The sequence below is a fragment of the Sorghum bicolor genome, chromosome 7 (assembly GCF_000003195.3).
Source record: "Sorghum bicolor cultivar BTx623 chromosome 7, Sorghum_bicolor_NCBIv3, whole genome shotgun sequence".
NCBI lineage: Eukaryota > Viridiplantae > Streptophyta > Magnoliopsida > Poales > Poaceae > Sorghum > Sorghum bicolor.
Genome location: NC_012876.2, coordinates 62,471,274 through 62,612,396, shown reverse-complemented (window position 1 = coordinate 62,612,396; position 141,123 = coordinate 62,471,274). Strand labels below are relative to the sequence as shown.

At 44.1% G+C, this 141,123-nt stretch overlaps 12 protein-coding genes, 1 long non-coding RNA gene and 1 pseudogene across 15 annotated transcripts; 10 read left to right on the top strand and 4 right to left on the bottom strand.

The window, feature by feature from the left end:
• Positions 389-6,823, top strand: LOC8060951 (teosinte glume architecture 1). Its single transcript, XM_021464328.1, has 3 exons — positions 389-1,539; positions 4,665-4,795; positions 5,714-6,823. The coding sequence occupies exons 1-3, from the start codon at positions 1,013-1,015 to the stop codon at positions 6,424-6,426; spliced, it is 1,371 nt and encodes a 456-aa protein (XP_021320003.1). The 5' UTR covers positions 389-1,012; the 3' UTR covers positions 6,427-6,823.
• Positions 16,813-24,436, top strand: LOC8060611 (MADS-box transcription factor 7). Its single transcript, XM_002445769.2, has 8 exons — positions 16,813-17,262; positions 19,340-19,418; positions 21,885-21,955; positions 22,520-22,619; positions 22,871-22,912; positions 22,994-23,035; positions 23,556-23,698; positions 24,155-24,436. The coding sequence occupies exons 1-8, from the start codon at positions 17,078-17,080 to the stop codon at positions 24,216-24,218; spliced, it is 726 nt and encodes a 241-aa protein (XP_002445814.1). The 5' UTR covers positions 16,813-17,077; the 3' UTR covers positions 24,219-24,436.
• Positions 28,573-34,138, top strand: LOC8060610 (5'-methylthioadenosine/S-adenosylhomocysteine nucleosidase 1). The gene is made up of 8 exons (XM_002445768.2): positions 28,573-29,081; positions 29,193-29,262; positions 29,788-29,879; positions 32,275-32,381; positions 32,464-32,538; positions 32,895-32,969; positions 33,176-33,268; positions 33,665-34,138. Exons 1-8 carry the CDS (start codon positions 29,036-29,038, stop codon positions 33,860-33,862), a joined length of 756 nt encoding a protein of 251 aa, XP_002445813.1. The 5' UTR covers positions 28,573-29,035; the 3' UTR covers positions 33,863-34,138.
• Positions 58,162-61,521, top strand: LOC110436987. The gene is made up of 5 exons (XR_002454979.1): positions 58,162-58,301; positions 60,591-60,649; positions 60,749-60,836; positions 60,979-61,053; positions 61,166-61,521. It is a non-coding gene; the product is annotated as an uncharacterized LOC110436987 (long non-coding RNA).
• On the top strand, positions 62,599-77,568 carry LOC8060949 (MADS-box transcription factor 51). Of its 2 annotated transcripts, none has more exons than XM_021465003.1 (5): positions 62,599-63,070; positions 65,142-65,238; positions 76,679-76,743; positions 76,867-76,916; positions 77,058-77,568. In XM_021465003.1, exons 1-5 carry the CDS (start codon positions 62,643-62,645, stop codon positions 77,099-77,101), a joined length of 684 nt encoding a protein of 227 aa, XP_021320678.1. In that variant the 5' UTR covers positions 62,599-62,642; the 3' UTR covers positions 77,102-77,568. The 2 variants fall into 2 exon arrangements, with proteins under 2 accessions (XP_021320678.1, XP_002445812.2); XM_002445767.2 differs by having other exon boundaries at positions 62,601-63,070; positions 76,829-76,916.
• LOC8060609 (nuclear transport factor 2) lies at positions 77,993-80,685 on the bottom strand. The gene is made up of 2 exons (XM_002444651.2): positions 80,240-80,685; positions 77,993-78,377 (listed from the first exon to the last, which is right to left on the bottom strand). The coding sequence occupies exons 1-2, from the start codon at positions 80,534-80,536 to the stop codon at positions 78,306-78,308; spliced, it is 369 nt and encodes a 122-aa protein (XP_002444696.1). The 5' UTR covers positions 80,537-80,685; the 3' UTR covers positions 77,993-78,305.
• LOC8060608 (nascent polypeptide-associated complex subunit alpha-like protein 1) lies at positions 83,354-86,155 on the top strand. Its single transcript, XM_002445766.2, has 4 exons — positions 83,354-83,524; positions 84,605-84,686; positions 85,392-85,522; positions 85,604-86,155. Exons 1-4 carry the CDS (start codon positions 83,453-83,455, stop codon positions 85,940-85,942), a joined length of 624 nt encoding a protein of 207 aa, XP_002445811.1. The 5' UTR covers positions 83,354-83,452; the 3' UTR covers positions 85,943-86,155.
• On the top strand, positions 89,440-94,423 carry LOC8060607 (annotated as a pseudogene).
• LOC8060606 (protein NUCLEAR FUSION DEFECTIVE 4) lies at positions 95,830-102,077 on the top strand. The gene is made up of 3 exons (XM_002445764.2): positions 95,830-96,666; positions 99,149-100,086; positions 101,114-102,077. Exons 1-3 carry the CDS (start codon positions 96,331-96,333, stop codon positions 101,625-101,627), a joined length of 1,788 nt encoding a protein of 595 aa, XP_002445809.1. The 5' UTR covers positions 95,830-96,330; the 3' UTR covers positions 101,628-102,077.
• Positions 102,908-104,974, top strand: LOC8060948 (plant-specific TFIIB-related protein PTF2). The gene has a single exon (XM_002445763.2). The coding sequence runs from the start codon at positions 102,996-102,998 to the stop codon at positions 104,745-104,747; it is 1,752 nt and encodes a 583-aa protein (XP_002445808.1). The 5' UTR covers positions 102,908-102,995; the 3' UTR covers positions 104,748-104,974.
• Positions 106,883-110,127, bottom strand: LOC8060947 (peroxidase 51). The gene is made up of 3 exons (XM_002444650.2): positions 109,667-110,127; positions 107,868-108,059; positions 106,883-107,745 (listed from the first exon to the last, which is right to left on the bottom strand). The coding sequence occupies exons 1-3, from the start codon at positions 109,904-109,906 to the stop codon at positions 107,167-107,169; spliced, it is 1,011 nt and encodes a 336-aa protein (XP_002444695.1). The 5' UTR covers positions 109,907-110,127; the 3' UTR covers positions 106,883-107,166.
• LOC8060946 (non-specific lipid transfer protein GPI-anchored 1) lies at positions 115,772-117,766 on the bottom strand. Its single transcript, XM_002444649.2, has 3 exons — positions 117,235-117,766; positions 116,260-116,319; positions 115,772-116,173 (listed from the first exon to the last, which is right to left on the bottom strand). Exons 1-3 carry the CDS (start codon positions 117,593-117,595, stop codon positions 116,052-116,054), a joined length of 543 nt encoding a protein of 180 aa, XP_002444694.1. The 5' UTR covers positions 117,596-117,766; the 3' UTR covers positions 115,772-116,051.
• On the bottom strand, positions 119,479-122,743 carry LOC8060605 (transmembrane emp24 domain-containing protein p24beta2). Of its 2 annotated transcripts, none has more exons than XM_002444648.2 (5): positions 122,570-122,743; positions 121,966-122,232; positions 120,490-120,676; positions 120,296-120,403; positions 119,479-119,798 (listed from the first exon to the last, which is right to left on the bottom strand). In XM_002444648.2, the coding sequence occupies exons 2-5, from the start codon at positions 122,179-122,181 to the stop codon at positions 119,665-119,667; spliced, it is 645 nt and encodes a 214-aa protein (XP_002444693.1). In that variant the 5' UTR covers positions 122,182-122,232; positions 122,570-122,743; the 3' UTR covers positions 119,479-119,664. The 2 variants fall into 2 exon arrangements, with proteins under 2 accessions (XP_002444693.1, XP_021320378.1); XM_021464703.1 differs by having other exon boundaries at positions 121,966-122,433; positions 122,570-122,734.
• Positions 132,952-136,011, top strand: LOC8060604 (ACT domain-containing protein ACR4). Its single transcript, XM_002445762.2, has 7 exons — positions 132,952-133,412; positions 133,536-133,581; positions 133,698-133,812; positions 134,010-134,077; positions 134,192-134,827; positions 135,141-135,245; positions 135,335-136,011. Exons 1-7 carry the CDS (start codon positions 133,321-133,323, stop codon positions 135,701-135,703), a joined length of 1,431 nt encoding a protein of 476 aa, XP_002445807.1. The 5' UTR covers positions 132,952-133,320; the 3' UTR covers positions 135,704-136,011.

Below are 141,123 nucleotides of genomic sequence, written 5' to 3'. Positions count from 1 at the left end.
TTATCTAATTATGGACTAACTAGGATCAAAAGATTCGTCTCGTGATTTACAGCTAAACTGTGTAATTAGTTTTTGTTTTCGTCTATATTTAATGTTTCATGCATGTGCCACAAGATTCGATGTGACGGGAAATCTTGAAAACTTTTTGATTTTCAGGGTGAACTAAACAACGCCAAGGCCAAAGACACCCCGCTACCCCCAATAATTGTTGCACAGCATGCACAGGCACAGCCCTTGCATTGCATGGCAGTGTGAACATGGCAGTGGGCCCCCACTGCCCACTGTTCCTCCTTTAGAATACCTGTCAGGGATGGAAAGGTTGCGGCCCCACCATGGTGCCAAGTAATAATATCGCTGCCCTCCCTCCCCTTCCTCCTCCTCGGCGCGTCGTCGGCCGGCCTCCTCCTCCTCCTCCTCCTCCTCCTCCACCCCTCTTTTTCATGCACACACTCCCTTGCTACAGTCGCAGTTGTCTCTGCAAGTACTGACTGCTCCTTCCTACTCCACCACCCCCGCAGTCCCCAGCTCCTGGCCTCTCGGGCCGGCCGGCCTCGCTTTTGTTGCTGCAAATCTTTGTTGCCTGCTGGCTGCTGCTATCTATACACCCCCACCGCACCGCACCTTCCATTGCTCCTCCGAACACTCAAACACTCCTGCGCTCCTCAGCAGCAGGCAGGCAGCTGTTGCATCACACTTCAGATCGATCCAGCCAGCCGCCGAAGCTCTCCCACATTGCATCCGATTTGGCCTCGCTCGTTTGGCGCGCGGCGGCGAAATTAGCGGCAGATCCGGCACTCACTGTTGCTGCGCTCGCTACCACGCCTCGCCTGTCGCCCGCCGGAAAAAAATGCCGGCGGAATGAGAGGGAAGGAGCTAGAGGAAGCAACAGCCGCCCGAGTGAGCGCGCGCGTGTGCAAGGCAGGGTCCAGCTCCAGCTCCAGCTAGCTAGGCAGGCATCAGGCAGCTGTAGCTAGCTAGGTAGCTAGGACTAGGAGTACCGGCGTCGATCGGCATGGACTGGGATCTCAAGGCGCCGGGCGCGTGGGACCTGGCGGAGCTGGAGCACGAACAACACGCGGCTGCTACAGCGGCGGCGGCGGGGCCGTCGGGTGGCCACGCCAATGCTGGCGTGGCGGGCACGGGGACGGGGTGCCGCCCGCCGCCGGGGGCAGGGGGAGCACCCGCCGAGTGCTCCGTGGACCTGAAGCTGGGCGGGCTGGGCGAGCCTGGCGCGGCGCCGCCGGCGCGCAGGGAGAGGGAGGCCGCGGCGGCGGCGGCTGCTGCTGCGGGAAAGGTGGCGTCGGCGTCGTCCGGCGCCGCGGCGGGGGCGAAGCGGCCGCGCCCTGGGGGGCAGCATCAGCAGGGGCAGGGGCAGCATCAGCAGCAGCAGTGCCCGTCGTGCGCGGTGGAAGGGTGCAAGGCGGACCTGAGCAAGTGCCGCGACTACCACCGGCGGCACAAGGTGTGCGAGGCGCACTCCAAGACCCCCGTCGTCGTCGTCGCCGGCCGCGAGATGCGCTTCTGCCAGCAGTGCAGCAGGTAAATTAAACCTCCTTGTCGCCCGTCGTCGTCGTCAGTTCATCAAGTGACCACACGTTGGTACGCCAATTAATTAGCAAACGGAATGCACTAATGCAGCACGCATCGTGAGTAGCAGTAGCTCGCGCTCGCATCGCATCGAATCGAGGAGCTGCTCTCGTCTCCTCTCAGTCTCAGCTCGTTCATGTGCAGTGCAGTGCAGCCACCGTCGCTCGCTGCGTCCGTGTCCACCCATGGGAGGGGGCATGTAGCTCCCTGTCTCGTTTCAAGGATGCACAACTTTACCTTTTCCGGCATGCCTTTTTTTTTTTTTTCTCATTTCGTTTTTTTTTCTTTTTTTCTTTCTGGAAAACAAAGAAAGGAGGGGGAAAAAAACCTTCATTTCTTCGTTCGTTCGTTTCCTCCTGTAGCGCTGTTTACGCTTTAACTTGGGCCTTATTTAGTTTCAAAACATTTTGCAAAATATTTGACAAATATTGTTCAATTATAGACTAACTAGGCTCAAAAGAATCGTCTTGTTAATTTCGACCAAACTGTGCAATTAGTTTTTATTTTCGTCTATATTTAATACTCCATATATAAGTCTAAAGATTTGATGTGACGGAAAATCTGAAAAATTTTGCAAATTTTTTTGAACTAAACATGGCCTTGGCAACAAGAGCTAGCTACGGTACCTGAATTACGCCTTGTTTAGTTCACCTGAAATCCAAAAAGTTTTCAAGATTCCCCGTCACATCGAATCTTGCGGCACATGCATGAAGCATTAAATATAGATGAAAACAAAAACTAATTACACAGTTTGTCTGTAAATCGCAAGACAAATCTTTTGATCCTGGTTAGTTTATGATTGGATAATATTTATCAAATAAAAACGAAAATACTACATTAGCGAAATCCGAAATTTTTTCGGAACTAAACAAGGCCTTATTGGCAAGCTTTTCCTTTCTCCTCGCTCATCAGTCATCCCCCCTGCGTTCGCTGCTCACTGCACTGCACAGGCTCGCTTCCTTCACTTTCTCTGACGCCCCTGCCCTGATGCGAATTAAGGGCTGCTGGCAAAGTGGGCAGCTGCTCCCCAATCGTCTGCCCAAGATCACCCCCCTGCCTGCGCGACGACCCCGAACATGATTGCCTGGCCACTACTCCCGCTTTGGTGGCTGGAAACGGGGCGGATCGAGATGGACGGACATGTATAGCTCCTGCGCTTTCACGCCCTTTGGCGCTGGCGGCTGCCGCGACGGGATGTTCATTTTTTCGTCCCCGTGTGGGGGCGTTGCCACTCTGCCAGTGCCATTTTTTCTCCCTTGGAGATGGCGCTGAATCTCAACCCTGAATGAGAGAGTCCCAGCTTTGGCTACCATCATTTCAGGCCGCAGCAAAGCTTCTGCTGGCCTACCACATCTGCTACCAGCTGTACTACCTGCGTACTGTGTACTCCAGTATTCTCTGTAGTATCAAAGGCAAAGGCGGCGTACTGGTAATAGTATCTCTGCAGTCAGTGTGCCCATACCCATAACCCTATATATACCCAGAAAGATAGTAGGAGTACCATGAAAGGAAGATGCATCATGGATCTAGACGTGTAGCCTATAGTAGCCCTGTACATATATAAAGCATTTTCTGGGCAATTTCTGCTTGCTTTCAAGGGACCATGTACGAGTATTCACAGTCCTCTTCATCTTTTCACGGCCACACACCGTGTTCACGTGCTCAAGTCATTATCATTTTAGTGGTCGTATAAAAACTGCCTCTAAAAGTAGGATTTTGCTGATTATAGGGTGCTTTAGCGCCGCCTGGGACCGTTTTTCATCTGTGTTGTAACTACTTCTGAGCTAGCAATGGCAATTGGCAGCACAGCATGGTTTTCTCTGGCCGCTGTTATAACCATGAGCCTGCATTAGCCATCACCACAAGAATCCATCCACATTTCTGAACATCCATATGCAGCTTTCAGAGCTCTCATCACAGCACAAGCATTCCGTAGTTCATCTGTCAGTATTGTCTTACTGAATGCCTGCCTGCTTTCATTTCATCCCTGAACGACGATCCATCCATTTCTTTTTCGGTCCGAGGACAGTCAGTATAGCCATTAAATGTTAGCAGTCTTACTATGCGATCTTATTAAGTTTGGTGAAGTTTTACAGTACAGGCTGTGTTGGCGCCCAGTTTTGTCTTGCTCATCGGTAGCAGACGACGGTCCCGCTCTGTTGTGGTGGACCTAAACACTATTTAACTTGATAGGGATCCTAATCTGATGCTCTGGTCATATGCTCTGTTTATGTGGGAATATCTTACTCGGTGGGGACAAATTCTGAATCATTGATTACTTTGTCTTTTGGTGCAAATTGCAGACTTTATAGATTAAGTGACAGTCAGTGTGTGAGCCAACAAAATTTTCAGCTTTCTTATCCGTATGGAGAATAGAACTGTCAGTTGGATGGACCTATGTTACTACTATGTAGTAGTAGTAGTAGTATAAACTGTGGTCCAAGCTCAACAGGTCTTACAATATTTTTCCTGTCTCTAAGCACCGGCAGATTCATTGACAAGGAACATTGGTCCCTGGCCTGCTATGTTTTAACTATTACAAGCATACTGTATGTGCACAGTACATTAAATATTCTGACAATAATTATCTTGGTGTTTCTTTAGTGAGGAGCATCTTATTAGTATACCACTGGATCATGTGCCCACCTACCTAGGACCATCTATTCTTCTCCCCATTGAAAAGTCCGAGTATCTTGTTTGTTTACAATTACAAAAAAAAGGTATGAGTATCCTAATTCAATTCAACAAGGAAGATCCTGTGGTCCTGATCAATGATGCCGTCGTTCATTCGTTCATGGCCATATGATTGTGAGAGTGGCACACTACCCTGCAACAAAATGTGCAAATGACTATGGAATAATAACCACGATGTTATCAAGGTTTTATGTCACAGTTTAGGTACTTATCAGTTGGATCACCTTCATATGTGGTGATGAAAGAACGATCCTTTTTTTTTTCTTTGAAGCAGAGAGAATGATCCTTAATAGGACAAGCACCTTGTCAGCGTATTATACTGCAACTTTCTCATGGGCCTTATTCAAATTCAGTTATCTGATCAAGAGTTTTTGTTTATTTAGGTTTCACTTACTTGCGGAGTTTGACGCCGACAAGCGCAGCTGTAGAAAGCGACTAGATGGGCATAATCGCCGCCGCAGGAAGCCACAACCAGACACCATGGCTTCTGCTAGCTTTATCACAAGCCAACAAGGTCATTTTCGTATTTACCAATTCGCTTTGTTTTTTCCTAGTCTGAACTTGGCTCAAATAGATCTTCATTGTTTCCATATCTTGCTGGATAAAGAAAAGATAAAACACTGAAACAGATTTGTGCACGCACAAACCATGAGAAGTAAAAGTGATGTGGTTCAGTTCTGCCTCCCTGCTTTGTTAAACTTGTAGAGCTTGCGTAGCATTTCAACATATTTCAGAACTAAAACTCGGTTAATAAGATGCTACTCTAGCATTTTGCACAATTTTCGCCCTATTCATCCATTTCCCTGCATACATTAGTTGCGATAAATTAAAATTTACATTATAGATGCATCAAGTTATCATGAACTACCTTCCACACATTTAATTTTTTTTTGGCTCAATTAGGAAGCTCTTCTGTTTCTGTCAATTGTGTCCTTATATTTAATGCAAGGTCCTTCTAATGCCTTTAAGATCATATATAGGTCCCCACAGCCCCAACAAAAGATTATACTGTATATTGCTTTCCCTTTCAGATGTGTTCTACTCTCATTGTTTCAAATTATAAGATAAAATGGTTTGTTTTGGCTTTTCTAGCTTCTGTTATGTATCTAGTCATGTCATAGTGTATATATCTAAGTCTAAGTGCATATCAAAAGCTCTACAAAATCCAAAACGTCTTATAATTTAGAATGGAGGGAGTACAAACTATGCTTCACCACTTTGTGGTGCTTACATAACTGCAACTTAATCGACAACCAATATGAGTCTCAAACTTTCAATACAATTACCAGCAGATTGGCATATAAAACTGCAAGAAAATTCTGATTCACATTGAATGAAACGGGGCAAGGAATCAATTTACTCATTTGTGCTGCTAGATGCATTAGCACGTCATCAGTTATCACCTAATCAACATTTCTTGCCAACTGATCAGGCACACGATTCTCACCATTTGCACCTCCAAGACTGGAGGCAAGCTGGCCGGGGGTGATCAAAACCGAGGAGAGTCCATATTACACTCACCAAATCCCTCTGGGATCCAGCAGCAACAGGCAGCAGCATTTCGTGGGATCCACCACGCCTGCTTACGCCAAAGAAGGCCGTCGCTTCCCTTTCCTGCAGGAGGGCGAGATAAGCTTTGCCACCGGCGTGGTGCTGGAGCCGCCGGCGTGCCAGCCGCTCCTCAAGACGGTAGCAGTAGCACCACCCGAGAGCAGCAGCAGCAGCAGCGCCGGCGGGGGCAACAAGATGTTCTCCGACGGGCTGACTCGCGTGCTCGACTCGGAATGTGCTCTCTCTCTTCTGTCAGCGCCAGCCAACTCCTCCGGCATCGACGTCAGCAGGATGGTCCGGCCGACTGAACACGTCCCCATGGCTCAGCCCGTCGTCTCGGGCCTGCAGTTCGGCAGCTCGTCGTGGTTCTCGCCGCGCCCCCAGGCTTCCACGGGCGTGACGGCAGGTAGCGGGTTCCCCTCCTGCCCCGCCGTGGTGGAGGGCGAGCAGCAGCAGCTCAACACCGTGCTGAGCCCCCACGACAACGAGGTGAACTACGGCGGGATGTTCCACGTCGGCGGCGGCAGCGGTGGTGGCGGCGAGGGCTCCTCGGACGGCGGCACCTCTTCGTCGATGCCCTTCTCGTGGCAGTAGGAGTTGACGAGTTGTCAGCACTCAGCAGCAGCTGCGTTCTTGGATCTTCGCGCTTCCGACGATCTGGTAGAGAGCTATTGGTTTTTAGTGAATCACTGATCAGCATTGATTTCTGTCTTTTCTGCATTCGTTTTCTTGAATCGGTTAGCATTCGTGTGGACATTTTTTGAGCATAATTCTGTGCTCGTTTTCCTAAAATTATCTTTGCTACCGTGGCACCTGCCGACTGCTGATTGTAGCATGTTGCTTCTCTTTGACTTGTCCTTGAGACGAGGGCAACACCTGTGATGGAATCGTAGCGCATGCATTTGATTGATGCATGGCGCTTCTGGAATTTCGGTTAGGCTCCGTTTGGATCTTGGAATTGAATTCATTGTAATAAACTATAGTTGTGGAAGAAGAGTCCTAGAATCCTTTAAGTAAAGTTGTTTAAGTTGTAGAAGAAAGAAAGAAAGGATCCATGGAATCCATTTCCTATCACCCACCCTATAAATTTGAGATAGGTTTACATGTGAACTTTAAAAAGTTGTGGAATCTCAAATTTTAAGCCAAATTCCTCAAAAATGAAGGGGTCCAAACGGCTAACAGATTTCAAGAATCACTTGCGGGCATCAAGAATCACTTGCTAAATCTGCTAAAACAAGAATCGATCAAGAATTCGACTTCATTGTTACCTTAGTAAAAAGGGGACGAAATGACGTGGGTTTTGCGGCATCAGGATTGCTGGAAGCAGCAGAATACATCAGAGTCGAGTTGCTGGAAGGCGTCGTGCGGTCGTTCCGTTGTCCATCCAGCCGGCCCTGCAGCGCCCGCCTCCGGCGCCAGATGGCGACGCGCATCCGATCCCAACCTTGCGCCGCGTGCGGTTGTATAGTCTTGTAGGCCGAAACACCTTGAGGCTGCAGGGATCGCACCTGACTGTTTGCTACGAGAGATTCTTCATGGGCTAAAGCTGAACTGAAAGTGAACCAGATTACCAGACCCATTTTGGAGAGTCTGGGCCCAAACCGTGAACTTCCTTTCCTACGGCCTGCTATTCTCGAGCCCTTGCCCGAATTTTATTCTTACTAGGAAAACATGTCCGTGCGTTGCAACAGGGTATAGAATTTATTATTTGATAATTGTACACTTTTTGTAAAATTTAAATGAGTCTAGTCCAATCTTGAATCAAATAAATATAACCCCACCAAAATAAACAAAACTACCAAACTAATATTGAAAATCACCTTGAGAAGAAATAGAAAAAAAATCATGTCCCATTAAAAAAAATCAGAAATCTTCATGTAAAGTGGAGGAAAAAGAGTAAAAAATGATATAAAAATATGTATAGAAATTAAAAGAGGAAGAATATTACGTAAAGAAAGCATAAAAACATCACATAAGGGAACAATTCCATCAAACAGCACGTCAGATCAGTACACTTTTATTGTCGCTTAGTGCAATCCAAAGCAAAACTAGCGGCACAGTTAGTGACAAAAGCCCACAGCCACAGCCGCCACATAATAATACAATTAATAGGTAACAGTTCTCAACATCCTTTCATCACAGCATTTGTTTGAGATATACATGAACAAAGCACATGTAATTCCGTATGATTAAGAGAAAGTACCTTGTGGCTAGCATTGATGCATCACAAGAGAAGGAACAGCCGATCAGAGGGCGATCATCTCCAATCTCGCTACACTCCAGGACAAACTCCCCAGCCTGCTTCACGACGAGTTCGGCCTCCGCCTCTGGGTTCTCATCGGAATCCTCGTGGCAGCGCTTGGCCATCTCAATCCTGGCCTTGGCACGGGGCAGCGAGTACTGTGCAATGTCGACACGCGCCTTGAGAAGCTCCTACGTGCCCTTGGTGAAGAAGGGGTACTGGATCTGCTCGTCCTTGCCGGTGCGTGCAGCGTGGTCGTCCTCCTGTGCGCGGAGGAGACGGTCGACCTGGCCATCGGCCTCGAGCCGGACCATGAGGGTTCGGAGGTGGTCGTGGCGCTCCATTTCACGCTCGCCAAGGCGGCGGAGGTAGGCCCACACAGCCATGGCGTAGGCGCGGCGCCGCTAGAGGAGCTCCGGCACCGATTGCTCGTGACGCTCCCACGCGGCGCGGTGGTCGTCGGAGACCTCGTAGTCGGCATCGCCTCCGCTCCCGGCGGAGGAAGTGGCGGCGGCGGGACGGGGATGGGAGCGATTGGCGGGTGGATGGGGACGGGGAGCGGAGCCATGGGAGGAGTGGGGGCCGGGGGCCACAAATTTTTTTAAAAAAAATTGCTTTTCCTCAATTTGGTAATATTGCAACGGAAGAAAAACATCGAATAACCCTAGAAAGTGATGACATAATGTTACATATCTATTTATATTTATCCTTTTTATAAAATTTAAAGTCCATAATTTATTTTATTGATAACCATAACATCTATGGTATTAGATAGTTAATATTTACAATAATATGTAGCTTAAAGACATATTTATTTAATAATAATAATAGAAAATAGTTACATCTTATCTCACTCTAATATTATCTCTTAATATGCCTCAGTATTATATTAAAACATGAGAAGTTTGATGCTAGCATTATTTTTTTTTAATTTAGATTAGGATTCCTATGAAATATGAATCAAGCATCACATTAAATAGGGTACCATTAAATTTTTATAATAATTGGAGCAAGATAACTACAATTTTAATTTTACAGTAAAAAGCATAGGTAAGCATTTCTAAAAAAAAAGTGTACTAAAATTTGTGATATTTTTTGTTTACTACATGGATCTATATATGTAGAGCTGAACAAAATTTGTTTTATAATTTTTAGATTTTTCTATGAATTACTATGCATTTATTAATTTTTAGCCGATTTAAAAATTAAAAGAAAAGTAAATTGGAGATTTTATATTGGGAACCCTAGAAAAATTTTTATTCTTTTTTCTTTCCATCAGTATCGATTCCGGTTGGGATTCCGGGCTGATTGGCCGTACAGACGGCAGAGGCGAGCGGTTGGAGCCGAGTAATATGAGATTTTGCATTAGAAACCCTAGATGTTCTTTATTTTGTTTTTGCCTTTTTAGAAACGTTGGGTGGAGGAGATCGGTAAACCGAACACGGACAGAACACGGACAGGAGGGCAGAAGAAAATATTTGGCAAACTGAAATTTTGGCTCTTTATAGATATGTATAGATTATCACCGTTGTCAATCATTGGAGGATTTTTTTTTAAAAAAAAATGGGCAGCACTTCCATTAAACACAGGCTACCAAATCGTTAGCAACCATTACCGCAACACTTTCAGGTAAGGAGGCCGAGATCATCTCCTCTCCCTCAGTGCAAACATAACTTTCCTCTTAATGAAATACAGACTCAAAGTCCGATCGAGAAAAAAGTACAAACATGACCCAGGCCAGCCTGCTCACGTGCGGCTACATTACAAACTCTCTTCACAAAGCAACCCTCAAAACTAGAAAGATTTAACCTAGGCAAGGATTTGATCTCCTCCACAAGATAACCAAACACCGAAGCAGCATCGGCTTCAGACTCTAGAGCCCGGACAACTTCTTGAGCGTCGGTCTCCAGAATCATCCAAGAGATCTCCAAACTGATAGCTTCGTGCAAACCCTGGAGGCAAGCGATCAGTTCCGCTTGAAAAGCATTCAAGAGATTATTGCCAATCTTTCCTCTCCCAACAGCGATGACAACCCTGTCACAGTCACGAATAAGAAAACCCCAGCTACCAGACTTCACCTTCGGAAGGAAAGAGTCGTCACAATTTAACTTCAGCACTCCGTCATGCAGTCCATTTCTCTCTACTCAGCCTGCTCGGCACCAGCTCCTTGACATACAGGTTTGAGTTCTCATTAGCATAGAATTCAATGCTCCAGGCAATAGCTTCAGTACTTCGTCGATGACCCTCCTCCCTAATGAGGTTTCTCTCTATCCAAATAAACCAGAGAATGACCACCATAAGTTCTTTCTTTGGTTCCTTTTGCTTCAGAATCCATTCTACTGCACTGTTGGCACCTCGCAATTCCGGCTAGTACTTCTCCCTCAGCTTCTAGGTTGAGCAAGCGCCAGACATTCTTGGGTCTTGGCTAGATGGCATTTGAAAAACAGGTGCCCACCATCTTCGGCTATGGGCCTGCAGTTCACCTGGCTGATAAGCCATATCTGCAAGTGCTATTCGCTGATTTGTTGTAAAAAAATTATTAAATGACTCGTAGATGCAATAGATAAGCTCAAGCGAATAATTAATTTTCATCCTGCGGCGTGCTAGGTTACATCTGAGTGGGTGATTGTCGACGAAAGCTGGTCGGCAGTCTACCTTCGGGTATGCCCACGGTAGTAGTTTATCGGTAGACGGTGCGCAAGCTACAAACTCGATGGTGACGCAAGACACGGACAAGCTTTTTATCCAGGTTCGGCCGCCGTGTGGGCGTAATACCTACGTCTTGCGTCTGATTGTATTGATTTGTGTTGAGAGAATAATATGTATGATGTGTCCTCTAGGGGACCCCTGCCCCTCCTTATATATCGTGAAGGGACAAAGTTACAAGTAAACTATCCTATTTGGTACAATATCTTGTAGCCTTGCGGTGCACGCTAACCAGCGTCGTGCGCCGCACGTCTTCATCTTGTGGGCCGAGCCACCTCTAATGGTGCGGCCCATATCGGCTCATGAGGGTATAGGGGTTTATACCCCCACAATGACTATTGTGAGAGAGCCGCCACAAGAAATGCTTAACTTTGTTTGGGTATTCGACATAGCAACCACACTCCATTCCTCTTATTCGCACTACCAATCTGATGACTTCCCATACATCTGTCTCTAATAGCATCATCCTGGCCAACTTTGTACGCACTTTTAACATTGAATATACTATGCTTATCAAAGTGCCATGACAACACATTAGATCGTCCTTCGCGGACCTTCATCAGAGGAATCGAAGAAAAGGGACTGTGACCTCATGGTATTTCGAACCTTAGTAGCATTAGAGGCTATGAGTTCGACTCTCCATGAAAAAAGAATATTCTAGAGTTTAAAGATGTTGTGTTTTCAATGGTAGGATGTTCTCGTCGACAGCAAGACGTTGTATTTTATAATTCTAAAAAGAAACAAAAAAAAATTGGAACATGGATCCTCCATCCACCCCTCACCTCTTCTTTTTCTTCACATCTGGCCAGGCGAAGTTCCTATCAATAGCGAGACGTTGGAACATGGATCCTACAACCACCCCAAGACTCTTTTTTCAGATCAGGCTTGGTTTCGATACAAACATGTTTAGCTTAGTTCATGTATGTGAAAGTAGGTTGAGATGAGACTAAATTTTTTTTTCCATCCCTAAATACGAGTAGTATCTGAACAGATAAAACCTTGTTAATTCGGCAGTTTCATCCAAGAAAACAGGCCTCTAACCACCACATATAGCACAAAGTCCCATCTCAAGTATATGTTGCAGTTCCTATTGATGTCATTTGAGGCTCACTTGAGCAATTACAATATACAAAATATTGCTTATATGTTTCGTTAGGTATTTATGGTGTCATTTGTAATACTCTTCAACATTGAGGGCCCTTTATCAAGCTAGGCAAACCAGCCCAAATTAGGAGACGAGCTCCCTTTTCTCAGCAGGTGCTTGTTCTTCCACTTTTAGGGTTGAGAGTGGCAGAGGGGAGATTTGATGGGTGAGGCTTTGACATAATAACTCCATCAATTAAAAAGTGAAATTGATGGGGATTTAGAGTTTCCCCCAACCTTGTTGGTTCCCATCTCTTGTATCTTCATCTTATAGTGGATTGTTTGCTTATTGTCGCCCGTGGTTTTTTTCTGCAACAGGTTTTCATTTAATCTTGGTATCAACTTGTGATTCGACATTTATCTTGTCATACTTATGGATTGATTCATATCTTGCTTTCTATTGGTTCAATTTTGTTCAAGTCCATAGTGTATGGTTAGGCATACATGGGTTCTTTGATATGTTTATGATGGGGATTGATCGATGTGTTAGTGAGCTAATCTTTGCAAGTATATTCCCTATTGTGAAGTTTGGACAACACCATGTTTGAAGAATTCAAACGTACTAGTACTAGGGGGCTATTTTTTAGTATTCATATACGGTGTCCAGTGAAATGTCTGTGAATAATTAGGATGCTAGTCTTGACATTTCTGCTACCCCTTTGCGCTCACACTAACGGTTATCACTTTCCACCCATCGAGGTCACCTTGATTAGTTCTTGTAATCTTGTGAATGTGCCTTCTAGCTTGGTCATGGGTTTGTTATGGCCATTGATGCTGGTTGTCGTCTTTTTATCGATGTTGGCTCATTGCGGTTGGGGCCTCTTTTGAGGATTGAACCCTAGTTCGTTGGTGGTTGTGGTTCAACTGCGTGCCACTTGTCTCCTACCGTCGACACAACCACCCATCCCTAGTTCTCCTTTTGGCAAAGGTGTGGTCCATGGAAGGGGTTGTGTTTTCATTGTGAGGACTAGGTTGACCGCTACACTTCTACATAAAATTCATTTCAATTAGTTCACGGCTTAATTATGAGTGTCTCCTCTAATGATTAGTCGTGTTGCTGTTTGTCTTGTTTTTATTTAGTGCTACTCTTCATTCATATTCACAAATTTGTTTCTATGTAATTAATTGAGTGGGAACTTTGTGTTGATGATCCTTTATATGACTAACCTCGGAAGGATGCAAAAATTCAATGCATGGTGAGATCTCGGTAAGTAAACTTGCTAGGCTTACCAGAATTGTGTTTGAACTTTCTGATCCTTTTAGACGCTATATATACATACGGAGATCTATTGGTCTAGATTAATAAGGCATTAAGAAGCTCCATCGTTCATGTCGTAGGCTTAGGCTCGGAGCCAGCTAGCGGTGCCGCCGGTGCGTGTCTACATACACCTACACGTTCGTATACGTGATGCTCAGCTACAGTACTGGTACTGCTACACTGTGCTGAAGTTACGACACATCATTAAATCATGAGTCATGACACGTACGTACGTACGTACATACATACTGTAAGCGTACGTGTATACGCCACTCTTTACGTAAAAGTACCATGAGTGCTCTACACATTTTTACACTAGGGCCTTGTTTAGTTTCAAAAAAATTTAAAAAACCGACACTGTAGCATTTTTGTTTATATTTGACAAATATTATCTAATCATAGACTAACTAGGCTCAAAAGATTTATCTCGTCAATTTCGACTAAACTGTGCAATTAGTTTTTATTTTCGTTTATATTTAATATACTTTATGCATGCGTTTAAACTTCGATGTGACGGATAATCTGAAAAATTTTGCAAAACCTTTTAGGAACTAAACAAGGCCTAGCTAAACCCTGCAGGCCAACTATTAACAACGCACCGTACCAGCATTATTTGTCTATACTGCCTCTGCTTTACGCCGGTCTCTCGCCGGCTCTCAGCGGTCAGCCAGTCACACACCACGCGATGATTAGGATCGGAAACGGCGAGGCGGCAAGCAGAGAGCGAGAGCGGGCGAGCGAGGACAAGAAACAAAGCAAGCAAAGCAAGGGCAGGCGTCGTCGGCCGGGCTCGGGGCCCCGCCCCGCCACGCCCACGGCTGCAGAGCGTCGCGGGATCTCGCGCGCGACGGTCCATTGGCATGTTGGCTGGCTGCCGCTGGGTGCAGTGTGGTTCGTTTTGCCCGTGCTGACACGCAACGCAGACGTGTACTCCTACGTACGCGCGATCAAATCCGTTGTGTCGCTTCCTGCAGTGTGATCGCACCTCGTACGTCGATGGAAAGCGAGTGCCCCTTTTGTCCGTCGAGCAAAAGCAGGGTGTGTGGCGACCAAACAGAGATGACCGGAGAAGCAAAAAGTGCCGTAGCTAGAGTAGTCGTCGTGCACCAGCAGGGAGCCTCGAGCACAGTTCACGGCTTTTCCATCGCTCGCCCTGCTAACTTTGTGACTTCGGAGACGACCATGCATCTCTGATTTAATTTGGTGTTTCTGGGTTGGAGGGCTGATCCAGCAAGAGTCTGATGTCTGCCGCATACGGACAGATATTATCGATATTATATTTATTTTTATATTTATGGTCGGATTCGGATTCGAATATTGATAATTTCAACTATGTCGGATAAGATATAATTGTATATTGACGTTACAAATATACGATTTAAATATTCGGATATGGATACAATATCAGATGCTTTTTTTGACTGGACCTAGAGGGGTTTGCACCCCTACTGGGTAGGGTAGGGTATCGGATGTTGAATATTCGAATTGTATACGGACAGATCTAAACCTCTTTAAACAAATTCGATTTCAAATATGATCAGAAAATAACCGTACTATTTTCTGATCGTTGCCAAAATTCTTTATCATGTAATCACAAGTGCGTGCTTTTGTGGGTGTTGAGCTGCCTCGGTAACTAAAGATTACCGTGGCCGCTTTAGGTTGTAATAAAAAATTTCTCTATTTCTTAATGAAATGCATACCTCGTCATGATCAAGAGAAAAAAAAAAGATTTGGTATTTCTGGGGATAATAAGTTTTGGATGTCTGTGGAGTCTGGGCTGTGGACTGCTAGCTTGTTTGTACTGTACGAGATCACTTGATAGATTTTTTTTGCCTGCCTGCAGATGAGAAGAAAGATGCATGGTTGTTGCGATCGAGCAGTAGAAGCGATGGGCTATATATTTTAACTAACCATATGCATGTTTACTTTCACTAGGCACGTACACCCTTCCTTTAGTTCCTTTTGCCTGCACTCACACATGTACCGTCGACGCGTACGTACACCAAAACGCAAATAAGGTTACGTACAGTTTGCCGATAATAAGAAAGAATAATCTCGCTTGTTTGCTAGCTATACACTAGCTCGATCTCCACCATGCATTGCCTATTGTTGTGTCGTTGTGCATGGTACAGGGCCGCAGCATGCTTGTGTTAATTCTCGATCGTACATACTACGTCGTAAAGGCACAGTAAAATGACACCCTTTTTCTGTTGTGTCATGACTGCGTACTTGTACGTGACAGAATCTTAGCGATGCGATTGATTCCGCTGCGCCCGCCTCTGCCAACCAGCAGCACGCAGCAGATGGATTCGAGGGAAGACGGCAGCACGCACATCAGTACTGATCACCGGTATCATATCAAAGTGCAGTTAGTTGTCGTCCGCCGGCGACGAGACCGGCGCGCCGGACGGATCGAACAGTGCCCGAGATCCAGCACGCGCGAATCGCCGTAGCAGCGGCCACTCGGCTACTCGTCGTCGGCCCGGTCCCCGGCCGGCCGGGGAGCAACTTGTAATTTCCACAATAGGGTGGACACGCGCACACCTCTTATCCCACCATTCATTGTTCCGTGATTAGTGCAGGTAAAAAAAGCACTCCTACACTGATTCTAAAACACTAGGGCATAGATTTTAGAACACTCTAGCACAAACCTTAATGCAAAATAGACGTTGGGAGATAAGGGGAGGGCGTCCACCCCGTTGTGGTTTTGTATTTAGGCCCTGTTTAGTTCTCCACCTAAAAATTTTTCATCTATCCCATCGAATCTTTGGACACATGCATAAAACATTAAATGCAGATAAAAAAATAAACTAATTACACAGTTTGGTTGAAAATCGCGAGACGAATCTCTGAAGTCTAGTTAGTCCATGATTAGACTTAAGTGTTACAGTAAACCACATGTGCTAATGACAGATTAATTACGCTTAATAGATTTGTCTTGCAGTTTCTGGATGAGCTATATAATTTACTTTTTTATTAGTTTTTAAAAACTTCTCTTGACATTCTTCTGACACATTTGATATGAAAAAAAAATTAATCTCCAATCTAAACAGCGCTTACCGGGCCGGCGAGTCATCACTTCGTTCGTTGGTTCGCGCCAGTCGGCTTGCATGCTTGCTGTTGCTAGCTGTTTGGTCTAGACAGCGACTCGGCCCCGCCCGGCCGGCCGCCGATACCAACAAGCAAGCAAGGGGTGAGGCCGTGAGGGCATGCAGGCGTCGGTCCAGGCGACGGAATGGAGGACACGCCGGGCAGGTCGCTGTGCCTGCCTGCGTGCGCGATTGCTGGCCGGCCATTAAAGCAGGGCACGTGACCGCGCACCAGTGGCGTCGCGCGCCGGCGGGGCCCAGCAGGATAAAAGCCGAGCGCGCGAGCGCAGGACGCGACGGCGACGGGCGGGACGGGGACCCATGGCCGATGGATGGATGGATGGATGAGTGAGCGGTGACTCCGATCCCTCTCCCATCCCTAGCTTTTCCGGAAACGCGCTACCGGGCTGGGGGGCCTAGGGTTTCCCCCCCTACGGATGCTTTGCCGGAAACGGCAACCTGACGCCGAGAGGCGAGAGGCGCACCCGCACCACCGTTGCGCCCACCGGCTCCTTCCCTGAGCTGATGATGATAATTCAGTCCCTCCAGCCCCACCACCACCACCACTAGCGCCCACTAGGCTCGCTTGCTTGCTTCAATTCCTAGCCCCCGGCCGTGCCATCGCTTTCCTCCTCGTTATTTAGTCCTCCGTTCCCGATCGATCCTCCTCCTCCTCCTCCTCAAATCCTTGCGCTCTGCCTTGCTTTCCTGCTGCTGCTGCTTTGGCGCGAGCGAGGAAGTACGGTCGATCTGGCGGCGGAGGCGGAGGGATCGGCCGGGGCCGGCGGCGGCAGGGCGGCGACGAACATGGGGAGGGGGCGGGTCGAGCTCAAGCGGATCGAGAACAAGATCAACCGCCAGGTCACCTTCGCCAAGCGCCGCAACGGCCTGCTCAAGAAGGCGTACGAGCTCTCCGTGCTCTGCGACGCCGAGGTCGCGCTCATCATCTTCTCCAACCGCGGCAAGCTCTACGAGTTCTCCAGCACGCAGAGGTATATATAGTATATACACGCACACACGCACATGTACATGTACTCTGCCGCGTGCGGTTGCCTTGCCGGGTCGTGGTGTAGTCATCATCACCATGCTCAGGTGCCCTGGACTCGCCGGATCTCGCCAGATCTGCCCGTTGTGTTCCTGGATCGACCGTTTCTGTCGCTCCTTCTCCTTCTCAATCGAGGCCGGGGTTCTGCGCGGGACGGCTGCTGCCTAGCTTCGCCGTGCTGGTTTAGAGAGAGAGAGGGAGGAGAGCTGGGTTTTCATGTGGCTTTCCGATCCGGACTCGGGAGCCGGCCGGCTACCACACCTCGATCATCTTGGGTTTGGCTAGGGTTTTGCTTTCTGGTCCCTTGGGTAGATCGACCTCACTTTGCTTTGTCCATCGGCATACGGCGGCATCAGGCCATAAATTGATCCGTTGGTCTTAGCTAAAATTCATGACGACGACCCGAGCAGCATGAATTCCCTGCTGTGTGGATCTGGTTAAGCATGAGGATGGCTCCCGTTTCCAGTTACTAGCTACAAACTTACAATTTCCTGTGGATCTCTCTGGTTTTTTATGCTAAAAATAGTTTTTTTTTCATGTTTTCATGACATCTCGATCCATCTATTCTAAACTCCTGAATACAAGAAGTTTCAGAAGCATTGCCTTTTTTTTGTAAAAAAAGAGAAGCACCGTAAATTGACCTTTTGTGTATTTGAACTGAAAAGTGTGAAGTAGTATGTAGGCTCGTTTATGATCCAAAGAGAAAAGAGAAAAGAGAAAAGCTTTGACATATCTTCATCCATGCGTGTTAAGATGCCTAAACATATCATGTAATGATAAATTAATTCTTGAAATTACAATTCTTCCACATTGCTCTATACAGAGCGTATTCATGTCATGCTACGTTTAATTAATAGTAAGGTCTGTCTAAATATATAAATAAATCAACATTTCTGCTCCTAAACAGTTTCTGTGGGCCTGCATATGAATTGTCAATAAATTATTTCCTAGATTGGCCTGCATATTCATGTCATGATATATAAACCTTTGTATGGAAAGATGATCTAGCTCAATACTTCAAGCTCCATTCATAGCTGATAAGCCAAAATTTGGTTGACATGTATATATCATCTCTACCATGCATATGTATTTATTTAATTATTGTGTATTGTATGAAATGACATAAGACGAATTGCCTGTCATATGTATTCCATTGTCCATAAACAAGACTACAACTCATACTATCCAAGAACTCCTAGAGTTTCTTTTTGGCCAGGAAAAAAATGAATATATTTATTGGATCGCTACTGATATATATATGGTATAGTCCAAGTAAGATGGAGTAAATCATTTTGAGAAGCACAGTCCTTGGCACAAAAGGCAAAAATGAAGATTCCTTGTGGCATGCACCCCGGGCATGCATGCAGGAAGTAAAAATCATGTACTACGTCATGAAACAATTAATAACCTTGATTTTCGTGCTCTCGTATTATATGCCCCAGCCATCGGCACATCGTAATGTTTGCCCGAACTCTTTGTTAACTAAGTTACGTGGCCACCCTTCTGTCGTCTAATACTATCTCCTAGCCAGACAACATCCCTTCAGAGTTCCACAAATATATATGGTATCTCATGTATTAGGAAATTTCTACTGAATTAGTAGCAACTGCCATGCCATTTTGTGAATCCATAGTTATGTGATATTGTTTGTTTTATTCTTGCTTTTTATGATAACTCAACAATTATGGCTTCCGTGATAATTAATGGTAGCAAATTTTAGGAAACATTGCTTGTGTTAAATTCTTCAGAGGAACTATCAAATATTTGTTGGGCCACACATATCACAAGTTGCTAATTAAACCTTAGATTTATCTAAGAAAAGTATAACTCTATTTCTCCAACATCAAGCATAATATAATACGACTAAACAGCAATATAATGTTTTAAGCAGATTCCTTTCAGATTAAGGAGATTTTGCCTTTTTTCCTATATGTAAATTGCACTCACTTTTTAAATGATGTGTGCGACTTTTTTTAGATATTAACTGCTGTATGCCTAAGTTTTCATGCCTTCTTTATGTGCAGCATGCCAAAAACACTTGAAAAGTACCAAAAATGCAGTTTCGCAGGACCTGAAACAGCCGTCCAGAATAGAGAGAATGAGGTAATAAGATGTTCTTTTCCTCTAGTTCAGATTGCGGGCAAGTTTGTTTGAGTTTTTGTGCATACATGTATAGAAAACATTAGTCAACATTAATTACTTTGCTGTGCTAAGAGTTAGTATATGTCATCTAGGGATCCTGTTGTCTAAATAAATGTCATCTTGAAAATATAATATTTTTGATTTTTCATATGTGAAACTTGTACATATAATATTGACTAAAGTATCGGAAGTACTACCTGTGGACAAGGCTATTTAAGAAGATTTTTTAATAAAAGAGACTATAAATACTCTAATTTATTCTCAATAATAGATAGCAATGTCAAAACATGGATGCTATATATTATTCTGTTTTGTAAATGGACCTAAACGAGCAAATGAAGGAACACAATTATGTCTCACTAGTTTTTTTTAGATAATGGATATTGTATACCCGGCTTTTTCTATCAAAAGATAGAATCAGACCAATTATTACACAGTTCTGCTAGTGGACACAAACACTCATGCAGTCCACTATCGTAAAACCAAAAGGAAATAAGGTTTAAGCTAAACATGACCAATATGTCTTGAGGCTCACTAGTTTAGCATATATATATATATCCTTCATTCCTTGTACAAGCTAGGAATCCATTATATTGCTCACACATTTCAAGTGATAAAATATTGTGTCTTATTTGTTTAAAACATATTCTTTGACTTAAGCACTTGTTCCACAGCCATGCATAAACCATCATTAGGTGTATGGTCTTTACATATTCAGAATCGTAGGTCCCTACTAAAATCCACCTTCAAACACTACCAGAAAACTGAGTATCCTTGAGGGCCAGCAATTTCCTTGAGGGGCGGAATTAAACCCCCAAGGATATACAATTACCTTGAGGGTTGTATAAAACACCCAAGAAAATACATATTCTTGAGTGCTAAACCAAACCGCCAAGTTAAATCTGTATTTTCTTGAGTGCTAGTTGAAACCGCCAAGGTAATTCTATGTTTCCTTAAGTGTTATTATAAACCACTAAAGATAATTCACATTCCTTGGGTGTAACTAGAAACCACCAAGGAAGTTCTAGTTTCTTTAGGTGCAAACCCTCAAGTAAATTATTGTAGCTGCCAAGGAAAAAAACAGTTTATAGTCATATTTCTCTTAACCACCGATATAGTGAACTCATTGCATTCTTGTTAGTTAGATATTGCATTTTATAGACATAAATGCTCCATTGACATGTTTGGAAAATGATATATATTTGTTGTTAGTAAATTAATCCAATAAAAGTTATAATTTTGTGTTGTTATGCATTAGAGAATGCATATACTAGCACTTAGCTTGAGATGCCTGCTTATTTTAAAGCTAAAATATAACATACTAATATAGTATGGAGGCAAAGTTTATATCAAAGTTATAGAGCCCGAAGAGATATACAACTTCTTAGTTGAAGAAATTTTCATTTGAAATTATTTGAGGACCATAAAATATGTTTTAAATTATTAGAATTTTGAACTTTAATTTTTTTTGAATCTTTCAAATGACCTCAGATAGAGATACAACCTAAACCAAAGTTATAGTACTCGATGAGATACAAAACTTTATAATTCAAACTTTTTCCATTTGAAATCATTTAGGTTCTCAAATATTTATTACAAGATCCACTAAAGTGAAAACAAAAAGAATGAAACATTCACTTGGTCATAGAAGACTAAGTGGTGTAGTGGTAAGTTAGTTTCACTTGGAATCTCAAGTCATGAGTTCGAATCTCAGCTACAACGAATATGAGATTGTTTTTCTTTTTTTTCATGTATATCCTTGAGGGTTATCGGCACTCAAGAAAATATCTTTCTTTGGGTGTTTTTACATTTTATTGGGTGCCATCGGCACTCATGGAAACCTATATCCTTGGGTGTTGTTACATTTTCTTGAGTGTGATTGGCACTTAAGAAAACCTATATCCTTGGGTGTCGTTACATTTTCTTGACGATGCTAAAAATCTGACCAATAATTTATTTTCTTGACGGTTTAACCCTCAAGGAATTGATTTGTGGCGGCCGGCACTCAAGAAAATAGTATTTGCTTGTCTCTCTACCCTTGGCGGCCATTCCTTGAGTGCTAGCCGCCAATATTAATTTTCTTGACGGTTTTAGGGGTTTCCTTGAGGGTTTTTGACCCTCAAAGGTATTCAGTTTTGTGGTAGTGAAAGTTATTGCGACATAATTTTGGATGTAGTATGTGACAGCAAAATTCAGCCTGTAATGTGTGTAATAGTATAATTTTTGGTGTGGTAATCTTCTACAACGTGTGGTGTTTTGCAATCAAGAAAATCTATATATAGACATTTCTATTCTTCAATTTCACTTTAAATTAGTTTTCTAGTGAAGCGGTGAGGCTCACATAGCATATAGATCATTGTAATCTCAATATTGTTTGTTGAACTAGGCATTCCTGTTTGTGCTAATCTTTCATGACATTTATTTCAGCAATTGAAAAGCAGCCGGAATGAGTACCTCAAACTGAAGGCACGCGTCGATAATTTACAGCGGACTCAGAGGTGAGTTCTGTTTTACAGTTGAGATAAATTTATTATTTCTGTACATGCTAAAAAATAGCAACTTCTGTTCGAAATGTGTTCCTTTTGGAAAACATGCTTAAAACCAAATAGCTAGCATGATTTATTTATTCATCTCGACCAACAAGTTTATGAAGCAAAATTATATTTAAATTCAAATAGTGCATAAAGCTAGGAATAATACTAAAACATTCATGATGTTTTACCAATAACCATTGTTGTGGAACCATATACCTTAGCTTTGCAATACAACAAACAAATGAAATAAGGTGTATTTTGAAACTATCATGCATGCGGGTTAGTGGACTATAATTTGATGCTACCATTTATATACATATAATTAGCCCAAATGAAAATGAAGATTTGTAGTATTCTTTGGACAGATCCTGTATATATAATATTTCAAGTTTGCAGCCTGTATCTTTTTTTAAAGAGATAAGGGTGCGTGACTTAGCTCAATGCATTTTTCAGTGGTAATCAAAGAAAGGTTCATTCACATTTTGATAGCCAATTAAAAGTTTGATTTTTTTTGTCAACAATCCTCAGGAACTTGCTTGGTGAAGATCTTGAGTCATTAGGCATAAAAGAGCTGGAGCACCTCGAGAAGCAACTCGATTCATCCTTGAAGCATATAAGATCCACAAGGGTACTGAAAAGTGCTAACACCATAAACCAATTGTATTTTCTGTTTTGTATTAAGTGGAATATTTCCGCTGTCCCGTTTGTGAAATAGGTACAGCTATATATATGTCACTGCTATCTGATTTCTTAATTAAAATCCTTTTCTGCTAGACCTGCTATGATAATATGAGTTTGTGGGGAGTCAAATTTATAAAAACTGTGCATGTAGCCTGTTTCTAGAGTATATGTGCTGACCAGCAGTTTTTTCCCCTGTAGACACAACACATGGTTGATCAACTGACAGAACTTCAGAAAAGGGTATGCTATTCTTCATGATTCAAGAAAATAATATTGGTGACTTCACTGAATCAATAAATATTTGAATTATTCAATTTGCAGGAACAAATGTTTTGTGAAGCAAATAAGTGTCTTCGAAGAAGAGTAAGTTGTAAACTTCACTTATCATTAAACAAACATTTTTATGATGTTTCTTTTTGCGGTGCATGCATGTTCATTATTGCACTGGTCATACACAATTGCAACAAAGACAATAGCCACATACTCCCTCTATTTCAAAGTATATAAGTCATTCTAAATTTCTTGGAGAGTAAAAGCATCTCAAGTTTGACCAAAATTATAGAGAGATCTACAAAGATTTATGACATCAAATAGATATTAATATAAAGTATACTTAATGGAGAATCTAATTATACTTATCGGTATAAAAAATGTTATTATTTTATTGTATAAATTTGATCAAACTTTGAGATGTTTTGACTCTCTAAAAAAAATTGGAATGACATAATTTGTGATGGAGTATATCCAGTAGTTCCCTAATAAATTTCTGAGTTTTAATAGGGATGCACATTTCTATATACACGGGATCATAAGCGCGCGCGCGTATATATAAAGGTTCAGGCAGTGAGGATAGTTGCCTTTTTCATTGTTTTGAGATGTGCAGCTGGAAGAGAGCAACCAGGTTATATGGCAGCATGCATGGGAGCAACAAGGCGAGCGGCATCCTGAAGTGCAGCCGCAGCAGCTACACGGCAATAACTTCTTCCATCCCCTCGATGCTGCTGGTGAACCCACCCTTCAGATAGGGTATGGTCCTCATGCTTTGGGTGAATCTCTCCCTACTCTAAACAAAGGGAAATAAGGATGCCAATTTTGTGCAATACTATTTCGATGCCCTAGCAGGGCTTGGAAAGATGCATGAACATCCAGGTTTTTTTTATCATATAGAAACAATCTTCAAACTAAAATGGCGTTTTCTTTGATCTAGATTAATTTTACTGTATGCTCGTTTAATCGTCCTACTAACATACAGGATCATGAAAATGACACCTAGTTCCGTTATTTTCTTGATGGCAAAATGCAAATGCCACAAAATCACAGGACATGTCACTGAATATAGAAATCGCTATCACTGTAAATTGTTAAATCTAGTACTGATGACAAGTTCTTATCATAGAGTAGCTCTTTGTAATGAAATTAAAGCTGTGATTCCTCCTGTTGTCAATAAAAGCTGATTCCTCCGTTTGTGCAATTTGTTTGCAGGTACCCTTCAGAGGCACTGACTAGCTCATGCATGACCACCTTCCTGCCCCCATGGTTGCCATGAGATCGAACTACTGTATGATTCTGAATTAAATAACAAGCATTGCCGCAGCTGCCTGCAATAGCTATATGTTGTGCTTCGAGTGATAAATTCTACTTTAAGATTCTTGCATGGCTTGTATGTGTGTAACATTATATTTGTGATGAACATGGAAATTATCCATTTGATTCTCGAATAATTAATGAACTGGGTAAGATCGTGGCCTACTGCTTTGCCCGAAATATTAATTTAGAGTGCGTGTGAATGATGGAAGGCTGTGTGATCCGTGTGCTTCAGTTTTCTTGGTACTAGCAGTTTATGGTTTCAGCGAGTAATAGGCATAGCTGATAGCTGGAGGGGGGCAAGGGAGGGCCAGAGCTTTGTTGAAAATTCAGCTGCCCCTCTTTTTTCTGTATTCAAACTTAATTATTCTCTCTTAATATAAAAACGCCTAAATCTTTGAGGAAAAAAGCAGTGCAGACCTGCAGCTGCCGTACGTTGTCAGTGCCATGTCACATTGTCATGCACCGATCCCGTACTCCCTGTAGATAGCCAGAAGCAGATGGCATGGCCTAGTTTTGCATTGGCCTGGCCTAGAATTTTGGACTGCCAGGCTCTTGGCATCATGTTAGTTTTATTTGATCTTTAGGCTTTGTTTAGTTCCAAAAAATTTTGCAAAATAGGAATAGTAGCACTTTCGTTTTTATTTGACAAATATTGTCCAATCATGAACTAACTAGGCTCAAAAGATTCGTCTCGTCAATTCCGATCAAATTGTGCAATTAGTTTTTATTTTCGTCTATATTTAATACTCCATGCATGCGTCTAAAGATTTAATATGACGGGAAATCTGAAAAATTTTGCAAAATTTTTTGGAAACTAAACAAGACCTAAGCTCATAATCGGCTGAGTCGAGCAATAACAAAAAATGAAGTCACTCAGAAAAAGGCAAAAGTGACATTTTGTGTCTGATGTCTCAATATATATACTCCTCCCTGGCCTGTCATGGACAAGTGGTGTGTTCGCTGTAAGCTGACAGCAGTTTTCGTTCAATGAAATTTAAGTAGGTGGAGCATGCTCCCCTGAATTGATAAAAAAGAAAGAAGTGACAAAATTTGTTTTATGTGATAGTTGGAGACAAAATTGGCAGCAGTTCCACCTATTCAGGCTGTCCCTTTAAACAAGAGTTAGCTGTGCTCCTTATTTGTCTATCTTCATTAATTTATCCATATATAGCTAGTTCTTGTTTCTCCATTGGAGAACTCCATGTATGGGCTCATAGCAACCTTGAAATGTAGTGTACGCATATAGTGGCTCGTCTTATTCTATAGTTCACATTATTAGAATGAACCTAGCTCGTAAAAATGATCCCTCTAAGTAACCTCATGGTATTTTTGGCCCATCAAGTTGTAAGGTCTAAATGGCTAGATGGGGGGTGAATAGCCTATTTAAAAAATTCTATAAACTTAAACTAGACAAGTTGATTAGTAAAACAAGAGGCGAAGCTATTCTAGCACTAGCACAACTAAGCTATGCAAGCCACCTACTCAAGTCTAGTAAGAAAGCTAAGCACTAGTTACAACAAGAAAGCACAACTAGAAGCTTGCTACACTCCTAAACAAGAAAGCTAAGCTAAACAAGCTACACAACTAGCAAGGTATACACAAAGGTAAAGGAGAGGGGAGTGATTGTTATACCGACGTTGTAGAGTAGAAATATATCCAATCAATCACGTGCACAATCACAAGAGAAACCTCGGCAAGAGATGACACAAGATTTTTTACCGAGGTTCACTTGCTTCCCGGCAAGCTACTCCTCGTTGTGGCGATACACCCACTTGATGGATCACGAGCTAATTGGCAATCCAAAGCCAAACCCTCAGCGGGTACCGCACATCCACTCACAAGATGGGGATCCTCCAAGCCACGAGCAATCCACTAGAGTAGCCAATTGCGATCTCCCGCGGAGAAGGCTCAAGAACCCCTCACAAATCACTTGGTGAGGCTCGAAACAATCTCCAATCACGAGCTCAACACCACCGCTGCTCCAAGCCGTCTAGGACGTCGGGAAACACCCAAGAGTAACAAGAAATCCGCAGGAAACTCAAGAATCAAGTGCCACTAAATGCAACTCTCAAAGCAACGCACTTGAATCTCACTCAATCTCACTAGGATTAGCAATCAAGCAAGGAGATGAGTGGAGGGAGTGTTCTCTAGCTCAATGTATATGTCTCAAGTAATCAAATGTGCAAGCGAGAGCCTCCCAAGGCCGGCCACCAACTATTTATAAGCCCCTCAAAGAAACTAGCCGTTGGCCACTTTCACTGGGCTGAAATCGGGGGCACCGGACGCTACTAAGTGATCACCGGACGCTCGGTCCCCAGCGTCCGATGCTCAGTGATAGGCCAAGTGTCCTCTTTGAATCCCGCATATCAGATCCTAACGGTCACCTGCGGATCATCGGACGCTCTGCAGGTCCACACCGGACGCGTCCGGTGCACACCGGACTCATGCGCAGAGAGTTCCGCAAAACGCAGGGTCACTGGACGCTAAGCACCGGTAGCGTCCGGTGCTCACCGGACCCATGCGCAGAGAGGGTCGCAAAACGCCCTCACACCGGACGCTCTCAGAGTGCGTCCGGTGCTCAACCCTAGCAGGGTCAAGCACACCGGACTCTGAGGCCAGCGTCCGGTGCCTCCGCTCTCAGCGTCCGGTGAGTGTTTCTCAGTGAGAAAACACTCCCGCGACTTCTCCAAAATTCCCACCGGCGCAATAGAAAATATACACTTATTTTTCTCAAAAGCGCCGAATCCCGCCTCGAGAGGAACCCACACCCCTCTCAACCTTAGGAACTCCACCTCCTTTGCAAAAGTGCTAACACCAACAAGTGTCCACCACGAAAGTGCATGTGTGTTAGCTTTTCACAAACATTTTCACCAAAGGAGTTAAGTTAGCACTTTACTAGATCCTAATGCATATGCTCAAGATGTAGACCTAGTAGCACTTGATTCGAGAGATGACCGTGATTTCCTCTCTTGATAGTCGGCTATCTATCCTAAACCCGGTCAATCACTTCTCTACTCATCTTAGACCAGCAAAAGTAAAATCCTATGTTTATACCTTTGCCTTGATAACTTTGCTTCTCGTCTATCATCATGATCTCTACTTCATCTTCATCCCTTTGTGATCATGTGGCCACCTTTCCATGTCACCATGCACCTTCATCATGTGTATTCCTATGCCTAACTCAAATCACTTAAACACAAGGCATTAGCAACTTGGTGTCATTAATTACCAAAACCAAACTTGGGCTTTCACAAGTACACGAATTTGCATATGTTGAATCGGATCCTATGTCCCATGTCTATCCATGTGATGATGTGAACATAAAAGGGAAAAATCCACATTAATTACCTCCCTCAACTTTCGCAAAAGTCCGTATTTTCTCTTTGAACTTCAAAACTGGACAAATACCTCCCTCAACTTTAAAACCGTTCATCTTACCTTTTTCTGACTTGTTATAAGCGGTTTTCAAAGACAGTTTTGTCATTTTCTTTTTTATTTATTTTTGCTGAATTTTGAAAAAAAACATAGTAAACCATAGAAAAATTATAAAATAAAAAATATAATTTTATTGGACTCCACATGAGTAGTACACTCTCTCCATCCCAAATTATGAGTCAAGTTATCCTAAGTTTGACCTAATTTGTATGATAAAATAGTAATTATTATGATAGCAACTAAGTATCATTAAATTCACCCTTAATTATATTTTCATAGTATAGTCACTTTATGTTACAAAACTTAGTATTTCTTTCTATAATTTTGGTAAAACTTGAAAATGCTTTGGCTCTCCAAGATTCTTGGAATGAGTTATAATTTGGAATAGAGAGAGTACGTATGCTTTAGTACAAGGTTTTTGTTGTGGCTTTAGATCTATGATTTTCTGTAATTAATTAGAATAAGTCATAGCTGCAGTTTCTATGATCCAATTATGATGATATTTTTATCTTGGGCTAATTATTGTATGATGAAAGTGCATTAAAAATTTTATACGTATTGGATCATGTATAACTTAGTTTGCAAATTTATTTAAGTTTATGCTTGTTAAATATAAATAACTCTATAACTAAGCTATACATGATCCAATTGAGTAATATATTTTATCTAATTTTAAAGTGTAAAAGAAGAAAAACGAATTTTCATGAAAGTTGGAGGAGGTAACGTGGATCTTTTTTTTTTTGATATAAAAAGGCAATGGTCTCTCAACTTCCAATCCTCCCTCGTAGTTTTTGGCCCAGCCCAAAATAACCCTTCCACGGTTCCACCTGCCGGCCCAGAAATAGAATACAAGCTCTCCCCGTCTCCCGTGCGGCGTGCCGCGTGCGGCGTGCGTCTCGCCCTCCCTCAGTCCCTCTCTCTCTCTCTCTCTCTCTCTCTCTCTCTGTCTCTCATCTCACGGTCAATCGCCCGGTCGTGGCCCGCCCCCTTCTAGGCTCTAGCTGACAGCGTAACCCTAACGTCGAATCGTCGGAGCTCGGACGACGGACGGCGCCGAACAGGTGGGCTTCGCTGCGCCTTGGACCCTTGGCCGTTGGCAGCGCAAGACACGAGTCGCGGCGGCGGCACCAGTCATGCCGCCCGCCCTGTTGGTCCCAACCCGGCCCCACCAGTCCAGTCTCTAGTACTCCTATAAGAGAAACGGAACGGAATCACGGAAACCTGTTCTGTTCACCGCAGCGCCGTCTCCCTCGCTATTGACTATCGGATTCCATCCCTCTCCCCCCGTCGGCGACAATCCGCCGCCCCCAATCCGCCTGCTAGGTCCTTGCACCTCCGGCCATGGCTGCCGAAGCTGGCCCAATCTCCAAGGTCCTCGTCGTCGTAGGTAACCCACGATCCCCCCTGCCGCTTCCTCTTTCGTATTGGTTTTGCTATGCTCTGTTTCTCGCTTCGCTTATTCCGCGGGTATTGCGGCTTTGCTTGGGTCTCGTTGCAGCGATGCAGACGGAGGCGATGCCGCTCGTCAACAAGTTCAAGCTCGTCGAGGCGCCCGCCCACGAATCCACGTCAGTGCCCTTTTCCTTTTTCCTTTTTTCTTCTCTTTTATTAGTGCTCTCAGTGCGATTTCAGTGGAATGGATTAGTGCGACTTCTATAGAATGGATTAGGGCGATTTCAATGGATAATACGAGTAGGCAATTTTCCCCCTTGCGCTCCATACTGAACAGGATGGACTTGCTAGTACCTCTGGGTATTTCGGTCTCTGGTTCAGATTTGTGCGAGCGGGCAACATGGATCAATACGCAGTTAGTAGCAACTACTATGTCATTCTGTACAGGAACGCAAACCGTCCCTTGAACTAACACAATTTTATTAGTATGCTGCTCTCTAGCTTTATGCATTCTGTGCTCATAAAGTCTATGATACATGAATAAGTGTCAGCCTTTATCCAGTTCCTGGCTTTACTAAAGGAAGTAACTAAGCCATTCTGTGGTGGGACTTGGGACGCCATCCATTATCATAAATTCATGATACATACTACCTGAATGATATCCTAACCGAACACCATTTTTTGCTATATGTACCTTGCAGTTTTCCTAAAGGTGCCCCATGGGTTAGGTACCATGGCAACTACAAAGACCTCCACATTGACCTTGTATTGCCTGGAAAGGATGCTGCTTTTGGTAAGTTCTGGATGGTTCACATTTCCATTAGTTGGTTCTCAATTTGCATTCTTATCATGTCCCCAAGTAGCTCGTAGAACTTCCAGCAGTAATACTTCAGCATCTTCCTTTCTTTACTCCATGTGACTAAGCTTGCAGGTGGGTTGGAATTGGTTGACCCAAGGCCCGACCCACACTACCCAATTAATTATTTTTGGGCTTTGGTTGACTTGACCCAATACAATCCGCAAGCCAATTGACCCAACAAGTACCCGCTGCTTGCTGCCAGTGGCCTTTCTACTTCAAAACAAACTTATGCACTTGCTGTCACATCACATGGACCATCAAAAAAAATCTGAAGTCTTTAGCAAATAAAATGTGCAACCTAATTTCACAACATTACATCGCACTAGAAAAAAATTCTGTCATATTGCTCTGCCAGAGCCAGAAGTTAGGATAAGTCGGAGCAACTCAATAAGATTCAGTAGAACACTATCTGATGATGACTTGTATGAGTGGAATGGGGAAATTTGCGTGAGCGACAAATACAGTTCTGCCAAAAATATAGATAAGAGGTATAACTTCTGCTTGGTGTGACCTAAGGAGGAACTATAGATGGTGACACTGTTTCCTGATGCTGCTTGCCATGAACCTGAACCTGGAGATCACATGACATAACTATCAAGCCATGAACGTGAACTTGGACATCACATGACATAACTATCAGGCCACAAAACCTGAACCTGAATAAGTGAAGGCCACAGAGCCTGACTGACAAACTGCAAGTTCAGATATCGAAGTAGAGAGATAGCTGCGGTGGGCATTGAAATATTTCAGCATCTTCTCTGAAAATATTGGCTAGAAGCTTCGACAAAAGCTAAAGGTCCATTTCTTGTTTCATTGAACCTGCAACTACAGAAGTAGCACTACAATTCTAGGAGCATATACATCTAAAAAAGAGAGACATCATAGTTAACTTCACCAAAAGTAATTGGGATCTCTATATGTTCAGCAAGAAAGAAAGGAAACATGCTAAGTAATAACATGACAGAATGTTAGAATAATCGGTTGCATGTGTGTCTTGTTTCACTTTCGAGTCCTGATCAGTAGGAGTCATTCAGGATCAGTCATTCATTGTCCGGACTCCTAGTCCCTAGCAGTTATCAAGTCAGTTAGGTGCATGATTAGGCTGTTAGACATCTGCTAGTCATCAGGTTATCTTCTTGGTTATCCAGTCAGTTAAGCTTTTGCAGCACAAAATCTCTGGTGTTTAGAGCTCTGTTTAGAGAAAGTCCAGAACAAGATAGATGAAATGGAGAACAAATTGCATTGTGCACAGTTGCACACACAAAGGCAATCTCACAGTTAGAAACTTCATGGTTAGAAGTGAAAACTAATATAGGTGCTTTAGTGTTTGACCTTTGTTTAGGAAATGAAGCAACAAAGCAGCCAATAAGAAATCAAGGGATCGTTCAATATTATACCCTTTCTCGCTTTGTCAGACAGTTTGGATAAACACCACAAGTAATAATTACACAAATTGCATGTCAAGAAGAAACATGAACCTCACTGACACACCAGATCTAGCTGCTAAACCATCAGGACATGGCACAATATAGACATTATGGGCATATGCAGTAAGATGACAATGTACAGACTACTCCACTGTTAGTTACTTTGACTATTTAATTGAAGTAGGGAAGCGTTGCCCCCTGCCCTTGTTAATCCCACACATGACCTGCTGGTTGTGTTGGTCTTCTGCGCGTGTACAGGAGGAAGGGGGGGGGGGGGGGTGTTCAGGGATGTATCATATGGTCGGTCAGGGATGGATCACACAGAAGTCTCTGCTGTGTCACGTGGAGGCACACAGTTGGAATGCCACGGAGGTCGGCGAAGGTTGGCCTGCTGCTTGTTGAAGAGGATCTGGTTGTGGCAGTCGAGGAAGCAAGCGGTGGTGTGGGGTCACAGAAATGACCTGGTTGTCTCAAGCTTCAGTGACACCACCGCTCTGACTATTTGATTGCTGTGTAAAACAGGTCTAGTGCTGTCGTCAAGGCGTGTCCCAACTATCGAGCATTGATCTTCAGGGGCCACCATCCCTAGCAGTTATCTGCCACTTTGTTAATCCTGTACATGACCTGCTGATTGCGGGGTGGTGTGAATGGATGGGATGAGGCGGCCAGGCCAGGGAACTCCGATTGGGTTACACAGTAACAAAGAGTGCTCAGCACCACTTAGCCCTAAGTTCAGTGGGCAGCCCAGTGGGCATTTACACCAGCCTAAGTATTTTGGGTAGTGGGTCACTGGGTTGACCCACTAGAACCTGCATGCCTACATGTTATGCAATTATCTCCAGGATAATCCTGTGTCAGTCAACTTTGTTTCTTAATTCTTACTAAGAACAGCGTCCTTGCAGGAGTCGACAGTGTTGGTACAGTATCGGTAGCTCTTGTGACTAGTTTTTCCATTCAAACATTGAAGCCAGACCTTATCATTAATGCTGGCACTGCTGGTGGCTTCAAGGTATGCACTAGAACTTTGCTGATGTTTGCCTTCTATGTTCTAGTTTAACACTCTGTTTGAACATTTGCTTTCTTGCGTTTAGGCCAAAGGAGCAAGCATTGGAGATGTATTCCTAGCATCAGATGTTGCATTCCATGACAGGAGGATACCAATACCTGTGAGTATTGTCTCACATTTTTCATATATGTGTTGTTGCTGGGGTTATATATCCATTTTATTGTTAGAGATAGAGATGACAAGTCATCTTTGTGCCAGACAATACATAACTAATTTGATCTAACTAATAATCCTGATCTAATCTGATTAATTGGGGTTCCTTGCCCTGCTGCACCACCATGATTAATAGCTTAAATCTATCATGTATATTACTTGTTCATGGTTATGCCTATAATGATGGATTCCTTTTAAAAAAATTTTTAATATGATGCCTTCTGTAGCTATTATTGCTCTTTTTTCCAGTCTCTTAAAATTTCAGCCATTTTAATATGGACTTGGTGGTGTAATATGCATTAGGTCTTTGACATGTATGGAATTGGAGCACGGAAAACTTTTGCAGCTCCTAATATCTTGAAGGAACTTAATTTGAAGGTGAGCCATAGCTATCTCCTGTTGCCAAACTTCCTGAGTCATTTCTTGCATGTTGTGCTTAGAGAAATATGCCTCTTGCTATTTCCTTTTAGTGGGCATAAATTCTGATATAAATTCGTAGTTCTATGGGCAAACTTCTGAGCTTGTAGTAATCTATGGGCAAACCTGAATAGGACTTGTCTTACCGAGAACTTTCTTCATTTCAGGTTGGCAAATTGTCGACTGGGGATTCTCTGGATATGTCTCCCCATGATGAGGAGGTGATACTGAGCAATGATGCTACAGTAAAGGATATGGAGGTCTGCACTTTTTTTTTCAAGTAATCAGTTTATGAATACAAGCAAACAGCCTGAAAATGGAATTATGGTAGCGGCTAGCCTAACATTTCTTGTTAAAAAGCATCCTTCATTTATTCTAGGACTGTTTTCTACAAACCTTTTACATCTGTGGTAGTTGAAATAGGTAGCCATGTGCAATGGGTTTAGTTGTTAGCTGAGATCATTTGAAGTTAAGTAGTTAACACAAGATGCAAAGTATAATAATCAGCATTGAGCATATGCGTCTTGGTGCTCAGTGTGCAGTTTAGCAGGCAATTATGTTGCCTACTTTGTTTCCTTCTTCTTTACTTGCTAACGGTATATTGTGATCTTGAGTCTTCGAAAGTGGTCTGATTGTCCCTCGTTTACCTTTTGCAGGGAGCTGCTGTAGCATATGTCGCTGACATGTTCTCAACACCAGCAATCTTTCTGAAAGCTGTGACTGATATCGTGGATGGGGAGAAGCCAACGACTGAGGAGTTTCTGCAGAACCTGATTGCTGTGACAGCGGCACTGGATCTGGCAGTCACCAAAGTGGTGGATTTCATCAGCGGGAAACGCATCTCTGATCTTTGAAAGCTCATGGTCATGAAATCCAACACCCCACCCCCCCTGCTCTGATGCCCGATTCTAGACTAGGATACAATACAACATGGGGTCAATGATTTTTTCGATGTGTTCCATATGTGAGGTTTCACCTTCTTAACCCTGTGTACAAAATTCCTGGCAATTGCCATGGGCCAGCCACTGTGGAATTTTGGAGAATAATTTGCAAAAAAAATGTACTTTGCGGTGCAAATATTGATATATAATATGCTGGGGGGATGGGATCTCCCGTGGGATTAGATGAAAGATTGTGTCTCTGTGCCTCATTGAACTGTCATGATATTAACACTTTTTGCAATGGCTGTTGTATCACTCCTGACCGTAACAGAAAGAATGAACAGTGAGCAAAGATGGCGTCGGTGGTTGCGATCAGAATGACAGGTGCCTGCCAATGCAGGGTCGTCTCTACTCTCTACATGGAGCGAGCAAAGAACCTTGTGCCCTCGGCCTCTACCTACCCTGTGACTCAGCATCTCCTGCATCTATTTCTGATAAGCAACGGCTTGCACCAGTTCAAAGGCAAAACTCTCAAGACTTAGGGGGTTGTGAGGTAGGGTGAAAAATGTGAAATACCTCTCTCTACTGATGTAGATCTAGTGTGAATGGTGTGCAGCCTTGAGAAATTATCGAATGCACGAGGGCAGCTTAAACGCGCTTGACTACGGCCCATCTGCAGTTGGTGGCACCACACAGCCCATAAAACTCCTGGTCTGGGTGTCCATGGGCTGTTGGGCTTGTTCCCGATGGCCCTCCTTCTCCTCGCGCCACCGGACCGCCACAACCGCCAAGATCCCACCGGCTCTGGAGCGCACCGCGTCACCGGCGCCATGCCGCCACGGGTGTCCATTTGCTGTGACGTGCGTTGCGGGGCGCCATGCCGCCATCCACTGCTCGCGCGCGTTGCATAGTACTCCGTGGTACATGCTCTACTGCTCTCTGCTGGCTGGTGCTACGCCCGGCCACAGTGCCCCGGTAGTACTACTCCAGAACTCGGCAAAACTGTGGGACGAGTACGACCGGTCCAGAACTCGGCAAAACTGTGGTAATGGATAAGATAGATATCTGCTTATCTGATGTCAATTGTCATGTCATACAGGACATGACTTGTACGGAAGCGTCATCTTGAATGAGAGAGAGCGCGCGCTCCTTGCACGAAATTTTTCAAAATGGCTCTTTTCGAGTGTCGTTTTAGATTTTCGTGCCACAAATTTGACTCGATTTATAAAAAATACGTATAATATTTATATCTCTAAATAAATTTGTTAAAAAACTAGACTTAAAGATCTTCTCAATGATATTAATTATGTATTATAAATATTAATATTTTTTTACTATATATTTAGTTAAAGTTATTTCTCGGAAAACGAAAACGACACTTATTTTGGGACGGAGGGAGTAGGCCTTATTTAATTCATCCTAAACTTTTCAAGATTTCCCGTCCTATCGAATCTTGCAGAACATACGTGTAGCATTAAATATAGATGAAAACAAAAACTAATTGCACAATTTGTCTATAAATCGCGAGACGAATCTTTTAAACCTAGTTGTTTTATGACTGGATAATGTTTGTCAAATAAAAACAAAAATGCTACATTATCAAAATCCAAACATTTTTAAATCTAAACAAAGCCTTATATTTGATAATTATTGTCCAATTATAAAAACTAACTATTTAAGAGAGTGAGCTTCTTGCATGAAATTTTGCAAAATAGCTACAATAACACTTTTATTTATATTTAATAATTATTCAATCATAAAAATTAACTAGGTTTGAAAGATTCATCTTGCAAATTATAAATAAATTATACAATTAGTTACTTTTTATTTATATTTAATATGTCCTAGCGCCTCCGACGAGCAATTGGTTCTTGGCTGGCGGGGAAAACCAGATAAATATACGTGGGGGAAACCATATTTTCAGTGTAATAAACATTAGAAATTAGTAGTACTAGTATCATTCATACAATTAATATACTTCAGCAATTCATCTTTTTAGAAAATTTGGCGCATGTCATCCGTATATGTACTCGCATGTAAATTTTTACAAACTTATTTTAAAAAAAATACAAAAATAATATACTCCCTCACTATAGGTTGTGTGCCGGCAAAACTAATTTGCGCTGACCAAATTCCTAGTGAAATCATTCACATTTATGACTCCAAATTATTAAGGAAATACATTTCGTAATTAATGTAATGATATTTATTTGATATTATAAATATTAATATTTTTTTATCTATAATTAATTAAACTTGAGATACTAACCATGACACTATGTTAGAATTATATGTTTTTCTAGATGGAGAAAGTAATACATATGCACATTGGTTTTTTATATGCTTTTCAAAAAAAGAATTTATTCTCTTTTTTTCTATGAGACACACGGATGCGATGAACCATAGATTTTCCAAGTTTAAAAAAAATCAAATAATGAAAACACATTGCTTTAAAATTTTGGTTTCTACTTTTCCATTAAAGATGTAGTTTTCTCCACAAATTTTTCTAGGAAGACTATAGCTGTTCTTTTGACCGAATCAGCAGGGGAGTCCCCAACCTATTTTTTTATATTTTAATTAAGTGAAAGAATACAAAGTATCAAGTACAAGAAAAAACTAAAAAGGTTACAAGGCACCCAGGCCCAAAGTGAAAGGAAGAAAACATCAAGTATAGCTGACTGAGCTGGGGTTGTCTTGTAGGCTTGGCCTTTGTACACACATGACCAAATTCTTCCCTGAATCGTCTCTTCTAAGGCCTTGTTTAGATGCAAAAATTTTTTTGGATTTTGACACTGTAGCATTTTCGTTTTTATTTGACAAACATTGTCTAATTATAGAGTAACTATGTTTAAAAGATTCGTCTCGTGATTTACAGGTAAACTGTGCAATTAGTTATTATTTTTATCTATATTTAATACTTCATGCATGTGCCGCAAGATTCGATGTGACAGGAAATCTTGTAAAGTTTTGGGTTTTTGGGTGTATCTAAACAAGGCCTAAGTAGTGGTGTTGGCTTGCTCATTATCAAAGATAAAACCATTTCTGGTTAGCTAGATGACCCAACAAGCAGTTATAAAGATCTCCATGAATATCTTGCTTCCAAAAGTTTCCATGGCTTCTAGTACCATTTCAAAAGGTTAAGATTTAGGTTCCAAGTAATGGGAATTGTGTTCCGGCCAGCAAGTCTGACTGAAGGGGCATTTAAAGAAGGGACATAGCTGTGTTGCATAGGACATAGCTGCAGTCTTCAAGTTCCATGTTCTTCCTCCTCAACAAATTTCTAGTATTTGGGCTTTGTTTAGTTGTGATTTTTTTTGGATTTCGCTATTGTAGCACTTTCGTTTTTATTTAACAAACATTGTCCAATCATGGAGTAACTAGGCTTAAAAGATTCGTCTCGTGATTTAAAGGCAAACTATGAAATTAGTTTTTATTTTCATCTATATTTAATGCTTTATGCATATGCCGTAAGATTCGATGTGACGGGAAATCTTGAAAAGTTTTTGGTTTTTGGTGGGAACTAAACAAGACCTTAGTATGTAGCTCTTTGTCTGGCTGTGTAGGATATATGCTATAGCTCCTTTTCAAACCATTGTGCGATTGTGTTTCTCCTAGTGTTGGTGTGCTCCCTGCTATCGTTCCTTCGCTTTGGTGATGCCCTCGACATCGACGGACATGGACGTGTAGCAAAGATATTGGCAGGCCTCAGAGGATTCCGAGGATTTTTCTTGGGCCTTGTTTACTTCACAAAAAATTTTGCAAAATTTTTCAGATTTCCCGTCACATCGAATCTTTAGACACATGTATGAAGTATTAAATATAGACAAAAATAAAAACTAATTGCACAGTTTGGTCGGAATTGACGAGACGAATCTTTTGAGTCTAGTTAGTCTATGATTGGACAATATTTGTCAATACAAACGAAAAAGCTACAGTGTCAATTTTGTAAAATATTTTGGAACTAAACAAGGCCCTCACTGAGTTTTCTGTGAAAGATCTGATTCTTAACTCTTTTCAGCCTCCAAAGAGTGACATTTTCACTTTCCAAGATTTCAAACATTTTAATTTTAATTAAATATATAGAAACTTATTAATAATTATGATGCATAAAAATATTATTAGATTATTACTAAATATATTTTGTAGTAAACTTATTTAGAATTTATAGAGATAAATATTGTTAATATTTATTATAAATTAATCAGATCAAAGAAAATGATACTCTTTCTACGAAGAAATACTCACCAAACTCTATTCCAGACCCTTTGGTCCATTTTTTGGATGCCAAATAAAAGGACTAAAGATGAACTAATAGAGGCTCATGGATGATAGAACTCATTAGAAAAAGGAAAAATCTAATTAGTCCTTGTTTAGTTTATATTATCTTAACGATGAGCTGCAAGCGATTGTTAGATTAGTTGGTCGGGCGGTGCGCTTTACACCTGAAGGTGGATTTGTTAGCTAGAGAAGGCGCAATTTATTTGCGCATTGAAAAAAAAAATCTCGAAATGTATCTCACATCAAAGAATAGGCCCGGAAAGTTTTTTTTCCTTAAAAACAATGCCCGAAGCTGTCCTGCCGAGGGGTGAATTTCTTTTACGTTGAGCTAAACTATAGATGAAAGTAAACTAGGTCTTTTTTAGTTTCCAAAAAATTTCAAGATTTCTCATCACATCGAATCTTTAGATACATGCATAAAACATTAAATATATTTAAAAGAAATAACTAATTGCACAGTTTATCTGTAATTTACGAAACGAATTTTTTGAGCCGAGTTAGTTTATGATTAAATAATAATTACCAAATACAAATGAAAGTGCTATAGTAGTCAAAGTCAAAAAATTTCTCCAACTAAACAAGGTCTATATGAGCGATTATCAAACAACCCAAGAAAAAGAACTCTAGTAGACTTTGTTTAGTTTCCAAAATTTTTTGGTTGGTAATGTAGTATTTTTGTTTTTATTTAATAATTATTGTAACCAGGCTCAAAAAATTCATCTATATAATTAATTTTTATTTCCGACTATATTTAATGCTCTGTGCTGTAAAATTTGATGTGATGGGAAATCTTGATTTTTTTAAAAAATTTTGGAGAGAATTATGGTCTTGTTTAGTTGTGAAAATTTTTTGATTTTCGATATTGTAGCACTTTTATTTTTATTTAGCAATTATTGTCTAATTGTGGACTAACTAGATTTAAAAGATTTATCTCACGATTACAGATAAATTATGTAATTAGTTTTTATTTTCATTTATATTTAGTGTTTGATAGTAATTAGTTTAATCGTGTAATTAGTTTTATTTTCATTTGTCTCCATATTTAAATATTGTTGTGTGGCTGCCATTGCTCCACCTGTATACGTGTGAATCCCTGTACTTCTAAAGAACACTCCAGACAGGATGACTGTTGTTGGGGGATGGCTGCATCCTTCCCCCTGGTAACGTCTAAGGATGCCCTTCACCCGAAGAACCTCCGATCTCTAGGGCATCGGAGGATATCCTCCGCCCAGAGAACCTCCGTGGGGGAGCATGCGGAGGATTCTGGAAAAAGGCTAACGTTGATGACTCGTCTTGTCGTGCTAAGTGTGTGCAGGAACAAACAATCGGCGAAGGCCCTCAAGCGGAGAAAGGTGGAACCTCCGATCCTCCCAAGTCCGAGGATGGCTGAGGACGCGGCGGAGGTAAGAAACCTCCGACGCGCCCAGCCTGGGGGGACCTCCGACGAAGAACCGTCGAAGGATCGGCAACCGAGCGAGCCGAGGAACCTCCAGGACAGCTGAGCTGAGGGACCCCCGACGCGCCTGAGCCAAGGAACCTCCAGCACCTGAAGTGCCGAAGGATACGCGACCGGGCGGAGGATCCAAGCCTCCGACAGGCTGAGACCCTAGACAGGGGACACGTGCAGGGTTTGTAATGCGAAATTACACGAGTGACTTGGAGTCGGTAGACTGTAATTGGAGAATATGCTAGGATATTCCCCCACCGTCACGGGGCGTTTTTGTAAATGTCATTAGGTCGGTTTCTGAGCCCTATATAAAGGGTGATGCCGTTATTAATAAAGAGAGAGAGAGCATTCACTGTATTCACCTACTGTCCGTTGGAGCTCAAACCTCTCACGGCACCGAGTGAGAAGGTTCACGATTCACCGTACTGCTGGGGAGTGCGGAAAGCATCTTCCCAACATTGGCGCCCACCGTGGGGCTCGAAAGTATAACCTGCGATGGCTGGAAAGAGAACAAGCACCACAAGACCTCGGGCAGAGCCCTCCAGGAGAGGAAGGCCGAGGAGGGCCGTGCGGAGCACGTACGCGACCGTGGAGGGAGAAGGTTCTGAGGGCGAGCAGCCAGAGAACGTGCAGCCGGAAACACGCCAGGAACCTCCTCCCGCCGCAGGCCCGGCGCAACCCACGGCCACGCAAGAGCTCCAGCAGCTGCAAACGCAATTGCAGAACCTTCAGCAAGAGCGAGACCGGATCGCTGCCGCCTACGCCGCCAGCCAAGAGGCAGCGGTAGCCGCGACGCAAGCGGCCGAGATCACGCAGCAGCTTTCACTCCTGCAGGCAGAAATCCTTAGCATGCAACCTCCACCTCAGCCGACGATCCAGCCCGCTGTTCTGACCAGCGCCGGCCCGACATTAGATGTGCAACCGGCAAACTACGGTGGCATGCTGCGGGGCACGTTGGACCTTCGTTCCCCTTTGTCCGAAGGATTGCAGACCTCGCCTTGGCCAACAACCTACAAACCTATCACGCTCCCTAAATTCAGCGGAAAGGCAGACCCGCGCCAATTCCTGATGAGTTTCGAGGCAGCCGTGGCCTCAGCTGGAGGGAATGAAACTGTGATGGCAAAATCCTTCGTGATCGCAGCCGAGGGAGATGCCTTGGCATGGTACTCGATGCTCAGACCCGGTTCAATCTATTCATGGGAGAACCTTCGAGACAAGATTTTGGCGAATTTCCAGGGATTCGCAGTTGAATCACTAACCTCCACGGACCTGTTCCAGTGTCGCCAGAGTCAGGGAGAGGCACTACGGGAATACTTCCAAAGGTTCGTGCAGACTAAGGCGAGAGCACCCGGCGTGCCGGAGGAGGTTGCCATTGAAGCGGCCATCAAGGGTCTTCGCATAGGGCCCTTCGCAGCTCATTTGGCCAGAGAAAAGCCAGCATCCATGCACGAGCTGTACCACGAGTTTGAGAAGTATTGCAGGTCAGACAACGACTACCGCAAAAGGTTGGAAGACCAAAACTCTCAGAAGAGGCAGAGCAATGATAGAAACTCACAGAAGAAGAACCTTAACCAAGATGAACGCCGGCCATAGCGAGAGGCTGGTGGACAGATGATGAATATCGAGCAACCGAAAGATGACAGGCCGGAAAATAACCGTCCACCGGCGGAAGCGCGAAGCTCAGAACGCATACCCAATCAAGCCAGAAGAGGGGGTCGAAATGCGGGATGGCAAAAAAATCAAAGTCAGCGACCACGGAAGCAGTATTGTTTCTTCCATGGAGAGGAGAAGGGTCACTCCACCAGAGATTGCCCAGATGCAAAGGAAACTCAGGAGAGGATCAAGAGCAGGTCAGCTCCGCAACCTCCGATACCAGTTGCTCAACCTCGGGAGGTAAATCACACATTCCCTCAGACCTTCTACCATTCATACGTCGGAGGTTCAAGCCAGCAGCACCCAGCTCCAATTCAGCCAAGCGCGCTAGCCTCCGTTTACTATCCCAGCTTCCTACCAGCTTGGCGCCCAGCCCAGCAAACCGCGGACCACAACCTTCCACCAAACTGTGTTCCTCCACGACCTCCACATATTACGTACATCGAAAACCCGCAACCCCGCCAGCAGTCACTACCTCCTCCCCCAAACCAGCTACTCCAAGCCCCACCACCACCAAAAACCGAACCCCACCCCGATAATCAGATCGGCCCTCATACACCCCTGCCCACGATTGGAATGATCTTACCAATAGCTGGAGGGTCTTCAATGGAGTTCCAGACAAAGAAACAGAAGAAGGATCACCTCCGGCTCGTTAACAACGTTGCAGTTCAAGGGCCAGTAAGATGTACCGATTGGTCCCGAACCCCAATAACCTTCACCGAGGAAGATCTAAGATTGGAAAGCTACCCTCACACAGATGCCTTGGTCATAACAACAAATGTTGCGGGTTGGGGAGTAAGCAGGATCTTAGTGGATTCAGGGAGTTCCGCAGACATAATATTTGCTGGAACCTTTGACCAAATGAAGCTCAGTAGAAGCCAACTCCAACCTTCGGAGTCACCTTTGATCGGGTTCGGAGGAAAGCAGATACATGCTCTGGGGAAGGTCGCCTTGCCCGTATCCTTCAGCACAACGGAGAACGCAAGAACAGAGTACGTCACCTTCGATGTGGTAGACTTGCACTACCCATACAATGCCATATTCGGGCGAGGATTCTTGAACAAGTTCAATGCGGCCGCTCATATGGGATACCTGTGCATGAAAATCCCGGCTCTGCACGGAGTGATAACGGTTCACGGAAGTCAAAAGGAGGCAAGGAACATAGAGAAAGCAATCTACAAGTCCTTCCGGAACATAAACTCCGTAGACTCTACGCAGCATGAAGCTTCCCAGCCACCAGACATGCCAAGGGGGAAAACAGACCTGGCTGATCAGGAGGAAACGAAATGTGTCCCTCTGCAGGAAGCTGTTCCAGATAAGAAGGTCACCATCTCCGCCACCCTCGGTAGAGAGGAGGAACTCGAATTGCTAGACGTGTTGCAAAAGAACCAAGATATCTTCGCTTGGAGTGCCGCTGACCTACAAGGAGTCAGTAGAGACATAATAGAGCATTCGCTGGACATTGATCCGAGGATGAGGCCGAAGAAGCAGAGACAAAGGAAAATGTCTGAAGAAAGAACCTTAGCCGCGAAGGCAGAGGTACAATGACTCCTAGATGCAAAGGTCATCAGAGAAGTCATGTACCCGGAATGGTTGGCAAACGTAGTCCTGGTCCCCAAGAAAAATGGCAAAATGAGGATGTGCATAGATTTTACGGATCTCAACAAGGCTTGTGTCAAAGACTCCTTCCCCTTGCCAAGGATAGATATCTCTGTGGACAAAGCAGCTGGTTGTCAGAGATTCTCACTGCTGGACTGTTTCTCCGGTTACCACCAAATTTGGCTCAAAAAAGAAGACGAAGGAAAGGCAAGCTTCACAACCCCATTCGGCACGTATTGCTACACCAGAATGCCAGAAGGTCTCAAAAACGCTGGAGCAACCTTCTCCAGAATGATGGGGAAGGTTCTAGGAAGTCAGCTACAGAGAAACATCATAGCCTACGTCGACGATGTTGTCGTCATGAGCAAGCGCAAGGAAGATCATATCAAGGACCTGCAGGAAACCTTCGTCAACCTTAGATCTGCCGGGCTGAAACTTAACCCGGAGAAGTGTGTGTTCGGGGTCAGCAAGGGAAAAATGCTGGGATATATCATCAGCTCCGAAGGAATTAGAGCTAACCCAGACAAGACAAAAGCAATCATGTCAATGGCAGAACCTTCAAACAAGAAAGAAGTGCAAAGACTGACTGGCCGAATAGCAGCCCTCAACAGATTCATATCAAGATCGGCAGAACGGAGCCTCCCATTCTTCAAAGTGCTGAGAGGAGAAGGTAAAACAGAATGGGGTCCGGAACAATCAGAGGCCTTCAGGCAGCTCAAGAATTACATTGCAACCAACCTGGTGGTAACAGTGCCCGAGCCAGACACTCCACTACTATTGTATGTGGCTGCCTCCGAGCACGCTGTCAGTGGTGTTCTAGTGCACGAGACAAGCGACAGTAAGGGAACGGTGCAAAGACCCGTTTACTACGTATCCGAAGCTCTGTCAGGAGCAAAGTTGAACTACACGGAGATAGAAAAAATCGCGTACGCGGTCTTATGTGCATCGAGGAAGCTCAAGCATTACTTCCAAAGCCATGAGATCAAAGTACCCACTTCACAGCCATTGGGTGATATCCTCAGGAACAAAGAGGCTTCCGGACGCATAGGAAAGTGGGCGGCCGAACTGTCACAATTTGACATCTCCTATGTCCCCAGAACCTCCATCAAATCTCAAGCCCTGGCTGACTTCATGGCAGATTGGACACCTTCGAACAAAGAAGAGGAGAAGGTAGTCGATCAGCCGTGGACGCTGTATACAGATGGCGCCTGGGGTCAAGCGGGAGCAGGAGCAGCAGCCGTTCTAATCGCACCATCTGGACTCAAACTAAAGTTTGCTGTACGACTCGAATTCAAAGCAACAAACAACATAGCTGAGTATGAAGGTCTCATCCTCAGGCTGAACAAAGCTAAGGCTTCGGGAGCAAAAACCCTACTCATCAAAACAGACTCCCAGGTGGTGGCAGGGCAAGTGGAGAAGGAATACCTAGCACACAACCCGGAGCTGGCAAGATATCTGGCCGTCGTAAGAGGCCTGGAGAGAAGGTTCAAGGGATTCACACTACAGTACATTCCAAGAGCCGAAAACTACGAGGCAGACGAGCTAGCGAAAGCAGCAGCCAACAACACCCCCTTGCCAGAAGGAACCTTCCACCAGATTGTTGCAACACCCGCAACCGAATCGTTGCCAAAAGCTTTTCGCTCAGTCCTGCTGACAGAAAGCGAAGATTGGAGGCAGGCAATAGCTGATTGCCTCAAAGGCAAGACAGCTGTAGATGACGAAGCAACAGCCAAGAGGATGGAGGCAAGAGCAAGGAATTACACCTCCATTGATGGGATCCTGTACAAGAAAGGCGTAGTCCAACCTTTGCTGAGATGCATATCACAAAGCGAGGGCAGAGAACTCCTGCAAGAGATACACTCTGGGATGTGCGGGTCTCACATTGGACCTCGCGCGTTGTCTGCTAAAGCATTAAGACAAGGCTTCTACTGGCCAACTCACATCAAAGATGCTGAAGAAATAGTGAAGACATGCAAAGCCTGCCAAACATTCTCACCAATTCAGTCAGGACCTTCAGCACCAACTCAGCTTATATCAGCATCATGGCCGTTGCAGAGATGGGGAATGGACCTGGTAGGACCAATGCCAACTGCACAGGGGGAAACAAGTTTGCCGTCGTGGCCATTGAATACTTCACAAGATGGATCGAAGCTAAGCCACTGGCAACCATAACCTTTGAAACGATCAGGAAATTTTTCTGGCAAAACATAGTCTGTAGATTCGGAGTTCCAAGACTTCTCACAGTTGACAACGGAAAGCAGTTTGATTCAGACAGGTTCAAGGAATTCTGCCATCACATAGGAACCAAAATTGCTTTTGCGTCCGTCTACCACCCAGAGTCAAATGGGGCCGTGGAGAGAGCAAACAGAATAATATTCTCTGCAATCTCCAAGACCTTACTCAACCTGCGAAAGGGAAAATGGGTTGACGAGCTACCCAGAGTTGTGTGGTCTCATAATACAACAGTCTCAAGAACAACCGGGTTCACTCCGTTCAAGCTCTTGTATGGGGAAGAAGCAATGTTGCCCGAAGAAATCAAACACCAAAGCCTACGTTCCATGAAGCAGCAGTTGGCTCAAGACGAAGAGTATTGCAAGGAAACCTTAGAATCAATAAGACTTGAGGCAGTGGAGAACATTACCAGGTATCAACAAGAAACCAAAAAATGGAGAGACCGCAAGATAGTACGAAAAGACATACAAGGTGGGGACCTAGTACTCAGGAAAAAAGGAGATCACCCAAACACTGGCAAATTGCAACCCAAGTGGGAAGGACCTTATACAGCAATACAAGCGGGGAGGTCGGGATCCTTCTACCTGAAAGACTTCGAAGGTAGAACCTCCACCCACACGTGGAACGTCGACAATCTACGAAGGTTTTACATTTGAATGTAAGGATGACCCCTGCAAAATAAGCGGCGGCACCCATGTCTTTAAATACATTTGTTTCCTTTTTCCCTCTACCTTTTTGCAAATCCAAGGTCTGCACTCTTTTCCTCACAGGGGTACTCCTATCAGGAGGTGAGGTTTTTAACGAGGCAGAATCTATGTAAAAACCTCTAAAATATAAAGAGGAACTCACCCCAAAAGCAAAACTCAAAAGTCGAAAAACAGCCAGCAGCGAGGCTGTAGCATTCGACAAAACATCACGTGATTACAAGGACCCTCCGCAGCTTTCAATCAAAGTTTAAAAAAGCTCGGAACGTCCTCAAAGGTGGTAAAACACCAAACTCCTTAGCAGAAGACCTAGCCAAGAGCCGGGCAGCAAGGATAGCATAGCCAAAAAGTGAAAAAGTCCTGTCCTCCTCAGGCATCACAACATGGCCAGAAGGGACAAAACCTTCAAACCTGACAAAGACCTGAAGACAATTAGGCATCAGGAACTATACTATTTCTGCCAAAAGGCAACAAAGGTTTTACATTCAGAAGGAAGACATCAACAAAAGTCACATAACCTTCACCAAGATAAGATCTAAGGTACCCTGCTACTCCAAGCAAAACTCCGGCACACAAAATGTGAAAATAAAATAAACCCTACGATAATAACCAGTCATGTAAAGTAGAACCAACGACCAGAACAACCACAACAACCATCCATAACTAGGAAATAACTTCTAACCTAACAAGGAACGCGCGATAAATGCATGACTCCCTATAAAACCAGGCACAACACGCCCCTCATCCCCCAGTCAGGATCAGTATACACAGACCCAACTAACAAGTGCAAGCCTAGCAATCACAAAAGAAAAATCCTAGGCCACTATGGAAGCAGGAGTTAGCCTCACAGCAGCAACAAAAGTTGGTACTGCACGAAGCTTCGTAATAATAGAACTGCGGCATTGTGATGAACATCGACCACAAAGTCGTGTACATCAACAACAGAAACAATGGAAGTCAGACTCAGAGGTCTCTGAAGGGTATCGCACGAAGTCTCGTAACGTCCCTTCAGAACCTCCGACTCAAATACCCGAAGGTTCCCCTCGATAACACTCCACGGGAGTCGAGCAAAGGAAAAAAGTAGCACAATTCAGCGGAGGCTCCTTCGCACTAATAAAGTCGAAGGTCCTAAGGCTAGGAAACGGCGATCCTGCGCACAAGAAACAATCGCCAATACCTTCGCAATATCAAGCATCAAACTCAAGCAGGCTACAGCAACACAAAGATCCTTAGGATCAACACCACCGTGACGTTGCAATGTATAAACGCTGTAGCGCGAAGGTTGTAATAAAAATAAATCAAAAAAGTGCGGAGGCCATGGCCAAACCAATGGTAAAAATGTCTAATCTTTATTTACTATATACAACGTACAGAACAAAAGTTTACAACCAAAAACGAGTAACATCCTCCGACAATCAAGCGTCGAAGGTTCTAAGACTCGCACAATTCTTACATACGAATCTGGAAAAAGCCTAAGGTCATCACAGTAATCACGAACTACCACGAAGGTTGTAATAAAAATGAGATCGAAGGTTGTAGCAAGCTTAAAAACTTTTGATGAAGAAATCATTACAAAAGAACAGTTACAAGGAAAGAATAAAATTATCCTTCGACCCATAAAAAGTCGAAGTTTCTAGGTAGCTTGTACAAATCCAACATACAAATCCTCCGTCGACTAAACAACCGAAGGATCTATGAGTCACGTACAAATCTCACGCACGAGTCACCAAAAACCATAAAATCACTACAATAATCCCGTGCGAGATAATCAACCAAATCGTCAACATTGAGCGAAGGACGCGCAGCTCTCCACCAGTCTATTAACCAACCACTTGCATACAAGTCGCCACGCTTGAACGTCAATGGAGTCACATAGCTTCCTTCGACAAAACGCGGAGAAAGAACACATCCAGGAGGGGAACGAACAACCTGCGCAGAAAAACCAAGTCAAAAATCACTGAACCAAGCGAAGGACTCAAACTTGTCAAAAAACCAAAGTCTCGAACCTCCACACGCCCAGGCAGATAACGCTCATACACGTCAGGACCCTCCAGCCAAAAAGATTCCTCAATCTCCTCTCCAAATATGCGAAGGATAGGATACTTCAACTGCATAAACACATCAAACCAAGTCATAAAAAAAAGAAAAACACAAATAGCCTACGGCAAAGTAGAACCAAAACAAAAACCACCACCTAAGCCGGAGGCCATGAACCTCGGCGCGCAAGCGACTGGATAAATTCAGATCCTTCGCCATCAATATCATATCCAACAAACTCGAACATATCCACCAATCTCATGTTAGGGAAAGCAATCCGCCAATAATCCCACAACTCACCAGAAACATAAATTCCTTTGTAAAAAATTGAAAGCGGAGCCTCGCAAGAATCCTGCGCAGGTCCTCCGCTAGAGACCTGCGCAGGATAAAAGCGTAAAACAGACATTTATCCAAAAACAACCCGATATATTACATTACCAGCAAAGTATTTACAGTTGAAGTCAAGACCTTCGACTTACAAAAAAAAAGCGTCGCATGCGCAGCAGACGCAAAAAAACTGAAAAACCTACAAACTATATAACCTCACACCTGAGGCGGCGGAGGAGCAGGAGCTTCGGGTTGCTCTGAGGCCTTGGCAACAGATTCCTCAGGAGCTTTAGCACTTGCGTCACGAACCTCCGCCTCAGCCTGAGTCGAAGGACGCGCTTCGCTAGCAGGACGCGAAGGACCGGGCTTATCAACCTTAGCCGCCCTCTTGGCATTCTCCTGCAAATCAACAAGCTTAAAAAACATTGCAAAGAAGCCTAAACCCTAAACATAATACAAAAAGAATACCTCAGCGCGACGAGCCTCCGCCATCTTCTTCGCCTCAGCCCGCCCAAACCTAATCCAGAACGAACTAATGAAGTTCCGGACAGACTTGCGCAGGCTCGAGGTGCCCTCGCCAACATCCTCCGCCGACGCGAACTCTTCCTTAGCAACTCCCTCCGCATGGGAACAACCTCCGCGGCGCAGCAGCCTGGCGAAGGAGCTAACCGCAGCCAAAGCCCCAAAATCAACAGCTCCACCAACAAAGTCAGGGAGCATGCGGATATGGGACTTCAACCATGCAAGGCTAGCACAAACGTCTCCGCCAGGCGGAGGAGCAGAGGTGCTACCTCCGAACTGTGCCAGCGAGCTGGTATAGAGCCCCACGACATCCGCAGCCTCCGCCTCCGCCTTCTGCATACGAGTCTGCATCGCAGCCGCACACTCGCGCTCAGCGTCAAGCTCCTTGCGGAGGCGGTCAGCAATGTCCTCCGCCTTCTCAGCTCGCTGCAAGGCCAAGTCCCTGGCACTCTCCGCTTCAGTGGCACTCGTGCGGAGGACAGCAACCGAAGCCTCGGCATCTTCCTTCTCTCTCTTCAAAACCTCCGACCCAGCCTTGTAATCATCCCTCTCCTTAGTCAGAGACTCAATTTCCTGTCGGGCAGAAGAAAGCTCCTTAACATCCTCCGACAGGCGAGCCTTCTCGGCCTCTAAATTTTCGTTTTCCTTCTTAAGAGCACCAATAGCCTCGTCCCGGCAAATAATCTCCCGGGAGCAGCGCTCCTCCAAGGCTGCAGCCATGTGGTGACTCTGCAAAACGCAAAAAATCAAACCTTCGAACAAAAAACGCGAAGGAAAAACACACAATTGGAAAACTTACAAGGCTATGGTGCTCAAATTGCACGCGAAGGAAGGCGTCAAAGTCCATATGACGGAGCTTCTGGCGGAGACGATCTAGATAGCAAAAGAGGTAAGGAAAAACATAAGTAAATTAAAGAAAAATCATCAACAACGGAGGCCAGAAACGAACCTCCGACCAAAGAATGAACCTCGCGCAGTGCATCGGTCCAACCTGTGATCGAAGGATCAGAAGCACCTGCGCAAAAAGAATAGTAAATCAACACAAACCAAAATAAACCAAATCATTAAAACAAAAGCAATATCATCTAACCAGGACCCATAACATTAGCAGGCGAAGGCCTACTAGCCAGCGCAGACGGCGCAGGAACCCTAGGCGGAGGAACTTCAAGACCTTCCCGTGCTATGCTAGCACCCTTAGCCAGTTCCTCCGCAGTGGCCAACCCTGCGACCACATCCTCTAAAAAACATAAAATGATATAAGACCGCGATAACAGAAGCAAGCATAAAAATCAAAAATAACAACGAGGAAACAAACCTATGTACAGCGAATTTATGCCATCTCCGGCCGGGCGCGGGGAAGCCTCCGCCCTCTTTATCCTCCGAACAGAGGCGGACTCTGCTTCATCACTGGACGACTCCTGCATATCCTTTGGCAGAGATCCACCACCAGCACATACCTCCCGCACAGGGCTCGCCTCCCGTGCAGAACTCGCTCTAGGAGCCTCCGCGTCGGAGGAATCCTCACTAAGAAGCGACGCAAAAGGCGCCCGCACAGACGAGGCCGCACGGGAAGCTTGAACCTCGGGACCTCCGCCATCAGCAATGGCCTCCGCAGGAGCAGAAGCCACCGAGTTCGACTCGGCAGCAGAAGATCGCGCGGAGGAAGACTCCACAGGATTCTCTAGCACAACCTCCGCCTTGCGCTTCTTCGCAAGCTGCTTAACAGCACCACCCCCTTCCTCTTCCTAGCCTCCGCCGCAGCAACGGCCTTGGAGGAATCCTTCTTCTTCTCCAATCCCAACAAAACATCCGGAGGAATAACATAATCCTCATACTCAATCCCCAATTCCTCAAACACTCGGTTGAAGCGAGGCATCGTACCAAGCGCAGACCTCCGCTGGAGATACTCCTTCTCCGAGATCTTCCCGACGATCCTCCGAGCAGAAACCTCCATGCGGTCAAGGAAGGACTCTTTAGTCTCATCCTCAGGCAATCCCGCTCCAAACCGGGGAAACGGCAACCCCTCCGGAGGACCAAAGACCGGCACTTGCACCATCTCAATGGTGAATTCGTCATTTCTACGGCCAAGGGGCCAGTAATCAGCTGCGACCATCTCCTCAACTAAATCCCGACCTCCGGAGTATCGACAGGCTAGAGCAAAGGCCTTGTCGCAGGCCAGTCGCGCCTCCAGCTGCTCCTCCGACACTGGATTCGAAGGATCAACCTTGTGAATAGGCCTAAGCAACTTCATCTCAGAGGCATAAGGATAAACCTTATCAACACTGCCGTCCTCCAGAGTCCTCGACGCGGCGGGGGTCTTCACGTAGAACCAGGCCCTCATCCAATCCTTCTCCCACTTGCCCTTCTGGCAGTAGGAAATCTCGCACCTAGACCCAGGCATTGTGCGGCGCGGCATGAACGCGCAGCTTCCAAACTGCGCTATATGCTCAACTCCATCGGCACCCTTCACCTTTTTTGGCTGGCGCTGGAGTTCAAAATACGAATAGAAAGTATCTACGTGAGGCACAGCTCCGTATGATTCACACGCCCAGGAAAATTTGCTAAGGGTCAGTATCCTATTGGGACTGAAATGCTGTAGCTCCACATTGAAACTCTCCATCACTTCGCGAAGGAAATGATACGGAGGCATCCGAAGTCCGCAGGTGAAGAAATCCCTAAAAACCACCGCATAACCCTCTTCAGGCGCAGGTACCGTCTGACCCGCAGGAGGAGCCTTCGCTCGACCTTCCTTAAAAAACCTAGCCTCGACCATATCGGCAATATCCTCCTCCCTCACAGTAGACTCACCAAATTCAAAGGTAATCGCCGCCATCTCCTCAAACTCCTTCGCACTAATCAAGTCACCAACAGAAGCTTCGACGTCAGATAACGTCTCCTCCAGATCTTTAGCCGCAGCCACCTCAAGCATCCAGTCTTCAAACCTCCGCAACCAACCACCAGACCTCACGCTAAGAAAATTACGCAAAGGACCAGAAAAATCTGACCTTAAAGGGCGCAGCGAAGGAAAATGAGCCACCTTATATCCTCCGCAAACACTTGAGAGCTATACGCAACTAAAGCAAATGCGAGTTGGCGAAGGAAGGAACGCAAACAACAGGCAGCAAGGGTGAGACCCAAGAGCCTCCCCCATGCCCCTTTTATAGGGGGGGTGCCTGCGGCAACGTGACCGTTGCGATTTCCCGCGCCCAATGGCTATAAGCGGAGGAATCGGCCTGACCGTTGCGCTTCGTCAATGCCAACGGCTAACTCCAACGGCTATAATATCCTGCGCATCCTAACACGCGAAGGATATCAGACTATCAGAACAACAATGATCGTAGGATCCTGGCAAAGCAAAATTACAAAAAAAAAGTAAAACAAAAATTTTTCCAATTACGCTAACAAACACATCCTGCGCACCAGGGGGGAAGGCAGCAACCATGCCCGCAGCCTCCGCAGCGTGACATGTTTTTAGCACATGGACCGCAGGAGTGCCATTAGCCCAAAAAGGGGGGAACTGTTGGGGGATGGCTGCATCCTTCCCCCTGGTAACGTCTAAGGATGCCCTTCACCCGAAGAACCTCCGATCTCTAGGGCGTCGGAGGATATCCTCCGCCCAGAGAACCTCCGTGGGGGAGCATGCGGAGGATCCTGGAAAAAGGCTAACGTTGATGACTCGTCTTGTCGTGCTAAGTGTGTGCAGGAACAAACAATCGGCGAAGGCCCTCAAGCGGAGAAAGGTGGAACCTCCGATCCTCCCAAGTCCGAGGATGGCTGAGGACGCGGCGGAGGTAAGAAACCTCCGACGCGCCCAGCCTGGGGGGACCTCCGACGAAGAACCGTCGAAGGATCGGCAACCGAGCGAGCCGAGGAACCTCCAGGACAGCTGAGCTGAGGGACCCCCGACGCGCCTGAGCCAAGGAACCTCCGGCACCTGAAGTGCCGAAGGATACGCGACCGGGCGGAGGATCCAAGCCTCCGACAGGCTGAGACCCTAGACAGGGGACACATGCAGGGTTTGTAATGCGAAATTACACGAGTGACTTGGAGTCGGTAGACTGTAATTGAAGAATATGCTAGGATATTCCCCCACCGTCACGGGGCGTTTTTGTAAATGTCATTAGGTCGGTTTCTGAGCCATATATAAAGGGTGATGCCGTTATTAATAAAGAGAGAGAGAGAGCATTCACTGTATTCACCTACTGTCCGTTGGAGCTCAAACCTCTCACGGCACCGAGCGAGAAGGTTCACGATTCACCGTACTGCTGGGGAGTGCGGAAAGCATCTTCCCAACAACTGTGTTCCTGGTCTGACGCGGGGTCTGAAGGGTGCAGGAGGGGCATAATCGTAAATTCACATGTCTGCTAATCTGACCTTGAAAAGTGAGATTCACATGTTTTTAGGGACGGAGGGAGTACATGTGTCGCAAGAAGTTTTGAAAACTTTGTTGTATTTTTAAACATAAACAACACCGACGTCTCCTCGGGGAGAAGAAAAGTGGGCTCGGTACAACTGTACTACATGTCATGGAGTGATCGACTGACGGTACGGTGTCCAATGCGATCACCGAGACATGGGAGCATTCTGGCACGTGCGTGGGAGCAATGCGGACCAAGGACTCCAAACCTGACCGCTTAAAAGCTGCCGACTTGCTGCCTAGGGCCGCGGACCAAGCACTCGAAACCTGTACTTCTTGCACGTTGTTCACATGCAAGATTTTTTTTTCAAAAAATTGGTAAGCCCGAAAATTGCAGAAATGACCACATGTCGCCTTCTTTTTTTAAAATGACATGTAGTACTCAAGCCCTGTTTAGTTCCCCATCCAAAAATTTTTCATCCATCCCATCGAATCTTTGAAGACATGCATGGAACATTAAATGTAGATAAAAAAATAAACTAATTACACAGTTTAGTTGAGAATCGCGAGACGAATCTTTTAAGCCTAGTTACTCCATGATTAGCCTTAAGTGCTACAGTAACCCACATATACTAATGACAGATTAATTATGCTTAATAAATTTGTCTTGCAGTTTCCTGGCGAGCTATGTAATTTGTTTTTTTATTAGTTTCTAAAAACCTCTCCCGATATCCTTCCGAAACATCCGATGTGACATCCAAAAAATTTTCAGGGCATTGGGGATAAAATTTTTTTGGATGTCACATCGGATATGTCGGAAGGATGTCGGGAAGGGTTTTTAGAAACTAATAAAAAAAACAAATTACATAGCTCGTCAGGAAACTGCAAGACAAATTTATTAAGCATAATTAATCTGGTATTAGCATATGTGGGTTACTGTAGCACTTAAGGCTAATCATGGAGTAACTAGGCTTAAAAGATTCGTCTCGTGATTCTCAACTAAACTGTGTAATTAGTTTATTTTTTTATCTACATTTAATGTTCCATGCATGTGTCCAAAGATTCGATGTGATAGATGAAAAATTTTTGGGTGGGGAACTAAACAGGGCCTCAGTAGAAGACTACGGATCTCTCTAAAGTTTTATTCGGATATAGTGAGATTCGCATCAATCTATCTGTTGTACTGTTCGCTGATTTAGTGTGAGAGAAAAACATTATGAAATGACTTGTAGATTCAGCAGATAAGCTCAAACGATCAGGCTACATGCAAACAAGGTCTAAGGCTTTGTATGGATGCATGTGTATCAACTTCAATCCCCATGTGTTAGACTCCAATCCACTCCAATATATGTACTCCCTCTATACCTATAAAGAAAGTCGTTTTTGAAATGTTTGAGCCAAATATTGGAAATATAAATCATGAATAACTTTTAAATTGTTGAGTTTGAAAATGTGAAAACCATATGAATAGACTTGTCTTGAAAAATACTTCCACAAAAATATACATATATATATGCTATTTTTGATAAATATTTTTATAAAAACAAGGAGTCAAAGTTAGTCTTTAGAGATCGTGTCACTGTCCTAAACGACTTTTTTTATAGACATAGAGGGAGTATATGCGCATCCAAATAAGACCTAAGTTAATGTGGGAATACACATGTAACTCTTTTTTGTCCCAAAATAAATTACTCTATTTATTCTAAATTATAAGTTGTTTTTACTTTTTCTTTGGTACATTAACTTTGTTATATGCATCTAGAAAGAGTCTTCGGTCCAGTGGGACGCTACCCACCCACCAAGGTTCAATCAACCCCTGGGGCCACATTTTTTTTAAAGAAAATCCAAAAAAAGTAGGGTGCACTCATGCATGCGCATTCGGTGATTTTTTAGATAATGAATATTGTATACCCAGCTTCTTCTATCAAAAGATAGAATCAGGCCAATTATTATAAATTTCTGCCAATGACGCAAACACTTATGTAGTCCACCAACAGAAAATCAAAACGAAATAAGGTTTAAACTAAACATAACCAATATATCTTGAGGACAACCACCCGTTGGAACTAAAAAATTACAAAGCCGATGTCTCTAGGAACTGTCCAACTTGGACCAGTTGGTCCCTTTGATCATCATGTCGCTGCAAGCTTGTCCAATGTCGGAGCCAGTACGTTCCCTTGAAGAGTACCTGCAAGAAAGTTTTTGATCTACATTTATCAAAAACCACTTCGTTCCTAGTTAACCAAATTGCCCAACAAAGTGCAGCCGCTGCTGTTAATAACAATAAATTATACTTTTTATATCCATTTTTTGACCAAACTAGAAAAAGATCACTCATATCTGTTGGAGGCGTTAAACCAAAAAATATATGTATAGCATGCCATAAGAATTTAGCATAAACACAATAAAAAAGAGATGGTTTATTGTTTCCGAAAGATGACAAAAACAGTAATGGTTGTCACTCTTCCAATATCTTCTAAGTAAATTATCCTTAGTTAAAACCACTCTTTTTTTCAACTACTAGAAAAATATTTTAATTTTTATTGGTATTTTGATTTGCCAAAGGTCTTGTGATAAATGTGTGTTTCTTGCACATTGGAGGCTAGAGAGCCTCCCAATCTCTCTGTGTGTACGAACACGCATGTGTGTATGGTGTGAGTGTGGAGTGCTTATGTTGTGTGTATCTAAGTTGCACCCGATAAAAAAAATTTGTTATGCATCTAGATATACCGTATATATATCTAGATACATAACAAAATTTGTATACCAAAAAAAGTCAAAGCGGCTTATAATTTGTAATGGAAGGAGTAACATTTTAGGATCTAGCACGACAATTTCATTTCGAAAACATGAGGGGAATTTCATAAAGTTATAAAAGGGAGGGTAAAATCACCAATCCTCTACAAGTAGGAAAAGAACACTAGATTTCAAAGAAGATACTTGAGGGCTTCATAAACTTAAAATAGTCGTAGACACGTCAAACCAACAAGGACAAAGTGTTACTTGAAAGGATAATCATGATTAATATAGTATATATAATTACATTTTGAAAGGATCATGCTAGGGGGTTGAATCGGGCTAATATAAAATTCTTATGAAATTAAAACATATCTCTTAACCTAGTTCACCCCTTGTTTCTAACCTATGCACAAGAGTTTTGCAACCTATTAGTTCCAAACCTAAGCTAACATGATGATTCTAGGAATTTTAAGACATTTAAGTATTTGCACAAATGTAAAAGCTCAAAGTAAAGAGAGGGTTAGGAACATGGTGATGTTTTTCTGAGGTATCAGAGAGTCGATACTCCCCACTAGTCTTTGTTAGAGCACCCCCACAAGGGATAGTTCCTCCTTGATCTGTGCAAAGACCAAGTGCTCTCTACGGGTTGATTCTTCACCACTCTGGCATGGTGAATCACGCACAAACGTTTATACCATGACTTAGACATCTCACAATTTCCTCCGAGATCGAGATCACTAAGATCAACACCACCAAGCCTTGTAATTGATGGCAATCACTAAAGAGTAACAAGAACAAAGTCACATGTGACCTAAACAACCCTAATGAGGAAGGTAGGTAGATGCACACTTGCTACTCCTAAGCACTAAGAGTCCTTAATCTTGCAACTAGCAATTCCTAATCACTCCACTAAGCTTGAACCCCCTTGCTCTCCAATAGGTGTGTGACACTATTCTAAATGGCAAGAGTGGTGCTACGGTAGAGATGGAGGAGTATAAATACTTCCCACTCTAGGAACTAGTTGTTTGAACCCTTCTCAGAGAAGTCGACAACACCGGATGATCTAATGCCCCTTTGAAGCGAGCACCAGACTAATTCGGTGTCCTTCTAATGGCTCTCTGTCAAACTACCATTACTGTACTACAACACACTAACACATAGTCTAGTGCCTAGCACATGACTAATCTGGTGGCCTTTTACCTCTCTAGATAACACCAAACGCTTCGGTTGCTAAGCAGGAGATCAACCCGGTGGTCCTTTTCATCTCTATCTAACTAACCCTAGTTGACCGTATATAGCATATAGTTTGGTGGTCCCCATCCTAAGGCACTAGACTAATCCAATTTTATAAAAACCACTCCATTCTCTTCCTTTTCAACCAACTTCGAGAATGGCTTTGCTTCCCATTTAGGTCAAGCTACTACTCCCTCCGTCCACGTATAGTATGACTAAAGGAAAAACAAAGTCCTAAAAACTACTTTAAGGGAGGCCTTATCCATTCCTCAACTTCCTTCTAGTCCACATATCTATCCCTTTTGCATTTCCGCTCCCATTCTCTCATCCTGGCACATTCACGAGCTCGCTCCTTCCTCCCTATACCTTGATCCCCATCCCGTCGCACACCCCACAAAATTGCGACCTTGCTCCTTCCCTTCACTTTCAAAGCAATCCCTTGCAATGCTACAAGCTTGCTCCTTCCTTTCCTTTCTAGAGCAATCACTAGCGCGTGCATGGCTACAAATGGCGAGATGTGCCACCCGTGCTGCCAGATGTGTCAAGATAACAAGATGGCTGGTGGCGGCAGTGCTATGCTAAAGCCACTAGATGTGTCAAGCTAGGTGCAAAGTTTTAAATAGCGTGCTAAGACTCTTAGCGGCTGCCTCTCCCAAAAGCTAAAAAAAAGCTATAGCGGGCGAAATAGCGGGCTAAGCTATTTAGCGGCTCAGCAAAAAAATATATTTAAACATAAGGTAATTTTACATATAATAGAAATAGAAGACAAAGACATTACAAATACCAATTACCAACCGCCGCCACTGTTGTAGTCTGAAGAAAACCTTGCGTCGAGAGTCTCCGATGCAGCGTATTCACTGGTTTTGGGCTGGCGTGTGATTTGGGCTGGACGGGGCTGAAAGCCCATGCTGAGTTTGCCATCATAGCGGCGCTAAGATGCCTCCGTTTCAGCGCTCATTAGCGCGCTTTGAGCCGCTATTAGCGGCACACACCATTTGGTCGGAATTAGACAAAAATAAAAACTAATTGCACAGTTTGGTCGGAATTGACGAGACGAATCTTTTAAGCCTAGTTAGTCCATGATTAGACAATAATTATCATAAACAAATGAAAATGCTACAGTGTCGTAAAATTTTTTCCAAGAACTAAACAAAGCCTAAGATTTTTGTGCATTGTCTGCCTTGCAGCATTGAAGAAACTTTTGGTCGATATTGGGACCTTGCCAACACATTGAATGATCTCAATATTGAGGCACGAGACTCGAGGGTTGACTGCAATATACAGGTCAAGCATAAATATAGTTGATACTTTCTCCGTCACGAAAGAACCAATTTCTAGAATCTATGTCAGTCAAACTTTTTAAATTTGACTAACTTTATAGAAAAGAGTAGCAACATCTATGATATAAAATGCGCATCTTATGAAAATAGATTCTATGATAAATCTAATGATACTAATTTGATACCGTAAATCTTAGCATTTTTTCTAGAAATTTGGTTAAAGTTTAAAAATTTTGACTTAGGACAACTCTAGAAATTGATTCTTTCATGGACGGAGTAATTTATATTACCGATTATTTCTTATAAGCAATAATAGACAATTGCTATCTGTGATAATGTTGTCGTCATCAGTTAACTGATAAATGCAATCTGTACCAACATTCAAAAGTTGCCATTTCATTTATGCACACACGGCCAATATCAGCACATCACTGTATGATTTATCTTCTTCCTAAATGTAATGTGTATATATGTACGCCACCCAACCTCAAAGGCTCAAATATATAGATTATTACTCTTTTAGCTGCAGGTTTGTCATGGGTAACAACACATTTTCATAGAATTCCAACAAAAGTTGGTTAAAGGAGTAATAATCAAAGAAATAAGTACACCAAAGTTAAAAAAAAGGGGAAAAAAAAGACGGAGGCTTAATAAATATGCCCGGTAGCTTAGGAAAACAATATGGATATAAACTTCTCAACTGCAGAGAAGATCATTAGATGATCATATCTCTAGCTCATATCTGGTTCCAAATACTTATTAATATACTTATATTATAGCCTAGAAATAAACTACATGTACTACACTTCTACTCCATTTGTACTATGATATAGTGCGCTTTCTAACATTCAAAATTGCCCTCAAATATAATACATTCTAGAGAACAAAAACCAATTTTAAATTAAATACTTTCCATTTACCAACCAAACACCATTAATCATATTGATGATAGTGTATGATTAGGAAATAAAATGAGTGTACATGCATCTTTTATGTTCTACCTTAATTTGTCTTAAGATTCCTAGAATGCACTATATTACAGGATAGAGGGAATAGGCAACTTTGTCCTTGGAGTCTTAACCCTCGTTTATTGCATCGCTAAGATCCCAAGACTTGTATAGAGGATATACAAAAAGGTTGAAAATCATCATTTTTAAATAACCAAAAAAGATAATAACATTTCATTCTGTATTTTTATTTCCAGGTTTCAGAACATTTGTTCTGTGATTTTCATTATGTTCTGATTTTTATGGATCTAGATGCCCATTGTGTTTTGATAGAGTTACTGAGGAAGGTTGTAAACTGCCTCCATCTTCAAGAACAAAATATTAAAACATATACAATTTGTATGTACAGTCTACTTTTATGCATTTTTTTTACTAAGAACAAAAATTAAATCTTTTGCATCGAAGGTAGTCAATTGGCTATGCATGTATTAGATAAAATGTAAAAGTTATGTTCAGATGTCCCAATGTGGGTCATCATGATGAAGCAAATTTTAATTGAAAAAGGCATTTGCGAGAGGCGTCGAATTATCAATGGTATGGTAGTACGAAGAAGGGTTAAAGAACAAAATTTTGAGGTTAAGATTCTGATTTAAATTAGCGCTAGCTTTTTCCCATCTGGGCCTTCTCCTTATTAGCTCACCTGCAGGTTAATTTCAAAGAAAAGATTTCATCTAGGTCAGTGTGTGTAGTTCACATTTTCACCATAAAGATAAATTTTCCTTTGTTCACAGAAGCATGAAATTATTAGAATAACATGGATTTACTCTTCAGCGAAGATATTTGTAGCAAGTCTCAAAGTTCACTGCAACTTAAAACATGCAGCATGTACATATATTTGCCTTTCCAAATAAATAAGCAAAAGGAAAGAAATCTGTACATCCAAGTCCTTCGCAGTCTGTGTCAATATTGCCTTTACAGCAAATTGCAACAAAATATGCTACAATGCTGCTATACCTACATACTAGCAAAATTGAGTTTCTAGCCTGTTTTGGATATAGTTTTTTTTTTCACATATAAATTAACTGATGAATTTCTTCCTCCACCTGATCCATATATGATTGTCAAAATGAAACTATCATGTGTTGCTCTCGTTTTACTCCAAGCCTCCCTTTCTATTTAATCAAGACAGCATTTGGACAACTTTGGATACAGTTTTTAAGTGTATATAAGAATTCCTTCTGGATTAGAAATATTATCTGGTTCATATGTGAAATATTATGTAGGCTTGAGGTTTGTAATTTCTTTAAGTTCTCCCAGCATACACTAATATTGCCTGTCTTGCTCAGAAAGGGCAGCCATCTGCTGGACGGTTACCTGACCAGCTAATAAATATCGTTGCCCAATGGTATACATGATGTACTTGAACGTAGAATCTTTGTTAATAATTGGATCATTGAAGATGTAAATGTTATACTTGCTATTTAATTGGTTAAGTAAATTCCAGGGGGATGGAAGCAAATGCAAACGGGATGAGCATGGCTGACATAAGAAGCTTGGAGGAAATAATTACCGACGCTCTGTCAGCTATAAGGGTCATACTGTACTGTTTATATATTTCTTGTACTCTATGTAAAACCGCATGGGGAACTTGACATGAATCACGAATTAAAGATGCAACGACCGTGCTGAACACATGACATTATTTCTGACAGTATCTTAATTTGGCGATTGCAGAACAAACTGATGATGAAGGTGATTGGTTGCCCAAACCTGTCATTTGTGTGAACTAGATTTTGCAGCAGAAAGAAGGTATGTTTCAAAATTATCTACCATATCTAGCTCGTATATATATATTATATAGTACTAATTAAAACTCCTAAGCCCTGGTTGAGTGGTGGTTGTGCTTTATTTTGGAGAGCAGAAAAGCAGAAGGCCTCTGAAGACGAGGGGACTATATGTGGACTCCAAAGAGAAGAGTAGCTCGAAACTGGAAATATATGTGTATGTGTGACTATGTGTATATACATATTTGCCAGCTCCAATCCTGCAGGATTCGGAAACAGGTTTAATTGGGGCCATTCATAGTCATGGTCAGCAACTCTCAGATTAGAAAACTAGTAATTTCCCTTGAACATGGTCCGTGTATATGTTTGTGTCGACACTTTGCACTGTTGCAACCACGTGCACACGTCTCAATTCTCAGCGTGTATGTGTGTTTGCATAAACGTACGTGGAAAAGATGACTCCTTCCGAAATCCCAGATATGTTTTATGTAAATGTAAATTGTAAAATACAATCCTCTGGGGTCGGGGGATATGATAACACAGATCATCTCTGGGCGCGAGTGGATTTGCATATGGTGCTATGTGACGTGAGTTGTGCACTATAGTTTGTGGTACCTTTTCACTGTACCGGAGCAATTTTAAGAGGCTTTATCCTTTTTTTTAGCGGAGACTGCTCTAATTAAAACCCGCTTCTGAAAATAATAGTCCTAGATATGACTTAACTCTAGAAATCAATTTTTTGAGACAGTTCATATTCCTAGTCTTTATCAACTGTCTCTATAGATAGTATAATTTTTAGAGGTGGTTCGAAATTAAATGACATCCCCTTAAAAATATGTGCAGCAAAAAATCTTAACTTTTCTAAATCAAATTGACAAACTTTATATCAAAGCTGCAGAGGTGGAAGACATTTACAACTTTATAATTGATGATTTCTCATTTAAAATCGTTTAGGGTTCTAAAATTATATATAAAGTTTCATTTTTTAAATTCAAATTCTTTAATTTCTTTGAATGGAAAAGCAGATGACAGTGGTGAAAGGCTCATAGACATGACAAAAGGCTGCCTAGCCACTCATTCACTGTTTTCTTCTTTTGTGATTGAAAACAAAAAAAAAGAAACATTCGCTGAGATCTCCACCTACTGTGTATCTACAGTCCCGGCCAACAGGGCCTTGTTTACTTTCAAAAATTTTTGCAAAATATAAATAGTGACAATTTCGTTTGTATTTGACAAATATTGTCCAATCATAGACTAACTAGGGTCAAAAGATTCGTCTCGTCAATTTCGACCAAACTGTGCAATTAGTTTTTATTTTCGTCTATATTTAATACTCCATACATGCGTCTAAAGATTCGATGTGACGGAAAATCTGAAAAATTTTGTAAAATTTTCTGGGAACTAAACAGGGCCAAGGTAGGTAGCCGACCAATGGCGTCGCGAAACGCGTCCTGACGTAAGCCCACGTTATCTTTACGTGGAATGGGTGACTGATAGCGGGCCTCCGAGCCCACCCTCTGGTGCTGTGCTGCTGCCGTCCACAGCACAGGAATCCATCCCCCGTGGGCCGTGGCTCCGCCTCGCCATTTCTCTTTCACCAAAGAATTTGTTCCGATGGAGACGCCTTCCGTCCGCTTCCCCACACATGTACAGCTAGCTGAGCGCGCGCGTGAGCAGCGAAGTGACCACGCAACGCAAGCGAGCTCATCGCCACTTGCGAGGCTCTTCTCTTCTGTTGGCTGCCCACCCACCCAGGGCCTTGGCAAGATCGAAATGGAGGTGGGGGCGGCGGCGAGGAGGCGGGCGCGGGCGGCGCATCAGCAGGAGGAGATCAGGGAGAGCAAGGCGGGGAGGAGGAAGCGCGGCCCGGTGGAGCTGCGGCGGATCGAGGACCGGACGAGCCGGCAGGTGCGCTTCTCCAAGCGCCGGAGCGGGCTGTTCAAGAAGGCCTACGAGCTCTCCGTGCTGTGCGACGCCCAGGTCGCGCTCGTCGTCTTCTCCCCCGCCGGCCGCCTCTACGAGTTCGCCTCCGCCGACTCCAGGTGATTCATTCTCTGAATATTTTTCTTTTCCTTCTTCCCTCGCATAAATAATCATGCAGGCCGGCCGGCTTTCTTGTTTGGTTCCATCTCCTTGCTTTGGCGCTCGCGTCGCGTCGTACGTCTAGCATTCATGGCCAGCTCCTGTTGCTTCGGATAAGCTGGAAACGTGCAGCGGATTTCTGCCTGCGTCGGAGCCTGTGCAAGAGCAAAAATATTGCTCACAATTTAAGGCAAATTTTTTTTTGGATTTTAACACTGTAGTATTTTCGTTTTTATTTGACAAATATTGTCTAATTATTGAGTAACTAGATTTAAAATATTCGTCTTATGATTTACAAGTAAACTGTGTAATTAGTTATTCTTTTTATCTATATTTAATATTTTATGTATGTACCGCAAGATTCGATATGACGGAAAATTTTATAAAGTTTTAGATTTTTTGGTGTATCTAAACAAGGTCTAAGTCAAAAGATTGTACCACTCCATGTAGCAGTAGGAAGACGTAGGATTTCAACAGCCAAATCTGATTCGCTGTGTTTGTCTTGAGACGATGCAAGTAGGGCGTTGGTGTTATTAATCTTTTGGATTTGCATTTTCTGCAACTAAACATTTTGAGATGTCGTCGTGCTGTCCTATTTGGTGCGACAGATGGTAGTAATTTATTGTGTAACGCAGCTCTAAAAAAAATTACTGTAACGCATACTCCTACGTCCTACTATAAAGCATCTGCACGGATGCTGGGTCAATGTTTTTTCTATTCATATAGTAGCATGTATAAAATATTAGCAATTGCATAAAATATAGGTGCAATTGCAATCAAGGCATATTGTAATTGTAGTATACACTCCCTATTGCCCCCTATTTAACCGCCGTTACGGGAAAACATGCTGATCAAATTTTCTTAAGTTTAACTAAATTTATAAAAAATATTAGTAATATTTGTATCTCCAAATAAGTTTATCATAAAAACAGATTTAATTATTTATCTAATAGCACTAATTATATCTTTATAAATATTATTACTCATTTCATACTTATAAAGAAAATCGTTTTGGACGAAGTTTTGATCAAATTGGAAATATAAATCATAAATAACTTTTAAGTTGTTGAGTTTGAAAATGTGAAAATCATATAAATAGATTTGTCTTGAAAAATAGTTTTTATGAAAATATACATATACTATTTTTAATAAATATTTGTATAAAAACAAGGAGTCAATGTAAGGTTTTGGAGACCGTATCGCTGTCCTAAATGACTTTCTTTATAGATATAGAGAGTGTATTTAATTGCATATATAGTTCATTAAAGTTAGGTATGTTTGACTTCTTGGGACACAAGAATGACCGTTGAATAGGGACAGAGAGAGTGTGCCTTGGACTATTGAATAGGACAACTAACAAAAATGCAGGTTCTAAGTTATAAGACCTTTTATTTTTTTTAGATATATAGTTGTTGTTATTTACTTATATATACATTATGTCTAGATACATAATAAAAGTGATATGTAAAAAGCTAAAATGTCTTGTAATTTGGAATAAAGGGAGTGATATATAGAGGAGAGAGCCTTTTCTGTTATGTGTGGCACGATCTTAATCTGAAGTAAATATTTGTAGGTGAAGTCCCTATATCCATCTTGCACTAATATTATAGTGATATACTCAACTCATCCTAAATTATAAATTATAAGACCTTTGATTTTTTTTCTGACACCAAATTTGACCACTTGCCTTATTCAAAAATTTATACAAAATGTCATTTCTTTTGCCATGGCTTAGTTAATTTATTAATGAAAGTTCTTTAAGAATAACTTAAATTTCATGATGTTTGTATAATTTTTTTAATAAGATGAGTTGTTAAACTTGGGGTTAAAAAAGTCAAACGTCTTATAATTTAGAATGGAGGGGGTAAATTGAGAGTGAGATTATATATTTTATCCTCCGTGTCAAGCTAGTTTGTGCATCAGCGTGTTCTTCATTCCGAAACGTGCTTTAATTCAGTCAGCAGCATCTATATACCCACTTTTCCTTTGAGTTAATGACACTTCCTGATTTCCTTGCACTCTTTCTTGCAGCATTGAAAAAGTATTCGGTCGATACTGGGACCTTGCCAACACAGAAATTGATCTCAATATTGAGGCACGAGAGTCAAGGGTCAACTGCAATATACAGGTTAAGCATAAATATTTGATAAAAATAATACAAAAATATATATCACTGCTTTTGTACATAACGCAACTGCACAAAGGGTCATCTCCCATGGTCCGTAAATCCCCATTTTTAAACGTTAGAGATTTACCGTCAACACTTTCTTTCTTTTCAGAATTTTGGTAACAGTTAATTAACCATGAAAGATACAAGTTTCTTCCAAAAAAATGCACATGCATATTGAAAAATTAGACATCTTTTTCCCCAGAGGCCACACTTGGAGCTACATACCCTGCCCTAAGCTTGCTAGTCACGATGAACATATTTTTTTTGCGCGAATATGTATATGCGTGTGATTTTTAGACTTTGGTCCCGTGACCCCTCCACCCCACTTTAGAAAAAAAAACACTGGTACATTTAGTTGGTATAAATGATTTGTACATCGACGGTATAAATAGCCATTTCTTTTTTGAGAGCGTGTTCAACATTTATTTCATTAAGGTCAATAGAGTTTTATTAGAGTTTTATGGACATTAAATATGCTGATGTGGTATTATATTAATGAAAAAAAGATATGATAAGAGTTTTATGGGAGTAGAGAGAGTTTTATGATGATGAAACTCTTTTACACTGTTTCTAATATGGATGTGTTGGAAATTGGGTCATGAAATCTCCAGTGAGAATGGCCTAAGAGGAGTTAGAAAAAAAAGGTACACAATATCATTTCATCTTGAGATGCCATTAGTGATAGGGTAAACACCGACACAAAGCACCGCGAAACGGTGGACTACATTGAATTGTAACTAAGTAAGAAACTAATTGCGCGACCTAAGTAGCGTATGTGCTCACAGCAACGTGTCCATTGCCCTGCATTAACGCGAGGCGTTCTTGGGGAATAGCTCTCACATCGCCACCCTCTTGGAAGATGACAGAGGATTCGTGAATGTCTCATGGAACATGTTGGTGATGGTGTTGCCTAGTGTTTTTGTTGCTTTGGTCTCCGAGCGTTTCATCCATTTGCCAAGGAGCACACATCTCCCCTGCTTCTTAGGAATCGAGTCACGGTAAGTCGACTTGGTGGCAAGGTGGTCACTGCATCGTGGCACCAGATCACGATCGACCTACTTGGATGTAGTAGGACACGGCACGGAAGCCAAGATTGGCTCCATCAGAGGTTTCTTAAGGGATGCGATGAAGGTGGCGACCTCAAATTGAGTAGTTGTCGGCGGCTATGACAAAGTGACCACCATGGCTGAATATGCCTCGTCAGGTTGGTGTTTGAAGGAGTTATGTGGGACTTCTCCACTTGAGACCCAACGAGCATTAGAACCACAAAGTTGAGGGGGCTGAAGTCTAGAGAAGCTTGTGGCCCAGTAGGTAGCGCCACAATGGCCTCCGAAGGCGACAAAATTGAGGTTGCAGTTTCATCCAGGGTGCCCTTCTCCAACTCCTCCCCAGACGAGAAGTTATTGGGGAGCGGTGTGCAGACAGACGGTGCGGATAGCCCCATTTGCCTATTGTTGTTTGGTGGACAGGCACCGTCACCGTGCTGCCACAATTGAGAGGAATGGTCTAGTGCCACGTAGTGTGCAGAGCTCCAAATAGATGACTGTTGTTGGGACACAGCTTGCGACAGCTCAATTCCGACCCTAATGGCCTCGACATTGTCCCCTAGTGGTCGTTGATCCTCTGAGACTAGCAACATTTGATCTAGGCGAGTGGGAGATTTTGAATTGCTGTGAGCGTAGTTTGAAATTGAAAGCAAGGATGGGTTTGGCCTGTAGCGGTAGAGGTCAATTAGCTCCTGCTGATGTCGGATGGACCGATGAAAGGTCCTATAATATGACTAGAGGGGGGTGAATAAATATAATGAAGAAGAAAGGAGTTATTCCTCAAGTAGATTTATGTTTCTACTGAATGAATAAATATGATATGAGATGGAGGGTCACACTTGCGATGGCACACACCACACTTCGAGAGGAAGGGGTCTTTGGTTCGCACCTATTTAAAAACTCTACAAAGTACTAGAGCAAAAGGTTAGTAAATAACAAAGTAAAGCTTTTTGCTCTAGCTCTAATTAAGAGTTTATAAGCTACCTGCCTCAAAAATTCTAGTTAGTAAGATCACTAGGCACACAAGAGCTAAGTCACTATTGTGTATCATAAATGTGAAATATCAATCATACACGTCATCTATGATATACCAAATATGTCAGGCACCATAACTTTCATAAGATAAATAAGGCGCATGCTGATACTTGACATTGTTCAATTTGTTTTTTCATTGAAAAAATCCCCAAATTCTAAAGGAGGTACAATCTAGGAAGGTCACATTCGAGAATTTAAATATGATACGATTTATCTTGACCTAATCATATGAAGTTAAAGATTAAACCTATTTGTTAAGAAGAAAGACAGAGATCAACACCTAAGCCACATTTGGGTTCCTCCAATGCATTGACTTGACATAAGCAAGACATAAAATTAGAGAGGTCACCAAGATTATTAGATTAGATCAAGAACCGTACCTACACTAGGACTCAAAAGAGAGTTGCTATTATGATTCTGAGTTTCATGGACTCCTACTTGCGTGTTGGGGGACTTTAGAGGATACTATATAATCAAAGAGTTGGAGGCCATGAGGGCCATCAAGCCATTAATAATAAACTCATGGAAGTATTGTAAGTTGCAACTAAGAGGGCTCAAAACAATAAGCTATGAAAATTCTAAAGTACAAAACTTTTGTATATTTCAAGATTTTTTTTAGACGAGGGATCTTCCCCCATTTCCATTGAAAAACAATGGAAATACCATTCATACAGAGAGTTTGTAGAGCAGAAAGTAAACTAGAGTAAAGCTTACATGAATGAACACTCAAGACCGCGACAAGTAAAGCAACTATGGCTTACCAACAAACAACTGTGGTAGCACAAAAGAGCCAACAAGGCTAACAAACGATTCAAACTGAGGAAACGTCAGACAACAAAATAGTCACATGACCAGCAGTCTTCAAAAGAAGGATTCCTTGAGAGCTTCTAACACTATTTTATCCATATGACACCTCAATTGCTTTGTTCATCAGGCTTGTCATCTTGATCCTTTGACTTGGCATCTTCTAATGAGTGGTTCCTTTGTACTTTTGCCTCCTTGCCCACCAGCTGCAAGGCAATTTTTAGCATTGTATTTGCCCCAGCAACTAGTTGATCCTTGTCATCATCCAAGAACAAATCCACCCAATATTCCATAAGTGAACAAGCATAACAAATAATAGAAATTAGACTTGTAACAGTCTTTCCCTCAAAACAAACATTGTTGCGTGTTTTCCAAATCGCATAGCAAATAGCCACAATGCCTAAAGCATGAAATTTCTCACAAAAGGTAGCCAATGCTCACACCATATCCAACATTGATCAAAGTTTCTAGGTACATTAGAAGCACCTAAGTAATGTGCCACAATGGCCCACACAGCCTTAGCCAAACTACACTGAAATAAGAGATGTGAGACAGATTCATTACACTCACAAAACAAGCATAATGGATCTCCATTCCATTTCCTCTTACACATATTATCTCTGGTGAGTATTGCATTATTGCAACAAGCCATAAAAATATTTTGAGCTTAGCAGGGATATTTCCTTTCCAATTTTTTTATAATAAGGGCCATCATCATTTGAAGTAAGAGACTTATAAACTGACTTAACAGAGAAGCAACCATTCTTACCAAATTTCTAGAAAACCATATCCTCTTCATCAGTCAAAGTAATCCTCTCAACCTTGCTAAGGATATTATCCCAATCTAATCTCATATTATCTACCAACCATCTAGTGAAACTAGCAGAACTTTGTTTCATTTGTGACACAGAAATATCAGGTTGCAAGCAAATTTTAAACAAATCTAGAAACACACACTCAAGAGGTGTTTATCAAATATCTAACTATCCATCCAGAATAGAGTCTTCTTACCATTTTTTACTTTCAGCTTTCGTCCTTGTAAATATGTGTTTCTTATTTTTAGGAGATCAACCCAAATCGTTGACTCGTTCTGTCCGTGTTTCACAGTACATATAGTGTCTTTCCTCAAATATTTGTATTCTATAATGTCTTGCCAAAGGCCTTTCTCATTATCAAGCTTCCACCACCATTTACAAAGCAGACTAATATTCATTTTCTTGAGATCTTTAATACCTAGTCCTCCTTTCTTTTTGTGCTTATAGATTTTTATCCACTTTATCAAATGATATTTTTTCTTAGTACCCCCACCTTGCCAGAAAAACTTCCTTCTAACTCTGTCTAATCTGTCAATGATAGTTTTGGGTAGCGGATATATAGACATATGATAAATTGGTGAATTACTTAAGCTAGAATTGATTAAGATTGTCCTTCTAGCAATAGACATCATGCCTCCTTTCCAAGAGTCTAGCTTTTTACTATTTTTTTCAACCAAAGGAAGCCAGTCAATAACATGTAATCTACTTGGGCTGACAGGAACACCATGATATTTGATAGAAAAAAATACCAGTTTGACAACTGAAAATATCAGCATAGATACTAGCCCAATTGGCATTATCATTTATAATCGGTACTTCACTTTTATAGAAATTAATCTTGAGTCCAGCCATCAATTCATACATATATAAATGCAACTTCATATTCCTAGCTCCCTCAAGATTATGCTTGAGACAAACTATAGTATCATCAGCATATTGTAACACAGCTACACCCTTATTCACAATATGATCTCCTAAGCCTGTAAAAAGATCGTTTGATTGAGCTTTGCGAATCATTCGAGATAGACCATCAGACACAAAATTGAACAAGATTGGTGATAAAGAATCACCCAATCTCACTCCTTTAAAACTTTTAATATAAGGACTAGATATATTGTTCAATTTCACACTAACAGTCCCCTAGAGACTACTTGTTCAATCCACTTGCACCATTTAGCACAAAAACCTCTAGCAGCTAAACAGCTAAATAAGAAATTCCATTTGACCTTATCATTTTTTCAAAGTCTAATTTAAGAATAACCCTAATTTGGTTCCTCCTCTTGGTCTCATGAAGTATTTTATGTAACACCATAACCCCACTCATAATATTTCTTCCCTTCATAAAAGTTGTTTGATTAAGGTGAATAAGCTTGTCTACCACTTTTTAAAGCCTCAAAGTCAATGTTTTTGTGATGAGCTTGTACAAATAGTTCAAAAGACAAATATGTCTAAATTGTTGAATTTTAGAAGCATGAGTAATTTTGGATAAAAGGGTAATAATACCATAATTGATTCTACTAATATCAATTGTTCCTTCATAAAAATCACTAAATAGCTGAATTATGTCATCTTTAACAATATTCCAACAAGTTTGGTAAAACTCAATAGAATCTTATCAGGACCGGCTGCTTTATTTTTTTTCATGTGAAACAAGGCTTCTTAATTTCTGCCTTGGAGAAGGGTTTAGTAAAAGTTAGATTATCCTCACTAGAAACCTTTTCCAACTCATCCCATAGGCTATTATCAATGTGAATATTATGCTCCTCAATAGGACCAAAAACATCAGCATAGTACTCAGTTGCATGTTTTAATAGATTTTCATCGCCCTCAATTACAATTCCATCACTTTCTAAAAATAAAACTGAATTCTTCCTTTTTCCTGCCATTAGCAATGCTATCAAAGTATTTACTATTACTATCACCTTTAAGCAACCATTTATCATGACGTCTCTTTACCCAATATGTTTCCTCTTGATCTAGCAGCTATAAGGATTCATTAATCAGCCAAACTTTCCTAATCATAAGTTCTTGAGTGAGATCATCAGTCTCTTCAATTACTTCCAACTCAAATAATTCTTCACTAATCTTTTTCCTCTGTTTTCTCAACTCCCCTTGTAAATTGAATCCCCAACCTTTGAAGTATTGTTTCAATAACTTTAATTTCTATTGTATTCTATCCAAAGAAGTTCTAGCATTACACTGTTTTGACCAAATTTTTTCAACTGCCACTAAAAACTTAGGATTATCTAGCCAGTTAAGCTCAAATCTAGACTGTAAAAATTTCAAAGGTTTATGATAATCAGAGGTCATTACTAAAGGATTATGATCAAATATTTCTCTAGGGAGTCTCTTAACCATAACAATTGGAAAAAAATTCCCAATCTTTAGAAACCAAAATCCTATCAAATTTTTCAAGAGTGGGATCCTCGTGGTTATTAGACCAAGGGTAAAGGCCCTCAGTCATAACAATTTTTTAAGCTCATAGAAACCAATCAGAGAATTAAAGAGGTTTGAAAACTTAGTTAAACCATGAGGTTTATTCCTTTCATTAGCATATCTGAAGATGTTATAATCACCACCTATCAAAATAGGATTTGAATTTCGAGAACAAAATGAAGAGGGTTCAGAGAGGAACTCCATCTTTTTATCATCATGTGCTGCTTCATATAATTACTTTTATCCCACAAATTCATTTGAAGCATGAGGTCACCCTTTTGAAAAGATCCAACATCATAAAATTCATTCTCACTCCCACTAGAATACCACTAGATCTCCTTTAGAAGGATTGTATAGCCACAAATAGTCCTTATTTGAATCAAACTTCCTAAGAATCTTTTCATCACAATCTTTAATCATAGTTTCTTGTAATCCAATAAAATGAAAACAATTTTGAAATATCAAGTCTTTGAGAAAGGTAAACACTCCTTTTTTCCTAAGACCCTAACACTTCCAAATTATTCCATTGACAGTCATTTTTAGTTTTTTTGGAATTTTTTAGAACAGTAACCTTACTAGATTTCTGTCTTGTTTTCCTTAGATCACCAGGATTTTCCTATGTGATTTTCTTACTATTTTGTAAGGTAGAAAGCATTAAACTTTTTCTTTGTTCTCTTTTCTCTTCCTTGATTCAACAAGAATAAAATCTTCTGATTCAAAAGATTCCTCATGAATCCACTCAGCTCAAGGAACATTATCCTCATGAATCCCCTCAACCGACTCAGTTTGAGGTTTTTGATTTTTCAACATTTGCTTTTGGTACAGATCATCCCTAGCTTTTTCTAGGTCTCTTACTAGATTAAAAGTATCAAAACTATTATCCTCAACCACAATTCCCATACAAAAGGTAACATGAGCAATATCATCATTTAGTAATGCAGAAAAGGAATTGTAATTATAAGAGTTACCTTCAAGATTTGTTTTATGAGCATTCCTCTCCACCTCTTCCACATTTGTCAGAGTTGCATCTTTCTTAAGCCTTTCACTTCTTCTTTCTTGTATTTGATTTGTTGCAAGAATCAGATTGAGGAGGAGCCTCATCCCTCTGAGTAGTACCATCAATGTCCATATTTTCACTATCTTGAGTGTTTATAATGTTATCATCAGATAGGAAGATTTTAGGAGAGTGTGTGTTGATAGTTATACTCACACCTTTTCTATTACCATTATAGATCTTGTCAGCCAGCTCATCATGTGACATATCTTTGATAACAACATTTGAGGTCTCATTCGTAAACCATATTTGCTTTGAAGTATCCTCTTGATCAATTTTTGAAGACTGACCATCACCACCCATACCAGCCAATAGAGCTAATTTCTGAGCAAATGAGTCACTATCAGAATCAAAATCTTCAAGAGTGTCAGGAATGTGGACTTTTTCCCCATCATCAACATTACACCTCTTCTTATAAGTTTTTTAGCATCGCTCATCAGCTTGGTTGGAGTGGTATGAGTTGTGTCCACTTTAGGAGGAGCTGACCAATATATTTTAGACTGTTTGCCAAAGTTCTTATCATTGTTATGATTATTGTTGATCTCTATGCTATGAGATGCATCCTTTTTCTCCTCTTGCTGACTCTGTTCCGTTTCTATACTAGATTTAGTTCTTTTAGCAGGGGGCTGAAAATCAGGATCACCCACTATAATTCCACTTTTGAGCATCTTGGGTCCACTTTCTATAGCAACTTCCCTTTCAAAACCAAAATCTATCAAATACTCCCTCCGTCCCAAATTATAAGTCATTCCAAGAATTTTGGAGAGTCAAAGTTTTTCAAGTTTGACCAAATTTATATAGCAAAATAATAAGATTTTTTGTAGCAACCAAGTATCATTAGATTCTTTGTTAGTTATATTTTCATAGTGTACCCATTTTATGACATAAATCTTTATATTTCTCTCTATATTTTTGGTCAAACTTGGAAATGCTTTGACTCTCCAAGATTCTTGGAATGACTTATAATTTGGAACGGAGGGAGTACATTCCTAGCAAACTTTCAGCAGTTTTTGGCACTCTAGTGACATCCCTGCAAGCTATCTTCAGTCAAACATAATCATATTTGTATTTGGATCCTTCATCAATTTCCATAACTTTCCCAACCAGGCCACCTATCTTAGCTAGGGTTTTGATAGATCTTCGATCAATAGGGACCCCACTAAATCTGAACCAATTAAGCAGATTGCAAAACACCTTTAGCACCCACAGTAGGAGACCAAGCCTCAATCATAATTTGAGCTTCATTTCTTAGAGTCAGATTTTAATATGACTCCACTCATTCACCATCTTAGCATTAGGAAACCTTAGCAAAAACCTCGTCTCAGCTACTGGGCATACTATCCATCTCTACACATAGGAGTCGCCACATGAGCCATCCCTACCACAGATTATAGGTAATCCCCATTATTGATGGTAATAACTATCAGTCTATCACCTTTGCCAAGGAGCATCGTCAGGTGGGTCAGAGAGTGGTAGCCATTACTGTGGGTAGTGATTATGGCTTATCTTCTTGTCCATGGTGAAGGGGAAACTAGAGTTGATGTTGTTAATTTGGTAGAGCTTTAGATCTACTTTAGATATGATCCACTCTAGATCCATGGATATGGAAATGAAATCTAGATATAGATTTGGAGCCCTACCAAACAAGACCTAAGGGTTGCTTAGTATAGTGGGGTATCACAACAAATCACTAGTATTGAATTTGTCTACATCTATTGGGACAATTGTGATCATAGATCTCCGAGGCCGCCGACACCTTATTGACCCCATGGACGAAGTCATCATCATCAAAGTAGTAGTCAATATCATTGCAATTTTTCATCCTCATGATCCTTGTTAGGATCTCTCTCTCCATAACACCCATCTTCCTTAGATCATGTTCTTCTATCCCATTGTTGTTGCTCAACTCTCATTGCACGTACTCCTCATCCTCCTACGCCTCCTCCTAGGGCTCCAAGTCCTCGAGCCACAAAAAAAGGCTCTAAGTCCTCTTCATAGCTACATGAGGGGTTCATCCTCGACAAGTAGAGACATTGTCGTCCTCTACCTCATGGTCTCTTTGTTATCTTCCTCATTCTATTACTTGACATGGAAAGCCACCCACCAGATAGTAATTAACCTCATAAAGGAGAATAATGGCTACAACAACATAAACCACCCATAAGGTAGCTATAGCAGATACCAATGCAAGGAAAATGGATTTAAAGAATGTATTCATGTCCTATTGACCTTACATATTCCATATAAGTGAACTCGAGCACCCTACGTGATAACAATGCTATCATAGATGGGTTAAAGCAAAAGACCAACTCGTCTAGATCTATACCATAGATGGTTCTCTTTTTATGAGCCATTTGTGAAGTGGGTAGTCATCGGTAATTGGTAGATCGATTTCTATCATATCTCCTTTGACTCATTGTTTTTGTTTTTTCTGTTTGTGATATTGTCTTTATCACAGTCTGGTTTGGTTTTCCTTCTTTGATATGTTAGAGATGTGGCCTTCTATATCATCATGATGTAAAATAAAAGGAAAGAAATGTCCACATCACCATGCAAGTGGCCTCCAAGTTGCAACAATGCTAGCTGAATAAACTTCCTGTATTTGATATAGATCTTGTATCTTGATGGCTCCGATACTTTTCCATTGGACATAATTGAAGAACAATATCTAGTCCGTTTCAAAGGAAGGCAAAAGCTTTGCCACAAGTTTTATTATGAGAAAACAAAAATAAGAGTTGGCCTAGTATTTAAGGAAAATTCTGGCATTAGTGAATTATGTTGTGAAGTCGTATGTACTAAATTTTCTTCAACAACCACGATCATATTATGATGAAAATGTAACTATCATGTGTTGGTCTCGTCTCCCCCGGCGGCAAATAATACCATCAGCCAATAGGTGCAGACCAGTATGTTAGTTTCAATCTCATACGCTAATTCACTTTGGGTGTGTTTGGTTCGTTTTCTTAGACAAGCCTGACTAGCAAAACTAAGACAGGCTAGCTCTGACCAGCTTTAACTAATGCAAGTAGCACGTGTTTGGTTGCCTGTACTAGCTAAGCTTGGCTAAGAATTGGTGTGTTTGGTTGCCTGGTTTACTTTGAGTAGACTCACCTCTTCCTTCACCTGGTAATTTTACCCCCTTACGGAACTTAAGTCGAACATGTTGTGGGCATGGTGGACGCCGGGATGCCCGCACAGCAGCTTCGGGCACATCCCCGCTGCGCGCCGGAGGTCCGCGGGCGGCACGCCGGCCTCCAGCAGCAAGTGGTGTTGGAAAAGAGAGCTGAGGGAGGGGCAGGGCAGCCGCCACTGCGCCACGCGCATGGACTGGTACGCGTGGCTGTCGCGGACGGGGCTGGCACCGTCGCTGACGTACGTGTACGAGCGCCTGTTCAGCCGGAACGAGCTGGAGCCCAGGGACGCGGCGCACTTCGACCACGACCTGCTCGAGATCCTCAAGCTGGCCAAGAAGCAGGCCGCCGCGGCCGGGGATGACGGAGCGGAAGCGGCGGGGGCGGGCGCCGCGTCCACGGCCTCGTGGCTCGTGCGCAGGGCCAAGGTGCCTGTCCCGCTGCATGCGCCGGCTGGCAGAAGGAGGAGACGGAGGCGGGAGGAGACGGAGGGGCGCGTCGTCGATCACCGTCGACCCGAGGATCTACAGTGGCGATGACGACCTGCGGCCTTCTCGCATGGGGGCGCACTTGTCGAGATCTGCCAGACGGGGGACTCCGCCTCCCAGTCCGCGGCGGCCGGCAACGACGACCTGCGGCCTTCTCGCGAGCAATGCGTGGGTGAGGAGGAGGTGAGCGCCGAGGCAGTGAAGAAGGTGAGGGGATGTCGCTGCGGGGCTAGCCAAGCCTGGCTTGCAGAGAACGGCCGAATCGGCCGTTTCCAGCAAGCCACCCAAATCCCCTGATTTGGGCTTGGTGGAGCCTGGCTAGCAGGCCATCCAGCCAACCAAACAAGTCCAGGTTGTATTCCATAAGCCTGGCTAGACCCTTATGCAGGCAACCAAACACACTCTTTATGTTCTACCTCATGGAATGCTTTTGCAAAATTGAACAAATTGATTATTATTGGAAGTCCTTTTAGGACCCCTTATCTAAACATTATGCAGTTTGTTATTGATATGTCAAATATGTATTCTAATCAAAAGGACTAGTGTGATTTTCTCATAGTATGCATGTTTTTTCTTGCTTTCCCTGCAGCTTTCTCAGAATGAGGAGCCAATTGGAGGCTCGTTAGCTGACCTGCTAATTATGATCGCTCAAGGGTAACGAAACAAATGCACTTTATGAAACAGCCACTGATCTATGTTGCCTTAATATCTAATAATTTTCGAAGTAATCAAATTTCAGGGCCATGGAAGAAAATCTAAATGATCTGAACATGGCAGGGATAAGAGGCTTGGAGGAAGCACTAGGCGACGCTCTAGCAGTTATCAGGGTAATCCTATGACTCTAGATATATAACCAATTATTTGATTCCGTAGTGGAGTAGCATGAATTTGTATTATCGATCTGCGTCTCAGTGCAATGTTCTTGCTTGACACATGAGTTTTCTGAGAGCATCTTAGTTCAATTGCAGAACAAACTGACGATGAAGGTGACTGGGTGCCTGGGTGGCCCTGAACCTGAAGTATGCACGTTCTTTCATCAGCAGTAAAAAGGAAGTTTCAGATTGTATGATACTAGCATCTTGCTCTGGGTCTACTACGGTTGCTGATTTCTCTAGCACGGGCACTACATGAACTGATGAACATATATTAACTATGAAACTAGTAACAATCAGTCTGAAAATTCGAAGCCATATGTTCAAAGAGTGGTGACTTCTGAGGAGAAAAACTCTCTGTTCATATGGCTTTTCAATTATGTCTAGCTACTAGAACTGGCTAAGCCTGGATTTGGCTTTCTTCACCAGAAAGAGGTGAAATCTTTCTGAAGAATAAAGGGGGCCGTCGTTGACTAGCAGCATTGTGTAACTCGTCTGTGGTCGGACGTGTTGAAGCTTCTGAGATTCATCAAGAGGGCATGCATATATGGTGCAATAATTTCTCTCAAACATTTGCCCTGTCCAAGTTCAATGTACATGTTCGGTATAAGATGGATTCATACGTGTACATATATTGTGGCCAGGAACTAGTCTTCTCGACAAGAATCCTGATCGTTACCTCGCGCCGTGTGTTCCGGGCTAAATAGCTCTTATCCCCTGGCCTCTGGGCTCCATTTGCTGGGCTTCGTCGCCTACTTTTGGACCATATGCTATCACCACCTTGTTTGTTGATGTATGCTTTTGCAGCAGGATGCTCGAGCTCTGCAGTCCACCTCCTGGCTGGCATTCACGATCTCCTCAGTTCGCCTGGCAACTGGCATCCACCATCTCTCCGGCTTCCGACGGACTCTCTTTTTTTGGAAATTATGGTTTAAGAATTAGACTTTCCTGCGCAGAACAGAAAAAAATCCAAAACTTCTACAAACTAATAACTTAAAGGGAAAGCACCAGAAACTCGAATGCTTGTTATGTAACAAAATTCATATCAACCAGCTAGCATTGGTTTTGTGGAAGGGCAAACCAGATATCCTTCACACCAGCAAATCTGGACCGTTTCAGTTCACATTGCACAAAGAAATGGTGCCCATGCGACCATAGTACATGGTTCAAAACAACTGCAATAGTCCAACGCAGGCATACAAAGTCTAGCAATTTCTTGTAATACAGTGAAGCAGCCAACAAAGGAGATACAAAGGAGACAAGAGTAGCGGCAACATTAAGTATTAATCATTTCAACATGAAACCCTTAACCAATCCATTCATCACAAGAGTTTTCGGCTGTCTTCAGCCATAGTTCAGGCGGAACATGTCATTCTGCACGAAGAATGACCCAGCTGCCGGCAGCAAATGGAATGCCTACAGAGAAAGAGTATCACATCAATTAAATGCAGAATACTAGTGCTGGAGGAACATAAAGAACCAACATAAGGCAAGATGTGCACTCTGCCTAAAAAAACTGCACTACAAGCAATTTACAGTTCTACAAACCATGAATTGGATCAGCAGGGGTTGCTATCAGAATTCAATCATACTTTACACAAACTATACAAGCCTTTGACCAATAATTTCTTTGCCAATCCATGATTTTTGCAATACAGAATTGATGTTACTAGATTCATACTGAAAATTAAAAATGACATACTAATATAGAGTAATTGACGGTCAAACAATTGTCCTAACGAAATGAAAATTATAATTTCAAACAGGATGAAATGCTAATCCAGTGTTCAAAACCACAAGCTGCACACCAGAACCTTACTACCACTGATAAGGTTAATCTTGCAGTAAGTAGGGCAAGTTGATAGTTGTCTATGGCTTCCAACATAGGAGTTTATGATCAAAAGATACATGCAGAAGTACTATCGAACCAAGGCTTTATATACTTTGATTCAAGATAAACTGTACATTTGTAGCCAGAGAATATACAAAAGACATCATGCACATGTTATACAGGCAAACATTAATAAACTAATGGATCGTCTTGTCCATTAAGAGATACATCTAAGTGTCATTACTCATTAGCCTTCTAAGTACTCCAAAGTTTGAAACATAATTTGCAAAATGAATAACATGGAGAAAAATATACAAAACAATGTAGAAGGCAGGCAAATATTAAAATTTCTTAATGTACATGGGCCAATGTTCAGAAGGTTCACACTGTAAATGAAGTTTATTTGTTGCCACAGAGGCAATAAATTCATATCTAACTGCTTCAGGAGATAATAGCAGAACACAGGGTCCACAAATGTTTAAGAAAGACCTCCTGACCGCAGATACAAACACTAGTACTAAAAATTCACTGCATGCTAAAAGGATTACTGAAGTGGGAGTGCAAGACTTCACGGGGAAAAAAAACAGGCAAAAACAAATTTGATCAAGCAGAGTCTATGAATCATAAATAAAATAGAAAAGATGCAGCAGAACATGATGCATGTCTATCTCGAGTACTCAGCAGCACTGCAAAAAATATTGCATGAACCAGTGACTTTGCCATGGAACTAAAAGCCACGGAGATGAAAACGAATTTTGCATAACAGACTAACTGCCATTGGCAAATAGCCAATTCTCTTGTTTGAAACAACCTAACGCAACAAGTAAGGATGAGCATAATCAGGCATAAATTGCGCACCAACACAGTCAATTACAACATCACGAACAATTTCTTGAAGGATCGAAAGGCCAACAGAATGTATAGACAACAAGACACCAGCCTATCCGCTCAATCAAAACAGAACTGAAAAATGGATCGATCCAGGACTAGCATAAACAATTACATATAGATCTAAACGAAACAAGCTGCCTAGTAGGAAAAACAAATGCTCTGAACAGTTAACAAACTCCGCCACAAGGATCATGGACCAGAGATTTATACTAAGCAGATAATCATGAGACCAATCAATCCATCACAACAGTAAGCACGGACGATTGGCACCATTCAATCAAAACAACAAACAGATTTATACTAAGCTGATAATCATGAGACCAATCAATCCATGACAACAGTAAGCACAGACGATTGGCACCATTCAATCAAAACAACAAACAAAGCAAGGGCCTTCTACGGACTACCGCGAGATCAGGGCCAAACCAACCTAGGAATCACAGGAGTGACAACGGATCAGATCAGGTGACAAGTCATCGCGTACCACTACCAGACACAATAAAATAAGCCTTGCTACGAGTGGGAAGGAGGATCGAGGCCAAGCGGAGGTGCATACCTGGGAGAACTTGAGGGGGTGATCCTCGGGGCCGGTGCGGATGGAGCCGGAGACGAAGACGAGCACGCCTCCCTGGGGTCCCGACGGCTGGCAGTCGACGGTGTCGATCTTGTGCTGGCAGGCCTGGAAGGGGAGAGATCCGAGCTTGCCGGCAATGGCGGCGGGGCCCTGGAACTTATGGCCCTCGAAGGTGAGCATGGAGGTCTCCTGGTACAGCCCCACCAGCGCCGGGCGGTTGGTGTCGAACGTCTGGTAGTAGTGATCCACGAAGGCCTTCGCCACCGCGTCCGGGTCCATCGCCAACACCTCGCCGCCGCCGCCGGTCCGCACGCTCCTAGGGTTTCGAGTTGCTCGGAGGGCGAGAGGAGGCGTCGCGGTATGAGGATTGAGGATGGAGAGCTGGATGGACAGCAAGTCAAGAACGCAGGGGAATTGTGGTGGGGCCGCGGGGTAGGGGGTTGGCGTGGAAAGAACGCGACAGTATCTGGATTGGACGGTTGGGCCTAGGCTACAAATGGGGGCCCAGCATCTCCCATGCGACGGGAAGGAAGTGCTTTCATGGGTTGGGCTTTCACGGCATGCGCATCCACGGAGAGGAAACCAACCCGCCATATAGGTCCGGTTTTTTCAAGGCACTTTAGCTTTAGGCTCTCTTTTCGCTCAAAAAAAAAAGAAGCTCTTGAGTTAAAGGAATTATTTTAGAAAAAGTGGGGAAAACAAAATAAAGAAAAAATGAGGGTAGTGTTTGGAATTAAAGAAAACATCATTCTCTTTCCTCTAGAATATTGTACCACTTCAAAGTCTCACAAGAAAACATATATTTGAGTGAGTTGATCTTCTGTGTTTCTTTAGTGCAAAACATATATGTTCGAGAAGTGGAAGTATTATAATGTTCACTAAAGTGTAACTTATGTGTGCATAAATTTTCTACTTTTTTATTATTGACAAGAGCCTCATATGATAATTTTTCTGGTTCTATCCCACCTCAACAAAAAGGTAAAAGGAAAAAATACTAGGCACGAATTGGTATTATTACAAATCTTGTGGGAGCCTTTGGCATAGGCACCCCCAACAAGTGTTGTCACCCAAACTAAATCGATGTCTAGTTGTTAATGGCTTGTTGCAGATTAGCAATGTGAAGCCTCTCTTGCGAAGGAAGTTAAGCCGGCGCCATGCTTAGTTCTCGTACCTCACTGCACACATCATGAGGCATTCATGGCTTGTTTGGTTCCTACCCTCCCAGACAGATGGATGCCCAAGCATCAATCTTCATTTTAGCAGGCAACTGAAATAAGATGACTAGGGATGCACAGGGCACACTTAATCTTGCCTTGCATGGAAGCAAACAAACCTCTCTCCCTCGCTCGCGTCTTCAACCAATGAGATGTCGAGAGTTGGCAATGTGAAGCCTCTCTTGCGAAGGAAGTTAAGCCGGCGCCATGCTTAGTTCTCGTACCTCACTGCACACATCATGAGGCATTCATGGCTTGTTTGGTTCCTACCCTCCCAGACAGATGGATGCCCAAGCATCAATCTTCATTTTAGCAGCCAACTAAAATCAGATGACTAGGGATGCACAGGGCGCACTTAATCTTGCCTTGCATGGAAGCAAACAAACCTCTCTCCCTCGCTCGCGTCTTCAACCAATGAGATGTCGAGAGTTGTGTATGTGTGAGACTGCCCAAATACATGCTCTAAGGAAGTTGAGAGTGGGGGCATTTGGTGATTAGGGGTGTCCGAAGATGAAGGAATGGGAGCACGCACTACGGTTCAGTAGTGTTTGTGCTGATATGAACATCCAGTTAAGGAACACCAAAAGTTATCCAACATGTACCTCTCATAGAACTTAGAGAAAATAATAGAAATGCATGTTTGTATAACTTTGTATGTTTTCATATGAAAACATTATATGGTTCTAGTAAAATTATTGTGCTTGGAAGGTGATAAGTAAGTTTTTCTTTTGCTTTTGATGCATGAGAGCTGTCAGATTTAGAATGAAGATGGGAGATGAAGAGTAAGGCCTTATTTAGATTCAAAAAGTTTTTTTTGGATTTTGACACTATAGCACTTTTGTTTTTTATTTGATAAACATTGTCCAATCATAGAATAGCTAGACTTAAAAGATTCGTCTCGCGATTTACAGACAAACTGTGCAATTAGTTTTTATTTTTATCTATATTTAATGCTCCATGCATGTGCCGTAAAATTCGATGTGACGAGAAACCTTAAAAAATTTAGTTTTGGGGTGATCTAAACAAGGCCTAAGATACACGGTGACTTAAGCTCTATTTGACATGACTCCACGTGCACGTAGATACTAAAACCGTCAAAACAAAGGTAATGGATTCTAACTTAGTTTGGAAAGAGAAAAAACAATTTTTTTCTATAGTGCATAAAAAAATTGGAGCCGGAACCAAAGTCGGCTACAGCTCCACCTACCGAATAGGATTTACCAAAGGTTAGTGGAAGCATCAACCCTCCATTATTCTTACATGTGAACTCTAAAAATAAACAATTGGCTCCATTAACTTAGAAATATGTATGTGCGTTCAGAATAATCCCTCGACGTGCAGTTTTCGAGTTTAGGAAGTTAAATTATTTACTGGAAAAAATTTAAAACTGAAAAATAGAGCTTTTCATATTCTCTCACGTTCTTATATGTGAACTTTCCAATATTTATATGTCCAAACTATAAAAAATAAACAATGACTAAATATCACTACTAACTAACAAGATTTGCATGTGCATTACATATGCTCATTTTTGTTCGATTTTAGGCTCTATTTGGATACCCTATTATTATAATAATCATTTTATAGATAATAAAATCAGGATCCAAACATGATTGATTTTTTTGATATATAATCAAACCTCTCATTATCAAGAGAACCAAATACTATGATTATTATAATTTACAATCTTTATTATAATAATACTACACATAATCCATAATCCATCTTATAATGTGATTGCAAACTGGAGTAGTAATAAAATTTGCAATTTGCAATGAGCTTTCCATACGCTCTCACTGAGTGACTGTCCCCACTCCTCCTGGTAAGCCCCCTGGGCCCTGGCTGCCAACTGATTTCGCGATATACTATTTAAATAAATACAGCAGAAAGCGGCCCACACCCCCTTCGTGCTTGTTTGCTCTAGGGTTTTTGCCACGCCGCCGCCGTCCCTCTGCCCCTCCGACACCACCGATACACCAAGATGACGGCGCAGGCTGCGGAGGAGCTCGCCGCCCAGATCGAGCAGCAGAAGCTCGAGGAGCAGAAGACCGAGGTGAGATTTCGCTCAGAGAATCACTGTATTAGAAATAGCTTTCACGAACACAATTCGAACCGACACCCGCGTCGCCCCCAGCGGCGGATCTGGTGGAACAAGGTCCGCCGCCACTACACACCTTCCACCTCAGCATCGCCGCCGCCGGAAGTCGCCCGCGCGGCCTTAGGGACGGCGGTGGCGGGTGCTTTTCTTCACTCGGGTTTCCCCAAGATCCATCATCCATGGTGGTCAGCATGGAGACGGACTACGACCGTCGTTTCCAAGGCTCAGGGTGCCGGCTACGGCCTGATCCGGTGCCTCCATAGTTGGATCGGGTGCCCCCTTCGGTTGGGAGGTTGGATTAGCGCGGATCCACGCGGGGGCAGGGATCCACCTTTTTCGCAGGCTCAGCTCGGAGACGCTGACTCTTAGCGGCCTCTTGTCTGTGGTATTAGTTTTCATGTAGGTGTGTGCAGTGCCTTGGTTTGGGGTAAAGTGAGGTCCGGTGTAGGAAGTTGGAGCTGTTTGGCCATGGCGACGCCTTGGCAATGAAGACTTGGGTTGGGCTCCGTTGTGTTGGGTTGGTTGTTTCAGACACACTATCATAATGGGGTTTTGCAAGTTTTTGATTAATTAGCCATGCAAATTCTGAGGTTTTTGTTGGGCTTAATTTTTCCCATAAACCAGGTCATTCTTTTCTACCTATAGTGAATTTTAGGAACTCCCTGTCCCTTTCAGAGGTTGAATCAAAAAAGATTTCACACAAAGAAAATCTCAATGTTCATCATTCTGAATTGGAAGCAGAATCAGTGGTGCGTAGACTAGGATACTGTGGTCCAATAGAAACTTGATGTTTTTTTCAGCTAGCTGTGGATTCGTGAACCTGAAGTGGGTTGATTCCATTGATGGATCTAGTTGATCATGTAAAGCTTCATCTTTTAGTGGAAAATTGTGGGTGCTGTTATTCATTTTTAGGCGTTGTGATGTGATCCTTTTAATCTCACTTGTTGTTTTGCTATATGTTTTTGTGATATAATGCTATCCACCGACTATTCTTATCTGACGCCAGCATACTTATCTGGTGAATGACATGTACAGGCAGAGGAGGTTGTGGTGGAGGATGAGGACGATGATGACGAGGACGATGACGATGATGACAAGGATGATGATGAATTGGATGGTGAGTTATTATGATCTGGTACTGTCTGTTTAGCACTATTCAGGTTGATGATTAAGAATGTAAATCTGTGAAAGTAGTGACAAAAGAAATAACTTAATATGTTGAAACTCATAATGCTTATAATTTGTTGTCATTGGCTTGGTTATGTTTGAAGTGTCACTCTTCAGCCCTCGTGAAATGGTTTATCACTAATTGCTTTTGTATTAAGCGCTCCTAGAATCAGTTTGGTGCCACATCAGTGGTGCCACTGTAGGTCCATGAGTCTGCAACTCTGCATGTTTAATTGTTAAATGCTGTACATGTCAGAGCAAGGGGCATGCATAGTTTTTTTAGCTTGCCTTGAATACTTGTAGGTAGTTGATGATTTAGCTGCTATTGTTTTACATATTACATATATGGCTTATACGACATAAGTGTATAGTTTTATATACATGTCCACCACAGTCTTTACTCTTTATAAAAAAAACATGCCAACTATGCCAAATGTCACATACTGTTTATAGACAAGTAAACTGTATTGCTTAATTTGGCAGTCTCATTTGTTGATGACCAAGAAGACTGGGCAAACAAATGTTGTGCCATGAGTTTTCTTGTTCCCCCTGTATATCCCTTCACAGGGAATTTGCTGACTGTTTGGTCCTCTGGTGTGTGGAACAATTACTATACCTGTTCTCTGACACATATTGATCACATTTTCATCTTCAGGACATGAAGGGGATGCCAGTGGCAAGTCCAAGCAAAGCAGGAGTGAGAAGAAGAGCCGCAAGGCCATGCTGAAGCTTGGCATGAAGCCCATCACTGGTGTCAGCCGCGTCACTGTGAAGAAAAGCAAGAATGTAATTCATCATTTACCCACAGTCAGATCACACAAACTGACATATATTATGTATTGTTTGGCTAACAAGCTATTTTTCCAGATGCTTTTTGTCATCTCCAAGCCAGATGTGTTCAAGAGCCCGAATTCAGACACCTACGTCATATTTGGCGAGGCCAAGATCGAGGACCTCAGCTCTCAGCTGCAGACCCAGGCTGCAGAACAGTTCAAGGCTCCTGACTTGAGCCAAATGATCTCGAAGCCTGAGACATCTGGCCTGGGTCAGGAGGACAATGAGGAGGAGGTTGACGAAACTGGTGTTGAGGCCAAGGACATTGAGCTGGTCATGACCCAGGCAACTGTTTCGAGGGCCAAGGCTGTCAAGGCTCTCAAGGCTTCTAATGGGGACATCGTCACTGCCATTATGGAGTTGACTAATTAGTGTTATTTTTGTCAACCCTTTTTTTTAAACCAGATGTATGGTATGGTATGCAGCTTGAGCATTATCTGTGGACCATAATGCTTGCTTAGATAATTTTATCATGCTTGCTTCTTCGGTCAAGGTCATTCAAACATGGTTTCATCTTTGCTGGCTTATGCCTAGCAACAGTTTATGGCACAGGCTGTTTGTCAATGGCTCTGGTATTTGACACTATTTTTTTTTCTTTTGGGCATTTTCTGTACCTCTATTGCTGTTATTACATCATTGGCGAGCTGGGTAAGATCAAGCGCTGGGCTGTGTGGGGTTTGTATGGGGCCATTTTTTTTGGCCCTGCCCACTTGATGGGCATGTTGGGTTGGGTTGGGACAGTATTTCTTTGGGCCTGTTTGGTTCATGATCAAGTTCATGATCATAATTTGTCATGCCGTAGGTTGGTTGTGCCATAGTTTTAGACATGTGTTTGATTCACTGGTGTAATTATGGTACACCACACTTCCTTAGCACCTTGTCTCACACGTTAGACTTATTTTTCTTGCTAAATTTTGCCATAAGCGTGGCTTTGTTTTTGCTCACCACACTTTCTATGACTGCTATAGTTTGCCGAAATGGCAACTTTGGTCATAAATCAAAGAGGCCCTTGGTTTTTGTTTTTCTATGTTGGGCTTGGTCTTTTTAGGTTGGGTTAGGTTATGGGTCATGAATTATGGTTTAACCGTTTTAGTCTATCCAATACATCGGTCAATTTGGCTTGGGTCTTTTCAGGTTAGGTTAAGGGTCTGTTTGGACTGTTTTGTAAACTTTGTTTCACAAATGTTAGCTCCACAAAAACCTAGAGCTTCTAACACCTTTTTTAGGTGTTTTCATAACTTTTTTAGAGCGGAGTCTTTGGGCTACATATATTTGGCTGAAAAAATATGAAGCGGAGCTCAAAAAATATAAAGCAAAGCAGTTCCAAATGGATCCTAAGTCATGGGTTGTCTATAGAGTATGTCTATCCTATACACCAGCTTGGGTTTTGCTTTTTTCTTTTGAATTGGTTGGGTTGGATGGTCCATAATTAAGTGTAGATGAGATGTATGTTTTTTTAGGCACATGTTTATTACTTTTACTATGTACTACTAGTTAAGTGTAGATGAGATGGGTGGTCCATAATTAAGAGTATAAGACATTTTTGTTCTTCTGAATACATTACTTTTACTATGTACCACACTTTTACTATGTATTGGTTATTGGTTTGAGTGTTGCTACGAGCACTACTAAAAATATAAGTGAAATAATGTAACATGGAATACAAAAAAAAGAGAGCAAAAAGGACCATATGTAACACAAAAAGTGTCTTAACTTGAGTTTTAATACATTTTTTTTTGGCAAACCATTAATTTCATATATCTTGAAAAATTAGACCTTATGCTATGAACATAAAATGGAGACCTTTTTTCTGTTCACTTTTGCAGGGTCATAAATTGGAAATCTCTTGCATTATGCTGACAGATGCTTGTATGAACAATAAAAAAATATAGGACAATAATTGTCACTTCATTGTATAATAGTTTTGCTAAGACAAATACAGTAAAGGAAGAAATCTTGAAAAACAATGGAAACAAACCATGGTCTCTCTAGTTCTAGCAGTTTTACCAGTTCTAACAAAATGATAAATCTAATTGTGCTAAATCAACCAAATTCAAATAGTCATCATGAGTGAGCATTGAAGTTCAATTTTCTGCTTTGGTGTACGACCTGATCCAGACACCCTACATACTATTGGTGGGGAAGGAATACAATGGCAGAGCTCTTGATCCAACAAAGGCTAGCATTGTTGTTGGCGAGGGCTTGCTACTTTCTTGCCGCACTACACATACTCGAGAGGCAATACACATCTCTGAACATCAGTGCAAACCAGGATGACTTGACATTGGCAATGTTATCAGCACTTCAGCAGGAATGTATGATCAAGGTTCAATAAGAATTGATATGAACCCTGCCACATATGGTTAGTTGTTGCTTCATAGGTTTCGTTAGAGGAACCCTAGACGAAAGCTGAAGCTTAGAGCTACGTGCACAAGCTCCATGGACCTTGCGCTTGTGGGTGACGTCTAATAGAAAATTTGTTCTTTCCCTTGCCCCTTGGTCATCTAGATGATGATTGCCCTTAGGATTCATGAACATGGTCTATCCGACGCGATTGTAGAGATGTATGTGTTTCTTAAGGATGGAAAATATCTATCTAGTGCAAAGATGTGTGCAATATTCCTCAGGAGCATATGCCAGATTTAGCTATATGCCTCTTGTGGTAGTAATCTTAGGACAACTCAATGAGTCTTGGTGTTCTATATACCATGCACCAACATGAGACATCGTTTTCAATTTTGCAAGAGGATAACACAATTATGTTTTGTTATTATCTAAGAAACTTGTAACATATGTTAATGCATAAAGAACCTTTTTTAAGGAAATCACTTGACTAGTTTTTTTTTCTTTTAAAAGAAATTGCTCTACAAGTGTTGTTCTTGACTTATTGTCCACTGTACTTGTCATCTATATGCTTTTTATAGATTTATAAGAAGAGAAATGTGGGTTATAGCACCCGAAGGACAATATACATAACAAAAACGCTAACATCTAATTAAATGTGCATTATTCGTGACTCCTGCCCCACACCACGTACCTCCACTTGCCCTCACGCCTTTCCATCCCTTCCCCTATCTCTCCCTCTCTAGTGACAACCTCGCCGGCGAGCACCTCCTCGATGACCTTCTCCCCATGCCCGTGTCCCACCGCCTCCCCCGTGCGCTCGTGGCGGCAGTGACGGTAGATCCGTCAGCCTCCTCCTCCTCTTGGATCACTGAGCTAGGGATCCGACAGGCTCTCTGTATCATCTTTTTCAACTCCGGTGGAGAATGACCGGCTAGGGGAGACAAGTAGGCCAGGCAGTGAGGGTGGTTGACGGGCAGCTTAGGGGAGCCGATGGCGATAGGGATTGTCGAGCAAGGTCGGTCCAGTGGGAGGGGAAGAAGGTGGCACCATGGAAGAGCTAAGGTTTCACCGGATCTCTGTGGTCATGGCTAATGAGGTCTTGTTTAGTTCACAAAAAATTTCAAAATTCTCCATCACATCGAATCTTTGGTCGCATGCATGGAGTATTAAATATAGACGAAAATAAAAACTAATTGCACAGTTTACCTGTAATTTGTGAGATGAATCTTTTGAGCCTAGTTACTTCTTAATTGAACAATGTTTGTCAAATAAAAACGAAAGTGCTACAGTAGCTAAAAACCAAAATTTTTAGCAACTAAACAAGGCCTGAATATTAGTGTAAAAAATGTTGAGTACATGGGCCGATCTAAATTTTTACTTAATTTCACGAAGAATATTAGAACGTGGCCTGATCTGATGCCTATCTGGCCTATCCGATACGGCCCAGCTCAACAAGCACTACGGCGGCCTTGTCTCCCTGTGTGACTCTAGGCCTTTAGCCCCCGTTCGAGTCCCGACGCCCGCGCGCCACCACCTCGCGCCGCCTCTGCCGCACACCAGCGCGTCGCATAGAGGGAGCCTCGCCCCCGCTCGCCGGCCGCAGGCCGCCGGCGACGAGCCTCCGACCACGCTCGGCGGCCGCCGGCGACGACCCCCCGCCCCTGCTCGCCGGCCGCCAGGGACGATCCTGCGCCCCCGCGACGTCGATCCGGCGACCACCCGTGAGTTCATCCCGTTCCCCATCCTCGAACTACTGTGTTTCTGCAGTTCTTGACTTCTCGTTGCTTGATTTCGTTGTTCACCAGTTCTCCCTTCCCATTCTCGATCCAGTCTATTTCTGCAGTTGTTGACGACTTCTCGTTGCTTGATTTTTCATGTTCCCCACTCCCTCGTACTGATTAGGGTTTACCATGCTTATTGTATGCAATAGATGGCGTCTCCAAATATGTCTCCAAATATGAGTAGTTCTAGTGCAAGCTGATGTTTGGATGAGAATGAGACAAATGAGCAAGAACAAACTTGATGCGAGCCTGAATGCTATATTTGAGAATCTGAGATCTGCTGTGCTGTAATAGCACTTAAGTAGTTAAGTAGATTGCAAAGTAACGGAACGTTTTGAAATCCTATGTTATTGTTCTATATACGACATGATTGCCATATCATCAGTGTCTCAAATACCAGATTATTGTAATGCTCCCGTTGAGTGTTTTCTCTTCACCACCATGGCTTAATAGATACACAAAACTAGCATTTTTAATATTTACTGAAGTAATAGATCCAAGTGGTGTGGTATATCTGTTATCAGCTGTATAGATATTTATTCATGGTTTCGCAGTCACTGCAGGCCTGTCTCGATGAAGTAAATCCTAAGGATTTGGATTCCAATTCCCTTCCCAATCTGATTCATGGAAGTTGATACACTTTTAAGATTGCAAGTATGGACTAGGAAAATACCCTTTTGTATTATGTTAAAAGTAACGGCTTTGTATGCAGTGTTGATGTTATTGGGACAACGATTGCCTTTGTGACTATAGCTACGCCATAATAATTGAAGTAACTTGCAAGTTGCTCTCCTTTCTATAAGGAAAATGCTATTTTGATAACCAGTATCAATTTTGATATCCTGTATGGCTATGGCTACTGCTCCATCGTATTTGCCTGTACAATTTTTGTTTTGTTCTCGAGTATTTCCTAATGCTCATACTTTCATGGCTTACTGTCAGCATAACCTTGTGATTTTCTTGTTTGCTAACTTTGTTTCTTTCTGCAGTTGCCTTGGTTAATGTTAGCTTATTGACAAAGATGGCTGATAATGGTAATGCCAAAGGGGGATCTGGCGCCTATACAATTAATCTAGAGAACTTCAGTAAGCGGCTGAAGGTATTTTATGACCATTGGAAGGAGCACAAGTCTGATCTTTGGAGTTCGTCTGATGCTATTGCCATTGCTACCCCACCTCCTTCTGATGATCTTCGTTATTTGAAATCATCTGCCCTTGATATTTGGTTACTTGGATATGAATTTCCAGAAACGATAATTGTCTTCATGCACACGCAAATACATGTTTTATGCAGTCAGAAGAAAGCAAATCTTATTGGGACCCTCAAGAAGGCGGCAAACGAGGCTGTTGGTGCTGGCATTGTGTTGCATGTGAAAACCAAGAATGGTGATGGTTCTGACTTGATGGATGACATAGTGCAGGCTGCTCGTAATCAATTGAAATCAGACAAGCCAGTTGTTGGACACATTGCCAAAGAGGTACCTGAGGGTAAGCTTCTTGAAACATGGACAGAAAAGCTATCCGGATCAGGCCTACGACTTGTAGATGTAACAAGCGGCTTCTCTGAGCTCTTTGCTGTGAAGGACACCGCGGAGATCACGTGTGTGAAGAAGGCTGCTTACTTAACTTCATCTGTTCTGAAAAATTTTGTGGTTCCTAAGTTGGAGAAGGTTATCGATGAGGAGAAGAAAGTATCACACTCATCATTGATGGATGACACAGAGAAGGCTATTCTTGATCCGCTCAAGGTTAAGGTTAAATTGAAGCCTGATAATGTTGATATATGCTACCCTCCAGTCTTTCAAAGTGGGGGTAAGTTTGATCTCAAGCCTGGTGCTTCTAGCAATGACGAGTACTTGTATTATGATTCAGCAAGTGTTATCATCTGTGCAATTGGTTCCAAATACAGTAGCTATTGTTCAAATGTTGCTCGGACATATCTTATTGATGCTACCCCTACACAGAGTAAAGCATATGAGACCCTTTTGAAAGCTCATGAAGCTGCTGTTGAACAAGTGAAACCAGGCAATCAGATGAGTGCAGTTTATCAAGCTGCAGTAGCAGTGATTGAGAGGGATGCCCCTGAACTTCTTCCTAATCTAACAAAGTCAGCTGGAACTGGAATAGGCCTTGAATTCCGAGAATCTGGTTTAAATCTGAATGCCAAGAATGATCGTAGGATAAAACAGGGAATGGTTTTTAATGTATCCCTTGGTTTGCATAACGTCCAGGCAGAAACAACCAGTGAGAAGACAAAGCAGTTTTCGCTGTTGTTAGCTGATACAGTTTTAGTCAATGAAAGAGGACACGAGATCTTAACAGCACCTTGCTCCAAGGCAGTCAAAGATGTTGCTTATTCGTTCAACGAAGATGATGATGATGCTGCTGAGGTGAAGATAGAGTCAAAGACCATAGCTGTGCCAACCAAGGCAACTCTCAGGTCGGACAACCAGGAGATGTCGAAGGAAGAGCTCCGGAGACAGCACCAGGCTGAACTTGCTCGCCAAAAGAATGAAGAGACTGCTAGAAGGCTTGCTGGAGTTGGTTCTGGATCTGGTGAGGGACGTGGTCCTGCAAGGGCTTCAAATGAGCTTGTTGCATATAAGAATGTTAATGATGTACCATTTGTAAGAGATTTGGTGATCCAAGTAGATCAGAAGAATGAAGCTGTCCTCTTACCTATTTATGGCAGTATGGTTCCTTTCCATGTTTCTACTGTCAAGAGTGTGACCAGCCATCAGGACAACCGCACCTGCACTATCCGCATCTTCTTCAATGTGCCTGGCATGCCATTCTCAAATGATAGCAAGCTGAATTCTCAAGGTGCTATCTATCTGAAAGAAATTACATTCCGCTCAAAAGATCCACGGCATAGCAGTGAAGTTGTTCAGCAGATCAAAACGTTAAGGAGGCAAGTTGCTTCAAGGGAGTCAGAGAGAGCTGAAAGGGCAACTCTTGTTACCCAGGAGAAACTTCAGATTGGAAACAACAGAATGAAGATGATGAAACTTTCTGATGTGTGGATACGACCTGCATTTGGTGGTCGTGGGAGGAAGCTCACAGGAAATCTTGAGGCTCATTTCAATGGTTTCAGATATTCTACTTCAAGGTCTGATGAGCGCGTGGACATCATGTATGGAAATATAAAGCATGCCTTTTTCCAGCCCGCAGAGAAAGAAATGATTACTCTCCTTCACTTCCATCTGCACAACCATATCATGGTTGGAAACAAAAAGACAAAGGATGTCCAGTTCTATGTTGAAGTTATGGATGTTGTACAGACTGACTTGATCCTGATGAGATTGAAGAAGAGCAGCGTGAGAGGGATAGGAAGAACAGAATAAACATGGATTTCCAGAACTTTGTGAACAAGGTTAATGACCACTGGTCGCAACCACAGTTCAAGGGGCTTGACCTGGAGTTTGATGTCCCACTTAGAGAGCTTGGGTTCCATGGTGTCCCATATAAAGCTTCTGCTTTCATCATTCCAACTTCTACATGTTTGGTTGAGCTGATTGAGACTCCCTTCCTTGTGGTGAGCCTGAGCGAGATAGAGATTGTTAACCTGGAGAGGGTGGGCTTTGGAACGAAGAACTTTGACATGGCTATCGTGTTCAAGGACTTCAAGAAGGACGTTCTCCGCATTGATTCCATCCCTTCAGCATCGCTTGACGCGATAAAGGAATGGCTGGACACAACTGACCTCAAGTACTACGAGAGCAGGCTGAATCTGAACTGGCGTCCTATCCTGAAAACTATAATTGATGATCCTCAGAAGTTCATTGATGATGGCGGCTGGGAGTTCCTGAACATGGAGGCGAGCGACTCAGAGACTGATGACACAGAGGAATCAGACCAAGGGTATGTGCCGTCTGACGCTGAGCCTGAGTCCGAGTCGGAAGATGATGACTCCGACAGCGAGTCCTTGGTGGAATCTGATGCTGCTGCTGATGATGAGTCAGTTGAGGACTCAGAGGAGGAGAAGGGCAAGACCTGGGAGGAATTGGAACGTGAGGCAAGCAATGCGGACCGTGAGAATGGTGCAGAGTCGGACAGCGAGGAGGAGAGGAGGCGCCGCAAGGCGAAGACCTTCAGCAAGTCGCGTGCGCCGGAGCGCAGCAGCTTCAAGGGAGCTCCACCCTCCAAGAAGCCAAAGTTCAGGTGAATGCTATCTTGCTTCAAGGGAGCTCCACCCTCCAAGAAGCCAAAGTTCAGGTGAATGCTATCTTCAGGGAGTTGCGTGTGCCAGAGCGCAGCAGCTTCAAGGGAGCGCCGCCTCCAAGAAGGCAGTTCAGGTTAGTGGTACCTGCCGGTTGCTGTGCGCCGGGGCTGCTACCTGAATCTCCGTCCCCGGAGTAGACATGTCTGCAGGAGAGTCGTTTGTTATATCCAGATTATCTTGGTGTTGTCTGCAGTAGCTTGGTCTATTTAGGTGAAATGTGACAGCTGAACTTTGGTGGATGAAATGGGCGTTGAAGTTCTGATCTCCTATATGATATCCCTATGCTCAGTGTAGTCTAGATCCCTTTAGATCCATGTTACATTACATACGCATTTAAAATCGTGCGTAAGTTGCTACTATATAGTGTGTAGTAAAAACATATGGCATGTCCTGTCAAAGAAGGTTAATACTTAGTGCCTCCTTCCCACGTGTCATGAATTTCTTTTGGCAGAGCATGAATATGTTATTATGTTGATTTATGGTATTTGCTTGGACACCTTGCACATATGCTAACCGAATTTGGGGCCATTACATGTGATTGGTATTTATATTTTATAATATGTCTTCTTAAAATTATAACGAACAAAAGAAGCCATGCCAACAACGATTAGCCTACATCTCAGCTTCAGAGTTAAACGCAAAGCTACTCCCCCTTCGCACGGGTTGCCTCCGTCGCAACTCGCAAGTAGTATCGTTCTAGTCTTTGACGGCGTTAGGGCGCCATGTGTGGCCCGTCTTCAACCTCGTATCAGTCTCCTCCCCTGCATGTGTGGATACTTGCTAAGTCCGTAGGTGAGTTTTTGCCCATGCCCACACCCAGCGGGGTATGAAACCTGCGGATACCTGCACCCACAAGCACGACTGTCATTGCTAGCTCTGCTCCTCTGGATCGAGAACGGTGGTTCCTTGTAACAGAATCGCATACTGTCATTGCTATCCATTCCAAAAATTATAAGATATTTGATTTTTTATTTCAAATTTAACCACTCGTCTTATTTTTAAAAATTATAGTCAAATTTAAATCATTTCTAAAGAACTTTTATTAATAAACCAAGATATGACAAAAGAAATGATATTTTGTATAAATTTTTGAATAGAGTGAGTGGTCAAACTTGGTGTAAAAAAATTAAACGTTTTATAATTTGGGACGGATTGAGTAGCTCTAGTCGTCCAAGGTGCAGCACATTAGCTAAAATGGCAAGATGTGAGCCTATTCGTTTGTCTTATAAGATATATTTTTTATGTTAGTCAATAATATTTTTTTTCTTTTACAATAAATTAGTGAACAATATTTTCAATCATAACTTTTTAGATCAGCGAACGAACAACAGGCGGAGTAGTTTATTATTATGCAGAAGAAATAAAATATAGATTACCAGTTGTGTATATCATCGGCCCACGGCCCACCAACGAGACGCCTGGGAAAATGACAGCAAAGCACGCACGGCAGGTAAGGACACGCCGCCGAAGACGCAGACGACAGAAACAGCCGTTCTCCGGCGTCAAGTGGACTACCGACTGAGAGACCGGCGTTGGAACTTTCCCCTAAGCCTCGCTCACCGTCGCTCAATCGCCGAAGCCGGCAACTGACACCAAACGCATCCGCTTGGTGTCTTCCCCCGGCGGGCAACACCTACTCCGTCTCGGCGCATCGGCGTCGCGACTCGCGCGCGAGCCACACCGTCGAGCGCGGACACCGTACCGCCAGGCGCCAGCCACACGGCACGTTGAGTTGAGTTCAGTCGGTCACCCACCGGCAGGCGGCAGGCATCGCCGCAAAAGCCCGGTCCCCCGCTAGCTACTGCCGCGCAGTCAGGGCGCACTGGGGGGCTTGACTCGTGTCGCGCATGACAGCACCCCCCCGTGGACCGTGCGGCCGTGGCATCTCTGCGCGCACGGCGCACCGGAGAAAAAGGCTTTGGCTTCCCGTCGTGTCAACCCCCCGTGTTTGTCGCCTCGCCCCTGCTCCTCCTCTCGCGGCGGTCTCGCCGAGTTGCCCATCGTTCCATCCACGGAGGAGGGGGCCTACCCCCGCCGCCCGATCCCCGACCCGACCGCGCAAACTGCGACAGCGAAAGCGGAAACGAGCTCGAATCCCACGAATTTCGGCCGGTCCCGTCCGTCATTTTTGTATCCGCGGCGCTGGGACACCAACGCACGCACGCTTATCGGCATTCATTCGGCAACCCGCAAAAGGCCACGGCGACGACCGCTGCCGGAGCCTGCCGTGCCGCACAACGAACCGGGCGCGCCCGTCCGTCCGTCCCTGGCCCAGAAGATCCCAACCCCGTCCGTCCGTCCGTCGCGGACTCCCGGCTCGGCGCCTCGTCCGTTCTGAATCGGCCGCGCGCGCGCGCGGGGTATCGCGGCGTCGGGGGGGTCGGAGCTCCCGGGAACCAGGGCGCAAGCGCAATGGTGGAGGTGGGGAACCGGGTGCGGGGGTTCCTGCACAACCGGTGGCTGGTGTTCGTGGCGGCGATGTGGATGCAGTCCTGCGCGGGCGTCGGGTACCTCTTCGGCAGCCTCTCGCCCGGGATCAAGGCCTCGCTCGGGTACAACCAGCGCCAGGTGGCCGGGCTCGGCGTCGCCAAGGACCTCGGCGACAGCGTCGGCTTCCTCGCCGGCACGCTCTGCGCCGTGCTCCCGCTCTGGGCCGCGCTCCTCGTCGGCGCCGCGCAGAACCTCGTCGGGTACGGATGGGTCTGGCTCGCCGTCACGCGCCGCGTCCCCGTGCCCCCACTCTGGGCGGTGAGATCCCCACGCCACGCCTCTTCATTTTCTTATTACTTTTTTTCACCGCTTCCCTGTTACTGCACGTTCGATGTTCCATACTTCCCCCGTTACCTGCGGTCTGCAGCTGCATTGCTTGGTTGCGTGTCGCGATCGCCTGTGCTCGCTCTACCAACGCCTAAACTTCCTTACATTTTTTTTTGTTGGCGAATTTGCCTTACATTTTCTTGCCCGTGGCTGTTGTTGATTGAATCGTGCACGATGCTTCTGTAGTATGTTGGAATTTTTGGGTTTCCAATTTGCTGTCGTCGTTGAAATTCCAAGCTTTCGGTTTCGTACCGTAGCAGTGTCATCTGTGTTTCGATACAGACATAAGTTCTGCAGATTTTGCTGCGGTTCAACTTTCAGCGGCCTGGATTATGCCCGTGTCAAATATTCTTGCTCACATGCTTACAAAAAATGTGGTTACTAAGGCCTTGTTTAGTTCGAAAAATGGATACTGAGCAATTAGTGCCTAATCGTAGACTAATTAGACTTAAAAGATTCGTCTTCCAAAATATATGTAAACTGTATAATTAGTTATTTTTAATTTATATTTAATGTTTTATGCATGTGTCAAACATTTGATGTGATAGATTAAAAAAAATTTAGGTAAGAACTAAACAAGGCCTAGCTTTCAAATCGTTTCTAACTATACAAAAGAATGCATGCCCTCGGGCCTCGGGTTTATGCAGAGTAGCACTTGGACTCTTTCACTTAGAAAAGGACAGCTGAGCTGATTCCTTTGGTTTTAGGATACTGCTTAAGCTGAACTTCGACGTTTACTGTTATGTGTGCCATTAATGCACAAGTCTATAGTTATTGTGGAAATGGATACTCTTATAATGCTGAACTTCTCGAAGTTGCATTGGACAACTTGACATAGGAAATACTGGAATATGGTCAATTGTTGTCTGAGGTGTGCTTCTCTTTTCAATGTGGTCGCTGTCCTGCTTTCCATGTGCTTCTGGTTGTACCTTATTATCTAAATTTTCCTTTAGATGCTATGACGTCAGGGTAAATCATACAGTGATTTAAGTGCAGTATCTTATTCTGCTCCGTTAATTTGCAATGTAGAAAATCAGCGCTGATCAGTCTTTACTTTATATCAAATATAGTTGCAGGAGGTCACTTGATTTGTTTTAGGGGTACAAAAAGTTAAATGACATCACAGGATGACGACTTTGTTAAGAAAGTATTAGAGATGTATAGCTTATCTCTTTCTACAGAAAGGATGGCATTCCTTAGAGCTCCAAAATGTGTTCCGGCTCATGTTGCCAATACAACTTGCACTATTGAAGTACCTAAGATCGAGATAAGGTTCGAGAAAGAAATTGTTTCAAGATCAGGAACTGAGATTTGTCATGCCAAAATCTCCTTTTATTTCAAACAAGGCTATACTCCTTCCGTAAAAGCACCGGTTTAGTTGATATTATTTCAAGTGTCATTATCGTCCATACCACATGGATAGAGAGTTCATATTTTTTTACATTTTTATTTAAGAAACTGAACTATTTCTTTTCTTAGATTAGATACGTTGACAAGTAGAGGCTAGTGACCAATACTATTTTGTAACATAACACCTCTAGTTGATTCCCAGCTGTAAAGAAATGTTGCACTGTCTTATTTGTCCTTGAGAAGAAACACGATAACATATCGTTTGATTAGTTTTGGTCATTTCTGCTCTTATATAACCTTCATCTAAAATTATGGAAGTTTGATGCTCACCTTTTTGTTTTGTTTTGTTCATGCTCTCAAGAAAGATCCTGAGAGTTCTACTTAGAAACAACTTCTACTGTGTAACATAAGTGATAGCATGTCACCTTTTGATGAGTGTGCATCCCTGTCGTTGCCTCTCGTTATTTGCCATTTCCTTTATGTATTTCACAATACACCTTGAATATGGATTTTACTAGTAAGCTTGGCTACATGGAGTTGCCTAGATTTGTTCAAATAAATCAGTGAAAAGTTAATGTCTATACTGCAAACAGTGTGTTACTAGCATCGCATGCGCGTGCAACTCATCTGCATAATTAGTTAGTAGCAAAGTGATGGCTAGTCTACTTGCCATTGATTTTCAGGCTGGTGTCTAATCCTACAGTACAGTACCTTGTGGCTGGCTCTCATGGTTTTGAGTCTCACTGACTGAATGTTAGGTGCATCTACTGTTAATTTCTGAGATTTTTCCTGTTGTCTCTCACAAATCACAAGACGAACATATAAGGGAAAAAAGCAATATATGAAACCAAGTGTGCTTTTACGGTTTTACCTGAGTCTACGCTGTATTAACATAATACCCAACTGCTATGGTACATTCTGGCCCAGGATCCTAAGTTCCTATTCGCTTTGGCCTCCAAGACTGGGCCTTTTGCTAATAGCCACATGGGCAAAATGAAATTGTTATTGACTTGAATTGCATTTACGTGGGTTGTCATACTAAGAGTTTATCATCCTTCCCCAGATGTGCATTCTAATCTTCATCGGTAACAATGGTGAGACGTACTTCAACACTGCTGCCCTTGTCTCATGTGTTCAGAACTTCCCCAAGAGCCGTGGACCAATTGTTGGTATCCTCAAAGGATTCGCTGGATTAAGTGGTGCAATTCTAACACAGATTTATGCAATTGTACACTCTCCTGATGATGCTGCACTCATCTTCATGGTTGCGGTTGGCCCAACAATGGTTGTTATAGCTTTAATGTTCATTGTAAGACCTGTTGGAGGCCACAGACAAGTGCGGCCTTCTGATGGCACAAGTTTCACATTTGTATACAGTGTCTGCTTGCTTTTGGCGGCTTATCTTATGGGCGTCATGTTATTGGAAGACCTTGTCGACTTAAGCCAGTCAGTGACTGTCGTGTTGACCATTGTTCTAATAATCTTTTTATTAGTTCCAATAGTCATCCCAGTTCTACTCAGCTTCTTTTCGGATGATGATGAGACTTTGTATGCACTATTGTTGCCATCACCTCGGAAAGAAGAACCAAGTGCATCAACGTCTTCTGAGGAGCAACAGGAGGTTATACTCAGCGAGGTGGAGGATGAAAAGCCAAGGGACGTCGATTTACTTCCAGCCTCAGAGAGGCAAAAAAGGATAGCAGAACTGCAGACAAGGTTATTTCAGGCAGCTGCTGTTGGTGCTGTCAGGGTTAAGAGAAGGAAAGGTCCACGGAGAGGAGAGGATTTCACACTGATGCAAGCGCTCATCAAGGCAGATTTCTGGCTTCTATTTTTCTCCCTTCTGCTGGGCTCTGGATCTGGTCTCACTGTGATTGATAATCTTGGGCAAATGAGCCAGTCATTGGGTTACGAGGAAACTCACATTTTTGTGTCAATGATTAGCATCTGGAACTTTCTTGGACGTATTGGTGGAGGGTACTTCTCAGAGATTATTGTCAAGTAAGATTGTTATGCCTCTTTGCTGAATAGGATGTACTTCACATGCCATGTTATGAATATTTTTTTTCAAATGTTTTTTTGGCAGCATAATCACTTTCCATGTTGACCTATGTTTTTACTCCACCTGTTCATGTAGGGTGATTTAATTTTGTCCTAAGTCAGACTTCTCTAAATTTGATAAACTTCATAGAAAAATGCATCACCATCTATAACATCAAATTAGTTTCATTAAAATCCAACACAAAACATTTCTTGATAGGTACTACAACCCCTCTGTTCTCTTAGGTGAGTCAGTGTGTTTGCTTGTAAGGGAACAGTTTCTCTCTAATACAAAGGTATGCAGCTAAAAAGATGTCTTGATAGCTCTTTTATTTAGTACTGTAGATGTTAATTTTCTTTTATAAACTTGGGCAAAATTAGAGGTTTGACTTAGGATAAAACTAAAACACCTTGATTTTGGAACAGAGAGTGTACCAAATTATGCTTACTCTTTGTTGCTGCCATAATGTTGTTTAAGAAAAATTTTCTTGCCTTAATATAGATTTTTGACTGATGCTAGGAGAACTGATTTTGAAGGTTGACAAAATTGGTACACCATCCTGACAAAAGCAAAGTAGAGAAGAGGAAACTGAAACATAGAGATTAATTGCTGGAGCTAACACAGAACAGAAGTAACTATAGAAAAAGCTTACTAAATAGATTAAAACATAAATATTAAGTGCTGGATCTACAAAGAGAACAGAACAAAAGCAACATGTGAACTAAACTTGCAATACTATTATGTTATTCAGTTTGCAATCATGAATTACTTCTCCGTTCCAAATTATAAGTGCATAGCAAAAGCTATGTATCTAGAAAAGCTAAAACATCTTATGATTTGGAACGGAGGGAGAAGTTAAAAATATAACTCTGAGTTAAAAATATAACTCTGAGTTGGTCAACTCTTAATTCCAAATTTTAGGGTGTTTCTTAGTCGCATCAACTCTTTTCTTCTCTGACCCTTTTGCATTCCATCACCTGTTTTCAGAGATTATGCATATCCAAGGGCAATTGCATTAGCAATAGCTCAAGTCCTGATGGCGATTGGGCACTTCAACTTTGCAATGGCTTGGCCTGGGACAATGTACATTGGCACGCTGCTTGTCGGAGTAGGCTATGGTGCCCACTGGGCCATTGTGCCAGCCGCAGCCTCTGAACTGTTTGGGGTGAAAAATTTCGGAGCACTCTATAATTTCCTCACAGTCGCAAATCCAGCAGGCTCCCTGGTATTCTCAGGGGTTATCGCCAGTGGCATCTATGACGCTGAAGCAGCAAAGCAGGCTCAGCAGCGCCACAACTCTATGTTGCTGGCAATGAGTGGCAGAGTGGTTAACATAGTCTCTGAAGCCGCTCCATCATTGAAGTGTGAGGGCGCCATCTGTTTCTTCCTCTCATCCCTGATCATGTCCGGGTTCTGCATCATTGCTTTTGGCTTGAGCTTGATCCTGGTCTATCGGACGAAGATTGTGTACACAAGTCTATATGGGAAACCGCGTACTTGAAAAATGAACCTTCAAGGGCCAGAGGGCGTGAAATGGCTCCAGAATTCTCAAAACATACGTCAATTTTGAATTTAGTCTGGTACCCCCATGCTTGTACAGGTATAGTGTTGGTCTTCTTTCTTTGAGGAGAGTAGAACAGGAGCTTTGCGTTCCATTACAAATGGAACGCTGCTGAGGCACGCGAGTCCCAGAAGGTTAATCTCTCAAGCAGCATTTCAAGTTTGTGGCTGCAGATGGGAGGTTCATTATTGTGAAGTATACGAGAGTAGAAAGTTCGTGGTGGAAATGCTGTTCTTTGCTCAAATTTTGCTGTATTTAGTTTGGAAAAATTGTATACACATGTAATAAGCTGGAGACATTTCGACGTATGTCAGAGTGGAGAACATATTCTTTTATGATTTGCTGAAACTTGAAGTTGAAATATATTAAGTTGAAATATAGTAATAAACATATCTGGAATCTGGAATATTGAATGCACGAAATGCACCGTGGTATATCTGATGATGAGCGCGCGCGTTAGAGAGCAATCGAATTCTAGTTTGCACCAATGGGCCGGTCTAATCATTCTGTTTTAAAGCCTATATTAGCCATGTCTGAACTTCGTAAGAAAAAAATCAATCCTGAAATGTATGGTGTGTTTGGTACATCTCAAAAAATTGTGATCTTGACCCGAAGGTGTCTGTATTTCTCACAATAAAACGCTGTAATATGTCAACTGGCATGTTTGCTCGCTTCTCACTAATTCGTTTCGATAAGATGTTTAGCCTCTCGCCTACGATGATGTTGATTTCTTGGCCATAAGGTTGCGGTCGCGGGCGACGAAGATGATGAACAGAGGTGGAGATAACTCAAAGCACGGAGGGAAAGATTTGAGCAAATTCGTTAAGTTAACATTTAATTATAGTGAAAGGAAACATAACATAGGCCTTGTTTAGTTCTAAAAATGTTTATAAAATGAATACTTTATCATTTTCGTTTCTAATCATAGATTAACTAGGCTCAAAAGATTCATCTCGTAAATTACATGTAAAATTATATAGTTAGTAATTTTTTAAATTATATTTAATGCTTCACGTGCTGTAAGATTTCGATGTGATGAAAAATCTAAAAAAATTACATTTTTTTTAAACTTATATTTACAAAATTTTTGGTGAACTAAACAAGGCCATAACAGATTTTGAATCCCCCGACGGCCCGACCCCGTGTGTTGTTGTACCCAGTCATAAGTCGGTCGACGCGGCCCATATATTAGGCACATAAAATTGGGATCAGATCGCCGCTGCTTCTTCGAATCGAATCCCCACCGGGTTCCTTCCGCCGCAAGCTGCCGCCACCGCTGCGCGTGCTCCGGCCGCCGGCTCCGCGCCGATGGGCTCCACGTGCCTGTCGTGCGGCGAGGGCGCGGTGGTGGCGGATCCGGACTCGGGCGCACTCGTCTGCACCTCCTGCGGCGTCATCCAGGACGCCGGCGGCGCGGAGTTCGTCCACCAGTCCACCTTCAACGACTCGGGGGGCCTCGATCTCCGCGTCTCCTCCCTCGTCCGCAACGCCTCCGACTCCGCCTACCGCGACCAGAAGCTCGCCGTCGCCTCCGCGGGCATCACCTCCATGGCCACCCGCCTCGGCCTGTCGCCGTCCCGCGCTGAGGAGGCGCTCCGCATGGCCAAGTCCGCCACCGACGGCCAGCTCGCCACCCCGGGCAGCGCCTTCCTCCCCGCCCTCGCCGCCGCCTGCACCCTGCTCGTCGCGCGCTCCCACCGCCTCCCGCTCTCCCTCGCCGAGGCCGCCGAGGCCGCCTTCTGCTCCGTGCCCGCCCTCGGCGACCTTGTCTCCCGCGTCGCCGCCCAGCTATCCCTCCCGCCCCTCCCCTGCTTCGACTACTCCGCCGCACTCGACCGCGCTGTGCACCTCTCGCCCTCGCTCAGCGCCGCGGGGGCCTACAAGACGGACGCAATTCTCGCCCAGGCCCGGTTCCTCTTCCGCTGCGCCTCCAAGTGGTCGCTCACCACCGGACGGTTCCCGCTCCCCCTCGTCGCGGCGCTGCTCGCCTTCTCTGCGGAGGTGAACGGGGTCACTTCTCTCTCATTGGAGGACATTGCCCGTGACATCTCGGCGGGATTGAGGACCAGCATCCGCCGATACAAGGAGCTCGTTGACGCTCTGGTGCATGTCGCGCGCCACCTGCTTCCGTGGGGCGCCGATGTCAATGCCAAGAACCTGCTCCTCAACGCTCCGGTCCTGCTCCGGCTGATGGAGATGCGGTCACAGTCGGACCCTTCTGAAGAGTTTCTTGAGAGCTTCGCTCCGAATATTGCTGCAATTGTGCAGGCGTACTCTAAAGTTGACGACGACGAGTCCAAATACCTTCAGATTACTCCCGTCAGTGCTGACGACTTTGATTTCGATAATCTTGAGCCAGAGGACAAAGAATTTGAAAACCAGAATATCTCAGAGAAGGGCCTATCAGATGCTTACCAAAATGTCTTAAATAGGCTTGCCCAGCTACAGAAACTTGGGAAGGTTGGTAAAGGTGCTGACAGGAGGAAGCGATTGAAAGGAGGACTGGAGCTGGAGCCATGTATGGACGCTGTGAATGTTGGTTGGAAAAAGAACATGCTGCTTGAGGATGTGGTGGATATTGACATTGGCTATGATGCACCTCCACCATCGTTTACTGCTGGTATGGAGTTGCAGAAGGAGAGGAGAGCACGTATTGAAGCTGCCAAGCAGCGAATTGATGCAATTAGGAAGGCTCCTGCTGCTCCAGCTGCAAAAGCAAATAATTCAGAAGATGTTGTAAGTAATGAATATGCCCCTCCCCCGCAAAAACTGACCAGGAAGAGTCGAGGGGGAAAGAAGCTGGATGATACAGATCATATCCTTCTCAGTGACAATATGGCAGATAGTTCAGGTGTCAGGAAAAAGAGACGAAGAAGAGGTTCCTGTGACGGTATTGATTGGGAAGATTGCATTATTGAGCTCCTGCTACTGCATGGTGCGAATGAAGATGAGATCGAACAAGGCCAGTACAGAAGATTGTTGGAGTTGCATGTATTCAGTGCAGTAAGTGGGGGGAAATTGAATAATGGCAATGCTGTGTCTCAAGTCTTCAGTATATGATCCTAATCATTCTGAATGAACATAGCCTCATACTGTTCTAAATTTTTGCATTCTTTTATTGACATAGAAAGCTCATGCTGATTGCTGAGTGCAATTTTGTTAAGTTAGATCAAGCTAATTGTGAGAAAACAATATTATGATAGAGAATAGATAATGATGACATGCAAAATATTCTTTGTGCTGCCCTATTAATGAAGGCAAAAATTGAAGTTGGAATGATACGGACAGTTCCATGTGCTTATTTAACTGGAGGTGTAGTTTTGTACATTGCTATACATCTCATGAACGACATGCACTTATAGACTCACATTCAAAATGTTTTGTTCTACTAATATGAGTGTATCACAGCTGAACCCACTAAGTGAAAAGTAGGTTCGTGCAATGCACATTTCTGAAGTGGCTTGTGTTCAAAATTCAAATGCCATGTTAATTGAAACTTTGAAAGTAGTGATGTGCCTTTTATTGGAGATAATTGGTGAGCACTTGAGTTTCTCTTGAACATGAACAATGCTATTCACGCGACCTGCGTCCAACCCATTTCATCTACCCAATCACAATTCACAGTGCTCAGGAATAATCCACAAGGGCCCACTCAAGAAGCAAGTTTATACAAGTCATACCTAGGTTGGACTTATAGTCATTTCAGTTTCTCTTCTTGTCTTTTACCTTCTCCTGTATCTTATATCTTACTGAATTTTTTTGAGGAAACGGGTGTGGTAGCCCCATACTGTTTAATATATGTTAATAATAGAAGAAAAAAGATGTGTCCCAAGCAACAGATTTCAAGAAATAAAAAGGACAAAAAGAATATAAAGAAGATCTTTCTGAAGGTTTAACTCAAAGAACAGACTCCCAGGTTATTCATGCTATGTGCTCCCTGGTACTCAAATGTTTTCTTTATCAATTAATGTTCTAGGTATTAAATTTCGTAGCTGGAGTTCCTACAGTGAGGAGCTCTGGTACTCAAATGTTTTCTTTATCAATTAATGTTCTAGGGGTTAAATTTCGTAGCTGGAGTTCCTATAGTGAGGAGCTCATACATACTGTACAAGCAAATCTTTCTCCAGATTTGGATAATTGTAGATATAATACACATGCTCAGTCAGGTATGAGCTTAGTGTTCAGTGTTTTCCCCTGCAATGTATAAGTTCCTGAGATATTTTGTTTGTCCTTATTTTTTTGGTCTGATGAAAGACAACTCATGTATTTTCGTGGGCTTTCAACTTCAAGAAACTCCTGTGAATGAATTAGTTGGGGGATTCTTTCCCTCCCAGTGACCATTAGAAAAAGTATATGCAGAGTTAGGAAGTGGTATTCTGTTTGTGTATTGGTGTACTTCTTTTCCCTGCATCTAACCTTGGCGGTTTTAAAAGGATGCTATTATACTGTTTTGCTACTAAAAATGAAAATATATGGCATCATTTTACCTTAATAATATTTATCACTTGTCAGTTAATTTTATAAATCCTATCCAGCATTATGTTTGAAAAAGGTAAATCAGAGAGGGAGAAGAGAACCAGTGAAGGGAAGAGGTTCATTAGTTAAGTATTGTCCACTTAAATGTAATGCTTAGTGCACGGCGCACCTGATATTTTGGAATAAGTGGTGATGCACATGCAGAAATAACAATGACTGGATAATTGATTATTCAGTTGTTTCTTCAAGCTCTTGGAGAATCAGTTCTGCTGGGTGCAGTTTATAATCACACATGAAGGTTACTATATCTTGACAGCGTGGAATCATCAATCAGGAAGCGTAGGCAACAGCTAATTAAAACGGTGAGCACTCTCAGGCTTCTGCTCCTTAAACCATGTGTAGTGTAATAACTTCTTTGGAACTTCTAGAAGTCAGCTGGATGAATAAATATACTCTGTAGTCTATATACTACTCAGGAGCTTCTCTCATGTCAGTGATTAGTTAACTTTTTCAAAGGCTTGCTGTTCAGTTTTAATGCTGGACTTTGTACCTCAGCCTTCATCATATGGTTTACTTGATATATAAACATGCTCTGATATCTTTTTTCCTTCTCCTCTTTCTGACATTTCAAAGTTCTTCAAATTGGCCAATCAAAAATAACCAACACCCAATTTTCTTTTTGAATCACGCCTCTTCTTTATTATATGAGCTGTATAATATATGGTCAGATTAACCTTTTCAATTAAAAATCATCAAGTTGTTCATGGTATTACACTCTTTAGTCTGTACAAAAATGCACCAAAAAAATCAATAAGCACAAAAAAAAGTTTAAAAAGAAAAGAAAAAGGAAGAAACAAACAGAGAAAATGAACACCTTCAAACTTTGGCAACTGTATGCAAAAGAAGAGAAAAAAGAATCAATCTCAGTATACGCATCTCGATCAACTCCAAACAGCATTGAGATAATCTGAATTACAAACGCTGCTGCATGCATGCCCTCCCTCTAATGGTTGAAGGCAGTGCAGACTCTTCTGATCTCTCCATCCTTCCCTGTCTTCACCCCTAACCTCCCCAGCTTGATCATGGCGGCGACGAAAGCATCAAAGAACTCCTTCTGGCTGGCGGCGAACTTGTCGACGATGGGTCTCGTCGTCTCGTCGGTGTAGAGCACCTGGTCGGAGGTGAAGAGCCCCAGCCCGTACTGCAAGTTGATGAAGTAGATGTTGTCGAATTTGATGGGGCTGACAGGGTCCATGTTGACGGCGATGGTCGGGCCGACATTGACAGGGCACGCCCCCTTGAGCTGACCGGCGTAGTCGGGGTTGAACGTCGGGTCCGTCCGCGAGCTGGTGCCGCCGTAGCTGTAGAGCCTGTTGGTGAAGCGGGAGCAGTGCGCGAAGCCGACGGTGTGCGCGCCGGAGAGGGCGACCAAGTCCACCTTGGTGAAGCCGTTCCTCTGGAACACCGGCATGAGCTCCTTGACGTGCATGTCCGGGTCCGGCAGCTTCCCCTTGACGTCGCTGGCCCTGGAGGCGAGGGCGTCGAGCCGGCCGAGCTCCACGCGCCAGTAGGGGCCATCCGCCTGCATGCCATTGCATTGCCACCACCAATATGTCATCAAGTAGTTGATGGAGGGCCAGGACTGGCTCCATCGGAGCTCGGAAGCTGATCGCCGGCGGGGAGATGAAGGCGGTGGTTAATTACCAGGTACACGACGTCTCTGGTGGCGAGTGCGATGATGTCGGCGCAGGAGACCACACCGGGGCACTTCTTCTCGACGGCGGCCTTGACCCGGTTGATGGTGTCGAAGCCGTCGCCGGCGAGTGACTCGTTGTCTGGCGCGTCCTTCTCGGCGTCGTTCTTCTTGGACGCAATCAGGACGGCGGCGTTGCAACCCTGTGATTGAGGTGAGGAACGGCAGGGTTACTTCAGAATTACTACTAGAAATGTAATGTAACTGCGATGATAAACGAAAATTATATAGAGCTTATAATTTGGCAGTTGAAATTGTGTTCTGAAACGTTGGTGGCCGGAAAATGTTTTTTTTATTTTTCTCATAAAGAAAGGTTTATAAAAGATTGAGCCTGAAATAAGAAAGGTTTATAAAAGATTGAATCTGAAATACGCCTGGCTATCCGTAGACGTGGGTCCTATACAAATACAACTGGTGCTCGACGTGAACTCACGCGGCACCCGATGTATTCGGTCAACCCAGAGAAGAAAAGGTTGAGAGAAAAAAGACTGGAATAAGATGCCAGCTACTTGCTTGCCAGGATGCCACTAAACAACACCACTAGCATCTTCATCATATTCTTGGCAACATGCAATGGAACCAGGCAACCAGCTGTTGAGCTTCAGCATCCAGCAGGTATGATTAGTCTGAGTATATCCTTCCAAAAAAACCGAAACCAAACCGGCTGCAAGTGAAGAGTTGGTGAAAGTGTGAAACATGATTAAAATCGTTTCCAAAGCAGCCAGCTATGCCTGAATGAACCTGAAGAATTCTCTTCCATAAAAAGTTTTCGCGAGGATTTTCAGACAGAACCCAGAAACAGATGATGAGTTGGCCGTCCTCATTTCCGGCAGGTCGACGACGCGCTCGGGATTCGGGGTGCCGGTTTCTGACCAGACGCCACGCCGCTGCCCGCTGCCTCCGACACGGCTGGCATTTTGATAATCCGGAGGGGCTGATGAAAAGCCGCGTCGTCACATGCGCGCCTCTCTGCCGCAACCGACGACCACGCGGGGCTCTCGAGTTGTTCCCCCTCCCTTCCCTTCCCTTCCCCCGGCCAGCTAAACAATCCATTCCACCCAGCATCCAGCTGCCCGCTGCTAGTGGCCCGTACAGTACAGTAGCTTTTGGTGGCCAAAACGAATCCGGTTTTCTATTGGCAACATCTCAAGGCACCCTCCTTTGTTCTTTTTCACCACGATCTTGCGATGAGCCAATTGAAGGACGAACTGGGGAGCACGATGATGCACAGTACAGTGGTGATGGTGAGCAGAGACTAGAGAGGCAGACGGACGGCAGACAGCCCATGTTATCTGACTGGAAAAGCAGTACGCAACTTGCAACTTTGTGGTTCCAAAGACGGCTTCTACCTTCTTGGACCGAACACAGCAAAGGAGATGAGAAAGAAAATGATTCTGATTCCTCCACAACACAGGGGGAGAGCAAGTTGAGAGAGAGGAGGGTGAGAGTGAGGGATTGGGAACTAAACTCTGCTGCACGAATCACAATTCACAGCTCAACTGAGAACCAGACCACCACCACCAAAAAAAAACAGATTAAAATCAAAATGCAGTAGATCAGTAATTCCAGCACCCAGTGCTGCAGTCCCCTAGTAGAGGCGCTAAATTCTGCATCTCGGAGCAAGCAAAGGATGGGGAGCACGCACGCGTGAACGAATCAATGAACCATGGACGGACTAGTGTGTGAAAGCAGAGGAGGCGAGGGGGATTTGGGGAGGGCAAAGCGTGCGACGTGTGCTACTACTACTCACCCCGACCATGCAGTCGTGGAAGGCGAGGCGGAGCGTCGCCGGGATGGTGACCACCGTCTCGTTCTTCTTCCTCGTCACCTCGTACCGCACGATCGACTCCAGGTCCGGGCAGCTGTCCTTGTAGTAGTCCGGCGACAGCGCGGCCGCCACGCGGGGCGGCGGCGGCATTGCGGCCACCGTCAACAACGCCGCCGCCAGCACCATCAGGGACGACACGCCGCCTCGTCGTCGCTTCTCCATGGTTGGCTGGCCGACCGGCCCCGCAATGGATGTCAGGGCCTGGCTGGGTGCGGTGGCTTGGGGTAGTGTGTGGGGCTGCTAGCTGGTCGGAGCGGCGGGGTAGGGGAGGAGCAGGCCGCGGCGGCGGCGGCGGAGCGGGGACGAAGCGGTGGAGCCGAACGGCTATGGTCGCGTGCAGCGGGGATGCCGGGGGACGGGGGTGAATGGAATGGAAAAGCAAATGTTTTATAGCAATGACCAATGAGCCAATGTCTCGATGACAGAAATGATTGGCCGTTGCCGTTAGGCCTTTTTATAAATATATATATATATATACTAATCCATACCTGTAAATAAAGTTATATAAATTATGAATAAGTTTTAGGTTGTGGAATTTAAAAATGTGAAAACCATATGAATAGATTTATCTAAAAAATAATTTCATAAAAATATATGTATATCACTTTTTAATAATTATTTTTATAAAAAAAATAAGAAGTCAAAGTTAGGTATTAGAGACTGTGTACATATATGGAGAGAGTATATAATTTCTCTATTCCAAAATAAATATCTTCTCAATTCTGAAAAGTCAAGTGCATTTAACTATATATCTAGACATACTTTATTTCTATAGAGTCCACATACACAACAGATTGAATGTAAAAAAAATCAAAGCGAATTATAATTTAAAATAAAGAGAGTAGTATTTATAGTACATTAATATTATTAGATAGGTCATTGAATCTTTTTTATATTAAATTTATTTGGAGATACAAAGTTGACCGGCACGATTATCATAGCATTACTTATTTTAGGACTGAATGAGTATAACATAATAAACTTAATAATAAAACTTTTCAATCTAAATTAGACTTGTTCTATTTTTTTTAAAAAAAAGAGCTCCCTAACGATTTATATGTTCTATATACAATCTCTACAGTCGTCCTTATCTACATTTTTCTCTCCCCCCCCCCCCCCGCCCTCTGTCTGTCTTATAAAAAAAAAGGCTAGCTATGTAGCAAAAGATGAAGGGGAGCATCTCATTTTGTGATGTCGGGAAAAAGTGTTTGCTTTAACGGTTTGTGGAGGCCCAAAGTAAGGCCTCTCGAAACTACGATTAGATCATCCTTTATGGTTAATTTTTTGTCGACTTTTTAGTTAAAAGATATAATTCCAATTAGTCATTTTTAACACATTGAGTAGGAAAAGGGGTGTTACCCTTCCAAGTTTAAATAACAATTTTGCTTGAGATCCCATGGTTTTGTACATTTCTATTAGGAACTTCCCTTGAGGCTACTACGATTTCTCATTCTCGTAACGTAAATATATTTCATTTGGATACAGTATCACTTTTATGTCATTAAACTAAACATAAAAGATTTTGCGTCATAAAATGCTTGATTAGGATATTTAAAAGCTCCATTAGCATTTTGGTTAAGGCTCTGTTGTTTTGTATAAATTCCTCCTAGGGGCACGGCATTCTTTAAAGAAAATAAATCAATGGATGGTTTTTTGAGCTACTACTTCGTCCGATCATCTATATCTATATTTATATCTATATCTATTTATTCTATCTTGACATACAAATAGTCCACCTCAGCAGTCCACTATCACATGCATTTAACTATCAGTAGTATACCAAGCCATCCACTACAATTAATTTATAATAGTTTATTCCTTTATATAAGTCACTCAGTTTAATTTATCCTAATTGATCCATAATTTCTAAGGTAATGTGTGGGGTACACTTCTAATACAGTGAATCCATGAGAACATCCACACTGCCTTTTCTTAGTAGATTATTTCGTTGTGGTCTGTGTGTAATGTTGTTTAATTTAAAAAAAAAAAGAAACTGTGATTGTCCAACTCGCCGGAGAGAAACAGGAAACCGTGTGGGCGTGGCGTGTGGAAGCACACAAGTGCTTCGTGAGGCGCATTCAGGGGAAGCAGCTTGTATATTGCACCATTGCTGTACTAGGATAGGTCTAGCCGACTACAGTATAGTATAGTAGTAGGCTGGTAGCGTCGCATCTGGGTACTTGGGAGCAGCAAGTTTAATAATACAGTCTATCTGCTGGCTGTAAGGTTTCTTACAGCCTTTTCCCAGCCCACTCATACAATAGTTAGCTATTCACTGGTCCACCTATCTCTCTCACAAAGTTTCTTGGTTCCTGTGCCTAAGCTGGCTGTAAGCTTACAGCCTGCTTCTCTTCTCTCTCATCCCTTCTCTCCTCCACCTCAGCATTTAGCCAGCTTGCACGACCCCGGTTTCAGCCTCGGATCCCGGGATGACCCGACGGACGTGGACGCCAACGCCAACGGGGTCCACCTGTCGTCGTCTCGTCTTCACCTGCATCATCATCCTGCTTCACGCTGCAATCTACTACTGCTCGGCTGCGGTCTTCACCTGCATCATCATCCCAGCAGCTAGGAATCCTCGCACAATTCAGCTCGATCACACGTGTTTGCTCGGATTTTACGTTGGTCTTGGATGAGAAAATCCCCCAAAGCAATGCTCTCTGGCCCGCCGATACACCGTGCCGTATCGTCGTCATCCCCAGGCAAAAAACAAGGAAACCGAGATGCGGATCATTGGATGGGCGTCGTCGATTGCTAAAACTAAAATGTAATGCCACGTCCACGGATCATCATATCATGCCTGCCACCGTGACATTGATACGACGTGGTGGACCACACAGTCCACAGGCGCCCGCGCAACGACTCATCGCCGGCCGTCTATCCCGGACGGGCTGCAGGCTGCAGGTACGGTGTGCGAGTGCAGAAACCCCAGAAGACCCTACGCCAACGGGGCTCGAGAATGACACGGTGGGCCTGACTTCACCTAATCAGCGTTAGCTCTCTAGTTCTTGGATTGGATCCCAGGCCGTTCTCGCGGTCGCGGAGCTGCCAGTTTGACATGGAGAGGTACAAACAATATGTAACGAACTATGGTCTCGATCGTTTCAATTTATTCAGTAGTATTTTTCTCTCACAATATAAATCGATAAAAAGAACTTTCAGCTATGGCTTTCTAGACAAGTGAATGAGCTCGCATGCGCCTTCTAAGCATAGTGATCAGCTATGGAATGCGAGCACCGGGTGAGGTGGGGGTGATCCTATTCGCTCGACTTTTCAGATAAGTGAACGGGCTCTCGTGACGCGACGGGATCAGGAGCCGTTATGCACTTATGCTCCGCTCCTGTAATCATCGTTATCGGTGGTTCGGTCTGATGTGATGAGCAGCATTAGCAGTTATGCTCATCATTGCGGACCACAGCCATGTGGTGGTACCCAAAAGGTCAATCCATCCCATGATCTTAGCGGCAAGTGACAATAAACTAAGCCATGATTCTAGGCAGGCAGCTACTGATCTTGTTTCTCCAAGACAGAGAGAAAAAAAAAAACAAGGAAGAAATACCTAATACCTTAGCGCAGATTGTGTAAAGAATTGTACGCGAATTATAGGGCCAGCACAACCGTTCCCCCGGCCAGCTGCCGATTCATTTCATTATTATCGTCGTCTGAGCGGGCGACCAGAGCAGACTAGAGGGCACAATCTCGAGGATTAGGGTCAAGTAACAACCACTAGCCCTGATGAAGCTCTCTAATCTACTAATCTATACTACTACTACTACTACTATTAGCGGGCGATCCACGGAGTTCATTAAGGCGACGATGATCCGGGATTACGCGACGGGAAAAAAAAAAGAAAAGAAAAGCCTCGCCGATCGTCGTGATCCACTGATCGTGATCCAGGCAGGCCGAGACGTGCGCGCATCAGCTGCTGCCAGCCGTGGAGAAAAAACAAAACAAAGAGAAAGGAATTTTAATGCAGCGCACGACACGACATGGGTAAAAACGCCCGCGTCGCGCGCACGACCTCCCTCCTCCTGTTTCGTCGCCGGCGTCGTCTGGTGGTGGTCTCGTGGCGTGTGTCGGCCGCGTCGGCGACCCCGCGCCGTCGTGCCAGCGAGTCACCAGCAGTGGCCTCGCTCCAAATTCTGGCGGCCACGTCGGTCGTTCAGGCAGGGTGCGACGCAGACGTAGGAGAACAGCCAGTTCTCCCTTTTTTTTAAAAAAAAACTGCCTCTGTGGGACTCTCGGATTTGATCGAAATCTTGGTCTGATTAGCTCTGATGAGTACTGTAATACTAGTTGGAACCTGTAGTGCAGTCACCACCAATCATGCGCGGCGCAGCTACTAGAGACCAGCCAATAGCTGGATGCAGACGCTGACAGCGACAGGGGCAACCAACGCGAGACACACTAGCAGCATGGAAAGGCATATCCTGAGCAAGCCGATGCAAAAGCAAGCAAACAATTTGATTGGGGCTGATAATTATGTTGATTTGTTTCGCTGAAAAGTACCGCCGATAAACAATCAGCGAGGAAGAACAGACAGGCCTCACGCGGCCACGCCCCCACCCCCACCCCCACCCTCACACAAAGAAGAGCGACTGCAAATGCGAGGAGCCTTGCCTCCTCCTTCAATCCTTGCATCCAATTTGCTTTCCGTTTCCTGGGGACAAGACAAATCAAAGCTTCCAGGTGAATGGTAATTGTGATTCTTCCTCCTGGAGTCTGTGGACAAGACAAATCAAACCTTGCATGCCAGAGCTGCTGCTTCTGTGGTCTGTGCAACTGAAAAAGAATCTGATTGTTCTTTCCTTAAGAAAAAAAGAATCTGATTGTTCTTTCATCGTATACCGGAAACCATTGATTTGTTTGTGGCAGTGACAGTTTTGTCGGGAACTGCAAGCAGCCGAGCTGAATCCAGCAGGCGCCGCACCTGTTCAGATTTCAGAATATAGTTGTGGACTAGGGGCGAAAAATGAAAAGTTTTCGGTACTATAACACTTTCGTTTGTTTGTGACAAATATTATCCAATCATGGCTAGGATCAAAAGATTCCTCTCGTGATTTACAGCTAAACTGTGTAATTAGTTTTTGTTTTCGTCTATATTTAATGTTTCATGCATGTGACACAAGATTCGATGTGATGGGAAATCTTGAAAACTTTTTAGTTTTCAGGGTGAACTAAATAAGGCCTAGACCAATAAGGGCTTAGCAGACGGGGTACGGGAACATGGGCACATTTCCCGTTTCGTGAACTTCGTTCCGAAACGTGGAACGGGAACATCATGGAACATCGTTCCCAAATACGGTGGAACACGAATCAAGCAATCATAGGAACGTCAGTCCCAAGCGACTATGGAACTTCGTGGTGTGTGTGCATACTGCGCCGTGCCCGTCCGTGAGCGGTCGGCAAAAAATCTAGATGGTGATTGACTCATTGGCCTAGACCTGCAATGAGCCTTAAGGTTGGAGTTGGACAGCCCTAAATAAAACAAAAATACAATAGTAAACTATATCACGCTAGGAATCGAACTCATTTGGTTCAAAACAACACTTAAAACTACCTGAGCCAACCACTACGTCCCAAACACGTTCCTTTAGAAAGTGAAACGCGTTCCGTAATTTAAAGAAACGAGACGAAGCTATATAGCCCCCTATGTTCCATAGTTTATGAAAATATCGTACCGCGTACCACGTTCCCGTACCACGTACCCATGTTCTTGGAACTTGCTGCTAACGACCAACCAACGAGTTCCATATTTTTTCATGGAAGTGATCATTCTGATGAGCTGGTGAGCATATGGTCAGCCAGAAACACTTCAAACCTCCTACAGAAAGTCTGAATACGCAACAGCTGTCCATAGAGGGAGAAGCAAAAATACAATTTCCCTTTCATTGTTACCTGTCTGCATTTCCTGATGCAAATACTTTCTGCTTTCTTTAATATAATATAATTTCAGTAAGGGCTTCTCCCCTCCTGTTTCATCAATCATCAAAAAAGGTAGGAGACCAACGGTCATCAACTCATGGATGGAAACAGCAGGAAAACAACTAAATTATTTGAAATTGTTTCCTGCACTGCCACTCTGTTTCTCCAGAACAGAGGGTTGTGAACTTGTGAATTGCGATGCACAATCACAAATCCATCCATTCTCATCAGTGATCATGAAACACGGTACAGGGAGGGGAAAAAACAGGTCTCAGCTGGATCTTCTTTTTTTATGTGGATACAAAATAAACATCGACTAGTGGAACAAGAGAACGAATCCACAGGGTAAAAAAAACTGCCGCTTCTCCTTTGACGAGACCGATCAGAAGAGTGACGAGACGATCGCAGAGATCACGGCGAGCACGACGCTGCCATGGATGCCGGCCTGAAGCTTGAAGCCGCTTCCGGCGGTGCTGTCGCTCGCCGGGTTAGTTGATGGCGTGACTGCAGGAGAAGAGTGACGAGTAGCTGAGTACCAGTGGGTTATTGGTATTGGGTGAGACGAAGGGCTCAGAGTTGAGAGCACTCACTCTTGGAGGCGTTGGCGAAGAGGGCGTAGTCCGGGGAGCCCGGTTTCAGGTTCAGCAGGTCTATAGCAGACAGGGGAGGGCATCATCAGCCATCAGGAATTACGAACGAAAAATATCAAACTTCTAGAGATATTTTAAGTTAGACTATTTTAAATTTAACTAAATTTATAGGAAAAAAACATAAATATTTATAACACGAAAATAGTATAGATAGATACACCATGTCATAGATGTTATTACCTTTTTTATAAAGTTAGTTAAACTTAGATAGTTTAACTTAAAGTGATTCTGGAAATTAATTTACTCTGTTTGATTCTCCTTGCTAAATTTTAGCCAACTATTTAGTAGCTAAACTTTCAAACACCCTGACTAAAAAGAAGCTAAATAGCTAAAATTTAGGGGGAGAACCAAATAGGGCCTTATATTGGGACCAAAGTAAGAGTACAAAACATCTGAAACTTTTAAATACTTAACTATACTAGCAAAAATATCATTTTTTTTCTTTTTAACAAAAAAAAAAGACACTGAACAAAGGTCTAGTCTTACTTAGACAGTAGGAAGTATGGAGCATGGGCTGTTTAGCTGGCACATGGAGATCAGATCCACCCAAAGCCGGCCCAACCAAAGCACGCAGCCCACTTGGACACTATCATGTCAAGGCTAAAACCGTGGATGAACAGGGCTAGATGATCTCCCAAATTAGTACTGTGGAAGTACTATCCCGTTTGCATTAGCATGTTACTGTTTGCAACTCATCAGCCCCTTTGGAGCTAGCAAATACATATATTGTAATAATGATGAAAGAAATCACTGATGCAGAAATCAGAGCTAGCAAATCACGAATTTGGAGCAGCAGCTAAGTAAATACGTATATTATAATGATAAAAGGAAGAGGACTTTGAAATTGAGGACATGCCATGGTCAGTACTCAGTTCTACTATTCAGTAAGTAAGAAGGAGAGGCGCTGGTGCTCACTGATGCAGAGGGAGACGTTGGAGTTGGGGAGGTTGCAGGCAGCGGGGAGCGCGATGAGTCGGTCGAAGCGCAGGCCGAGCGACTGCACCTGGTTGCGCCCCGTGTGCACCTGCTGGATGATGTAGCAGAGGCACTCGGGCCGCGCCTTCTCCGTGTCGCCGGCGTCGCCGCAGCAGGTGGAGGACGGCGACGCCGCGTGGCCCGTCGCGTAGTCCATGCAGTCCGTCAGCTTCCCGAAGTCCCCCTGGCACTTGCTCTGCAGCGGGTCCGCCGCCGGCGGCGACGACTGCGCCGCCGCCACCGCGCAGCACCACGCCGCCAGCAGCAGCAGGCACCACCACCACTGCCTCCTGCTGGCCATGGCTGCTAGCTGCTGCTCTGACGAGCGGCTACGCTACGCCGAGGGCAGTGCGAAGGATACGGTGGCCGGCCGGGTCGTCGGTCGCCGCTGGCTTTATTTGCTTGGCAGTTCGATCGTGGCAGATGAGGATGAAGAAGAGGAGGAGGCAGGGAAATGGAAATGAGGGCGGCGTGTGCGGGCGGCGTTTATAGGCTGGCCGGGGCGGCGGGCGCGCATTGAAGCCGGGGCGGTGAGAGTTGGATGACGCATTGAATTGAAGCGCGGGAAAGAGGAGTAAATTCCTTCCAGGTACGTGTCGCCGTCACGTACGCACTCCACGTTGTAGGTGTCAGCCGCAGCGAGCGACGGGCAGTACAAGTGTACTTACGCCTGCTACCAGCGTCCAGCGTCCAGCGGCGACGTGTTCCCCATCTGCCGCTGCTCCGGCTCCGGTCGTTGCTCATGCGAACCGCGTTGCTCCTCCCTTTCCCAGCGCCACCCGTTGCTCGCCTGCTTGCTTCTGGGATGGATGGATGGATGGATGGCTTGGGCGGCGGCAGCGGCGGGCCCGTCGTGTCTGCGGCGCTGCGCTGCGCTGCGCTGACCGCTGACGAGGCGAAGCTTCAAGCCTGCCGGCGCCTTGAATGCGATGGAGATGGGGGGCGGTCGCGTCACCGGGCGCGGGAAGTGGGCGGCGGTGCTCGGTGCATGGCTATCCATCATCCTCGTTGGGCAGCCGCAGGCAGCGGCGTGCGCGGGTGGCGTCGCCCCGCACGGCACACGGCGCCGTTGCGTCGGCCCGGATGTTTTCCCTGGGACCGAGCCGCTGCTCGTTCCGTTGAGAGCCAGACTGGTGGTGGGCACTGGGGTGGGGGGCAGTGGGCACGGCCAAGCCACCGCCGAATCGCCAAGGTGACTTGCTCAGCCACGTTCCATCGTCTTCCTGATCCTGCCTGCCTTCATGCCACGGTCCTACTGCATGCCCAGGGATGACGACGCCGCCTGCTACCGGCGCTCGAGCTCCACGCGGTGCCTGCATGCCCTGCCGGTACATGCTCCAAGTATGCACGGGGCACGCTGCAAGTCCCACTGGTTCACACGCTGCTGTCCACCAATTCATTCCCTCCGTGTTGTTACAGGCTTCTCCTCGTTTCGCTCAAATTTAGCTTATGTTAATGATGATTTGTTGTAAGAAAAAAAAAACATTATTCCGGAGAGTAAGCTCTCACTCTCTCTCTCTCTCTCTCCCACACACACGTACGCACTGCACCAAACAGCGGCACAGCACTTAAACCGGTCCACGGTACAGGCCGCCGTTGCTTTCGTCCCCAGATGGACGCGCTCCATCTCCATCGCTTCATCATGCATGCCAATGGCTCCTCAAATCTTTGCTTTACACTTGCACAGCGAAGTGATGCTTCTGTCCTGTGAACACCTGCAGTCTGACCTGACAACGAATGTTACCAGAACGAACCAGAACCATGAGACCCAGGAGGGCACGGAGATGCATGCAGCCTTCCACACGCGGTACACAGAAACAGCTGACGAACGCTGCTGGCAACCTGAATTCAGGCACGGTGGTTGGGCGCTGATGGATTGGGATTGGGTGGTTGGGCAGGGCCAGCCCTCGCCTGAAAGCGCATCGACACGACACATGTGGTGTGATTGTGTCCACAGTCCAGACTTTCCTTCTAGAGAGCCGGCAGCTGAGGCTGGCGATTCTCCTCGCCGTCTTCAATTCTTGCCGTGTTCGGTTGGAGGCCCAGCCATTTAAGATCCTTGGCAAAAACGGGGGCCCGGGGGCCGTTCCATCTACGGCAACTCATTCCAGTTGTGTGTTACTACTACAGTATACACCGGCACAGAAATTCTCTATCTTGTACAGACAGCCTTGTTACTGGGTGTGAGGCAAAACGAAGGCTAAATTGACGGTTTAAACTCGAAGAGTTGTCATCTGTGGAATCACAAAAGATTACATGTAACTAAAGTCCACAAACAAGCAGTATTAGCTGATCTAGCAACCATTCGATTACAGGTGTATCGGTTATGATCATGGTGGCCACAAGGGGGAGTTGGCTTCTAGCAGAGTCTTAAACCCTAGACGTTCCCAGCTTGCGCTCGAAGAGCCGGCGCAGGAGATAGACTTGGATAACGCTGGCTGCGATCAGTGCCGCTGATTCGAAGAGTGCCTTGTGTACTGCCCTCCTGCTCATGTTTTCGTTCACTGCGACACACAAGGAGAGATGATTAGCTCTAACAGCTTCCCAAAGTTTAATAGCAGCTTAGATAAACCCAACGGAAAATGTAAAAGGCAATTTACTGTGGAAGAAGGAAGCAAGAGAACAGTTACTGAAGCTAGGGGCACACCGTTAAAAAAATTACAAGCAAAATAGAACACAGGAGAAAAAATAATAATGCCCTTACCACCAGGTCCGACAAAGCATGAAACTTGTATAGCTCACCACAACAGAAATTCAGTACAGCGTTGCCTTAATTCCTATATAAAATCGATCTAGATATTTTCAAAATTATTACTCCTGTTAAGCTATTATTTCATGATATTAATGTCATTTGTTCATCACACCTGCCCTGAACCACCAAGAACTATTGTGCATATGACTCCTCATGATATTAAGTTACAAAATCAAACAAGACAGAGGGAGTAAGGTGAAAAACACTCAAAATAGTAGTTTTAAGGAGAAGGTAAAAGGGGATACTTACATATTGCTTGACGGTCAGTTTGGGCCTCTAGCCAGTGCTGTTCGAACTGAATATTGTAAAGTGCCTCGTCTAACTTGGCTATTTGCTCGAAAAGTGGTGCAAAATGCTCTGCACGACATCCAGAAAACAAGAATTGAGTGCTATGCTTTTTGGTAACCAAAGTTAATAGAACTTTAGAAATCTTATATTCTTACCATCTTTGGCATGCTGCTCGAAATATGAAAAATGGCCAACATGCACATCAAAGTCTATAGTTTCGTGATACGGGGATTTATTCGTGAAGCAGAAGCGATGGACACCTCTCTTCTGAACTATGAACTCAAACTTATCACTAGTCTTATCTCGAGAATCACGGACTTGACCGCCATTAGGATCCTTAACCTGTCATTAGGTAAGATGGTGTCACAGTTGGAATATTAGGTTAAAAAAAATCTATATTCAGAAAAAGCTTCAACAATGCTTGTGTTAATGAGCCCAACAGGCCCCAAACAAGACTAGTTCACAAGCTTTAAGTCAAACTAACTGATCCATCAAACCTTTGTTGTGCCAAAAGAAAGTAAGGATAGGAGTTGAAAATTCAGTTCGATTAACAGAGCAACAGAAGTCAAAGTTGAAACTGTCACCAGCCAACTAATTTCTTGACGATAGGTCCACAATGATGTTCTTAAGGACCCATTAGTTATCAAAGATTAACAGTAAAAAGGAACAAATACAATTAGAGGATTTCTTTTTTTACATTGTACAAATTGAGTACCATACGTCTACATAATTCAAACCCTTAAATTTCAGACTCTGCTATCTATCAATCAGAAAAGATGCAACAAACAGCTTTAGTTAAGGCTATTAAGTTCCACAGATCATGGCATTTGCTTAAATCCCCACACCACATTGCTTCCATCAGATAACCAGAATGTAGCGATCTAATGCCCATCCGATCAATGGGGCATTCCAATGCTTATTTCTTTCACATCCATAATCTATGATGTAACCCCTTTAAATAGTAGCATAGGTGCATATGTAATTTTACTGGAATTATTACTGCACATGGCTTCAACGTTGTACCCTAGTAGTTGTTTAGTGCTGGAGAAAGGTGAATTAGGCTTTAGATTCCCCAGTAATAATAAACTAATAATACTATTATTGGTGGTATTTTATATGGCTTTACCAAATTTATATTGATTTTTTCGTTTTGTTGGAGGCTCATGTTGGATTTCATCTTTAAACTACCCCAACTTGCTTGGGACTAGATGGTTTTGTTGTCGCTGTTGTACAAGTGACTGCAAGCATGCATGGCAACTTCCAACAAATCCTATAAACCATAAGTTGTCATACACACATACTGAAATAAACAACAGACGGCGAAAAACTTAAAGGGGGGTAGCACATAATTTGAACTGCTAAAGTAACTTGGTTGTGAACGACAATGCAGTATATTTTGACACACTACAAGCATCATGTCATCATGAGTTCATAACAGTTATAATAACTATATTATAGCTTCAGAGATACTGCAGCAGACAAAATAGCAGAACAACTAGCAAACAAGGGGCAATAAGGCTTCCCAGATACGGCCCAAGAATGCATCAATCAAACAGTTACATGTATACTGGTTAATTTGCCGATTACTGTTAGACGCACATAGGCTCAGACGGATTCAAGTAGTCCCTTACCACAAGATCAACGCCTTCCTCGCTGTAATGCCACGGGGTGTCAGCCTTGATGACGACGAAGGAGACATGGACAGTGTCCCCCTCGTACTCCACGTTATGCGAGAAGCACTCTTCCCTGTCGATCACGAAGCGGATGCCCTCGGCCGGGCGCAAGAGCAGCAGCACGGCGCAGAGCACCGATAAACAGCACGCCGTTCTCCAGCTCATCCCCTCCATGGTGCGCCCTGCTGCCACTGCCAGAAACGGCTACTGATTCCACGAGCCTCCCTGCAGAGACGAAACCCCAAGTTGTCAACAGGAGCATAGGAACAGATCAGGTGGATCAGGGGCGTAAACACGGTTCGGAACGGCTGAATCGGGAGAAGAACGGGGTAGGCTGGGCTGGGTAGAGTGGGGGCACACGGCTTGCCCGGTAAAGCAGCCGCAGCCGCAGCCGTTGACTCTGTTCGATGGAGTTCGTTCCCCACCCTGCGACTCCAGGAGGCTCCGTAAGATCGGGCGGGCAGCGAGTACCGGAGCAAGATCTGACCGGGGCCGCATGCCCTATGGAAGAAATCGCCAATCGGGGTGAGACGGAGAGGAAGTGGGAGTGGAGACTCGTTACCTGCTGCGGCTTCTCGGAGCTGGAGAGAGGTCGCCGCTCGCCTCCGGCGATCTGGGCTGCGCTTCCCCTCCGCGTCGGTGGAGGGAGGAAGCAATCGATCGGGAGACGAGGAGGGGAAGAGAAGTCACGAGGTGAGCTGATCAGAACCCGTCTGCGTGGAAGAAAGGAAACTCTTTCCCATGGTTCGACGCGAGATCGTGCCGTCACTATCGGGATGGGCCGCTCGAGGCGGAAATTGGAATGGGCCGAGGCGATGAGATATGGGCCCCCTCTACGCTTCTAGCTTTGGTAACCAGGCCAGCGGCCCAAATGTTGGGCCTACCCACCTCATACAGGCCCAAATGTAGAAGGCGTTCAGCAACGTGGCGTGTTTTTACAGGCGTCAACATGGGCTTTTACTGACCGCTGCACGCACGGTTCAAAATGGACAGCAAGCACAGCACGTCATTGACGCCTTATTTAGTTCCAAAAAAAATTCAAGATTTTTTGTCAAATAAAATTTTTAGACATATATATGAATATTAAATATATATGAAAAATAACTAATTATATAGTTTATTTAAAATTTGTGAGACGAAGTTTTTTAGTCTAGTTAATCTATGTTTAGACAATAATTAGAAAATTTTACAGTAGTCAAACTCAAAAAAAAAATTGACAAAAACCAGGCCTAAACGAGGCCTCCGTGCCTCACCGGTTGCATGTTGTGTGTATCGTGGGAGAAAATGTTACTGTGCGTCGCATCAGCCGCAACGCGATTGGCCCGTTGCGACCGCGACAGAGATTCCGAGGCCGTTAGTTCATCGTCCCCGCAAGTACACACGCGGCAGTCAGTCAATCGCTGATGATACACTCGCAATAATAAAAATTACCATTTTACCATTGCTAGTGCTTTAGGAGCAGGAGAGGGAGTAGTAGCGTCGTCGTCGTGTCGTCCTTGCTATCCTTGTTAAATTCCGGCACATGCCCGTGTTTGTCTAGGTCTGGGACTGGGAGCGAGACATGCATGCAGAGAGCCCGCGTCGCTGCGTGCATGTGCGCGTCTCATATAGTTCTTCAGTGACCCATCTGTTTTCTTTTGCACCTTTTTTTTTTTGTTTTTTTGCTGAAGGAGAGACACCAAAGTTTGTTGCCGTAGGCCGTAGGCAGCTAGCATCTCACAGGTTTTCAGTTTTTGACCGTGTCAGCCAGTCGCGACGAGGCTCGGTGACTCGATCGGTTATACGTCCCACTCTCACGTGACGAGCCGTACGGATGGAGGCGTTAATCTAGCTAGTTATTCAGCGATTACCATGCATATGCCACTGCCCTATAGCTGAGCGTGGCGTAGCCCACTTGATCCTACCAGGATCGGAGGAGACTGGAGCGACAGCACATGGCAAGCCAGTATATACTACAGTTACTTAGCACGCTAAGTTATCCGCTAGTGGAACACGCACGCACGCACGCATGTATATATGCTGTCACTACCAGGCCACGCGATATGCCGATATGTATCTCCGTCGCGCAAAGCTAAAAGGAGCACTAGAGGATAACAATAATTATAGTAAATTAATAATAGTAGCAATGAGTAAAAATAAATTAAAACATATATGTGGGATAGAGATAGAGGCCCCCGGCAGCAGATGCGGTGCGGTGGAGCGGAGTGCGCGGGTGGTGGTGGCGTGGTGCGTGCAAGCGCATGCATGCATGCACGCAAGCAGGCAGCCCACGCCGCTGCACGCAGCGGGGCACCGCACGTCCCCTAGCAGCAGGGCCGCACATGCATTAGCTAAGGCCCTGTTTTTAGGCCTGTTTAGTTCAAAAAAAATTTGCAAAATTTTTCAGATTGTTCGTCACATCGAATCTTTAGACGTATGCATGAAGTATTAAATATAGACGAAAATAAAAACTAATTGTACAATTTGGTCGGAATTGATAAGACGAATCTTTTGAGCCTAGCTACGCCATGATTGAACAATATTTGTAAAATACAAACGAAAGTGCTACAGTGTCGATTTTCCAAAAAAAATTTGGAACTAAACAAGGCCCTACCCAAAAAAAATCAAAAACTTTTCAAGATTCTCTATCACATCGAATCTTACGGCTCATACATGGAGTATTAAATACAAAGAAAAACAAAAATTAATTGCACAATTTATCTATAAATTACGGGATAAATATTTTAAATCTAGTTAGTCAATAGTTGAATAATGTTTATCAAATAAAAATAAAAATACTGCAGTAGTAAAATCTAAAAAAGTTTCGAAACTAAACAAAGTCTAAATCTAAAAAAAAATTCGAAACTAAACAAGGCCTAAGCTACCCATGCATGCGTCTGCTGTCCCCAGTGTCGTCCGGCCACCGTATACTGCGCGCGCGCCCGGCCGTAAAATAATGAGAGGCGCGCCCGGCCGCCTTGCCGGAGACTGCTGACCAAGGCCGTCGTCGTCGTCGCCGCCGCCGCCGTTTCGAGCAGTCTCATCTCATCGGTCGGTCGATCTGATCGACCGTTTCGTCTCATCCCTCAACCAGCCGGGTGGCTGACCGTGGATGCCGCAGCGATTTGCGCTGCGGCGGCCTGCGGGGCGCACATGGCCGGGGCTACCACTACGCCTACGCGCGCGCCGGCGTGCCGGGTACATACTGTGGTGGCGGACAAGCTAGGACTTGTTTAGATACATCCAAAAACACAAAACTTTACAACATTTTATATCACATCGAATCTTACGCCACATGTATGGAGTATTAAATATAGACAAAAATAAAAACTAATTACACAGTTTACCTATAAATCACAAGATGAATCTTTTAAGACTAGTTACTCTATGATTGGATAATGTTTTTCAAATAAAAACGAAAATGTTACAGTTCCGAAAACTTTTCAGTTTACGAAACTAAACAAGGCCCTAGGTGCGCCGGAACAAGACAAGACAAAGGCCTTGTTTAGATATAAAAATCTTTTGAATATTAACATTGTAGTATTTTTATTTTTTAAATTATTATCTAACTATAGATTAATTAGATTTAAAAGATTAATTTCATTAATTACAGATAAAATATATATAAATACTACTTATTTTTTTATCTGTAGTAAATGCTACGTGTATATATCGCAAGATTTCAAACGCACAAGGCAAGGCCCGAGTCAATTGGAGCCGGCCGGGCAGCCGGCGGAGTTGCAGCAGATTCTCCCAGACCAGGGGAATCTCGTTCTCATCCCATCCCCATGGCCCGGCCATTCAAAGCCTACGCAGCCCCTAGGGAACAGGCGCCTAGGCCTTGTTTAGTTGCGAAAAATTTTGAGAAATCGATACTGTAGCAATTTCATTTGTATTTGACAAATATTGTCTAATCATAGACTAACTAGGCTTAAAAGATTCGTCTCGTCAATTCGGACTAAACTGTGCAATTAGTTTTTATTTTCGTCTATATTTAATACCTCATGCATATGTCTAAAGATTCGATGTGACGGGGAATGTGAAAAATTTTGCAAGGCCCTAGTGATCGACCACCGGTACAGTACAGTATATCTTGGCGTCGTTGGCGGTGGCGGGTGCTGTGTTGTTTCTAATAACGGCGTCGATCGTGTGGCCGTGGCCAATCGCCAACCGGGGATCTTCGTACTGCCAAGCCCATTTTGTTAATCCGATCGGCGGTTGATCCGTAATTTGGCAGTAACTGTCAGAGAATATTACCCTGTCACTAGGGCACAGTTTATTGGTAATTATTACTGCAGAAAAGAGATGCGTGCACGTACAAGCACGATGCTATAGCTAGTAGGGCGTCCTCCATGCACATGCACCATGGTGTGCATGGCTCTGGATTACCGGTTTTTAGCAGCTAGTGGCGGCGGCCTATATATATACATGGATACACCACTGTATCATAATCATGATGCATGTACTACTGCATGTGCTTAACTAGTGTTGATTGGTTAATGTTTCAAGTGTCCTTTGCTCCTTGATCTCCGATCCCTCTCTCGTTTGTATCCTGTTTGTTTGACTGCTCCTTAAACAACGTATGGGCGCGTTTGTTTGGGAGTGGCGCGTGACGTGCCGATGCAGTGTATCGTTCGTGCAGCAGCTACATGACAATGTGTGTGTGGCTTTACTGCAAGTTAATCTAGGTCTTGTTTAGTTTCTATCTAAAATTTTTCTCCTATCACATCAAATATTTAGATACATATATAGATAAATTAAATATAGATTAAAAAATAACTAATTATATAGTTTGCATGTATTTTGCGGTATAAATCTTCTAAGTCTAATTAGTTAATAATTAGACACTAATTGCTATAATTATAAATATACTAGAGTATGTAAAAACTTTTTTTCCATGAACTAAATAAGGCCCTATTATTCCCACTGTTTCAAAAGAGTGGGAGTCGTTATTTTATAACTGTTCCTATATGACTTTTTTACTATTTTACCATCAATGTATAGTATATGCAGTCGTTGTTGTATATATAATCATTGTAAAAATCCATATAACAAATTTATCTTTAAAAGTAATTTTACAGGAGGCTAGGTTTTTTTCATCAAAAGAGAACTTTATTGACTACGTAGTCAGCTGCATCACGCCAGACCTGAGAACTTGCATGCGCCAAGAGCCCAAGAGTGTGGAAAACTGGAAATACGTGCCAGTTACACTAGGGCCTTGTTTAGTTCACTCCGAAATTCAAAAAGTTTTCAAGATTTCTTATCACATCGAATCTTACGGTACATGCATGAAACATTAAATATAGGCGAAAACAAAAACTAATCACACAGTTTGGCTGTAAATCGCGAGACGAATCTTTTAAAGTCTATGATTGGATAATATTTACCACAAACAAACGAAAATGCTGTAGTAGTGAAATCCAAAAAATTTTCACGTCTAAACAAGGCCTAGCTCACGAGCGGATCACATTTTTCGTCATCGATCACCTTGCAATCTGGAATTCAACTTCTCTGGCAGCGCTCCCGCTCCACCACCTACCTCATGACGACACGTACTCCTTCAAAAGGTACATATACGACGAGATTCCTACAATAGATTATTTCGTTTTAATATTCTAGGGCCATCGGAGAAATTATTCATCACCGTAACCCAAATAAAATTACAAGCCATGTCATGAGATGACATTATTCCTCACGGTGTGACGGTGACGGTGAGGAACAATTTTACTAACATTTTGTCCTCCAAGCAAATGGGATAAAATTATTCCTCACCCACCGTGTCCAAAATACTCCAAGCCTGAGGGAAATTATACTTCCGTAAAAGCAACACTATATTCTAGGGCCCAGGCAGTGACACCTAAATTTGCATTTTAATAAATCGCCATTCTGCGAAATTATTTAAATAACACAAAATAACCCTGTAATCTGCATATTACCTGCATCAGTAAAAAAAATATTCAAAAAACTTTTATATATTCTTATAACTTACCCACCCTGCTATTGTTAAAATAGAAAAGAAACTAATACAGTTATACATGATTGATGTGTGGCACACCATTAAACACCACATATGTATGCATGCATTAAGCGATGATCAAACAAAATGGAAGTGTGATGCATGACTGAAGCTAAAACTTCAAGTCTTCAACTAATTAAACACATGCATGACAAACAAATGGAGGTGATGCAAAAGGGTGTGAATTGGGATGAAAGGTATTCATAGGACTAAAATTTGTTATTATAACCAAACAAAAACAAGGAAAGTATATACCTTGGAGTATTTGTGTGCGTGGATGTATGTACTCCGATATCTTCAAATTGTAAGTCGTTTTGAGTTTTCTAGATATATATTTTAATACTAGAAGCTAGAAAGATTGTAGTTTGGAATGAAGGACTTACAAGCTAGAGACACAAAAAACAATTTTGATTATTTATTGTGCGGGAAATCTATTGGTCACCCACTCACCCATGTGATTCTTTGTCTTTTGTCACACGTTTTTTGAGTCGTTGGATCTGGCTCTGGATTGATCTCGTGCGTCAACATCTTATTAGTTTTTGGTTTTGTGTTGATTTGTTCTTTAGATGGAATGTTGTTTTCCATTCGACTCGGTAGCTATTTTCAGATTTTGAATCAACCATCACATTCATTTGATGATCACATTGGTAAGGCTATTTCACTGTTGTGTGCTTGTTAATTGATACACATTGATAAATCATTGGATACTTTTGGCAAGTAGGATATACAATTTTCTAATCTACTTACCGTGTATGTATAATTTTTTTACACTGCTGTATTCAGTGTAATTTATTTGTTATTGTGGTGTAAGCTTATTTGAATAAATCTGTTACATTTGTTTTTGTTTTATTTTTTTCATTTTATAATTTTTTGTATTTGCATTCCATAGAATAAATCTGTTACATTTGTTTTTGTTTTATTTGTTTGCACTTTATCATTTTTTGTATTTGCATTCCATAGAAGAAATCTGTTACATTTGTTTTTGTTTTATTTGTTTTGTTCATGTTTTATTTTGGTTCGTTGGTTTTCGATTCAGTGGTTTTGGATTTTGTGTGACAGAAGTCTTATAATCACTCAAATTTTGTTGTTTATGATTTTGGGTGACAATTGTTGTTTGGTCACACGGGTGACACAAGGATGAGAATCACTCAAGTTTTGAGTAGACAAACCCTTATTGTGTGCTCTAAATTTATTCATCAATTTCTAACACACTTGTCTGCCTCAAAACTACTTATCCATGATGTTGTGGCTATAATATGTTGTTGACGAATTAATCATTACTAGCAATGTGCATGTACATTGCAACAAAATCCAATACATATAGGAACTAGACTTCATATCATCTCTAGATGCGAGTTGTTTTAACTTGTATGAGTATGAGTTATGAGTCCGGGCTACATACAAAATACGTGGGACGCAAGCCAATAGATATTGAAATCAGACTTTGTATTCATCATTGCTAGGTGCAAGTTGTTTTAACTCATAAAGGGTATATAACTAACAAAACCGTGAACTAATGAAGAACTGCCGGTGCTCATCGTCCTTGGTAGCCAGGGGCTGTTTAGTTCCAATTTTAAAGATTTCTCGTCACATTAAATCTTATGCCACGTACATGTAGTATTAAATATTGATAAAAATAACCAATTGTACAATTTATCTGTGATTTATGATATGAATTTTTTAAATCTACTCCATAATTAAATAATAATTATTATCAAATATAAACAAAAGTGCTATATATATATAGTAATTATTTTTTTAAAAAAAATCTCCAACTCAACTAAACGGGGCCTCAATCGGGCCGGCAATCCGGCGGAGATTGGAGGCACTGGATCGGAGCGCGCCTGTATTATAGATTTCCATCTGGCACTAACACGATGGGCCGGCCCGAGCACGACACTAAAAAGCACTGTCCAGGCACGGCACGGCCCGGTGGTAGTGCCGTGCCTGGGCCGCAACTTCGGCCCGCAGTGCCGGCACGGGCACGGCACGATTAATAGGCTGGCACGACGCTGACACGATTATTTCCATCATCGGATGCTTTGAGGATAGATCATGACCATTGAATATATTCTAAGTCATGTATATAAACATCACACAACCCTTTCAAACCTTAACTCCCTAGTCGGCGACGCAGACACATCTTTGTTGCGGCCACTCTTTCTCCCGCCTGACTATACGACAGCGGTAGCGCTCATCTTCTCCTTGAGGCAGGGCGCAATGAGCTTCTCGACTTCTCCCGAAGCCACGGGCCGGCACGGGCACGATGGGCCACAGTGCCTATCGGCACAACACGACACGGTTAAGGAGCCATAGTGCCGTGACTGGACCGAGAGTTTGGCACGATGGCCCGAGACGGCACGGCACGATAGACATAGTGCCGCATAGTGCCGTATAGTGCCAGGGCCGGGCCGTCCGTTTGGGCAACTATAGCCTGCATGCAGCTGGGAGAGGAAGCCAGCAGAGCTGCGCGTGCTGCATCGTTGTGCCGGGACTTGTTTGCTCTCGGTACTTGCTCGTGAGCCAGCCGCTGGTGCTGCTGGTACTGCCACTGGCAGCGAGCGCGCGGTGGTGCAGTTTTGAGCTGCATGCATGGCGTGCCTCGATCGGCACCGTACCGGTGAGTGTGATGACTCGCTGCTGACGATGCTGCCGTACATATGGCCGTCCCTGGCGCTGGTGCCGACTCGGGATGTTCGACCTTCGACGTTGTGGCCAGGGTCAGCACTCAGCAGCCAGCCACATTTATGCACGCACGCCACGGCGATCGGCGATCGGCGACGTACGCTCTCCATCTGGCAACGAGCTCCAGGGAGCAACGGCGCACCTGGCGTTTCCTTGCTGCTGCGTTTGTAGTAGATATAGACAGCAGACAGGTGTGCGGAGAGGAGGACCGGCCGGAAGAAATACTCAGCCACCTGGCACGGGGGTACGTGCATGTAAATGTTGTGTCAAGGCCTTGTTTAGTTACTTCCAAAAGCTAAAATTTTTTCAACATTTCATGAATCTTGTTACACATGCATAGAGCATTAAATATAGACTAAAAAATAACTAATTACACAGTTTACCTATAATTTGCGAGACGAATTTTGTGAGCCTAGCTAGTCTATAATTGAACAATAATTGCCACACATACAAACAGTTTACCTGTAATTTGCGACACGAATTTTGTGAACCTAGTTAGTCTATAATTAAACAATAATTGCCACATACAAATAAAAGTGATACAGGAACTAAACAAGGTCCAAATCTACTGAGATTCTAACCAGCTTACAAATCTGAGAGGGCACTTGGTACTACCAAATGAGGAAGTTGCAAGCTGGAAAGGCAGAGAAACGGTTGACGCCGCTTGGTAAAAAGAGAGGTTCGGGGACCAAAGATGGGCACACATAGATTGCAAAGAGAAGATATCGTTCTATCTTCTGGGAGTATCGGTCCAAGCTGTCCGGTGCACACAAATCTCAGCTCACATGCTGATACTGTTGTCGAAATCGGGCCAGCCAGGGACCACTCATTGTTCTCCAATTGCGGGTATTATTCATATCATGGAGGTAAATAGTTGTGCGCCATGCAGGTTGGCAATTTTTTTAGAACTACGATTGGTAATTATCGGTTAAGAAATCAACTGAGCCATCAAGTTTTAGTCATTGTATTTTTATTAATTTCTAAATTGTTAATCGCCCAGTAAATTAAAGCCATTCTCAATGTCTTTTTCTTTATCACATCTCCTAGATTTCAGTGAGGGACGACAGTCCCATGCGCCCGCGCCCCACTCGCCCAAGCACATGCATCCGATATGTCATCTTCTCAAACTCCGGCAGACTTCACTCTCTCTTTCTCTCTCTTAACTCTGGCGGGCTTAGAAAGGGCTCGGAGAGATAGGTCAGTCAGACGGTGGAGACGACAGGGTTAATATTCTAGCAATAGAGGAGGCAGCCGGGCCATATCAAGGGCTAGGGTGACAATGGCCATGGCGGCGCAAGAGAGGAGAAGGGAAGTAGGTGGAAGAAGAAAGGGTGATGACCATTGGTGCTTGTTAATTAACAACACCCTTTTTATATGTCATGGTGCGAGCTAACAAGTTCTTATATATCTTCTTAATTGTTAAGGTTCAAGTCCAAGTCATACGATGCAAGTTTCTAGTTGACCTTTGTTACTTCCTAATAAATAAATGGAAAAGGGAAAAAGAGAAGAGAAAGGTGAAGGTTGACCTTTTGCATTCCAAACGTACGGTCCTCTGTATCGTGCCACATGATCCAGGCTATGCAAATCTTCCGTCAGTACTTAATCTGACCAATGCGATCATGCCAAAGCAGCCAATGCAATGTTTGCCACCCTAATCAGCTCATTCCAGTTTATTATTATCGTCCAAATGTAAGACCCGTGCAAGCATATTTGCCTTTGAAGATTTCTACCGTTATTCCCTCAAAGAGACGGTAGGTTTATGTTCTTTAGAGGGAAACGGTAGGTCTATGTTGCTCAAAAAGGAAAAACGAGTTCTATATATATTGTGCGACCATGGGCGTACCGGCCGACCGATCTTCCATCGACCCAAATGTCAGAGCAGTTTCCACGTTTTGGACACGTGGGAGAACCACTCAGAGCTTTCATCTGAATTTCCCCGCACATTCAAAGCATCTCTTCTATAGGCTCAAGATTTAAATGTTATATAATTTAATCACTTAGTACTAGATCACATCTCAAAGATATCTTCTGCCTGCAGCCACTGGGAAAATTGGGAAGTACTACATTACATGATTAAATATCCCAAGGAAAAGCCATGTTGATCTACGGATGTAGACAGTTTAGTTTATATATATATGTATAAAATTCTTGCTAAACAATGAAGAATGAACTATGAAGCAAAAATGGACATAGGTCCCACAGTTGCATCGCTGCATAGCAAGAGGGGAACAAAACCAGGCATGTCCACTATGGGCAGGCAGAGAAACAAGCTCCCTATTGGGATGGTCTTTTTCCCCCAAACATCTCCCTTTAAACCTGTGAAGGGACACCAACCAAACACCACTGCCTGCCCACAAACCCACACACACACACATACACAGTCACTCACACACAGCACCCACCCAAGAGATGCATACTCAAATCCACGAGTTGGCATGCTGCTGCTGTCCTCCCTCCTCCCAACCCCATGAGGCCATGGCCAAGATATATATAACTAGGACTAGCTGAGAGCTTTGCTTCTTCAGAGTTCAGAGAACTCACTCACAGGGGAACGGAGAGGGTATCCCTGTTGCCTCCCCATCTCCTCTCTTGTGCAAGCAAGCAAGCAAGGCAAGGCAAGCTAGGCGTGGACAATGATGGCGTGTGGGTCTCGCACTCGGAGTCGAACCAATAACGAGATAGTCGATGAGTACCAGAAGCTGGTTCTCAGAATGAACCCTCCAAGGTTGGTTGTTTTCCCTTAACACCAACACAGCACCCATGGATGTTTCTTTCTGCCGGTTTTCAACTGTGCTGTGCGCCGTCCTCTGCTAACTGTGCCTGCTTCTTGGCCGTTTGCCACTCGCAGGGTTACCGTGGACAACGACTCCGACATGACTGCCACCTTGGTGAAGGCAAGCGCCGCAGCGCAGCTCCCCCTCTGTGTTCTTGCCTCCTGCGAGCTCCCTCCTGCAGAGCTCTCTCTGTCTCTGTCTCTGTCTCTCAGAGGTTGCTCGGTTTCTGGCTGCAGGTGGACAGCGTCAACAAGTATGGGACCTTGCTGGAGGTGGTTCAGGTGCTGACCGATCTCAAGCTCACCATCAATCGGGCCTACATTTCCTCCGACGGCGAGTGGTTCATGGACGGTGAGTCCCCCTGCTGCCTTTGGAAAGTTTAAGAAGATAGAGTAGAGAATCTAGCTGCCTTTCTGGGCTGGGGTGATGCAAAGCCTGGCTTTTGCTTGGATTGTGTAATCTTTCTAGCCTCCTTTTTTTTTCCCCTCCAATCCTGATGTGTGATCTGTGGTGGTGCTGTTGTGTGCCTTTGCTTCGCCTTTCTGCAGTGTTCCATGTCGTGGATCAGGATGGGAATAAACTTTATGATGGCCAAGTCATCGACAGAATTGAACAGGTAAAGTGCATGCAGAGCTCCCTGTCGCTTGGTATACTGGACTGGCTGTTCAATGCCAGCCAAGAACAGAACGAGTCAATCTGCAGTTTTGACGATTTGGTTCCATGTGTTCAGTCTCTGGGAGCGGGATCGCTGAGCTTCCGGGGTCCGCCGGAGCGGCTGGTGGCCGTGGAGGCGGAGGCGGAGGAGGCGCAGACCACCATCGAGCTGGTCGGCCGTGACCGCCCGGGCCTGCTGTCGGAGGTGTTCGCGGTGCTGACGGACCTCAAGTGCAACATCGTGGCGTCGGAGGTGTGGACGCACGACGGCCGCGTGGCGGCGCTGGTGTACGTGACGGACGCCGACACGCTGGGCGCCATCGAGGACCCGGCGCGCCTGGACACGGTGAAGCGCCTGCTCCGCCACGTCCTGCGAGGGAGCAGCCGCGACAAGAAGGCCTCCCGCGCCGCCATCTCGCCGGGCGTCGAGCACGCGCCGCGCCGGCTCCACCAGATGATGCAGGCGGACCGGACCGCCCGCCGCGAGGTCGGCGATGGCGAGGGCGTCGGCGAGCGCGGCGAGGCGTCGGGCGCAGGCGGCGGCATGCCGGTGGTCGCGGTGGAGGACTGCGCCGAGCGCGGGTACACGCTCGTCAACGTGCGGTGCCGCGACCGGCCCAAGCTGCTGTTCGACACGGTGTGCACCCTCACCGACATGCAGTACGTGGTGTTCCACGGCACCGTCATCGCCGAGGGATCGGAGGCGTACCAGGTACGGAGTCACTGTTGGTTGCCACCATCGAACCGCGTCGCTAGCGCTTGTACTGTGTCCGGTCTTGACGCCGGTAGGCCCTCGCGTTTTGACCAGTGCCAGAGATGCCTGGTGGTCAGGCAGTGGTTGGATGCTGGCAGAGTCGCAGAGAGCTTGGCATGTGAGAGTTGAGAGATCCGGTGCTGGTTTGTGTGTGACCTGTCCTGGGCAACAGGAAGCGAGAAAGCTTGTTTTTTTCGGCAGGCTGAAAAGGACACATGCTCGTTTTTGCTCCTTGTGGGTGACCAACCTTGCAACTTGCATGGCATTGCAGGAGTACTACATCCGGCACCTCGACGACAGCACCGGCGGCTCCGGCGAGGACCGCGACCGCCTCTGCCGCTGCCTCGAAGCCGCCATCCAACGCCGCTACACCGAGGTACGTACTTGCTGTCTCCGTGCACTTGTGTACTCCTAGTTCTCAGCCCTGACAACGGCTGCTGCTGCGTGCGTTCCAATCCAATCCAGGGGCTTCGTCTGGAGCTGTGCTGCGAGGACCGCGTGGGGCTGCTGTCCGACGTGACGCGGATCTTCCGGGAGCACGGGCTGTCGGTGACGCACGCGGAGGTGGACACGCGCGGGGCGCAGGCGGCCAACGTGTTCTACGTGGTGGACGCGTCGGGGGAGCCCGTGCAGGGCCACGCCGTCGACGCCGTGCGCGCCGAGATCGGCGAGCAGTTCCTCTTCGTCAGGGAGCAGCACGACGCCGCCGCCGGGGCCGGGGCCGGGCCCAAGTCGCCGGTGGGCGGCGGCGGCAGGCGCTCGCTCGGGAACATGATCAGGTCCCGCTCCGAGAAGTTCCTCTACAACCTGGGGCTCATCCGGTCGTGCTCGTAGCCGGCCACCGACGACGCTAGCTGGCGCCGTCGCTCGCTGCCGGTCGACCGTCGGCCAACTAGCTAGGCTACTACTACCTCTAGTTAAGCTAGCATTAGTCGTCACTACGCTACTAGTAGTAGTAGTTAAGCTAGCATTAGCATCTGCTAGAAAAAAGGTCTTGGCTCCCATCAACGCCCCGTTGATCGATCCATGTCAAAAGCTCATGGACGAACGTATGCAGGAACCTTGATCGAAATCTGATGCTGCTGTGTGTAAATACGCTGATCTTCGAATCGTCTCGCTCCTTCAGTCCTTCCTTCTCTCTCGTCAAATGACTCGTATCTACTATCTGTGGCAGCTTGCAGCTTCCAATCCATTTGAATAAAAAAATTCATTTGTGGAAATGCAAACTAAACGATGATGAACATCGAAGCTAACTCACCGGTGCACATGCCCATCAATTTGAATAAAAAAAGAATGCGTTTTTGAAATGCAAACTGACGACGATGAACATTGAACACACCGGCCCGTGCAAACTGCCAACGTACGCAGCCATCAGACTCGCTCGCCACGAGTTCGCCTCTTACTTTTTCTTTTTCTTTCTCTCGTAATAAATTAGCTAATAGTAATTTCATCTTTGAATTTTTATACCAGCGAACACACGTACTCCTAGTAGAGAGAGAAGAAGAGGGGGCGGCGCTAGTGAGAGAGAGAGATCAGTGGCTGTTGTGCCGAGCCGGTCACGGTCAAAGCAAGAGACGAGTACTAGACGACGATGATACCATATGGCAGAGGCACAGTACAATGATAAGCAAGCAGTCTACTAGGCCTTGTTTATTTCAAAAAATTTTGCAAAATAAAAATAATAACATTTTCGTTTGTATTGAAAAATATTGTTCAATTATGAACTAACTAGGCTCAAAAGATTCGTCTCACCAATTCCAACCAAACTGTACAATTAGTATATATATATATATACGTCTAAAGATTTGAGGTGACGGAGAATCTGAAAAATTTTGCAAAATTTTTAGAAACTAAGGCCCTAGTAGAGGCTAGCTGCAGCCTACAGGAGATGCAGCAGCCACCGGCCAGTGAGGAGCGGACAAGCGAGAGGGGCGGTCTTGGCCTCGGCCTCGGCCGCCGCGGCATCTCCGGCCGGCCGCGCGGCACAGCGTTACGGCAGCACATGGCGCGGCCCATGTGATTCGTGCTCAGAAATCCCTCCGGAACAGTGCGCCCCTGTACCGGGCGTCCGGGCCACCTCCATGGCGGTCAGCGGCGACGACGCGACAAAAGTCCTCGTCCCGTCCTCCCCTGCTCGGCTGCTGTGTTCCCCCCACCCCCGGATGTCCTGATGACTGCGAGGGCGAGGCACCGCTAACAGCTTTCCGATCCCATGGCGTCGTCTAGGACGCCGAGGCCACGACTTGCCTGCTGCAACTTCCCGGTTTCGCGTCGATCGCCATTAGCGATGCCCGTGCCGCCATCATCGTGGTCTAGTATCCCTCACTCACTCATCACTTCATCAGTCATCCCTCACTCCAAGGTTAGCCTGATTGGCTGATGGAGCCTTTTCACGAGGAGACCGGCAGCTACCTGCACGGATTTCTTGCGCAGACAAACACAAGCATTAGCACAACCACAACGTGGTGTCTCTGTTCACTCTGTCAGAGCCTCTCTCTCTCGCTCGCGTCGTGGTAAAGACAAAGCCTACCCACATGCACGTAAAACAAATGTTGCAGGAGGAGGGGGTCGAGGGACGTAACTTTTCCTCAAGGCACCCAAACGTGGTGGTAACACGTCGTCACAGGACCTTTTGTTCTTTTTTCTCCCTTTTTTTTCAAAATCATAGTCTCTGGTTGGTTCCCCTAATAAAATGTAGTCACTTTAGCTACTAACATGCCAAATAAAAGACAAAAAAAATAGACTAAAACAAAAAAAAAATATAATGAGCCTGCCAACAAGCCTATTCCTCTCATCCCACCGGTGAGTCCGGATCCGCCACTCGCAGGTTCCTCCTTGTTGATCCGCTACCGCAGCATGCCAGATCCTCCGCGAGGGAGTTCCTCCTTGCCGGATCCATCGCCGGCAGCTTGCTCCACGTCGGTCCGCCACCAGAGCTCGCTGAAACCACCGCTAGGGAGGTTGTCCTTGTTGGATCCGCGACTAGGGAGGCCGTTCTCGTTGGATTTTCACGGCAGGTGGGCTTCTCCTCGTCGATCCTTGCCAGATCCACCAAGCTTTGAGTGGATCCAGCGCACCACCATCGTCCTGTAAAACAACTATATATTGTTGTACTCTTTTCGTCCTATAAAAAATTATCTTAGAAAGAAAGATAGTTTAGCACCGAATTGATACTGTACTTTTAAGGGATAATGTTCAGAACATTTATTTCATCAGAAGTATATATTTTATAATATAAAAGATCCTATAGGTTCTTCTTACTCGAGGGCTAAACGGTTTTGCACAAAACATATTTGCCACGTAGTACAGATCGACGTGTGGCAAATGCATACGAAAGAGTACAAGGTCCAATGCACACGCTGTTTCTTTTTTCTGGCCCAATGACTCCTTGTCGGCGACTACTGATGATGAGCAGGGTTTGCACGTACAACATACGAGACTATCCTCTTCCAGTGATCGCCATAACGATCGCGCGACAAAGACAAGCATCAGAGGAGGCGGCGAGCCGTTGTTAGGGCTTCCCCAATGCACGCTAATACGAACATAGGCCTCAGACTAAAGTAATAGGCCATACAAATTGAGCTACCAAAACTTCCAATGCCGACTACAAGTCACTATGTGCCCTGGCTTGGCCTAGAAAGTTGCGTCACTTTTTCCTTTCTCTGTGTTAGTTTTCTCTCCACTTCCGTTCAGAGAAAGTTGCGTCCTCAAAGATGGAGGCTTCAGCTCCGCAACGCATTCTCGGATTATGGCTTGCCGATTTTGTCAGATGAAGCCATCGACTCCTCTCGAAGTCTCTCTGACACCCTGCGGGGATACCGAAGCCGGTGATCTGTACGCTCGGTGCTTACTTGAAGGGCAGTACCTCACGGTGGAGCGAGGGGAAGCCCTTATTGGCCGGTTCTTCCGGCAGAGGCAATGGTTATAGAACACGGTTGCACGGCAGGCAATGATTCTGCATCTGCCTGATTTCTGACCGGTTCCTGTCTCCTCCCCTGTTCCCCGCACTCCCATTGGCCGCCACCACCACCGGCCGGCGCGCGCACGCAAAGATCTATGCCGTGCGCCGTGCGCGCGCGACACGGACGGGGAAATCTCTAGCCCAAAAGGGAAAGCCATGCGCGCGCGCGCGACACGACACGACACGACACGAGCGGGGCGCGCGTCCACGACCACCCGTTTCCATATATCCATAAAAGCGGCGGCAGGCAAGTGAAGACCGCAAGAGGCAAAGGCAACCCCAGCGGCCAGCGCTGTGGACAGCAGGATAAGAGAGGGACCGGGGCGCGCGCACAGGTAAAAGTGACGGTAAATTCCCGGCGATGGCATGTGTGCGGTCACCACGCACAACGGGCCACAGTAGATTGTGTAACCCGACAACCGGCATACGGCCGGTCCAAGACGATGGAAATTTCTGGGCGAGAAGGTGTCGTGTACGAGTAAGTGCGTTACATGGTCCACCGTGACATTCTGGCCACGTCACAGCAGAGCCCCTATCAGCGCCTCCCTCCTCTGCACTGGTACGTAGAGGGGACCGAACGAATGAACGCCGGCCATATATACGCAATACGCCAATGAATACCGGTGTGTCAGTGTGTGTGTGGGGCAGTGTGGGTGCGGCACGGCACTGTAGAAAAATCCCGTGGAATGGAACCCACGCGTGCGTACACACACGTACGTACGTACGTACGTATAGAGACCGGGACAAAGAGCATGCGCTGGTACGCGCGCACAACTTGCATGCGGCGTGGCTCCAAAACGCCGGATCGCGCCCCTGTACCGTATCCCGGGGGGGCCGCTGTTACAATCCGGCCGTCGATCCCTGCCGTGCAGGTACGACCATACCATACGCACACGGCAGCTCACCCCAGCTGCTGCTGCAGCAGCATGCAGGAGTCGCGTGCGGGCACGCCCATACCTGAGGTGGTACCACCCCTACCCTACCCGGACAAGCCGCGCGGCGCCGGCGTATTCGCAGTGGACGCCGTTGTAGCCGAGCCGGCGGCCGGCGCCATGCACGGCACCGGCGTATTCGCAGTGGCAGGCGGTGGTCACCCATCGAATCCCGCCGCGGATCTTCCTGGAGATTGGCGCCGGGCCCCCCATGCATCCGATCCGGCAGGGCGCCCGCCGCTTGGGGACCGGATCGGCGCCGTCGTCGCCTCGCGGTGGCCGGCGTGGTCCTGGTCTGGTGTGCGCTGTATCGTGGCGCCGGCGCGGCCAAAGTGTCTCCCCCGGACGGAACGGTAGATTCAATTCAATACGGTACGGCGTGCATGGAGAGGACCACGGGCGAGTGGCCTTGATGTTGGCTATTACTGTATATACTACGCAGGAGCCCGACTCGATGGACGTACGGAGCACGCAGGAACAGCGGATCCGTAGACCAGCTCGCACAATCCTGCCCGTGCTGTGCAGTGCAGCCGCGCAGGCGCAGGCGCAGGCGCATGGGGCACGTACGTACGGAGTAGCAAGGAACGGGAACGGAGGCCATGTGGCCGTCACGTGACCGCACGCGCCAACGGCCTTTACATGCTGCCGCCTGCCGCCCGCCCGTCCGGCTACCTGCCGTACCCTCCATGCACTCCACCGGTTTAGGCTAAAAACCCAAAAGATTCTCCATCACATCGAATCTTACGGTACATGCATGGAACATTAAATATAAATAAAAAAATAACTAATTACACGGTTTATCTGTAAATCACGAGATGAATCTTTTAAGCCTAGTTGCTCTATAATTGGATAATGTTTGTCAAATAAAAACGAAAGTGCTACAGTGTCAAAATTCAAAAAGTTTTTGGATGCCTTATTCCGTCGTCGTGGTCGTGATCTGCCGGTTCTCGACCGATCTACCACTACCACTGCCAGTTTTTTTTTGTTTTTTTATAAAAAAAAATGAGGTGAGGTGACTCTGACCTGACTCGTTAAAAAAACGCCCGGCGGATCCGTCGGTCACGTTCGTCCAATCCCTCTCCCGCCCCTGGCGACGCAGAGCACCAGGCTTCGCGTCGTCTCGTCGGTGTGCTGCCGTGCGTCCGGTCCGACGACCCACCCTGGTTCTGGGCACTCGGGCAACGAGGTGCCGAGGAGAGCCGTACCGGGTCCGGGGTCGTTGGTCCAACCTGCAAGCATGGACAGGACAGGACAGGACAGGACACGCCCGAGCGCCGATTCTCCGGTCACGGACCGTATCCGTTTCTCCAGAGTCGAAACGCAACGACCACGCATCGTGTGTCGTCGCCTCCAAGGCTCCA

Bases quoted from the DNA above. Each gene is read 5' to 3' on its own strand.
- LOC8060951 (XM_021464328.1), top strand. From the start codon at position 1,013: ATGGACTGGGATCTCAAGGCGCCGGGCGCGTGGGACCTGGCGGAGCTG. The intron at 1,540-4,664 runs GTAAATTAAACC...TTGTTTATTTAG, and splicing joins TTCTGCCAGCAGTGCAGCAG to GTTTCACTTACTTGCGGAGT. The intron at 4,796-5,713 runs GTCATTTTCGTA...CCAACTGATCAG, and splicing joins CTTTATCACAAGCCAACAAG to GCACACGATTCTCACCATTT.
- LOC8060611 (XM_002445769.2), top strand. From the start codon at position 17,078: ATGGGGAGGGGGCGGGTCGAGCTCAAGCGGATCGAGAACAAGATCAAC. The intron at 22,620-22,870 runs GTACTGAAAAGT...TTTCCCCTGTAG, and splicing joins AGCATATAAGATCCACAAGG to ACACAACACATGGTTGATCA. The intron at 22,913-22,993 runs GTATGCTATTCT...TTCAATTTGCAG, and splicing joins TGACAGAACTTCAGAAAAGG to GAACAAATGTTTTGTGAAGC.
- LOC8060610 (XM_002445768.2), top strand. From the start codon at position 29,036: ATGGCTGCCGAAGCTGGCCCAATCTCCAAGGTCCTCGTCGTCGTAG. The intron at 32,970-33,175 runs GTGAGCCATAGC...TCTTCATTTCAG, and splicing joins TGAAGGAACTTAATTTGAAG to GTTGGCAAATTGTCGACTGG. The intron at 33,269-33,664 runs GTCTGCACTTTT...TACCTTTTGCAG, and splicing joins CTACAGTAAAGGATATGGAG to GGAGCTGCTGTAGCATATGT.
- LOC8060949 (XM_002445767.2), top strand. From the start codon at position 62,643: ATGGAGACGCCTTCCGTCCGCTTCCCCACACATGTACAGCTAGCTGAG. The intron at 63,071-65,141 runs GTGATTCATTCT...TCTTTCTTGCAG, and splicing joins TTCGCCTCCGCCGACTCCAG to CATTGAAAAAGTATTCGGTC. The intron at 76,917-77,057 runs GTAATCCTATGA...GTTCAATTGCAG, and splicing joins ACGCTCTAGCAGTTATCAGG to AACAAACTGACGATGAAGGT.
- LOC8060609 (XM_002444651.2), bottom strand. From the start codon at position 80,536: ATGGACCCGGACGCGGTGGCGAAGGCCTTCGTGGATCACTACTACCAG. The intron at 78,378-80,239 runs GTATGCACCTCC...CTTTCTCTGTAG, and splicing joins ACCCCCTCAAGTTCTCCCAG to GCATTCCATTTGCTGCCGGC.
- LOC8060608 (XM_002445766.2), top strand. From the start codon at position 83,453: ATGACGGCGCAGGCTGCGGAGGAGCTCGCCGCCCAGATCGAGCAGCAG. The intron at 83,525-84,604 runs GTGAGATTTCGC...TGACATGTACAG, and splicing joins TCGAGGAGCAGAAGACCGAG to GCAGAGGAGGTTGTGGTGGA. The intron at 85,523-85,603 runs GTAATTCATCAT...CTATTTTTCCAG, and splicing joins CTGTGAAGAAAAGCAAGAAT to ATGCTTTTTGTCATCTCCAA.
- LOC8060606 (XM_002445764.2), top strand. From the start codon at position 96,331: ATGGTGGAGGTGGGGAACCGGGTGCGGGGGTTCCTGCACAACCGGTGG. The intron at 96,667-99,148 runs GTGAGATCCCCA...ATCCTTCCCCAG, and splicing joins CCGTGCCCCCACTCTGGGCG to ATGTGCATTCTAATCTTCAT. The intron at 100,087-101,113 runs GTAAGATTGTTA...ACCTGTTTTCAG, and splicing joins TTCTCAGAGATTATTGTCAA to AGATTATGCATATCCAAGGG.
- LOC8060948 (XM_002445763.2), top strand. From the start codon at position 102,996: ATGGGCTCCACGTGCCTGTCGTGCGGCGAGGGCGCGGTGGTGGCGGAT.
- LOC8060947 (XM_002444650.2), bottom strand. From the start codon at position 109,906: ATGGAGAAGCGACGACGAGGCGGCGTGTCGTCCCTGATGGTGCTGGCG. The intron at 108,060-109,666 runs GTGAGTAGTAGT...CCTCAATCACAG, and splicing joins TCCACGACTGCATGGTCGGG to GGTTGCAACGCCGCCGTCCT. The intron at 107,746-107,867 runs GTAATTAACCAC...AATGGCATGCAG, and splicing joins CCAGAGACGTCGTGTACCTG to GCGGATGGCCCCTACTGGCG.
- LOC8060946 (XM_002444649.2), bottom strand. From the start codon at position 117,595: ATGGCCAGCAGGAGGCAGTGGTGGTGGTGCCTGCTGCTGCTGGCGGCG. The intron at 116,320-117,234 runs GTGAGCACCAGC...TGTCTGCTATAG, and splicing joins CAACGTCTCCCTCTGCATCA to ACCTGCTGAACCTGAAACCG. The intron at 116,174-116,259 runs GTGAGTGCTCTC...CTTCTCCTGCAG, and splicing joins CTTCGCCAACGCCTCCAAGA to TCACGCCATCAACTAACCCG.
- LOC8060605 (XM_002444648.2), bottom strand. From the start codon at position 122,181: ATGGAGGGGATGAGCTGGAGAACGGCGTGCTGTTTATCGGTGCTCTGC. The intron at 120,404-120,489 runs GTAAGAATATAA...GATGTCGTGCAG, and splicing joins CGAGCAGCATGCCAAAGATG to AGCATTTTGCACCACTTTTC. The intron at 119,799-120,295 runs GTAAGTATCCCC...TGTGTGTCGCAG, and splicing joins AACTGACCGTCAAGCAATAT to TGAACGAAAACATGAGCAGG.
- LOC8060604 (XM_002445762.2), top strand. From the start codon at position 133,321: ATGATGGCGTGTGGGTCTCGCACTCGGAGTCGAACCAATAACGAGATA. The intron at 133,813-134,009 runs GTGAGTCCCCCT...GCCTTTCTGCAG, and splicing joins CGGCGAGTGGTTCATGGACG to TGTTCCATGTCGTGGATCAG. The intron at 135,246-135,334 runs GTACGTACTTGC...AATCCAATCCAG, and splicing joins TCCAACGCCGCTACACCGAG to GGGCTTCGTCTGGAGCTGTG.